At 45.1% G+C, this 117,193-nt stretch overlaps 1 protein-coding gene and 2 long non-coding RNA genes across 9 annotated transcripts; all 3 read left to right on the plus strand.

Moving 5' to 3' along the window:
* Window positions 1–482: 482 nt before the first annotated feature.
* LOC128584212 (uncharacterized) lies at window positions 483–8,503 on the plus strand. 2 transcript variants are annotated; one of them, XR_008379663.1, is made up of 3 exons: window positions 483–5,316; window positions 6,262–6,389; window positions 7,873–8,503. It is a non-coding gene; the product is annotated as an uncharacterized LOC128584212 (long non-coding RNA). The 2 variants fall into 2 exon arrangements; XR_008379660.1 differs by having other exon boundaries at window positions 6,321–6,389.
* A 2,634-nt stretch (window positions 8,504–11,137) lies between these two features.
* LOC128584278 (uncharacterized) lies at window positions 11,138–17,461 on the plus strand. Its single transcript, XR_008379673.1, has 2 exons — window positions 11,138–11,238; window positions 17,157–17,461. It is a non-coding gene; the product is annotated as an uncharacterized LOC128584278 (long non-coding RNA).
* Window positions 17,462–19,276: 1,815 nt separating this feature from the next.
* Window positions 19,277–115,818, plus strand: SEPTIN11 (septin 11). 6 transcript variants are annotated; one of them, XM_053589398.1, is made up of 11 exons: window positions 19,308–19,482; window positions 67,180–67,294; window positions 75,698–75,893; window positions 83,090–83,276; window positions 86,445–86,606; window positions 91,893–91,989; window positions 93,300–93,468; window positions 103,191–103,323; window positions 104,768–104,955; window positions 110,614–110,683; window positions 112,730–115,818. In XM_053589398.1, exons 1-10 carry the CDS (start codon window positions 19,456–19,458, stop codon window positions 110,636–110,638), a joined length of 1,299 nt encoding a protein of 432 aa, XP_053445373.1. In that variant the 5' UTR covers window positions 19,308–19,455; the 3' UTR covers window positions 110,639–110,683; window positions 112,730–115,818. The 6 variants fall into 6 exon arrangements, with proteins under 6 accessions (XP_053445341.1, XP_053445417.1, XP_053445373.1 ...); XM_053589366.1 differs by lacking the exon at window positions 112,730–115,818 and having other exon boundaries at window positions 19,277–19,482; window positions 110,614–112,274; XM_053589442.1 differs by lacking the exon at window positions 112,730–115,818 and having other exon boundaries at window positions 19,290–19,482; window positions 108,420–112,274.
* The last annotated feature ends 1,375 nt before the right edge of the window (window positions 115,819–117,193 follow it).

The following is a 117,193-nucleotide window of genomic DNA, read 5'->3' on the forward strand; positions in this document are numbered from 1 at the left end:
GTTTGGAAGCATCTCCCAGGATGTGTCCCTGTTGTTGAGTGACACGTGATTGTTCTGCTGCTATCACTTTTCTGCTAGCGTGTCGCCCTGAGGGACAAGGGGTGCACGACTGTGCGTTTGGTCTTTGCCCTTGTTTCCTCCTAAAACCCTTGGAATTTTCTGAGCATAGGAGTATCTTTTGTGCTCTTTTTTTTTTTTTTTTTTTTGTAGAGACAGAGTCTCACTTTACGGCCCTCGGTAGAGTGCCGTGGCCTCACACAGCTCACAGCAACCTCCAACTCCTGGGCTTAAGCGATTCTCCTGCCTCAGCCTCCCGAGTAGCTGGGACTACAGGCACCCGCCACAACGCCCGGCTATTTTTTGGTTGCAGTTTGGCCGGGGCTGGGTTTGAACCCGCCACCCTCGGAATATGGGGCCGGCTCCTTACCGACTGAGCCACAGGCGCCTCCCTCTTTTGTGCTCTTAATGAGCCCCCTTCAACGGTACCTGAATGTATGCTAATGATGGGTGACTTGGGGTGCACGTTTATAGTTGGGGGGGGGCAAGGGACAGGGGCCAGAGTCCAATCAGTCATGCCTATGTAATGAAACCTTGGACAACTCTAAGGGTATTCGGAGAACTTCCTGATTGTGAAACACACGATGTAAGGGACGGCGGGGGGCATGGCCCTCGCCCTCTCCACAGGATGCCACCCCTCCTCTCCCTCCCACCTTGCCCTGCCCATCCCTTTCATTTGGTGTTTCTAAATCTTATCTTTTAAAACAAAATGGTACTTGTAAGTACAGCACTTCTGTGAGTCACTCCTGGCAAATTACTTAATCTGAAGGGGAGTTGTGGAAATCTCTGGATTTGTCTGTTGGGAAGACACATGGGTGACCCCAGACCTGTGCTGGCATCGGTCTTATGGGAATGAGCCTATAACCTCTGGAGTCTATACTCTAGGTAGTTAGTGTGAGCATTGATTGGAGCTCTTAGACACCCAGTTGGCGTTGGAGAATTGTTACAGTGTACCATTTGCTAAGTGGGTCATTATCTCAAAAATTTGAGAACACTGCAGACAAGTACTTAGTACAAAAGAACAGACCTTGAATATAGATGGAAGATAGATGTTGTGCTACTTTGAAGCACTTTGTCAAGTGAGAGATAAAACTATTGACATTTTTAGAGTTGAATTGTTCTAGGCCATACAAATATTTACTAGGCTTTCTTTTCTTTTTTTAGACAGAGTCTCACTATGTCTCCCTTGGTAGAGTGCCATGGTTCATAGCTCACAGTAACCTCAAACTCTTGGCCTAAACGATTCTCTTGCCTCAGCCTCCCAAGTAGCTGGGACTACAGGCGCCCGCCACAATGCCTGGCTATTTTTTTTAATCGCAGTTGTCATTGTGTTTAGCAGGCTGGGTTTGAACCCCCCGGCCTGCATGTGGCCAGCACCCTGTCCACTGAGCTACGGGCACTGCCACTAGGCTTACTTTTCAAAAGACATTTTATCTTCTTCTTAACCTTATAAACAATAATGAAAATTATTTGGGGGTAGATCCATCTGAAGGCTCTCTCTTAGCTAAATTATTATGTATTTCCATTAAGATAAAGTCTTAGTGGATATTGAAACAAAATAGCTGCTGCTATCCAAATAAGTATGAATGTAACACATTATGTTTCTTTCAACAGATTTTTTTTTTTTTTTTTTTTGAGACAGAGTTTTACTTTGTCTCTCTTGGTAGAGTGCTATGGCATCATAGCTCACAGCAACCTCAAGCTCTTGGGCACAGGTGATCCTCTTGCCTCAGCCTCCCAAGTAGCTGGGACTACAGGCACCCACTACAACACTTGGTTGTTTTTAAGAGATAGGATCATACTCTTGATCAGTCTGGTCTTGAATTGGTGAGCTCAAACAATCCCTCTGCCTCTGCCTCCCAGAGTTCTGGGATTATAGACATGAGCCACCGAGCCCGGCCTTCAACAGATATTCTTCTTGCATTGATTCTTTTGGAAGAGTTGATTATTTTTATACTTGCTGCATCTTTTTTTCTTTTTGCCCTCCTCCTTTAGTACACAACATCTCCAGATAGGAAAAAGCATATTCTTAGAAATTCATATTCACAATGGCAGAAATACTCAAGACTTTGAAGGAACAAGAAGCATCCATTATAAAAGGAATGACATCATTCTGGAAGATGGGGATAAAAGATATTTCTGCTTTAGGACAACGAGTAGAGAAAAGAAGGACAACACCTTTGTTCTTTTATTTTATTTTATTTTAAGAAGGGCATCACCTTTGTTATTTTATTTTATTTTATTTTTTAAGATACAACCTCACTCCATCATCCCAGGTATAGTGCAGTAGCATCATCATGGTTCACTATGCCCTTAGATTCCTGGGCTTAAGCAATCCTCCCATATCAGCCTCCTAAGTAGCTGGCACTTCAGACATGGACTACCACACCAGGCTAATTCTTTTTCAAAGTTTGTAAAGACTGGGTCTTGCTTTTGCTGAGGCTGGTCTCAAACTCCTGACCTCAAGTGATCCTTCTGCCTCGGCCTCCCAGAGTGCTAGAATTATAGGTGTGAACCACTGTACCCAGCCGGAAGCATATTGTTAAATTTGAACAGGCATGAAACTTCAAAGCAATTCATGTGTCATAATATAACTTAAATGTTTGTTAAAAGAATATAAATAACAAGTATTTTTTTTTTCTTTGTAGCAGCTGCAAAAGTAATGAAGAAAAGAGCTAGTCAGTGTGTGTGGATATAGGGTTTTCCTCGTTAGGATAGTCCTTATCACATTGTGGCTTTGTTCTTACCAAATCAGAATCCCCTAATACGGCATTAATTTGCAAGTTAAAATTTTAATGAAAGACTTGTTTGCCCCACAGATGCAAGCAGTGGTTTTAGTGTTACTTCAAATGAGAATATTTACTGTATTTCACTGAATTGGTTTATCAAATCATGATTAAAAGGGTATGACATATTTTTCTCATTTTAAAAGATGGCAATTATAGTCTTAGGATGAGTATTTATAGGCTGCCTTTTGCGTTAGAGAAAACATCTCATGTTACCTTAATATTTTTAAACTATAAGAGTCTCTTTTCAAAACACCTTGAGAAAATTGTGAACATGAATAAAATTATACAATTTTTATTTGGCTAATTGAATAACACTTTAGTTCATTCAAAGTGGTTCATAGAGACTATGATAATAAGTAGTTCATTTATTTTTAATTGCTAATTTAATTTCAGCTGTAACACTTTTATTTAGGAAATGACACCATGGGAGAAGAGAAATAAATGTATAACAGTCTTCGAGATTCCATCAGGCACAGGGCTTATGGCACTATTCAGAAGAAATGGGACAATTCTATAACTTTAACCTTCAAATGTAATGTAGTTACATTTTTATTACATTTGTAATACAAATATATGTATCTTTTCTTTTTCTTTCTTGTTTTTTATTCTGAGATAGAGCCTTACTCTTTTACCCTGGGTAGAGTGGCAGGGCATCATAACTCAGACTCAGACAATAACCTGAAGCTCTTGGGCATGAGCAATCCTCTTACCTTAGCCTGCCAAGTAGCTAGGACTACAGCCATCCACCACCATCCCTGGCTAGTTTTTCTATTTTTAGTAGAGACGAGGTCTCACTCTTGCTCAGGCTGGTCTTGAACTCCTCCTAGAGTGCTGGGATTACAGGTGTGAGCCACCACGCTTGGCTTCCCCCTCCCACCTCCCACACCTGGCCTCTTTTATTTTCTTAATGGGTTAAATGCATTACACGAAGGGCTGGGCATCAAAGCAGAAGTGGCCTGGTACGGAAGTCTGGGTGTTGGTTCTATGTCCTGCTCTTAGACCATCCAGCTCTATGAGCTCCGACTTAGAAGTTAGTGTGGCATTTCTGGATTTCAGTTTCCTATCCTTGGGAATAAACTCAGGAATCTCAGATGTACTGCCCGGCTCCAAATTTCTCTGATTCATTTTATAATCTTCAGGGTGTGCCTAGAACAGCAACATATGTTGGATTGTAGTCACAAAAATGGATTCCCACTTGTAACTTTGATGATAATTTTTCTGAATTCCCATGCATTTAACTTTAAGGCAGGGTTATTGGGCCCAGCGTGGTGGCTCACATCTGTAATCCTGGCACTCTGGGAGGCCGAGGTTGATGAATTGCTTGAGCTCAGGAATTTGAGACCAGCCTGAGCTAGGGCGAGACACATCTCTAAAAAATAGCCAGGCATAGTGGTGGCACCTGTAGTCCTAGTTACTTGGGAGGCTGAAGCAAGAGGATCTCTTGAGCCCAAAGAGTTTGAGGTTGCTCTGAGCCATGATGCCATGGTCCTCTACAGAGGGTGACAAAGTGAGACTCTGTCTCAAAAAAATAAAAAATAAGACGGAGTTAATGCTGTGACAGCAGACACCATTGGTGTCCTTCTCCATAGCCCCTCTGCCCACCTTAGGCCTGGTGTGGTCTCCTCTGCTGCCCCAGGGCCTTTTTTGGTGCCACAGAAATGTGTGCAGACCAGAAGCACCAGAGACTTAGTGCCCCCAGGTGAAAGCTTCTACCAGTGAGAGGCAGAAGTCTTCCCAACACGTGATGGGATAATTCGGAGGCACAGCTCTTCTGTCGGTCTCCAGCGGGATGGACCCCCAGCTGTCCACAGCACTAATCTGCTCTTTAATTCACCCTGGACTGGTAAATGAATTCCTTTCCTCCACATCTCACTTTTCCAACTACTGCATTGTGCTTCCTGGGATCACCTCCCAAATAAATTACTTGCACATAATTTCTTATCTCAGGTTTTGCTTTTGGGAAACCCCACTCCACCGTTGCTGTGATGATTAAGTTGAGAACGTGTGTAATGAACCTACTAAATCCTACATGAGGAGCTCAGGACATAGTAATTATTATTATCGTATCTGACGATTGAGACCGAATTTCATGCTTCCAGGAATGTTTAGGTTGGGCGTCTATAGTTAAGTATTGTTTATATCCTGCTAAAGAAAATTTACATAATTGTATGACGTCTAGAAAATGCAAAGAAAATTTTGCAAGTGGGAAAATTCTAAGTGTGATTAAAATTTTGGTATAGAAAAATAACGTTTGCTGAGGGATTTTTTCATTCTTTTACTTTCTTCTTTCTCTTTTTTGTTGTTTCCTACTGACATCAAAGACATCATTATTCTATTTCTACATGAAGTATCATGAATTAAGATTCCCTTGAAGAACAAGTGGAGGAGTATTAATAATATGAGACAGCCCGTGCGAGAGGGGGAATCTCAGGATGGCTGCTCTGATTTTACAACTCTTAATCAAGAATAGGTCAGTAATTTGATTTTTTCTAACAGGAAAATTCTAAAAGAATGTTGGTTACTTTTTATTTCCTTCAGTCCTAGGAATGAATTCCTTTAATCATTTCTTAATCTATATTTGTCCTAGGTAAATGTGTTTATATTGTTGCTTGCTGTTAGTCACTATTCAATTTAAAATGTGTTCTTAGCTTGTAAGAAATTCTATGAACAAGCACTCAGCCTCTCAGAAAGTTCTTACAAAATGATGAAATGCAACAGAATGAATCTTGTAGCAAGTAGCTATAGGTATTTTGATACTATCCCTTTCTATTTTCCCATTTATTTTTATTTGGCTACATTTGTGGGGCACAAGTGGTATTTGTTACATTTATTTGTTGCACTGCGGTGACATCCTCAGTGCATCGATCCCTGAAGCAAGGCCCACGGTGCCCACCGAGCAACTCCCCACCATCCTCTCCCCGCCCTTCCAAGTTGCAGAGAGCCTTTCTGTAAAATAGTAATATGTGCCAAAAGCTTTAAAATGTTCATATATTTCCACCCAGTGTATTTGTTTTGGAAAAAGTATTCATAGCCTAATTAAGATTTCTTAAAATTTTCTTTGTAGCAATCTGCTTTTGGTTAGATATTGAAAGGGAAAAGGTAAGTGTGGTGCATGTTGCTATGTGGAAGAAGGCAGTCTGAACGGCTCAAAAATGTATGATTCCATTTCTGTGACATTCTGGGGAGGGCGAAATGACAGCATCTGTAAAGAGATCAGTGGTTGCAAGGGGCTGAGAGAGGGTTGATTAGAAATACAGGGTTTGGGGAGGCCCAGTGGAGGTTGGGAAAATGTTCTGTATTTACTGTAATGTATCATATAAGTAATGAATCCATAGTGCAATGTATTTGTCAAAAAACATAGAACTTTATAGCACAGAGTGAACCTGAATGTGTGCAAATTTATAAAATCATTTAGGACATTGGGATCTCAGGACGGATAACAGCCCGTGACCAAAGCATTTAACTGTATTGCAGATGTACAAATAATCTCACTGAAGGAGGCGCTGACCTAGGTAACTTTGGAAGTGAGTGTAGTCTATGCAGGTAAAGACTAAATCTGTATGTAATGATGATAGACGCTGTGCTCTAACTGATTAAGTTGTTTCAAACAGGCTTAGTGCCCGTGCACAGTGGTTACAATGCCGGTCACACACACTGAGACTGGCGGGTTCAAACCCAGCCTGGCCCAGCGAAACAATGATGACAACTGCAACAGAAAAATAGCCAGGTGTTGTGGCAGGCGCCTGTAGTTCCTGCTACTCGGGAGACTGAGGCAAGAGAATCGCTTAAGCCCAAGAGTTTGAGGTTGCTGTGAGCTACGATGCCACAGCACTCTACCGAGGGCCACAAAGTAAAACTGTCTCAAAAAAAAAAAAAAAATAGTGTCCTGGTAGTTCTCATACTTGCTTTTGCCCATAGCAATGAGCTGAATGTTTTTGTCCTTCCCAAATTCATATGCTGAAACTCTAATCCCAATGTGAAGGCATCCGGAGGTGGGACCTTTGGGACATCATTAGGTCACGAGGGTGGAATCCCTAAATGAAGAGTGTCCCTCTGTGGCCCTCTGTGGAAGTCGGCAGTCCGCAGCCTGGAAGGGGGCCCACATTAGAACCCGATGTCCTAGGACATCGATCTCAAACTTCCAGCCTCCAGAGCTCTAAGAAATAAATTTCTGTTGTTTGTAAGCCACCTAGTCTATGGCATTTTGATATATGTCTGTGCCTTGGAATTTTGGTGGGATCAGTCAACAAGGTGTGTGTACACACACACACACACACACGCACTGGCCAGAAGGTGGGCACACAGCCCAGGCATTTGAGTCTTGAACAGAGTGATAGAAAGTTGTGAAGTGAAGCTGACTCCTGCCAACAGGAATGCCTGAAGGGACGGATGGTTCTTCTCCTCTCTGAGGCCTGATCTGACTGTTCAGCTCTTCCAAATACTTGCTTGCTGGCTTTAGCTGGTGTCTGCTTCTGTTGCTTGACCCCCCAAACAAAGCAGTAACAAGAGACCCTCACCGATATACTTCTAACTTATAATCTTGAAACACAGCAATCTGTACAAATGAAGAGTGTTTCTATGACACTCCTGAAATGCAGAAGGAGTGATTCCAAAGTACTCGGGGCAGTTTGAGGGAGGTAGCCAAAGAAAGAAGACTTTTCTCAAATTCCTAAGACATCCACCAATTCCATTTCCAGGAATTTATTCTACGGAAGTCATTAAACAGCCCGGGCAGGTGTATGTGCTGGGTCCTTCACCACAGCGTTATTTATGAAAATGAAATCTAGAAACAATCTAGACATCAGTGCAGAGTTGCCATCAATAAAAATGTAATGAAGGCTGTAGGCATTAAAATGGAAAGACATCTGATATATTTTTAAGGGGAAAGGTGATGATAAAGCAATATTCCATTTTTGTTTTTACAAATATATACTATATATTTAAGTATGCATAGAAAAAATCTAGAAGTGACTATCTGAATGGTGGATTCATGACTAATTTTTGTTTTTCTTATTATGTTTTTCAGAAATTTCCAAGTTCTTTGCAGAGTGGTCTTAGTACACCTATGCTCAGAAATAATGAACTATTAAAAAGTAATGTTCTCTTGTGTCTTCAAAAAGAATGAGTAATGTTTGAGTACTTATTTGTTCTTGCAGGATTTTCAACAATGTAAAAAAAAATTAAAGAAAGAAAAATAAAATGCCATTTTGAGCATCACCTCAATTATGTAAAATATTCAGCATTTTAGAGGAAATACACCAGAGTATCAATGTGCCTTTCTCTGGCTCATGTCTGTGATCTCAGCGCTCTGGCGGCCAAGACGGGTTGGATTACTTGGGCTCAGGAGTTTGAGATCAGCCTGAGCAAGAGCAAGACCCAGTCTCTACTAAAAATAGAAAAACTAGCCAGGCGTTGTGCCACACACCTGTAGTCCTAGCTACTTGGGAGGCTGGGGAAAGGGGATGGGTTGAGCCCAAGAGTTTGAGGTTGCTGTGAGCTGTGATGCCACAACAGCACTTTATCCAGGGTGACAGAGTGAGACTTCGTCTCAAAAAAAAAAACAAAACTTTTCTTTGAGAAGTTTGGTTATTAAAGATTTGCAGATTCTTTTAAATAACTAGTGTACATATAAACTTATACACATATATAATTTATATAAACAAAAATAAATTAAAAGTAAAAGAAATATTTAAATCCAGATACCAATCCAAACCCTGTTATTGCAAGGAACCAGAGAAGGAGCTGTTTACACATTTAAATTCAAACCCTCTCTGATTAGGTTTCATCTGATGGAGGACGAAGATAAGAAGAACCAGAGAACAAGAGAGAGAAAAGAGGTATCAGACCTGGTTTGGGATCCAGTTTGGGATTAACCCTACGAAGAATTATGAACATTGCCTCTTGTTTTCTTCCCACCCTACTCTGCCAGGGCCAATTTGATTCTCATCCAGTCATTCTTTCAGCCGTTTTTTTAAATTTTGAGATGGAGTCTCACTCTGTTGCCTGAGCTAGAGTGTCAGGCTAGACTGTCATGGCATCAGCCTCACTCACTGCAACCTCAAACTTCTGAGCTCAGGCAGTCTTCAAGCCTCAGCCTCCTGAGGGGCTGGTTCCTGCCACCACAGCCATCTAGTTTTCTATTTTTAGTAGAGACGGGGTCTCACTCTTGCTTAGGCTGGTCTTGAACTCCCGAGCTCAAAGGATTCTCCTGCTTTGGCCTCCCAGGGTGTTAGGGTTACAGGTGTGAGCCACCGCACCCAGTCCTAGCTCTGTCAATTATTATTATTAATATGTTTGCTCCCGCTGAAATTAGACTACCAATGGGCACGTGTAGTGGCCAAATCTTTGTAAGGGTGTCAACCCTCTGGTTTTTCTAAGTTGATTTATTGGATGGGATTAACTATTTACTGAACATCTACCATATGCACAGCCTTTTAAGACAGATAAATGAAAATTATAGATTAGTCCAAAAACTTAAACAATCATTTAACAGTGCCGTAACTATTCCAAGTCATCCCAGGGTAGTACGCGACCGCACCAGAGGCAGGATGACACGGTAGCAAGTGTCTGGGCTGAAGTCAGTTTGCACCGATTTCCCATCAGCGGCCACCACTTTTTTTTTTGAGACAGAGTCTGAAGTTGTCACCCTCGGTAGAGTGCCATGGCACATCATAGCTTACAGCAACCTCCAATTCTTGGGCTCAAGCAATCCTCTTGCCTCAGTTTTTCTAGTTTTAGTAGAGACGGGGTCTTGCTTTTGCTCAGACTGGTGTCAGACTCATGAGCTCAAGCAACCCACCCGCCTCAGCCTCCCAGAGTACTAGCATTACAGGCATGAACCACTGCGCCCGGCCAGCCACATTTTTATCGAATGTGTGACTTTGACATTTCTTATAGACCCAAGGAGCATCAGTTTTCTCATCTATAAAATGGAGAGACACTGTCTCAAAAAAAAAGAAAAAAATGGGATACGCATTCAAAGAACTTTGCATGGTGCCTGGCACAGAGAAAGCACTGAACGGGCCTAAGCACAAGTCTGGTGGCCTGAGGATGGTATATTATGACTTCTAGAGAAAGAGACCTATTCTTACAGGTTTTGCTTTGCTTTGTTTTGATAGAGTCTCGCTATGTTGCCTAGGCTAGAGTGCAGTGACTATTACAGGTGTGATCATAACACAGTATAGCCTCAAACTTTTAGCCCGAAGTAATCCTCCCACCTCGGCCTCCTGAGTTGCTGGGACTACAGGTGCTTGCCACCACACCCTCTTGTTACAGTTTTTGATATAGTAAAACAACACTGGCACAGCAATTTTAAAAATAAATTTTGATATATAATTTGTATATAATAAAACATACCCATCTTAAATGAAGAGATAAATGTATTTTGACAATTCACTAATACCATCGCTACCACAATCATGATACAGAACATTTTTCTCTCTCCAGAACCCCATCTTATTCTCTTTTTAAGACAGCCCTCTTGGCTTGGTGCTTGTAGCACAGTGGTTATGGTGTCAGCCACATACACCGAGGCTGGCGGGTTCGAACCCAGCCTAGGCCAGCTAAACAACAATGACAACTGCAACAAAAAATAGCCTGGCTTTGTGGCAGGCGCCTATAGTCTCAGCTGCTTGGGAGGCTGAGGCAAGAGAACTGCCTAAGCCCAGGAGTTTGAGGTTGCTGTGATCTGTGACGCCACGGCACATAGTTGAGGGCAACATAGTGAGACTCTGTCTCAAAAAAAAAAAAAGAAAGACAGTTCTCTTTGCCTTAGACTCCGGGCCATCATTGTTTTGCTTTCTGTAACAAGTTTTGTGTTTTCATATAAATGAAATCCTAGTGTAGTTTTTATAATTTTCTTTCACTCAGCACATGTGTTTGAGATTTACCCATATTTTGTATGTATTCATAGTTTATTTTATGGCAGAGTACTGTTTAGTGTTCACTTATATACATTATGTGGCACAATTTGTCAATTTAGCTAGTGAGGAACTCAAGTTATTTCCATTTTTGGCTATTATGAATTAAGCTGCTAGGAATTATTTTTGTGGATATGTTTTTTTGTGGGTACATATGTATATATGTTTTTTGAGACAGAATTTTGCAAGTAGTGCAGATACTGTTTTCCAGGTCTATGGCTTACCCTTTTCCTTCCATCCTTTCTTTCTTTTTTTTTTTTTTTGTAGAGACAGAGTCTCACTTTCTGGCCCTCGGTAGAGTGCCGTGCCCTCACACAGCTCACAGCAACCTCCAGCTCCTGGGCTTAAGCGATTCTCCTGCCTCAGCCTCCCGAGCAGCTGGGCCTTCCATCCTTTCTTTTTCACTTCCTACTTTGAACTCCTGGGCTTAAGCGAGCCTCCTGCTCCAGCCTCCTGAGTAGCTGGGACTACAGGTAGATACCACCACACCCAGCCCCTTTTCAGTTCTCTTCTTTCCTCTTCCTTTCTTTCCCTCTTCTTTCTTTCTTCCTTCCTTCCTTCCTTCCTTCCTTCCTTCCTCCCTCCCTCCCTCCCTCCCTTCTTTCCCTCTTCTTTTCTTTCCTTCTCTTGCTCTCCCTCTCTCTCTCTCTTCTTTCTTTTGAGACAAAGGCTCATTTTGTGACCCTCAAACTCTTGAGCTCAAGCCATCCTCTTGTCTTAGCTTCCCAAGTAGCTGGGACTGTAGGCGCCTGCCACAACGCCCAGCTAGTTTTTCTATTTGTAGTAGTGATGGGGTCTCACTCTTGCTCAAGTTGGTCTCAAACTTCCTGAGCTCAAGCAGTCCACTGCCTCAACCTCCCAGAGTTCTAGGATTATAGGTGTGAGGCACTGCTCTGGGCTCCCCTTTTTCATTTCTTTCTTTCTTTTTTGTTTTTGTAGAGACAGAGTCTCACTTTATGGCCCTCAGTAGAGTGCCATGGCATCACACAGCTCACAGCAACCTCCAACTCTTGGGCTTAGGTGATTCTCCTGCCTCAGCCTCCCAAGTAGCTGGGACTACAGGCGCCCACCACAACGCCCGGCTATTTTTTGGTTGCAGTTCAGCCGGGGCTGGGTTTGAACCCGCCACCCTCGGTATATGGGGCCGGCGCCTTACCAACTGAGCCACATGGTGTCTTCTGAGGGGCAAAATGTTGATAATGTCCACTAGATTAGTGCTTTCTGTGTCTCTGCTAAGACATCATTGCCTCACCCAAAGTCATGAAGATTTTTTCCTATGTTTTCTTCAAGAAGTTTTACTGTTTAGGCTCGGTGCCCGTAGCACAGTGGTTACGGCCCTGGCCACATGCACCGACACTGCAGGGTTTGAACCCAGCCCGGGCCTGCTAAACAACGACAACTGCAACAAGAAAAGAGCAGGGCATTGTGGTGGGTGTCTGTAGTCCCAGCTACTTGGGAGGCTGAGGCAAGAGAATTGCTTGAGCCCAAGAGTTTGAGGTTGCTGTGAGTTGTGATGCCACAGCACTCTACTAAGGGTGACATAGTGAGACTGTGTCTCAAAACAAACAAACAAAAAACAACAAAAAAGAAGTTTTACTGTTTATATTTAGGTTTATATTTCATTTGAATTTAATCTTGTGTGTAGGTAAAATATGGGTTGAGGTTCTTCTACGTGGATATTCAATAGTTGCAACCTGATTTGTTGAAAAAGTATGCTTTCCCAGGTGGCACCTGTGGCTCAGTGGGTAGGGTGCCGGCCCCATACACCAAGGGTGGCAGGTTTGAACCCAGCCCCGGCCAGCTAAAACAGCAATAACAACTGCAACAAAAGAAAGCCAGGCATTGTAGTGGGCGCCTGTGATCCCAGCTACTTGGGAGGCTGAGGCAAGAGAATCGCTTAAGCCCAAGAGTTGGAGGTTGCTGTGAGCTGTGATGCCACGGCACTCTACCAAGGGTGACAAAGTGAGACTGTCTCAAAAAAAAAGGAAAAAAAGAGAAAGTATGCTTTCCCATGGAACTATCTTGTCAGCTTTGTTAAAAATTACCGTAGTAGGGCGCCGGCCCCATATACTGGAGTTGGTGGGTTCAAACTCAGCCCCAGCCAAAAAAAAAAAACTGCAGGAAAAAAAATTACTGTAGTAACTTAGCCTATACCTAAAGAAGTATAGCAACTTTAAAAACATGCATAGTTTATGGTGTTTGACAGTGTGGAACATGAACCGAGTGCCCTAACTCCCAAGCCATATTTTCTACTGCTGTTGAACGAGGAGGCGGCTTGCAATGGCTGATTTGTTTAAAGGCAGAAAAAAGTTTATTTGAAACTTGAGGAGTTTTAGCTTTTCTTTGTCATCTGATAGCATCATCTCTGCAGCAGCAACCAGTAGCTTCCAGCCTTTTTGTTCACCCTCTGTGGCAAGTAGTACTTGAAACAAAAAAGGCACATTTTTTGGTGCCTTTTTGTGCCAAAAGTCATCACACCAACCAATCAATATTCACTTCTGCTGATCCAGGTGGGACTAAGTGAAACAGGCAGAAGTACCTTGAAATCTAATGCTGGCAAGGGAGAACTAGGGGCAAGGCGAATTGAACTTTAATCGAAAAATTAATGAAATGAACATCATCCAATAGATATTGGTACAAGAGTTAGCAAAGAAGTTATGAGTGGAAATGAGTTAAAAAAAGTTTTGTGTTATTCAAAGGGAACAAGTCTATAGCAAGAGAGATGGGGATGCAGAGTAACCCTGCATTATAGAGTTACTCAGCTGGCAGTGAACGGGCTAAGAAAAAGGTGAGATGGTGCAACTGCTTTTGCTGTCAGAGTATACAGGCACATCTGATTCTGTTCTAATTCAGTGGCAATATCTAGAATTCAAAAGGACTTCAACTACATAAATTTTCCAGGCTCATGAAAAGAAATAATAACTGTCACCACAATGACTGGCCAGAGAGAGAAAGGAATTAGCTGAGGAGGAGTGGTGCCAGAGCCCCAGGGAATGACCCAGCTCCAGGGCTGACTGCCAAGGAGAGTGGCCGGGGTGGGGTGGGGGTTGCCAAGCCACCATACTCCAAAGAGCATGTCGCCTCACAGAACACCACTTGTAGTGATTAGATTTTATAAGAGCACGCTTTAAAGAGTAGCACTACAGGAATGGAAATTTCCTTGCAGGCTTAGATAATTTTTGCCTTTAAGAATATAAGGATATGGGCGGTGCCTTTGGCTCAGTTGGTAAGGCGCCGGCCCCATATACCGAGGGTGGCGGGTTCAAACCCGGCCCCGGCTGAACTGCAACCAAAAAATAGCTGGCCGTTGTGGCAGGCGCCTGTAGTCCCAGCTACTCGGGAGGCTGAGGCAAGAGAACCGCTTAAGCCCAGGAGTTGGAGGTTGCTGTGAGCTGTGTGATGCCATGGCACCCTACCGAGGGCCATAAAGTGAGACTCTGTCTCTACAAAAAAAAAAAAAAAAAAAAAGAATATAAGGATATTTTGCAATTTTTTTCAAGTAATATTTCCCACAGAGGGTGAACAGAAAGGCTGAAAGCTACTATGTGGTGCTGATGATATGATGCTATCAGCTGGCAAAGATGAGGTAGAACTCAAGTTTTATTTTGTCTCCTCTCTCAATGAGAATAATGTTTTAATGAAAAAAGGTGGGACGAACATGATTTAAAGGCTACTAAAATCCAATGTGGTAAACAAGCGACCAATTGTTTTAAATGAGTTAAACTTTCCAGGCCTAAATGAATTATCCATGAAAGATATTGCATAAGTGATTGTAGAATCAATATTAGTTGCTCTGGGAAGCCAGAGAAAAATAAGTGCCAAAAGATTGAAAAGGAGCAAGATTTTTCCTGATGTTCAAAGAGAATCAAGAGCCGTAGGAGCAGAGAAGAGTCTGAGAATTACTGGTAAGTTTAACATTGCCTAGCAAATTTCTGAATAGAGAAAAAAAATGGCAATTGTTGGAGTCCGTATCAGTTTGTGAAAGGCAGTTTCCATTTCCCTCCATCTGTGTCTATCAGTCACAGCAGATCTTGTATTCTGCAATCTTTTTTTTTTTTTTGTAGAGACAGAGTCTCACCTTATCGCCCTTGGTAGAGTGCTATGGCATCACAGCTCACAGCAACCTCCAACTCCTGGGCTTAGGCGATTCCCCTGCCTCAGCCTCCCAAGTAGCTGGGACTACAGGCGCCTGCCACAGTGCCCGGCTATTTTTTTTTTTGTTGTTGTTGCAGTTTGGCTGGGGTCGGGTTTGAACCCGCCACCCTCGGTATATGGGTGCAGCGTCCTACCCGCTAAGCCACAGGCACCGCCCAGGAATATTTACTTTCTTTCTTTTTTTTGCAGTTTTTGCCGGGGGCTGGGTTTGAACCCGCCACCTCCGGCATATGGGTCTAGCGCTCTACTCCTTTGAGCCACAGGTGCCACCCATGGAATATTTACTTTCTACAAAGCTGTTAACAATAATTGGAAAATCTCTCTAGATGACTTGGGATTCATTAAAAAGGGGGATAGGCTTGGCGCCTGTGGCTCAAGCAGCTAAGGTGCCAGTCACACATACCTGAGCTGGCAGGTTCCAAACCAGCCGGGGCCATCAAACAACAATGAAGGCAGCAAGCAAAAAATAGCTGGGTGTTGTGGTGGGTGCCTGTAGTCCCAGCTACTTGAGAGGCAGAGGCAGGAGACTCGCTGGTGCCCAGGAGTTTGAGGTTGCTGTGAGCTGTGATGTCATAGCACTCTACCCAGGGGAACAGCTTGAAGCTTTGTCTCAAAAAAAAAAAAAAAAAAAAGGAATAGATCCTATATTACTTACCATGTCAAATATTCACTATAGCTCTTTCCTAAACCGCTAACTTCCCATCACTTCTAAAGACCTCCCTGGATTCTCATTGCCTACAGCTCAAGCTCTAAATCCTCGGCCAGGGAACAAAGGTTCTTCAATTCCTAGCCCTTAGCTTCATCCCTATTCCAGTGCAACTGAATATTTATTGAATATATCAGACCATGTGCTGGAAGGTGAAAGATAAATAAGCACGATTGCTTTGAGAAATTCATAGTCTAGAGAAAGATAAGTGGTGGTAGGACCGTCTCAGTTGCTTTACATGTCCAAAGCGGAGTTCACTTGCAACAATTGCTAGGGCGATATGGAGGCTAAGGCAACTCCATCCTGGATGTTAATCCACTGTGTTGACTTCTGATTAACCCAGTTCTGGGAATGCCTCTAAGATTTCGGTTTTACCTAAACTTACTGTAAGTGCTGCCCTTAGGTAAATTCCTCTCTACCCTTTCTATAATGTATTTAGCCCAGGGTCTAGGGTATAACTGTGTAGGCCCCCTGGGATATGATTTCTATGGGATTGAGATTGAAAAATCCCTGTTAGGGTGGCGCTTGTGGCTCAAGGAGTAGGGTGCCGGTCCCATATGCCAGAGGTGGCGGGTTCAAACCTACCCCCGGCCAAAAAAAACAAAAAAAAAGAGAAAGGAAAAATCCCTGTTAAATATTTCTTTCTGAGGAACTGGATGTGAAACCTTTCTGCAGACTCAGCTATCTCTCAAGCCTTTGAGGACAGATTTGTGTAAATCCTGATTTTTTCCTATTGCCTCAGTGTGGTTAAAAACAGCCCCAGCCTCCTTTACTAATCTCAAAAGTTTTGAAGTTTAGACTATAAATTTTAGGTAATTCTAATAATAATACAACTAAATATTCTCAGTTAATTCTCAAAATAATTCTGTTAAAGGCCTGTTAATGTCCCAATAGGAATAACACAGTACATTCCTATTGGATAATTTTCTTTCTTGAGACAGAGTCTCACTATGTCACCCTGGGTAGAGTGCTCTGATGTCACAGCTCACAGCAACCTCAAACTCTTGGGCTTAAACGATTCTCTGGCCTCAGCCTCCCAAGTAGCTGGAACTACAGGCGCCCGTCACAACACACGGCCGTTTTTTGTTACACTTGTCATTGTTTTGCTGGCCTGGACAGGTTTGAAACCAGCACCCTCCGTGTATGTGGCTGTAACCACTGTGTTACAGGCGCTGAGCCCATATTGGATAATTTGAATTAGGTTTTAGTAAAGACTGTTTGCAAAAGGTGTAGGCAAGATGTGGGGAAACTGTAAGGGGCTTACTTTGGGTCACCCCAGGGAAGTAACTGATTTTGGCTGGGGGACGCAGCCAGCGGTAATGGTGCCAAAGCAAGGGAGCCTGGGGGGCTGAGTATTCACATTCCTCTCTCTGTTCTGCTGCCATTGCTCCCCACTGCCTGAGCTCAACTGGAATCTAGAGAAAGAAAGGCCACTGAATTTAGGTTAGGTGGGGAGGGGCAGAGAGCAGGATGTGGAGTGGATGGAGCCAGGAAACAGACTGTGTCCTCCATCACCGCTCACTGTTACAGATGGAATGAAGAAAGACTGACTCGCCTGCGGTAACAGGGCTAATCTGTGGTGATCTAGCTGAAGTGCCACATTATTAGCACCCTGACATGCTCCCTCCAAGGCTCCTGCTCTCCAGCAATGCCAGACTGTCTCCATAGCCTCCTCACTTCTCAGATGAGATGCTGGAATTGGCGACTTTAGAATGAACCGACCTACCCACCAAAGTAGGGAATTCACATTCTTATAATCAGCCGAGTTTACAACATAAACATTGACAGACAAAATAAATTTAAAACCCGAATACATGAATAAATAGATAAAATAATTCTGCTGTCGGGTCTGACTGCCGTTTGGTCTACACTGACTGGTATTCAGTGTAACACCAAGTGGAAAGAGTTCCTTTACAATCGCCCTTACATCCTGCATGCAGGGTGGAGGCCTCTTCTTCTTGGGCAGAGTCTCATCTTTCCTGTGGTGGAAAGAACAAAATGTCCACATACCAAAGCTGCAGAAGAAAACTATTTCTGTCTCCCGGTAACTCCGCACAGCACCCATTCACAGGTAATCTTGATTCAACGCTTATGGAATGAGTGTTTGGCATAAAATGGGGGTCCCGAGTCTCAAGGGCTTTGAAGTCTAGAGGGCAGAAATTGATCAAAACCGAACAGGTTAGCCCCGGACAAGTCTGAGTGCGCCTACAGCACCGGCAGGTTCCACGTGGGCGCCTCTCACCTTTCTTTAAGGCTGTGCCATCGTGGTCCTGCCCATGGAATTCGGCCTAGGTCGCCTTGAGACCCTGCCCGTGTACCAGAGCAGGCCTGCGTCTGCTCCGCAGCAGCCCAAGCCGAGCCAGAACACTATTCACCATTGGCGTAAGGCTGCAGGCCTTGGAATCTTGAGGCCCAGCATAGGTGGGGACGATGGCAGCTGTTTGAAGTCTCAGGCCAGGCGCCCCAGAGTCCAGAGTCGTTGCTTTTACGTAATTCAGAAGGTTGGGTTTTCCCCGAGGGCGCAATCCGGTGGGCTGATCACAGGGCTTCACCTTCTCACCACTTTCCCTGTGCTTCCATCTTCCTGATTCCACGCCAGGTCTGGTTATCCTTAAGCACCTAGTGGCCAGGGGTCTCTCTCGCCCACGAGGGGCCGCGGTAATCTACAGCACATCTGACACACGTCGCCGCCCAACCAGGGCCTGGGCGTTGCCCCATCACGCTCGACACACAGACACGCAGTAACACCCCAACATCCGTCCTCGCGACAGAGGAATACCCAGTTCCACGCTGCCGGACTCAAGTCAGGGGCCGTCTCCAGGGCCCCCGCTCGCCGCGCGCCCCAGCGCGCACGGCTCAGGTTCGAGGGGTCCGTCTCTAGTTCCTGAATAAAGTCGCCTGATCTCCCACGTGTGACCCCTCCATTTACAGCCGGGGAGGCCTTGGCCCCTACGCTCTAGAGCAGCCAATAGCTGCTTTTGCTCTTCAGCGGAGGAGGTTTTCTTTTGCACCTCTGGAGCGGGCAGTGAGTGGCTGGGTCGTCCGCGGCTGCAGCTACTACAGGCTTTTCCTCGCCAATGTGGTCCCCCATTCAGCCGCCCGTTACAGCGACACCTTCTCGGTGCCAGTCTTTTGGTTTCTCCCTACTGAAGGGAAGCCTCGTGGAGCGGCCACTCTTCCCTTGTGGGGGCCCGCCCAGCCCCGTCTCGGTCGCCCGCCGCAGCCCTTTCCAAGCCTGTCCCCTGGGTGAGGCGTGCTAGTTCGGGGCCAACGCTCTGGGGGATGCTGTCCCCTCGTCCTATCTTCCCTCAGCCTCCCTTCTTTCCCCCGGCAGCCGCCCTGGCTACTGGCTCCCCAAAGCGCGTGGAGAGACTTGGGGCCGGGACCTCGGCGCCCAGGCTTTTACTCGGATTCCAGCATATAGCGGCGTGGGGGTGGGCGGCCGGCGCGCTGGCTGGGCTGTGGCGCCGGAGAGGGTCCCTGGGGGGCGGGCGGCTGAACCCCAGGAGGCCGAACCCAGCGGCAGAGGCCGGCGACCCAGCTCGGAGTCCGCCCACCGTCCCGGCTGCAGCCGCCCGGGCCCGGCGCGCCGGCTCGCACCCCTGCCCGGGGAAGCGAATGGTCCCTTCCAGGCGGGTGGCCATGTTGCTCCAATAAAGCCGGAGGGCGCGGCGCTGGGGGAGCAGATGCCGCCCGGCTGCGAGCGGGACTCGGGCGCGAGCGGAGCGCGGCCTCGAGGGAGGCGCGGGGGAGGCGAGCCGGAGTCGGAGAGCCAGCAGCAGCCGGTGTCGGCGGGGAGCACCCGGGCGCAGCCGGAGCCGCAGCCGCGATGGCCGTGGCCGTGGGGAGACCGTCTGTGAGTGCTGGGGCCTCGCTTCCTCGCCCGCTGCTCTCCGCGCCGGGTGGTCTCCGCCTTGGGGCGGGCGCGGCGGGGATCGCGGGGAGCCGGGGCGGCCGTGGGTGTGTGCGTGAATTTGGGCGCGCGTCTGGGCAGAGGGGCGGGTGGGGAGCCCAGGGGCTCAATTACTACGTGATGAAGCGGCGCACGGCCTCGGCGCGCCCCTGTCCGGGGATGGGGACGGAAAAGGACCCCTCTCCGGTGCTCCTTTTTGAAGGATTCTGTTACCGCGGCGCTTCTCCGCTCCTCTGCCCGCACACCTCTCGCCTGGTGACGGTGCAGGGCGCGGGGTGCGGGGGTTTCCTCCAGGCTCCCCCGCGCCGTGGGGCGATCGGGGCGTGGGAATTGTGAGCTGAGTGTCACAAGGCTGGCGACGCGGGGCGAAGGGGTGGGATTTCCGTGGTGGCTTCCCCAGTGTATTGTGAGACTGCAGGACACCCTCAGGCACCTCCGGGGTGGCCGGGCCCTGCCCAGGATGTGGACAAAGCCCTAGATACACCCAAAGTTTTCACGAGGCTCCCTTGTCGGTGGGTGGGAGGACTCGCGTGCCCTGCGGCTGGAAGGCCGGGGACGCGAGGAGGAAGGGAGGGCGGGTGCTTGGAGGACCCGGTGCCCCGCGGCCCGGAGGGAGAGCGGCAGGGCGACACCCCCGCCCAGCCCGCAGACTGGGGCTCAGGACTTGTCCGCCCCAGGGTCTTGGTGGAGGGCGGCGGGACTTGGAGGGTGCGGCTCCCCGGCTGCTCCGCATCCCCGGGAGGAGGGCGGAGGGAAGGGGCGGCGGCGGCCTTTCCTCTGTAGTGAAAGGAGCGGAGCTGGGTGGGGAAGGCGGAGGCCTCTTTTTCTTGCCCCTTTTCTTTGTGGTCGTTCTAAGTCTGTTTTCGCCTCGCCTGTTTCGGGGTCGCCCCGGGCGAGGTCCTTCCCGGCCGCGCGCCTCCTCTTCCCTTTCCCACGGCTGTGCAGCTGCAGGTGGTGGCCTGCGAGATTTCGCAGTGTAGACGGAGTCTCTCGGAGACCCCGGGAAGGCCAGGCTGTGCCGAGACTCCCGACACGCGCGCCGTTCGCGCCCTGCGGGAAGTTAGCCGGCTTCCTCTGCATGTTCCAATTCGGGTTCACAGTGCGGCTGCCCGAGTGTTTCCAAAGACGTTTTCCAGGGTCAGAAAATATGCAGCGGTCATATATCGAAGTATAACTGTCATTTAGGCCTTTTAAACTCTACTATTTAATGACACTTCTTAAGAATTCTGGTCTCTCCTTGGACACAGATTGCTCTGTTGATAATTAGTGGTCATAGATTTTTGTTACCGAGGGAGGGAATTGGCATAGTTCTGGGCTAATCCCTTTATTTTTCTGGTAAGGAAATGGAAGTCTATTGAGGTCAAGTTTATGCTGTTAAATTATTCTCCCAAACCTCCTCCTCCCCCCAAACTTATTACCACGGCACAGATTCAAATAACTGAAATAGTAAATACCTACTTTAGAGAAACCAGCAATCGTCCAGGCATGCAAACATTTTGTAGGGCTCTGTGTCTTTTTAAGTGACACCTATTCTGGAGGGGTGCAGAGAGGTGAAAGAAATTTTTTTGCTGCTCATTTTCTATAAATTTGTTCACATAGTTCAGCTAATTAGGAACAGTAGACAGGTTTAAGATTAGTTGTGTGGCCCTAATCATATCCAACATCAGGTTTGCCGACCATATGTGAGCTTAATCCACGGAATTCTTGTGTCAAACTTCCTTCTTTAATAAAGAATAGGGACTTTTTTAAAGGATTCGTGTACAGAGGAGGTAACTGCTGTCTGCACACTCCTGGTCATCACTGGAATTAAGATTTCTTTCAATTTTAAAACAAGACTTTTTATTGAATTGTGTGGATTATCAGGAACTGACTACGAAGTTGAAATGTCTTTTAATATACTACAGGAAACGTGTGATCACATTTCCAAGGAACTGTTGAACTGTTCCACTTTGTTCATTGAATTATTGTCTTTAGTGCTATCTCTTCAGTTCTGTCTTCAAAACCAAGCCAGTGAGTGCGGGAGACTCTCCAGCTCTAGCTCCAGAGGGTCTTCACGGTATCCTTAAAGTTAGAATCTTCTGCCTGTCAGTCTCCTCCTCTGTTCTGACTCGAAAAGAAAAGAAAGTGTGTTTGGTGAGGGTAAAGAATTACTCCAAACCTGATTTATGTGTGAAGGGGATTTCCCTAGTTACTCCTTTAGAGTCTGATTTTTTAAAAAGTTTAGGAAAACTGCTTGGAGCTTATCTCCTTTCCCTACAAATTGCCTCTCCCATCCAGATTGAAGAAAAATTTAGTGTGAATAACTTGCCCTCAGTTTTAGACATTCTTTTTTTTTTTTGAGACAGTCTCACTATGTCACTCTCTGTAGAGTGCTGTGATGTCACAGTTCACAGCAACCTCCAGCTCTTGGGCTTAGGCGATTCTCTTGCCTAAGCCTCCCAAGTAGCTGGGACTACAGGTGCCTGCCACAATGCCCATCGGGTTGGAATCCGCCACCCTCTGTATATGGGCCAGGTGCCCTACTCACTGAGCCATGGGTGCTACCCTTGCCCGGCTATTTTCTTGTTGCAGTTGTCGTTTAGTTGGCTTGGACTGGGCTGGAACCCACCAGCCTCGGTGCATGTGGCTGGGGCAGCAACCACTGTGCTATGGTGGCTGAGCCAGTTTTAGACATTCTTGAGTGGGAACATCTTAGTGTGATATCCCAGCTAAATTATGACATTTTAATGGGCAAAAAAATGCTTACATTTTGATTGCAGCATATTGTAACTTTTATTTTTTTGAGACAGAGTTTCACTATGTTGCCCTCTGTAGAGTGCTGTGACGTCACAGCTCATAGCAACCTCCAACTCTTGGGCTTAAGCGATTCTCTTGCCTCAGCCTCCCAAGTAGCTGGGGCTACAGGTGCCCGCCACAACGCCTGGCTATTTTTTGTTGCAGTTGCCACTACTGTTTTAGCTGGCTGAAGCCGAACCCTCCACCCTCAGTATATGGGGTGGCTGCCCTAACCACTGAGCCACTGGCGCCGCCCACCTTTTTTTTTTGTTTTGAGACAGAGTCTCCCTCTGTTGTCAGGCTAGAATGCCATGGCTGCCCAACTTCAAATTCCTGGGCCCAACCCCATCCTCCTGCTTCATCCTCCTGAGTAGCTGGGACTACAGGTACCCTCCACAATGCTGGGCTAGTTTTTCTTTCTTTCTTTCTTTTTTTTGTTTTGAGACAGAACCTCAAGCTGTCCCCCTGGGTAGAGTGCTGTGGCATCACAGCTCACAGCAACCTCAAACTCCTGGGCTCAAGCAGTTCTCCTGCCTCCGCCTCCCAAGCAGCTGGGACTACAGGTGACCACCACTATGCCTGGCCATTTTTTGGTTGCAGCTGTCATTGTTGTTTGGCGGCCCGGGCTGGATTCGAACCCACCACCTCAGGCGTATGTGGCTGGTGCCTTAGCCGCTTGAGCCACAGGCACCAAGCCTTTTTTTTTTTTTGTGGTTTTGGCCGGGGCTGGGTTTGAACCCACCACCTCCGGCATATGGGACTGGCCTCCTACTCCTTTGAGCCATAGGCACCACCCTAGTTTTTCTATTTTTAATAAAGACAAGGTCTCACTTTGCTCAGGCTGTCTCAAACTCATGAGCTCAAGGGATCCTCCAGCCTCGGCCTCCCTAATCCCACCTAGGATTATAGGTGTGGCCAAGTACAGAAAATTCTTAAAGGTAAATTCTGTTTTGGGGTTGGGGGGATGGTGGCAGGATGGGAGTACTGACAATCAAATGGTATTTTCCTTTGTTGTAAAATTGCCATGTCTGTAACTTGAAGATGTAGCCCCAGATGGAGGGGTCTGGCTGGTGTTCCTGGAGAAAGATTAATGGAACCATCTAGATGGTAGAGAGGGCTGTCATCTATGGGTGAGTTTTAAGAATTAGAACCCTTTAGTCAATGATATAAATTACACAAATTGAGGCTTTATTAAGGAACACAAGAAGTGTTTGAGACATGATAATCCCTCCTTTTAAAATATTTTGAAAGCTGTAGATTAATTTTTTTTATCTTTTTAAGTGTTCTTTTGAAAAATGATGTGTCTATATCCCACTGTTCTGATATAATTGCTCTTAGGTTGTTAGTGTATTTTCATTGACTTTTTGAGATTTACATCCACAAATATAACTTACTTTCTATAAACTGCTACTTAGAAATCAAATTGTGTCTGCATGAACCTGTCTGACCCATTGAACTCTCATAGGGGGGGACGCCAGTGCTTGGTGTTTGAGCATGGCCACCCTACGTCTGTGTCCAAAGGAATGAATGATTTGAGACCCTGCTATTCCCGTGATTTGGACGGCCGGCTGGGATGGATTGTGACAAGACCCAGTATTTGTGCTATATGGACTGTGTCACGCTGATGATGGGCATCAGACTTAGACTCTGTGCCTATGTTTCACTTTATAGGGCCCTAAACTTGGTTGGGGGATAAAGGCTGCTCTTGGATTTTACCATTTTCTTGGGAACTGTCTTTCACAGTCTTAGCTAGAGCTGTCTCAGCTGGGCAGCAAAGCTGAACCATTATTTAAACAAAACCCAGCAGACCTAAAGCTGCTATTCTTTTTTCCAAGGAGATCTACTTTACAATATAATTGATACCCCTTTTGTTTTGTTTTGTTTTAGATCTAGATTGACAGAAAACTCCCTTCTAGCTAAATAATCCCTCCCCTGACCCACTCAGACCCTGCCAGCAGCCGTCTGTGCAGCTGCTGTTGAACATAAAAAGACAATAATTGGGCCAAGGTGATAAACAGACTTCTAAAAAGAATTTTCTGGACAACCTAAAATAAAGTTTGCAGCATCTGAGGGCCGGCCTGACAATAGTGATCAGGAGTCTGTTCCTGTTGACTAAAGGCAGGCTGCAGACCCACCTGTTTTCAGGATTGGTGCCGTGAGTGTGAGCACACGGCTCAAGCCCAAGGATGCAGGTGGTCCAGCTGTGTGGATGCATTTGTCCACCTGCTGAACGGCGACTAGTGGGATGAGTGTGATATGTTGGCAGAAGGGACAGGCTCAGGTGGAGAGGTAGGAAAGACATCATGTTTCTAAAGGAACATCTTTGTGATCCAACAAATAGGAGCTTTGTTTCTGCCTTTCTTTTCTTTTCCCCTTCTCTTCTTCTTCTTTTTTTGTATGTGCATTTTTTTATTGTGCAGAAAGGAAAATAAAATATGTATAGAACATAGCATAAAATATACCTGCTTGTTTTTGAGAGGTAACATTCCTTTAGGAAGAATTTACGATTTTCTTTCTACCTTTGTTGTTCCAGAAGGGGAGAGTCACAAAAATATAGATAGGTTAGAAATTGAAAAACAGAATAACCCTCAGCACCCCAATACCTCTGTACTCATCCTTGGCTTTCTAAGCCGTCTGTTTTATCGGATATTTTGTGTACACCGGCTCTGTGTGGGTGCTGGGGTTATGATGGTGATACTTGAGATGTTGTCCCTGCTGTTTTCATGCGATCTCTCTGAAGGATGAGTAAGCAATAGGACTTAGCCAGGAAAGACAGGTAGAGAGGTGGCTGTGGAAAAGTATCCCAAGCCCAGGGAACGGCATGTACAAAGATCTGAAAGCGAGGGACAGCCTGCCTGGGGCCTCAGCGTTGAGGTTCTGAAGAGAGGGTGGACAGACAAGAGGTCAGGGAGGTAGAAGGACTAGGCTGTGCGGGGCCTTCTCTGTGGACGTGGACTTACCGTAAGGCTCTGGAACGCCTTGTGTCCTGTGCACTCTTTACCCATGACTTAAGAGATCCTAGATCCTTGAATTTGGTTGATGGAAGACCCTACTGATTCTTAAGGATCCAGAGAAGAGAGGAAAGATGAGAAACGGTAGGGAGAGTAGATTCCTTTCATGCCCAAACTGAACCCTTGAAGAGTAGCGGAAATGCAGACTGAGGAAGGATGCAGGGAAGGAGGGTCCGGTGACCACACGCGACAACAGGCGGCTTCCTCCGTCTGGTCTTACACCCTGAGCCCTCCCTCAGGATACAGAACTAGAAGTTCTTTGTTATTTGCTTAGATCTGAAGCAACTGAGTCCTAAGGGGAGGGGGCCGTCGGGGGTGGGGTGGGGTGGGGTGGACTCCTCCCACCTTGGACTTCAAGTGGTAGTCAGTGTTGTCCAAAAAGGAAATTCAAACTCACTGGGAGGAAAGTCCGTTAAAATTCAGGATTTCTGTGGGACTTAATGCCTTTCTCATTGATCATTGATCTCATCTCCTTGAGTACTGTTTTCACACAAGTATAATTTTGCGAATCTCATTAAAAGTACCCATTAAATTTACTCAGACTCACTGTTTAAGAAAAAAAAAAGCCTTGACCCAAAACCTCCATGAACAGGAAGCTGGTTCAGCATCTTGGTTTTCAAGTTTATTCTATTCTAATAACTGTTAAGATGATTACCTTCCTTTATCCTCCACAGTACCTGAGAAGTAATATGGTTAACGGAAGGGAATCATGGGGAGCGGGGAGGTTTGGTGCAGGGAGGGTAAACGGTGGGACCACAACTATGGAGCATATAGCACGGGTACACGTCAAATCTATTAAGTGTAGAATATGAATGTCTTAACACAATAATTAAGTAAATGAGGTGAAACCCTGTATTAACTAATTTGATCTAAACACTCCAAATTGTATATAAAATCAGCACATGGTACCCCATAAAGGCATTAATGTATGTATGATCTAGGTGTATATGACTTTAATAAAAAAAAAGAAAGAAAGAAAGGGAATCATGAACACGTGTCACGGCAGACTTAGGCATTGCAGTCAAAGGCTCGTAGACCAACGTGCACACAGATCCACCGCCTGATGCAGTCGGTTGTTAAAGCAGGTTGAGGTAACAAATGAGTCCCTGAGTTCAGTGACTTACACAGAAAAAGGCTCCTCACTCAGGGCACACAGGGTGTGTGTCTGCACCATCCTCGCAGGGCTGCTCCGAGCTGCACTGTCTCTAGGACCCAGGAGGCCCAGGGAGTATTTCAGGCTCTCTTTATTTTATTTATTGACTTTTTTTTTTTTTTTGAGACAGAGTCTCACTGTGTCAGCCTCGGTAGAGTGCCATGGCGTCACAGCTCACAGCAACCTCCAATTCTTGGGCTTAAGTGATTCTCTTGCCTCAGCCTCCCAAGTAACTGGAACTACAGGTGCCCACAATGCCCAGCTATTTTTTGGTTGTAGTTGTCGTTGTTTGGCAGGCCCAGGCTGGGTTCGAACCTGCCAGCTCGGGTGTATGTGGCCGGCACCCTAACTGCTGAGCTACAGGCACCGAGCCTATTTACTTTTTTGGAGACAGAGTCTCTCACTTTGTCACCCTCAGTAGAGTGCTGTGATGTCATAGCTCACAGCAACCTCAAACTCCAGAGTAGCTGGGACTACAGGAGCCCCCCACAGTGCTTGGCTATTTTTAGAGATGGGGTCTCATTTTTGCTCAGGCTGGTCCACACTCCTCAGCCTCCCAGAGTGCTGGGATCATACGCGTGAGCCACTGGGCCTGGCCTATTTCACGCAAATTCTGTTGGTCAAAGTAAATGGTCACTTCTAAATTCAACAGGATGGGGGCAAATAATCCTTCTGTGTAGAGGGGCTCTGCAAGGCCTTGGGAGGAGGAAGTAAATGCCCCCCTAGGGAGGGACAGTGAAGAGTTTTGAATCATAACAGTTGACTACTGTGTCCTAGGCAGGGGACTTGCTCTGAAGCCCAGATCTTTATCTTTTAAGTTGTCTCCCTGCCTGCGACGGTTTCCTCACTCTCTTTGGCCTAGTCAGATTCTAGCTGGAAATGCTGGCGTGGTGTGCTGGCCATATGCAGCCAGAATGAGTAGAAAGGGCAGTGTGATTGCTCCTGTTCCTCATGGCAGGCTTCACCCCCCAAGTGAGGGATGGTTGGTGACTTCTCAAGACATTCTTGGTTATTCTCTGATGGCCTCAGTGTGGGACTGTACTCTCTGGGAAATGGTTTTGAGGTCATTAAGACTTCTAGCTGCTTGACAGAATTATTTCCCTTTGGACCTTGGCCTTCCAGACCTTTCCCAGCCATCTGTCCCCAGATGCAGATACATCAGATGACACACTTCCTTCCCTTGCTGTTTTCTCTCTGATGAGAAGCCCTCGCATTTAGCATTTTGGTTAAGAATGTGGGCCCTGAAGCCAGGCTGCTGGGGTCCTAGAGTACCAGGTCTGCTGTTTAAAACAAGCTTTGTGTCCGTAGGCAAGTTACTGAGCTCATCTGTAAGAGGGACAGTCCTTCCCTCAAAGAGTTACAGATTAAATGAGTTAGAACACACAAAGTGCCTATATAAAACACCTGGATAAAAGTCACAAGGGGAATGAATGCTGAAATAATAACGGTTTCATACTGAAGATGGCTCAAAGCAGAGCTGCCATCCCCCCACACCCCAGGGCACCCCACCATACCCCCGCCGGAAGCAAGCATTTGACCCTTTGGCACACTGGAAATGTGTGGGCTTCCGTTTTCAACTTAGAACACACCTGGGAGGCTCTGAGCAAATGTACCCTCCGTGAAGCCTCCACCCACCAACCCAAGTTTTGATGATTTTTCTTTTTTGGATTCCTGTAGCAGTGATGGTCTGTAATACTTAGGTGTCACCCACACAGTGCTCTGGAGTCCTCACCACCCTTCTTCATTTTGCCTTTTCTAAAGAGCAATATCAAATTTAATTGGGAATGTAAAAAAAATCCGCTATTGTCGTAAGTGATATGTCCTGCCAGCCCTGGCATGCGTGTGTCTTCTTAGTCTGTATTGCCAGATTTAAGGGAAGGGACCATGTGCTGTGTACCTGCTACCAACAAACATTTGACTACATGAGTGAAAATTCATTCTTCAGGTCAGTTGGCTGAGACTTGTGCCTGCCTGGGGGTTGCTATTTGAACCTCAGGTAGGTGGAGACCTCATAGCTCTGCTTTCTGCCCCAGGCTTCTCTGCTGTGGCTATTTGGGGCTTGCTTAGCTGTTCTGACCCATGCGTGCACCCAATGTCCAGAGGAGCTGCTGTCCCAGAGGGCAGCCCTTGATTGATGCAGCGTGCAAGTTGGTGGGCAATACCTTTCCCATCACTAAGTTGGACAGTTGCAAGGTACAACCTGCGCAGCTCCCCAGAGGTAATCAGCTCCACAATCCCCTGAGGAAGGCTTTCCCTCTTTGTTTCACTCTTCCCAGGCCCCCATCTCTGCTTCCCAAACTAGTCCTCATCTCAAGTCCTTGCATTTTGGGAAAACTTGGGTGAAAACACCTTATTTGCTGGTTTGTGGTGCTTCTCCTTTCGTCTTATACAAATAAGGGAGTATGACTATTAATTTGTAACATACTAAGCTACTGAGGGTGTTTTAAAACATGCTCAGAATGAACTGAAACTGTTCTGTTTTTCTGAGACAGGATCTTGCTCTGTCACCTGTGCCAGAGTACAGTGGGTGTCATCACAGCCTATGGCAACCTCAAACTCCTGGGCTCAAGAGATCCTTCTACCTCAGCCTCCCCAGTAGCTAGGACTACAGGTGTGCATCCCACACCTGACTAATTTTGTAGTTTATGTAGAGACAGGGGTCTCACTCTTGTTCAGGCTCGTCTTGAACTCCTGGCCTCAAGCTATTCTCTTGTCCTCCCAAAGTGCTAGGATTACAGGTGTGAGCCACCACACCTGGCTGAAACAGAACTTTCTCCAGGTTTTCACTACTATTTAGAGGGCAGACTTCAAATTTTTGTGGACTAAACTTGGAAAAGGAAAAAAAAATTGAATGTATCACCTAACCTTACCTGTAATTTTCATTGCTAATTCCTTGGAATGGAACTGTCACCCACATACTCTCCTCAGAGTGGGGTGCTTGCCTTTGAGGGTATAGTGCCCGCTTCGTTCTCTAATTTGTTTACTGATGTCCAGTTAATTACATTTTTATATTCTAGGAACTAGGTACAGAATGAATAGGGGAAACTGGATCTGGTACATGAGTTGTGAATTTGGCCTGATGCTTAAAGTTGTTTTGAAAAAAAAGTGAAGAAATTTTGGGGCTATTACTATTTGCATAGCTTGGAAAAATGGGGTAATAATTCTTGAAACAACTTTAATTAATATTGAGCCTTTTTAAGGACCTGCATTAATTTAAATGTCTCCCTAAGAGTTTTTAGGGTAATTGTTCAAATTACCACTTCATTTTGTGTGAACCTAGTCCAGAGGTAGTGTCTGAGAATGTGGGGGTGACCCTCGGAAAAGACCCCAACCAAGCTGATTCATCTAGCTTCTCTCCACATTTGTCACCTTTGCCCCCACTCTGAGTAGTTTGGCTTCTTGTGGGTGGGCAGTGGATGGCCTAACAGAAGGATCTGATCGCTTATCTACTACATACCTCTTTGTTTTCAAAGCTTTTTGCAATCCTTCCTCAACCTCTTAACCCCTAGGGAATGTTGGATTATCTCAGCTGAAGAAGCACGGTTTTATCTCTGAGCCCTCTAAAGAATCTTTTCCTTGCTGATGAAATTTGCCCATTCAGAAATTAAAATTCCAAGGTATTTTATGAACAGAAAATTAAGATAGGCTCCCCGTAGCTCAGTGATAGGGCGCTGGCCACATACACTGAGGCTGGCGGGTTTGAGCCCGGCCCCAGCCTACTAAACAGCAATGACAACTGCAACCAAAAAATAGCCGTGCATTGTGGTGGGCACCTATAGTCCCAGCTACTTGGGAGACTAAGGCAAGAGAATCGCTTAAGCCCAAGAGTTTGAGGTTGCTGTGAGCTGTGATGCCACAGCATTCTACCGAGGAGGGCGACCTAGTGAGACTCTGTCTCAAAAAAAAAAAAGAAAAAGAAAAAGAAATAGTGTCTTAGCCATTGAAATTACTAATAATTAATTTGCTGGCACCAGTGTTGCTTCAAAGCTGACTTCTCAGCTACTCAGAGGAGGCCCAGGTCTAAGCTGGATTTTAGAACCCAAGCAGAGCTGGTGGTGATGAGGACTCCTTGACTTTATTACTAGAGATTTATATAGGGATACTGGGGAGTTGGGGACCCTGCTAAATATTGCTAAGTCTTCTTTAAAAGAACTTAATGTTTTTATTACTCAGTGGCTTTTCTCATTTCCTGTTCATTGAGTCAGCAAAGCTGAGCCCTTGCCAGCCCCATCCATGAGTGAAGATGTCAAATACATACTTACTCTCACTCGCCCACCAAGCCAAACCAGAACCCAAATCCATTTTTGGCAAAGGGATCTCTTTATCACTAAGATTCAAAATCTTAGGCTTGAATTCTGGGTGAGCCCCTTCTCGTGTCTCAACTCACTCATGAGCCTGGGTGAGATACAGATGTCCTTCCCATGTTTAACTTCTCTTACACCCTGATGTAAAGCTATCAGGATTTTTTTGTTTTTTTCTGATATCAGATTTAGAATCTGATATCAACCAGTCAGATATGTGAAGCCCTTCTGTGTTTCTCACTGCGTGTAGCTGGGAGAGAAGGTGGAGGGGGTGGGGGGTGTAATGCTCAGCTTCTGTGACCAGGACGGTCTTCACGCTCTTTTAACCAATGGTTAGCCCTCATTTTTTAGATCAGGAACTTGGCTTAGCATTTAGCAAGAATAGGGTCTTATTCCCTTCTCTTCCCATTTTACCATGCAATTTGAGGAGTACTTGAAAGTTAATCTCTAGCTTGCTTGTTTTCTAGGCTACTATTAAAATTCTGTTTTTGTTTTTTGGATTTTTGTTTGTTTGTTTGGTTTAAGTCAGAGTTACCGAGGGCACGCCAAAGGGAATTGGGAAGTTGTATCAGAATCTGGAGGGAATGTTTTTAAGCACTCTGCAAAGTTAATTTGTGTTTTCCATTCCTTCTACAAAACATTCTGCCTGCCCACAGCATGCCCCATGCTTTTGACTAGTAGATTAATACAATCGCTCTTCAGTTTATGATGGTGTCACATCTTGACAAAGTCCTTGTAAGTTGAAAATATCGCAAGTTAAAAGTGCATTTAATATGCCTAACTTATGGAACATCAGAGCTGGGCAAAGTCATCTAACACAAAGGGTATTGTTTAATATAGCGTTGAATATCTCATGTAATTTGTTAGATGCCATACCGAGGGTGCATCAATTTTGCACCATTGTAGAACTGGAAAGTTGCAAATCTAAATGTCCTAAGTTGGGACTGTTTTTTGTTCCCAGCTCTAATCATCATGATTACATAATTTAATGTTCTGTAACCCTATAAAGTCCACTGCAAAAAAAAAAATGGTTGCTTCTAGATTAGATGCTTTGGAAAGATTTAGCAAAAGTGAGAGTTTTGCGAAAGTAAAACTATTGTGAATTTCACATAGATAAGATCATTTTTAAAAGCTGGAGAAAAAAATTGTAAGGATCTAAAGAGTCTGCACTCAGATTGCCTTGAATACACTTCTAAATTCTGGCTCCACTTTAAAGAAACAGACCAGAAATTGTAAATAATGCCTATGAATTTGTGGCTGGAAAGATAACCTAGGAAGCCTTAGCCCTTTGTTGAAAAATGGGTGAGTAAATGTATGTTTAGGTGTTTTAAGGTAAAATCAAATGTTTAGGCTATAACCAGTGTTTTTTAAATTCCAGTCTTTACGCACCTTTTAAGATTTTAAGATTGTACAACTTGGCTACAAAAAGCCTTGGCTGGCTACAGGGTCTTGTTCTGAACAAAACAACTGTCCCTCCCAACTGTGTTCACCCATGTCCTGATTCTAACATAGGCCCTCTGGTTGAGGGCTGTTGTGTTTATGGAACGATCCCCACATGGGTAAGAAAGGTTGAGAATTGCTGGTTTGCCCTGGGGTGAGATGCAGATTATACTATACTATATATATCTGCGTATATATACTATATGCAGATACTAAAAAGCTATCAGGATTTTTTTGTTTGTTTTTTTCTGATATCAGATTTAGAAAGAAAAGGACATTTAGAAATATTACCTGTTTGATCAGTTCCTCTTACTCTTAGATTAGTCTAAAATAAGTGGAAATATGATTCTGGAAGCAAAATAATCTCATTTTGATGATCTTTAAGTCTTTCTTTGAGATACAAACTCAGACACACATGCTTAAATGCACACACGGTAACAGATAGCTCAACGCTGTGTGCAGTCTGTCTGGAAGGAGAAGCTCTCTTATTATTTGTAGGTAAAGCCTGGGGCCCCTGGGTTTTTCCATTCATTCAAGGGCCTTGGCTTTTGGGCCCAAATGGTGCATTCTGGCTATCTAGAATTGAAATCTTGTCTAATCTTCCATCAGCAATTTGATTTAAATTTTAATCTCAATCATGAGAAAATTAAGTGTTAAAAAAGCAAGTAGAAAGTTTTTCTATTCCAAAATAAAGGGAATGGGAGGAGAAAACTTAGCAAATTGGAAGTTGAAATGTGTGCTTTCTCCATTTCTCAAACTAAAACTGGTGTCTTTTTTTTGCCTTTAAATTTAGTTTTGGAATGTTTTGTTAACTTACACATTGGCTTTGCCACTAAACTCGTTGCCCCACACTGCAGTGATTTCCTAATAAAATCGTGCAATTTTGCATATTTTTCCTATAATAAGATTTCAGCGGGTAAAAGTTGATCTTCACTATAATTTTGTGAGGCGGGTGGATCAGGTTTTATTTTTGACCCAACACCTTCAGACTCAGACTTGCTCAAGGTAGCAATCTTAAGGCCAAGGCTTCTGACTGTGATTTATACCCTTTCCTTACCCTCTGGAGATGCCACCTTAGGCCACAGAACAGCACGAGAACATTCTCCTATTGCGCTGTCTACTGTGGTCCCCCGAGCCATAGATATATATGAACACTTCCTGTGGCTAGTGCCGCTGTGAAGAGAAATTTTTATTTCACTTCACCTTAATTAACTTACACTTCAACAGGCTAGTGGCCACGACACTGTATAATGGAGCATTATAGGAGTATAGTCCAGAAGTGTTAATAGCCTGATCTTTCCTTTTTTTTTTTTTTAGACAACCTGTTTTATTAATGCAAATTTCAAACATATACAGGAGTAGAGAGAATGGTGTGGCGACTCCTTCCATCCCCTCACCATGGCCAGTCTTACAGGATCTATTTCCCGATCTCTCTCACCTCCTCTCTTCCCTCTATAGCCTTCTCACTCCCCTGCTCCCCAAATTATTTTGAAGTAAATCTTAGGCACAGTCTGATCTCATTGTGTTTTAGAGTAAGCTGGGGAAAGGAGAGGAATCGTGGCATCCGGGAGAGGAGAGGTAGGCACTCGGGATCTTCAGATGCACCTGTGATTAAAAAAATTCACATATGTATATGAAGTCTGTGGGTGGCAGAAGTCATGGTTTAATGAAGGCAGATAATGGGCATATGGATAGGTGATCCTCTGTAGGCATGACATACGTTATCAGCATCATCATAATATTGTAATAAAAGGCCAAGTTTGAACTCGGAGATGGAACAGTTAGTGTGCCAGGCTTCTCTTACCTGTGCTTATATTGAACTTTGGGCTTATACATAATTTAATACACTTAACTTAAACATTACTCATATGCAATATTTATCACTGAGCTTTATTGAATACCAGCAGTGCTGTGGAGTTATGGGGCCCTTAAAAGAGGGAAAGAAAGCTGAGGATCATTTTTTTTCTTTTTTTTTTGTAGAGACAGAGTCTCACTTTATGGCCCTGGGTAGAGTGCCGTGGCATCACACAGCTCACAGCAACCTCCAACTCCTGGGCTTAAGCGATTCTCTTGCCTCAGCCTCCCGAGTAGCTGGGACTACAGCGCCCACCACAACACCGGCTATTGCTGAGGATCATTTTTAGCCCAATCTCCTTGGAAAGCAGCTCCACGGTGGAGCAGCTCCATCTGAGTTCACACGGAGGGGCCCAGTGCTTTCTCTCTGCTGTGCCACACTTGCCGGACTGGTCGATTCATGGAGTTAAAACTCACGTTGCTGAGCCTCTTCTACCTGATTTTTTTTTTTTTCCTCCTACCTGATTTTTAAAACAGTAAGAGCAGAGATATTAGACCTAAATCTTCTTGCTTGGTATTGCTAGAGAGAAATGTTTTTGTCGCTGATAGTACATAGGAGTCATTTATGAACTTTTGTCTTTTGGGTTGAGAATTTATGCCTATTACTGGTTGAGTAATATTATTATAAGTTATATGTATATATGTACACATATCATATACCATATATTATATATAATTTATTATAGAAAACCCCTGTTTGTTTTCTGTATTTTTGTGTATAAAAGAAACCCTTATAGCAAGCACCTTTTAGTCATGCGGACACCCTGAAGGAAGTAATGCTCGCATCAGTGATACTGAGAAAGGAATTTTTCCTGACAACATAAAGCAAGAATTGTTGCTTTGCGCTTATAGTTGAACTTAGGAGCTAATGATTTTCTTCTTTATGATAGAGTACAGAATATGTATGTTCTAAATTTGGAACCCTATACTTAGGATCTTAGGATTAAGGCGAATGAATTTGCGAGGGTAAAAGGATCTAATGTCATCAGAAATGCTCCCAGGCCTTGACTCAGCTGTCCTGTTGATGGAAAAAGATAACAAGCTTTAGAAGAAAGGCTGTTCTGAAACTTTCAGCGACATTCTGAGCTGCAAGCCTTCAGCTTGAAGAGGTGCTGTTTCCTTCCTTTGGTTCTGTCTCCAGTGGAGAAGGCTGTTTGTGTTTCCTGAATCTTTTGTCAACCACGTTCCTAGGAGAGACAGTCTGTGTCTCATCTCATCATTGGTGTTGCAGTGTAGTCCCGTTTCCTTTATTCCCCGATTAGTAGGGATGCTGAGTAGCTGGATAGCACCCTACATGTGTTACTCATGGTCTGAGAATTAAGTTCCTGAAGTCATCATAGAAAAAGTGCTACATCCCTCATTGCTGAATACCACTTGGGTCACCTTCCAAGTCCCCCCCTCGGGAAGCTGTGCACCGATGCCAGCACAGTGTCACCCTTCAAAGCACTTTTCTGGAATGGCTCTCATTGTTCAGCGCAAAAACACACAACAACAAGAATGAACTCCATAGAGCAAGACACTGCCACTTGTCAGCACAGACATAACTGTGAGACGCTGATCCACCAAGGTTATGAACCTTAGTGAGGTGTTCCGGCAGGCACTGCCAATGTAAGGGCACAGCGGCAAGCTTGCAGACTTAATTGTCAGACCTTCATACGATGACAGCTCGAATGGTCATTCCCAAAAAAGAGTTCCAGAATTGCTTTGAAGGGTGGACTAGACGCTGGCAGCATAGCTTTCCAAGGTGACCTAACTGGTACTCAGCAATAAGGTTTGTAGCACGTTCGTGTATTACCACAACTCAAGATTTATGCCATTTTTGCAAGTAATACCCCATGAAATGAGTCTTCTCATCTCCACTTGACAAGAGGCAGTTGAATCCATGGTAGGGCTAAGACGAAGAATTAGGAAGATGTTTGGTCAAGTCAGTTACCCTGTCCTTTTCATGCAGGATAGAGACAGGAAACTATTAAGGCTTTTAAAAAGACCATGACCTGATTAGGCAACTAGAGCAACTATTTTCATCCAAGAGAGCACAAGATTAATATGAGTAGCAAGGTTTTTTTGTAAATGTATTATAGATTTTTGCAATGTTTGTATGATAGACCAAAGATCTTGAAAAAATGTTATATAATTGAGCTCTAAATTAATGCTTACACTTTAAAGTTAGAAAAGTGTTTAATTTGGTCAAGTATGGTGGCTGTAGTCCCAGCACTTTAGGAGGCCTAGGTGGGAGGATCCCTTCAAACCAGGACTTGGAGACCAGCCGGGCAACATGGTGAGATTCTCTCTCTATAAAAATTTGAAAAAAATGAGCCAGGCATAGTGGAGCATGTTTGTAGTCCCTGCTACACAGAAGGCTGAGGCAGAGAGAGGATTGCTTGAGCTCACGAGTTTGAGGCTACAGTGAGCTGTGATCGAGACAATGCTCTCCAGCCTGGGTGACAGAGGGAGACCTTGTCTCTTAAAAAAAAAAAAAAAAAAAAAAAAAAAAGGTTAACTTGATGAAGCCATAACATTCATAGGAAATAGACACTCACCTTATGCATTCTTTTTAGAATAGTTAATGGCCAATGATTTATCATGCTTTGGAGGCTTGATGCATGGTAAGCTAGTAAAGGAGTCAAATACATATACCATCTTTCACTGGAGTGAGATTAATTAGAGCATTTATTTAAAGGAAGAAAAGTACAAACAAAGACAGCTCTCAGGTGGTTGAGATAAACTGCTGTACCTTGCAGCTCCTCAGCTCCGACCAGGACAGGAGGACCTACTGTGACATCATTTTCAGTTTTTCAAGAGAATATGGACATTAGAATTCAAGGTGAAATTTCCACATCTGAAAATGTTGGCAACTAAATAAAATATTTTAAAAATATTGTTGTAGATCACAGAAACACGTTTATGGGCTGAGTGCCAATTTGCGATCTGATTTCTATTGGAAACAATTCATTTATTTCTTGTATTTGAATGAAGGAACATTCAATGTTTTTTATGTGCCTTTTAAAATGCTTTAACTTTGGAACAACTTAGGTGGGATTCTTTTGGTGAAGAGTGTGCTTGCTTTTAAAATAGAAGTGGAGCTCTGATATGAAAATGTATGATCGGCTGTTTGAGAACAGCATTGAAACGTCCAAATTGTTTTCTTCGTAGGATATCTCCAAACAGGTTTGGCCCATAGATCAGATTGGGAGAACCAAAAGTTGCTGTGTGGTGTGAGGGGGACCACAGCCGAGAGAGTGGGGAGGATTCTAGAGTGCGGGGGTAGCCAGGCAAAAGTGCCTCTCAAAAACATGAGCTATATATAGTGAACAGGGCTGGGTTTTGTATTTTTGGTTGAGGTCCAATAACAGCTAATGGCTGTTCCTACAGGCTGTGAAATTATTTATGAATTTGGCAGTGAGATGATGTAAAATGCAAGTGAATATAGGAAGAGTAGTGTATGCCACCAAATTCCAATGAATTATTAGTGCTGGTGCCAGGGGACTTTAGAGGTCGCTGAGTCCCAGGCCTTCCCTTACAACGAGGAAACTGAGGCCTGGGAGGGTGAGCTTAAACTTCTCATTCATCCTTACTGAGGCCTGGGGAGTTAAGTTGAGGTTTCAATTTCCTGTTAATCCTTCCCTGTCCAGCTGGAACCCTGCACCCCTCTTCCTTTCTTTTCTTCTTCCTGCCTACAGAAAGATGTATAGATCTTCCAAGAATTGTTAGTGGCAATTGGAGAATTCTTGGAAAAACTGAAAACGCAGTGGATGTTTTGTAAACAGACTGTTTAGGAAACATCTTCCTAGATGGTTAATTTACCTTGTCTTTCTAATTATTAAAACGTCTTTATTGATCAAATTTCCGTCGTCATTTTGTACAAGTTTGTTATCCTTCTTTCCAAAAGCCTACTCTTTCATAATGTTTCTAAGAAGCACAAAATGAGTTAAATTGTCAACGGTAAAAAAAAAAGTGGCAAAATTGCTCTTCATTCTGCAGTTTCCTCGTAATGAGTTGAACCAGATGAAATAGTTGATACTCAGCCATTTCTGAACCACAAAAATGGTTTCACATGATTCAAAATTGGAATTGAGCAAGAGGATGGTGAGTATGGGGGTATCTTTTCTTCTTAAAGGCATCTTGGTGTTGTATGTGGTCACTAAGTGTCCAGCCCCTCTCAATTTATCCTGCTCGAAGACTTAAAAATGCTCTTGCGGGAGCATTTTTATTGAGAAATGTGGAATTGAAAGTTAAAGGTTCCAGGTGCACATGTGGACCAAATTCCACGTGTTGTATTTGGCCTGAAACACATCCCTGGCCTTAAAGAAAAGGCTCCCTGGAGAAAGTCAGACACTGGCTTTGTCTTAGTGTTTCAGGCCCACAGAAGCAAGTTAGAGATGGACGCTCAGTCTTGGTCAAGAGCACAGAAGTTTGATCTGTAGTTAATAATATTACAACTTGCATTGAGGATCTGGGACTCTGAAGGCGTCGCCTTGCACATCACAGTGGTAAATCATATGCTAATTCTGATCTGGGGGCAGGTGAAGGGGTCCACAGAGAACGGTATCATATGCTTTAGTCCTTTTCTTCTGCTGGTTTTGTAAATTCTTTTTTTTTTTTTTGAGACAGAGTCTCAAGCTGTTGTCCTGGATAGAGTGCTGTGGCATCAAAGCTCACAGCAACCTCCAGCTTTTGGGCTCAAGTGATCCTCTTGCCTCAGTTTTCCTATTTTTGAGTAGAGAAGGGGTCTTGCTTTTGCTCAGGCTGCTCTCGAACCTGTGAGCTCAAACAATCAACCTGCCTCAGGAGTGCTAGGATTATAGGCGTGAGCCATTGCACCTGGCCTGCTAGTTTTGTAAATTGAATCCACTGAATATTTGCTTGGGCAAACCAACTTTTGTAAACGAAGTGGCATTTTAGCATTTTGGAGATTACAAAAATAAGTATAAAAAAAGAGATATTGGAGCTTTACTTTGAAAGTTTTGGAAAAATTTGAGGAAAATGTTGTGACCTCTGAATCATATTTCAGGCCTCTAACCAAATAAAATAAATCTTTGACTTTGGGCATCAAGGGAACTAATGAACATCCGCATGTTCCTTCTTAAGAAATTAGAATTAGATTAGAAAAGAGAAATCACCCCAATTCCAACCATTCAGCATAAGCTGAGCTCTCCTAACTCCATGGTTCTTAGAGATCAGAGTGTACCACAGCTGGGTAAACATAACTTGGGAGCCAGCACAGGCTCACACCTGTAATCCCAGCACTCTGGGAGGCCAAGGTGGGTGGATCGCCTGAGCTTAGGAGTTCCAGACCAGCCTGAACAAGAGTGAAACCCTGTCTCTAAAACAAACAATAGCCAGGTGGTCTTATGGTGGGCACCTGTAGTCCCAGCTACTCCTTAGGAGGCTGAAGCAAGAGGATTGCTTGAGCCCAGGAGTTTGAGGTTTCCCCTGTGAGATAGGACACCATGGCACTCTACTCAGGGAGACAAAATGAAACTCTATCTCAAAAAATAAATAAAATAAAATAATAAAAGAGCCATTATAGACAGCAACTTGGAAATGGGATTTTTTCTGCTACTTCAAATCAGAGTGTTAGTTAGAAATTCACTTCTGACATTTTCAGGCCCTTTCTATTTTTTTTTCTTTTTTTAAATTTTATTTGGAGGCAGGGTCTCTGCTGCCCTGGCTGGAGTGCAGTAACATCATGGTAGCTCACAGCAACCTCAAACTCCTGGGCTCAAGCAATCCTTCAGCTTCAGCCTCCTGAGTAGCTGGGACGACAGGCGCCCACCTGGCTAGTTTTTCTATTTTTAGTAGGAACAGGGACTTACTCTTGTTCAGGCTGATCTTGAACTTCAGAGATGAAGCTATCCTCCCTCCTCGGCCTCCAGAGTGCTGGAATTACAGGCATGAGCCCCAGTACCCTGTTTCTTTTCTAACTATCACTCATAAATTCAAATGCTTTACTCCAGTTTTTAAAGAGCATTTCATAATATGTTGATATGAACTGTAGAACTAGAGAGCTCTTTTGTTGGGATAAATGGTTTTCCAAAGGAAAAAGGTGTTGGAGAGATGAAATCAATCTATTTTTTCCCCTCTTAACTTATCTCTGCAAAAACACCCTTCCATGCCCTATTCCCTTCAGAATATGGGACACTCCCAGCACACTGTGTGCCCCCCCCCCCCACTTGCTGCTTCCTTTCTGCAGTCCTGGTTAGGCTGTCCGCAGGGCCCTGTGTGTGTCCCCGCCCTCACCTCGCTGCCTTCCCCTTTGCACGTCCCTTCTTTCCACCTACTCCTCCTTCAAGAGGCTCTAGGCGTCTTGGCTTTCTGCTCACCCAGGCAGAGTTAGGAGGACTCATTTTCTGAATTCTCATTTATCTTCGGCTTCTGCAGTCAGCAGATAGCTTGTACCCTATAGTTTTCATGCTGTAGTGATTTTTGTATCTTAATCACAGCATAGAGTAGTGGCTGGCACGAAGGAGTAATTCAACAAATGCTTCAATGTAACTGTAGGGACAGGCTCAGGTGTCTTCCTATGTAGAGGGACTTAATCAGGAAGAATCTCCTAGAAGGAGATTGTGGTTGAAAGAATTAAACAGTCTGCTAAATTTGCCCCAGGAGTTCTCACAGTTACCCCTATTTAGTGGCTGGATATCTGACAGCAGGGAGCTTTGGAGGACAGTGAGTGGATTTCAGATTTTAATTTTCATTGCAGCCCCTTTTTTTCTCAGCCCTGGGTTGCTCAGACCAGACCAGTTGGAGTTGAGAGACTGATGTCATTTACCCCTGTCAGTCAGAAACTGGGGGAGCAGCCTCAGCAAGGGGTAGTGCAGTTCTCTTTGATGCTATGTTCAGAGCCCTGCCCTGGGCTTATTTTCCCTAGTAATTTCCCTAGTATTTTCCCTTGAAATTATGTGTATAGCAATGACCCCTGAAGCTGTTTGTGTGCAAATTAGTGGGCTGCTGTCAGTGTTTTCATTATTTATTAGCTTCTCCAGAACAGCCAACATGTTTGATGAAAGTTCTAGAAATAATGTGAGCGATGGTTATTCATAGATGCTTTTGTCCTGTGGAAGTGGGGATACTGTATTCATGGGAAGAAAAGCTAGTTATATTTTTAAAGTTTATATAAGTTATATCTATATAATATTTTATACTTAAATACCTAGCAGAATTAACATTTTAAACATTGTCTACTGCATAAGACTATACTAGGTACTTATATTATCTCCCTGGAAACTATAACAAACCCCTGGCATAAATACTATCTCCATTTTGTAATTAAGAGAAAGATGCAAGATCCCTCTTGCCCCAAAGTCATTCAGCTACAAAGTGGCAGATGGGAGTTTTTACCTCTGACTAACTTCCAGCCAATGCTTATCACACTCTGTTATGCTGTTTATTTTTTATATTAATTAGAGAGGTTTTTTTCAAGCTTCTCTGTCACTTACGATGCTGAGGAATAGTATGCAGACTTCACGCAGACCTGCAATTCATGTTGGTGAAAGGAAACACTATTTTTAAATCTGAAATCATTTTATGCATTGTTATGGAATAGAATATTGATTGATGCGGTTGTTTTAGCTAAATACTTCTTAATCATGGTCTTTGAATCTTGGTGTAATATTCACTTGGGAAAATGGGAACAAGAAAACCGCTTTAAAACACACCCAACTCGAGCTGTTCGGTGACCCACTGCTCATCTTGAAAGAGCCCTGGAATGAGTCAGTGACAGTCTAGACGTGAAATGTCGTGCGATGGTCACCGTGTCTCCGCCCCATCCTGCTCTCTGTGGTCTTTTAAAAATAGGCCTTTAAAAATATGGGGCTGTAAATCACTTTTCTAAAGTAACTGTGAAGTAAAAATGGGCAGTGGCTCCCCCAGAAACCATAAGCTCTAGGTCAGTGGTTCTCAACCTTCCTAACTAATGCCATGACCCTTTAATATAGTTCCTCCTCTTGTGGTGACCCCCAACCATAAAATTATTTTCGTTGCTACTTCATAACTGTATTTTGCTACTGTTATGAATCATAATGTAAATATCTGATATGCAGGATGGTCTTAGGCGACCCCCAAAGGGGTCGCGACCCACAGGCTGAGAACTGCTGCTCTGGGTGGTTGTGATCCTCACCTGCTGTGACTTGGTGAGGTTGGACGGCTCTTTCTATGGTTATTGGCCGTGTATGTCTATTTCTTTGCAAATTACCTCTTTGCATGCTTACTATTTTAACCTCCTCTTGGGCTATTTCTCTTTATCTTATCGACATTCATACTTTATTACATGCGCAAATGTCTTCTGCTTTGTTTTGGTGTCAGAAGCTTTAACTGTGCTGTCTTTTCTCTTTGGTTCTTTTTGTGTCTTGCTTTAGAAATCTAGTTCACTCCTCACTGAAGTTCATTTAATTATATTAAACTACTGTTTTGTCTTGTGCTCGGTGGTTTAGAGGGGAGAAGAAAGTACCCACTGTCAAGAAACACAGTTCAAGGCCGGGTGCGGTGGCTCACGCCTGTAATCCTGGCACTCTGGGAGGCCAGTAGATTGCCTGAGCTCACAGGTTTGAGACCAGCCTGAGCAAGAGCGAGACTCTCTCCCTAAAAGAAAACAAAAATAGTCGGGCATTGTGTCGGGCACCTGTAGTCCCAGCTACTCAGGAGACTGAGGCAAGAGGATCACGTTAGCCCAAGAATTTGAGGTTGCTGTAAGCTGTGACACCACAACACTCTGCAGAAGGTGACCAAGTGAGACTCTGTCTCAAAAAAAAAAAAAAAAGAAAAGAAAAGAAACACAGTTCATTGGTCCAACAGGAGGTGTCCTGAACTAATAAATTGGAAACAGCTTACCCAGGACACAGAAGGAGCAGAGCTTGGAGTGAGAGACGTGGAAAGGAAGAAGAGCTTGGGAAGCAGGTGTGTAGCTGGGTTAGCACTCTGCAATCTGAAGAACCCCTGTGAGATAATTAACACCCGCCTGGTAATTAGTTGGCTGAGCTAATAGAAGACAAGCAAAGAAGCCCTTAAGTTAGTGGCAGAGTCTTTAGCTAAGGTTGGTATGAAGGAGAGGCCCCATTTTAACACTTCTTCCAGTTGGGGTCTCCTGGTTGGTAGGTGAAGTTCCCTTGTCAGTAACAGCACTGAGCACTCACTCTGGGTGGTGCTGTGTCAACGTGCTTCCTGTGCACCATCTCATGTAGTCAGCAGTCTTAGGGTTATATGCCAAAATTACGCCATCTTCCAGGTGGGCAAACAGGCTCAGGAAGGTTAAATAACTTGCCCAAAGTCTACAGCTGATAAGCAATCAGTGTCAGGATTTGAACTCAATTCTTTCTGACCTCAGAGCTGCTCAAATGTGACTGTTACATATTTCTAGAACTACAAAGTAAATGTGAAGAAACTGAGTGGTGAGTATTTGAAGTCCATGGTCACACCTGTCCTACTTTAAACCAGGCTGTGCTGGCCTGGCGTGGTGGCTCACACATGTTGTCCTAGCACTCTGGGAGGCCCAGGCAGGTGGATTACTTTCTGAGGTCAGGAGTTTGAGGTTGCTGTGAGCTATGACACTAGGGTACTTTACCCAGGACAACAGAGTAAGACTCTGTCTCAAAAATATAAAAATAAATCAGGCTCTGCCGAGGACCTGCTGGTATGCCCTAAGAGAGTTGTTTGCTGTTGGTGGAAGGGAGAGATTTTTGTAGGACTTTGCCACTTGAAGTTTATTTTAAAAAAAGTCAGAGCCGCGTCCATCCCTCCCAGGTCCCTGCCTTTCCTCACTGGCTGTGCTGCCTCCTGTCAGGGTGGCAGGTGGGCCAGGGTCTCATTCTAGGCTGGCCTTGCTCCCTAGAAGCCTTAACTCAGCCAGTCTCCGGAAAACCGCCTGTTACTGTGGCCTGGGCAGATTTGCTGTGGCTTATCAGCACGTGTGTCTGTGACCCACACATGCACATGTGCAGCGGCCACACAGTGTGCATGAGGGACACGGCTCAGTTACTCACGTGCAGGGGTGCCCTCCCCAGGCCCCTCCTTCCATAGTGCAGTTCTCCAAATAGCGTAGCATGTATTTCATAAGACCTTCCCAAACATAATCTTCTGCTTTGGTGAAAATTCGTCTACTGCTTTTTGTGTGGCACACGTCAGGCAAACAGGACAGACGCTAAAATTTATATTTATGGAGAAATTCTGAAGTGAATCTTTAGTCTAATTTCATAGTGTTTATTAAAGCAGGTTAAAATCCAGGGTTTGTTACTTGCTGTGAGTTTCTTTAGACAAGTTTCTTTGTATCTCTGTGACTTTGGCTCCACATCTGGAAAATGAGGGTAATTATCTACGTTACAGGCTTGTGAGGGTATAGACTTCCAGGCAGGTAAAGCATGTAGACCAGTGCCTAACATAGAAACGAGCCTTCTGAATGTTACCTAGTTTTTTTTTTTTTTTTTTATTGTTGGGGATTCATTGAGGGTACAATAAGTCAGTTACACTGATTGCAGTTGTTAGGTAAAGTCCCTCTTGGGCAATCATGTCTTGCCCCCATAAAGTGCGATGCACACTAAGGCCCCACCCCCCTCCCGTTACCTAGTTTTTAAATTAAAGCACCATGCCACTATTTCTAGAGTGGTAGTCCTGCCATCTCGGTACATTTCCGGAGTAACTGGGTGTCTGATAGTTTTGGTGAGTTGATACCACTTTTACCTCCCTCCCACATCAAGGCATTTTGTAGCCTTTCTGGCTTTGGGTCTGGCCTTTTCCACCAATAGTTTGATTACTTAGATATTGTTTAAACCTGAAGTATAAGACTCTCCCTTTGGAGATAGGTGGTGATGGTCTAAGTCCCATCCCTAGCAGCTGAAATCTGGATGGAAACATCCTAGACGCTCTTTGTCGACTCTCAAATCGCTTTCCCTGTTGTCCCTGTCCTTCTTAAAATGACCCCTGTGCTCTGGTGCTCACCGGCTGTTTAAGGGTCAGGAGTTGTGCTCACTGACGGGAGACGCTGTGCGGGCAAAGCGAACATCACGCTAGGTGCCTGTTGCTTGGGCATTCTGAGTGCTAGAGCTGGAAGGAGGTGTAAAGAAATCATCTCCCCCAGCTCTTTTATTTTACAGAGAAGGAAGCCAAGACTCAGGAGAGTAAGTGACCTGCTTAACAACCACAGGCTCCAAACTGGAGCCAAGGAAAGTAGAACTAAGGTGTTCTAGATGGGTGGTTGGTAGGCAGATTCTCCAGCGCTTTCCCACCGCTCAGTGCAGAGTAGAACTAAGGTGTTCTAGATGGGTGGTTGGTAGGCAGATTCTCCAGCGCTTTCCCACCGCTCAGTGCAGAGTAGAACTAAGGTGTTCTAGATGGGTGGTTGGTAGGCAGATTCTCCAGCGCTTTCCCACCGCTCAGTGCAGAGAACCCAAACTCTCCTGCTCACTCATCTTGTGTTTTTTTTTTTTTTGAGACAGTCTTAAGCTGTTGCCCTAGGTAGAGTGCTGTGGCATCACAGCTCACAGCAACCTCAAACTCTTGGGCTCAAGAGATTCTCTTGCCTCAGCTTCCTGAGTAGTGACTATAGGCACCCACCACAGCGCCTGGCTATATATTTTGTTGTTGTTTGTTTGTTTAGCAGGCCTAGGTAATTCGAACCTGCAAGCCCCCGTGTATGTGGCCAGTGCCCTAACCACTGAGCACGGACACCAAGCCTCATCTTGTGTTTTGGACGCTGGTTGCTGGTTATTTTATGGTGTGAAGAATCTCACCGTTTTGGAGGTAGGCTACAGATGGAATGAATCAAGTTGAACTTGGGTCCTCAATGCAGTTAGTATTTATGGTAAGCTGTCCTTTGTTAAAAATATGAGCCCTTGTAAGGGGCTTATGTAACACAGCTCCGGTTACTGCATCCAAGCTGGAAGAGTAGCTTATGCTTTACTGACAACACACACATACTGCTTGAAAACTCTCCACCACCCCAAAGCATTTGCTGTGACCACGTCAGCTTGGACACAGTCAGCTGGTCTGCTCTGTACCAAAACAAAGTAATTCCCTTAGTCATTCCCTTGAGTTTTTACAGCAACTTCAATCTACTTCCATGATTATTATTACTTTAAATTTTAAATATATGTACTTATCAATTCATTTAAAATAATAATTTATTATATGCTAATATAGATAACATTATTTTATGAAAAAACTACATTTTTCAAACAAAAAATCAGTGAGCTGAGATGTATCGTTTCTCGTGTTTGTTTCTTTAGTGTCTGACTTTAGACGGCTGGGCCGTCTGATCTGCTTTTCATTTGCTCGGATGCAATTTATTGTTTTGATGTACATGAAGAAGACACAGCCGCCCGTGGTTATGTGGTTGGAAAAGGAGGAACTTGTACACCCCTTAAAGGTTCTTAGGGAGGCCTGGGGGTTCTTTGACCACATTTTGAGAACTGCATCTTTAAAAGTAACTCTCCTAGCGTCCCATTCAGTCTCCTCTGCAGGAGCCCGGAATTTCCTGATGGATGTCTGGGAGAAGGAAGTGAGCGATTCTATTATTTGAATTTAGGACTTGTAGTGACTGTGTCCTGATAGTGGTGTGTAAGAAAACAAAATGATTTAAGGCAAAATTTAGGGAAGTGTTTGCCTCTGGCGGGAGGCACAGACGGAAGGAGAGGGAGACCATCTTGGGGTTCTTGGGGGCTTTAGAGCTTTTGACAATGTTCTGTTTCTTGGGCTGGATATTGGGTATGTGGATATTTGTTCTATTTTCTTTACATGGTAAAGATATGTTATAAAAAATTAAAAGTATATGAGTGTTCACTCAGATATTGGAGGAGAGCACTGGTTTTTAGTACTTGGGGCAATAATATATATGTTCTTTAACTCAGTCTATCTTTTCGACTTTTTTTGGCTTAGATATCTTGAATCTTTCTAGGTGCAATTTTTAATTTCATTTTTACTTTTTTTTTTTTTTGAGACAGTCTGCCTTTGTTACCCTTGGTAGAGTGCTGTGGCATCATAGCTCACAGCAACCTCAAACTTCTGGGCTTAAGTGATTCTCTTGCCTCAGCCTCCTGAAGAGCTGGGACTACAGGCACTCGCCACAAAGCCGGCTATTTTTAGAAATGAGGTCTTGCTCTTGCTTAGGCTGGTCTCGAACTTGTGAACTGAGGCAATCCATCCATCTCGGCCTCCCAAGTGCTGGGATTATAGGCATGAACCACTGCACCCAGCCCCTAGGCCCAATTTTTAAAAATACTTGTTTTGATACATAGGTATTACCCATCATAGTTATTTTCCACTTTCTGTGCTGTGTTAACATAGATCTAAGGCTTGTGATTCCCTAATTGTTGTATGAATATATAAAACTGGAGACTCTTCAGCTCAAATGTGATGCTAAAGTTATGAGCTCTCTCAGTGTGGCGAAGTCAGGGAATACTGGCTTCTGCAGAAGGATGACACCTTCTGCATCACATGGACCCTGGCCCTTCAAAGGCTGCTTGGTCGTTTTGCTTCCGGCTGCTAATCGGCTGATTCTGTGGTCTCAAAGCAAGACTAACGTTGCACTTCTTGGAAACGGCACTATTTGGCTGACATTGATATGGGGTCCATCCCACGCTGTCTGTTGAATTGTCTTACTCAGCATTGATGCTTTATACTTTTTTGTTTTATATGATCAAATACTTTTAGCAAGATTTTATTTGAAGCCTGATACTGACTCTAACATGGGGTCCTGCAATCTTTGACCTCTCACCCTTTGTGAGTGCTAGAAACCCATAAATGAAGAACTAGAGACTGTTTACCATTCTCAAAGGCCCTGCTCCATCCACCTTGTCACAGGGGATGAAAGTGCACCCAGAGGACGGGCGGTGTCATGTAAAGGAGGTCTTTGAGAGGTTACACGGGACCTAAGGGTTAAAGTTGCTTTGTACGTGTGTGCTTGTTTTAAGGCAGATAAATCCAGCTATCCAATATGATAAAGGCCGGGGAGAGCACAGTGTTCTAAAGAAAGTGCATTTGGTGGGAAAAATTAGGAAAAGGTTCAAGAGGGAGAAGGAATATAATATTAAATGTGATTTTGAAATAATAATAATAGTTATTATTATCATTAGAGACAAGGTCTCACTATGTTGCCTAGGCCGAACTAAAACTCTTGGGATTCAGCAATCCTCCCGCCTCAGCCTCCTAGGTAGGTGGAACTACAGACATGGGCCACAGCTCCCAGCTGGGACTTTAAATTTATTAAAATTTGACTTTGGAATGTTTTGACATTTATTGCACTTTATATATTGTTCCTGGCTTGGTGCCCATAGCTTGGTGGTTAGGGTGCCTGCCACATACACTGGGGCTGGCGGGTTCGAATCCAGCCTGGGCCAGCTAAACAACAATGACAACTACAACAAAAAAATAGCCAGGCATTGTGCTGGGCGCCTGGAGTCCCAGCTACTTGGGTGGCTGAGGCAAGAGGATCACTTAAGCCCAAAAGTCTGAGGTTGCTGTGAGCTGTGACGCCACAGCACTCTACCTAGGGCGACATATTGGACACTGTCTCAAAAAAAAAAAAAAAAAATTGTTCCCTAAGTAGATGACATCTGAATATAGTTTCCAAAGGCTTGAGCGTATTATTTGTAATTACCTCATGGACTGTTAGGAAATCAACACAACAGGTATTTTGTGTGGGTGCCACAGTGGCTAGTAGTATGAATATTTGTTCTAAATTGCAAGGTGCAGAGAAATGCAAGTACAGGAACGCACGTGAAAGTAAAATGCCTCAGTAAGTGGGGGTCGGAATAAATTTTGTATTTCTTTTTTTTTTTTTTTTTTTTTTTTTTTTTTTGTGGTTTTTTGGCCAGGGCTGGGTTTGAACCCGCCACCTCCGGCATATGGGACCAGCGCCCTACTCCTTGAGCCACAGGCGCCGCCCTAAATTTTGTATTTCTTAAGTGAAACAATATAAATGAAATTACCAGTGAATGCCAGGGTAAGCTTTAGTATCATATTTGTTTTCTTGAGGGTAAAAATTACTAGTTTTTAAAGGTTTCTTTTATTTTTATTTATTTATTTTTTATTGTTGGGGATTCATTGAGGGTACAATAAGCCAGGTTACACTGATAAGGTTTCTTTTAAAAATACGATCTCAGAAGAAGTAGGTAATGAAGTTCTGTCAGTGACTCAATAGATTATTATTTTTTTCATGTATTTTAAAAATTTTTTTTTATTTTTAATTTCAGTGTGCGTGTTCATTCTTCTTTGTTTAAAGTACTCCTTTTTTGTTGATTTTCTTCTTCCACTGGCGGTGCTGGCTGTTTTTGATGTTGTTAGTAGAGACGGGGTCTTACTCTGGCTCACTGCTGCTCATACTGGTCTTGAACCTCTGAGCTCAGACAGTCCACACGCCTCGGCCTCCCACAGCGCTGGGACTACAGGCGTGAGCCACCACGCCCGGCCACAATAGATTATTTTGTAATGAGCATTTTAAGGCATCTTCTGTAGGTAAAATAAAGGAATAAATCTAGAGATGTTCTCTCATCCCAAAAGATGCATCTATTTTTAGGATAATTAAATTGGTAAAATAGCTTACGTTCCTTGCACATAGTAGGGAGATACCTCTTCTTCCGTAGCCCTTAGCACCCAGACTTTCTCTGGCCAGGCAGCCGTGCTTGTCTGCCCCTCTGCCCCTCTGCCCCTCTCCGGCAAAGCTGGGGAGGAAGTGATGGGAACTCCCGGCGAGTGAGGCATGTGGCTTTAATCAGGGCTCTAACGGCGCCCTGTCTTTCCTTCTCTCATTTTCTTTCCATCTTCTGTGTAAGCTTTGGTTGATACTCTCTCCTTTGGTTCTTGTAGCTTTGCCTGAGAGAAGCAGAAAGGAGACTTGATCCAGCCTTTGAGATGAGTGAGAACAAGCAGTTGCTGCGGGCTGCTCAGCCTTCTCTAGAGTCGTGAGGGCAGCCTTGTTCTGCTGCTTTAATGTGAGAAATACAGGAAACCCACTCTCTCCGGCACCAGTGGTGGAAGTCTCTTCTCAGACTCTCCCCGGCTTCCTGCAGTCCCCACTCTCCTGGTAGGTCCCCCCCGCCCCCCACTGTCCTTGTTTTTACATGGTGGCAGGGCCTGTGTACCTCTCCCACTGTTTCTCTCTCTCTTTTTTTTTTTTTCTTTTGAGATAAGGTCTTGCCCTGTCCCCCAGGCTGGAGTACAGTCAGTGTTGCTATCATAGCTCCCTGCAGCCTCAAAATCCTGGGCTCAAACGATCCTTCTGCCTTAGCCTCCTATGAAGCTGGGTTTACAGGTGTGTGCCACCATATCTGGCTAATTTTTAGATTTTTTTTTTTCAGTTTTTTGGCCAGGGCCTGGTTTGAACCTGCCACCTCTGGTATATGGGGCCAGCACCCTACTCCTTTGAGCCACAGGCACCTCCCCTAGATTTTTTTTTTTTGGGAGATGGGATCTTGCTATGTTGCCCAGGCTTATCTCAAACTACCAGCCTCAGGCACTATTGCCTTGGCCTCCTGGGTTGCAGAGATTACAGGCGTGAGCCACCAAACCCAACCATCCTTTCCTACTGTTTCTGACTTCAGAAGATTACAGTTTCTTTTGTAGTGTGATGCTGTTGGGTGGAGCTGTGGGTGTCCCGTGATGGCCTCTCCCAGGCGTGGTAGCACAGGCTCTGGGGCAGCCTGCTTGGCTTTGAATCCAGACCCTACCACTTACTTGCTGTATGACCCTGAGCAGCGTAATCTCTTTAAACGTCAATGGGTTTGACTGTAAAATTGGCATATCCTGGCACATACTACAGAGGTGCTTGTGGGAAATAAGTGGATCCCTGTGAAGTACCCAGGGTGGTACCTGGCAAATACGGATAAAGTCAGCGCTTTGGAAATGGTAACCTTAATTGAGCCGAGTAATTTCTTCCCGAGAGTAATCACTCCTAGAGTGTTTGAACCCTTAACTGCTGTGTCTCCCCCTCCCCGCATTTGGTGGACTGAGTGCTGAAGGGTCTCGCTGACTCCTGGCTGGGGTGTCGACATCTTTTTCTGCTGCATGTACCAAGGCCTGCCTCCCCAAACATGTGCTGGACATTTCAGTCCTTACATCTGTGAGCTCTCTGATTTGGGGAGTTGAAATTTGAGACTTGGTAAGAACTGAGTCTCTTTGTTCATCCCTCTCCTACATACAGCCTGGCCACACCGGGTACCGTGGTAGGTAGAGTTCAAAGCAAGATGGGTATGATAGAGCTTCTGTCATCCACAACCTTCCTCCAGGGGCCTGACAGGTGGAAGGCTGAGCGAGTGCACTGCTAGATGCAAGGTATGATAGGGGATGTTTGCAAAATGAAAGAGCGATGGTGTCTGATTCAGGGAACCAGAGATGGCTTCGTGAATAAGGTGGCATTTTATCTGGAATTCTGAGGATGAGTAGGGTTTGACAGGTGGAGTTGAAGGTACAGGCATTCTTATCATTCACTGTGCAGAGGTAGGTGTGTGTGGAGGGGTCAGCTGTCCAGTTCAGGATGGTGGTGGTGGCCTTGGAATCTGGCAAAACTGGGTTAAATACTGGTTCTGCCATTTAGTAGAACTTTGGTTTCCTCATCTGTAAAATGGGGCCATTAGTGTCTACTACACAGGGTTAGGAGGATTAAATGGGAAGGTCTTTTTTTGGGGGGCCTCTGACCCTGCAGCATCTCAGGCTGCATTTTTATTTTTATTTTTTTTATTTTTTATTTTTTTTATTATTAAATCATAGCTGTGTACATTGGTGCAATCGCCTGTACCCATTCTAAGATGCACCATAGATGTGGCCCCACCCATTACCCTCCCTCCACCAAAACCTCCCCCCTCCCTTCCCCTTCCTTGGCCCTTTCCCCATAGTCTTGTGCTATAGTTGGGTTATAGTCTTCATGTGAAAGCTATAATTTAGCTTCATAGTAGGGCTGAGTACATTGGATACTTTTCCTTCCATTCCTGAGATACTTTGCTAAGAAGAATATGTTCCAGCTCCATCCATGTAAACATGAAAGAGGTAAAGTCTCCATCTTTCTTTAAGGCTGCATAGTATTCCATGGTATATACATGTACCACAATTTGCTAGTCCATTTGTGGGTCAATGGGCAAAGTCTTTTAAAGGCTCAGGTATGGTGCTTGGCAATTTGCACCCAGTAAACCATTGTTATTTTCCTGATGGTTGTGTTGGGGACAGGAATATATCGACAGCAAGCATGGAGTCCTTGGGTTGCTTTGTTCATTTTTGCTAAACCATACTTAGTTTTATGATCTTTACCTAAATGTTCAATAATTGCTCAGAGGGTCTTAACCTTCATTACACAGGCACTTCAGGTAACTTTTTTTTTTTTTTTGCAGTTTTTGGCCGGGGCTGGGTTTGGACCCGTCACCTCCGGCATATGGGGCCGGTGCCCTACTCCTTTGAGCTACAGGCGCTGCCCCTTCCAGATAACTTTTAACTACCAATCTGCCTTCTTACCCTGATCCCAGAAGGTGAGGTGAGATACCAGGTGCATTTATTAGAGCTTTACTGTCCGTGGGTCTGAAGCCTCACTACTTTCTCTGTCCAGATACATCTGGTTTTACAGTGATTGGTCCTTACGTTGTTTGTGCCTGTGATTTGGGGCTGTCGCACTGCCTTCCAAATTATTAATATCTGGGCTAAGGAATGGGAGGGAAGTTGGGCTGAGGAGGCGTCCTGGTGGATTGCTGCCAAACCTCGTTTCCTTGCCTTGATGGTTGCAGCCACCACATTGCACTAAACCCTCTCCTGGTAATAAGCGACCCGAGTGTGTACATTTGGTGAGGCTGTGGCAAGAGGTTTAACTCTGTGTAGCCATGATTACAGTGAGCTATATGGTCTGACCCTCTCTGTGTGGGAAGGGATTTGAGGCCTGGATTTTTCTCAAATTTAAATGGCCAAAGCAGTGCTTCTTGGTTTTGCCAGTGTAATTATCACTTACTTCCCTTAGCCTGCCTTTCATCTGAACTATGTGAGTAATAATTATTCTAATGAACCTTTAGGCTTTGTAAGAGTTTAATGGCAGCTACTTGGGTCAGTGCCCAAGACTTTTGCTAATTGTGGTCTGTCTTTCACTCCGGGTCCCATTTAACTTTCCCAGTTTCTCCTTCCTACGACAAGTGTGACTTACAGCAAGGATCTCCTGCCAAGCTGTAGTCTTTCAAGTTTTGATTTCAGTTTGATGTTGCGTTGTAATCATGCTATCAAAGATGTCAGAAACCCATTCTCCGCTGGCGTATCCTGTAACTCTTAATCTGTTAATCTAGGAGTGTGGGTGTGGAGCCAGACCCCTCTGGGTGAGGAGTCGGGCCGGCCCAGTTCCTTTTGCCTGTGGTAACAACAGGTGAAAATGTAACCTCCGCTGTTGGCTGGTGTACATATGTCATGGTCTACTTTTTAGAGCTGATGGGATTTATGACAGGTTGTTGTCTGCAAGAGAGTTTTCCCCAGCATTGTCCTTGGGCCCCACTTGATTCTTCAGTCATGTCAGCGTGACAATGGTGATAATGGAAATGCCTTCTTCAGAGGCTTTCAGAGGACAATGGAGGGGGTAGAAAGGGGTGTGGGAACCTGCGTGGGAGCCTGCAGCAAGTGAAAAGGTCTGTTTTGCATTTGCTGATAAAGACAAGAAAGCTTGCATCATCCATCAATAGGGAAACTTTGAGAGAAGAGGAAAAGTGTGATAATCTGGGGTTTGCTTTCCTAAACACGCTGGTCCGTGGGAGGAGACCCTTGGAGAACTTTCTCTTACAGCAAGATGGATGCTTCCGCTGTGCACAGCTAACCTGCTGCTGGACGGGAAGTTGTCTCTTCTGCTCGTGGGGTATTCACTTATGTTTACTTTTTAGGAGTTCTTTGGTCCTATGTTTTGAGAAGGAGAACAAAGTACAGAAGAAATAAGAAAGCTATAGTTTGATAAGAATGGCAGAAATTGTAGCCATAACTAAACCATACTTAGTTTGGTCAATTTATTAGACTGCAAGATAGGCACTTTTTAAATTTTTTTTTAATGATGTGGAGAAAGTTTGCATGAAATAGCACCATTTGGATGCTTGCCCCGTCTGGTAATCTGAGTCAAAACCTTGGCTAGAAGGCAGTTGTACACCCAGGATTCCTTGGTCTGCTGGCTCGGTGGGAAGGCATGCTGAGAAGTCCCTGGGTAGTGGAAACACTCTCGTGAGGCGAGGAGGCGGCTGCGCGGTCATGTTTCTAGAGGTCTCTCTCGGGCAGTGCTTGGATCCCAGTCCAGATTCTCCATGTGCCTTCCAGCTAAAATCGGAGCCGGTGTTGAAGTCTCCCGTCGTCTACTCTGAATGGCTCGTCAGGTTTTTGTAGCTCCTTGAGTCCCTGCGCTCCCTGCTCCGCCTTTTCCTCCTGCCCTCCTCGACGACGGATTCTGCTGCTTTCTCTCCTCTCACCTGCTTTCCTTTTCTGCAGCTGTTCAAATCTTTCATCATACCAAGAACTCTAGATCAAATCTGACCTCCATTAGGAAAACTTTCCTTTTTTGTTCTGATCCACGTTCGTCTACGTGGTCTAACCTCACCACCTTTGTATCATATTTCATCATGGGCCATTTCAAAGCCATCTTTTGTTTTATCTCAATGCCTTCTCTCCCTAATAAGACTTAAGTTTCTTTCTTTTTCTTTTTTTTTTTTTTTTTGAGACAGAGTCTCACTTTTGTCACCCTGGGTAGATGCCGTGGCATCATAGTTCACAGCAACCTCATACTCTTGGGCTCAAGTGATTCTCTTGCCTCACCCTCCCAAGTAGCTGGGACTACAGGCACCTGCCACAACACCCAGCTTTTTTTTTAGAGACGGGGTCCCGCTCTTGCTCAGGCTGGTCTCCAACTCCTGAGCTCAAGCAAATCTATCTGCTTTGGCCACCCAGAGTGCTAGGATTATAGGCATGAGCCACCATGCCCAGCCTAGATTTAAGTTTCTTTTTTTTTTTTTTTGAGATAGAGTCTCAAGCTGTCACCTTCTGTAGAGTGCTGTGGCATCATGGCTCACAGCAACCCCAAACTCTTGGGCTTAAGAGATTCTCTTGCCTCAGCCTCCCAAATAGCTAGGACTACAGGCGCCCGGCACAACGCCTGGCTATTTAGTGGCCCAGGCCAGGTTCAAAACCGCCAGCCTCGGTGTATGTGGTTGGCTCCCTACCCACTGAGGAATGGGCACCACCCGAGACTCAAGTTTCTTAAGATTTTTTTGCATTTCCTAGAATTCTTGTTGGGTACTGAGTACCTAAATATTTGCAAAGTTTATTGTCATTATTGAAAGACTTCCTTCTAGGGCACAGGGGCTCAGCCAGTCTGTGGTTAGCTGTCCTTATCAAATTCAGTGTAAAAGAATGGCCTTGGCAACCTGCTTTTACTGATTTCCATTCCCCCACCCCACCCTCACCTCCCCACCCCAGAGACTTAGATGTGCTTTAAGTTAGGGAAAGGCTAATACTCATCATTACATCCTACCCTAAAGTTACACCACCAGGAACAGGAATGCTATAGTAATGCACACTCTGGCAGGTGCTAGCCCCACGATGGGAGGTGCACATGCTTCGTGTCCCCCCCGTGACTTGTGGACATCCATTCCCATGAGTAGGTTGTATTGTGGGACATCTGACTTTTAGAAATGGAGATTAGGCTGGGTAGATCAGACCTAATCAGGTCGTCCCTGAACAGGGACTGGACTCTTCCTAAAGAAGGGGATTCAAAATGTAAGAGGAACACCAGGAAGATGTTCCATGGCTTTGACGGAGGGGCCTTGTGGCCTGGAACAGTTGGCTGCCTTTTGGAGCTGAGGGCAGCCTCTGACGCCAGGAGAAGGCCCCTGCCCTCCAGCTGCAGGGAATTTAACCTGGTGGTATCTGCAGACCCTCTGGTTGGGCTTTTAGCCTGGTTTGCACCTTGACGTCAGCTGCGAAACTTTGAGCATAGAGTGTGGCTGTCCCCAGACTGTGACCCATGGAACTAACTGCTGATAAGCAGATGTCGTTTCAAGACATCAAGTTTGTGATAATTTGTTACATGGCAATAGGAAACTAATAGTCCCCAGATTTCCAGAAACTATCTGTATATTCCATCTTGATAGTGTTTCTTTTTTTTTTTTAGAGACAGAGTCTCATGTTTGTCACCCTGGCTGGGTAGAGTGCCAGGGCCTCATGGCTCCTCACAGCAACCTCAAACTCTTGGACTGGAGCAATCCTCTTGCCTCAGCCTCCTGAGTAGCTGGGATTAGAGGTATGCACCACTACGCCTGGCTAGTTTTTCTATTTTCAGCAGAGACAGGGTCTCACTCTTCCTTGGGCTGGTCTCCAACTCGTGAGCTCAAGTGATCCATCTACCTCAGCCTCCCAGAGTGCTGGATTACAGGCATGAGCCACCATGCCTGGCCCCATCCTGATAATGTTTCATCCAGCCTTAGACTAAGATCCAGTGCAGCTCTCCGGAAGCCTGGAGAATTTTAACCATAATTGTTTACTAATATTTTCAGAGCAAGGGCAGATGTTAATTTGTATGTTTATTTCCAAAGAGTGTATTTACCATGGCCGTGGTCATTTTTGGCAGAGTCCCTCAATTTCCAGGTGCTGGAAATGTCACTGCACTCAGATGTTCTAGGTCAGCCCGGCTCAGGAGTGGAACGTGCCTGGGAGGTGGAGGCGGCCGGGTTGTAACTGAGGGAGACAGCCTGGTGCCCTTGTTTACTGCCGCCTTGGAACTGGCTTGGCTTTTTCTTTTTTTCTTCTCTCCGGGAGACTGCCATCGTATGGCCATTACCATCACTGAGAATCCCCTGCCTTTTCAGAAACGACAGAAATAAATGATATGTTTCACAAAGGAAGTGGCTGATTTGTATCCAGTGATAGAAATGGTGGCATAGGCAAGGAAGTGTCCTGTCCGTGTTTCAGTATTTGCTGATGGATGCATTCAGTGAGTAGAAATACATGAACTGAGCCACAGCACTTCCCAAACAGGAAGTGCCGGGGAGTGGATGTGTGAATGTGAGGAGTGGAAGGGATAAGAAACCAGAAGAAGCAACTTCCAACCCGTCTGGGCCTGGTAACTCTCTTTGATCTCCTACTCATCATTCTTGTGAAAAAGCTTGCCTGAAAGATGTGACACATGGCAAAGTTAGGGCAGGACAAAAATGACCCAAATGAACAGCTGTGAGCCAGCTAGGTGATTTTTTTTTTTTTTTTTTACCCTCTGTAAGAGAGGGGACATGTCGTAAGCAGAACCAAGTTATTTGGGACCCACGTGGACAGTAAGAGGGCTTTGAAATGCTTTGTGACACCCCCGCCCCCACCTTTTGCTTGTTGGCCTTCCTGGGCGCTGAAGGGCTCCCTCCTGTGTGGTGTGGACTGCGCGGGCACAGCTGCGCCTCTGTCCCCAGTCGGAGCCGTTGTGAGTCCTTCTTGCCCGGCTGCCACACTGCCCCCTCCCACCCGTCTTCCTGTGAGCGCTGCAGAACTTGCAGGCGTCCCTGGAATGCACACGTGGACCTCGTCGTTCCCACACATGAGCCTTGGTGCTGGTCAGCACTTTGTGACGCTCGCCTGGCCGTTCCGGGCATTAGTCACTCTGGCTCGCTGAGGATTGCAGTCTTTGGAAGCTTAAAAAAATGTCTTTTCTGTTGTTAATTCTTGGCATCCAGTTCGATTTCACCTCTCTAGAGTTCACACAGACTTCTAGAAAACATTCTGTCTGCAAGGAAAGAGTGCTCCCCCTTCGTGTAGCCCCCGGCTCATCCCACTTGGCTGCTGTTGCGGATGCTGCCCCCACACCCCTGCCACTCAGGGTTGAAGCAGCAGCTGAGGTGCTGTCCCTTCACATACTTGTTTCTGGGGCTGCTTTTCCAACGTTTTTTCCTAATGTGCATGTGAGAAATCTAATTTCTGATGGGAGGTGAAACCCTAGTCTTGGGCGGGTCTCAGAGGAAATGTGGGCAGTTGCTGTTGTGTGAGGGTGGAGTGTAGAGGTGACAGGGACTGGGACACAGGTGAGAGGAAGGACACCAGCGGCCTTTCTTTATAGCTTCATCAGCAACGCCTTTCTGTTCTCACCTGCAACCTGCAAAGCTGCTGGAGTACAGGGGGGAAGGTGGCTGGGCCCCAGGGCCCCTTCGGTTCTCCTAAGCTGTTCTCTCCACCTGCCCTGAGCACAAGGACAGGTAGCCAAGTGGCTGCTGTAGCTATTTCGTCACCTGCAAACAAGAACTTGGAAGATAGGACTTCCGTGAAACAACACTTTGAACACAATTTGGGTGAAGTTTACCGAGGGTGGTATCAGGAGAAGAGGTCCAGCCGAGTCACTGGCTCTCGGGGCTCAGGAGTAGAAACCAATTGGCTGCCGTCATATCCATCACGAGAGCAATGTGGGAAACGTTTGGCCAAAAAAGACGTGGCGGACAGTCAGTAGACAGTAGGATGGCTGTTACCTCTGGGCACAGATGCTAGCCTGGTCCGATAACCTCAACCAGTCTTCTCTGCGCAGTTCAGAGGATAAGGGAGGGTTTACAATGATTAAACTGGCCTTTCTTCTCTTGCAAGAGAATAAATAACTTGGCAGGTTCTTATCATTTTGCAAAAATGGGAGGAAGGACAGTTATAAACTGAGGGTGGGGCTGGGAAGAGCCACTGAGGACATTGGCTTAGAGGTGTCCAGGCTGTGGCGTACAGGGAGGGACCCCAGGAGGGGCCTGGGCTGTGGGCATGATCAGGGACTTGGCTGCCCACTTGCAAGAGTGAGGTCACCCAAGAAAAGTGTGTAAAATGAGCTGAGGGTGGAGACTTATGCTAATTAATTCTTGCAATAGCCTTGAGAGATAGTTTATTTTAAAGCTGACAAAACTGCAGCTGAGAAGTTAAACGACTTGCCCTCAATCACACAGCTAAACAATAACAGCCCAGGCGCCCTTCCCTTCTCCTATCAGGCACCTTCTACCACGATATTCCGTCTTCTCTTTATTCTCATTATTTTCAGTAGTCCTCGGTTCTGCTGTTAGAACTCAGTACTCAGATTTTATCCTGCCCCATACCTATTAGCTATAACAAAATTTACAGGCTTACCTCCTTAAAGAAAAGATCTTTATCATTTATTGTTACTATGTTTCCTCAATTTTAAAAAATCTTTCACTTTCTACTCTAAAAGTGTAGTGTTTTTTCTTTTGTTATAATTCAAATGTAACAAAAACATAACAAGTAGAAGGTAAAATTTCCCTAAAATCCTGCCATCCCCAAAAGAAAACGCCTACACTGCATTATTTTTTTTTTTAAGGATCTAGAAAAGCAAAATTTGTTCCTCTGCTGGGAGTCTTTTGGAGAAAGTTACTTAGAGATAGCAGTGGACTGAGAGGGGGCAGTGTTTTCAGTATTAACCAAATACTTTTCTTATCATTTGGTGGCTGGCTGAGTTCCGCATTCAGAGCTGATCTACCCCTCACTGTGACCTGGCTGCCCCCAGATGTCACGCCTTCTTCCTCTCGGCCTTTCCTCGTGGTTTTACTCTGATGCTCCCTCATCTCCCGGGCTTTTTCTGTCTTATTGCTCGAGTGAGACAATTTCCCTGGGGGGCCTTCTTGGCTCCAGCCCTGGAATTTCATGGTATAGATGACAAGCAGGGTAGCAAATGTTGCCCAAATCATCCTGGAAGAATGTATTCTTCCCCGTAATGAGATGCTGCAGATGCTTCCCGTGGTGGGAGCTGCCTCGCTGGGAAGCATCCGGCGCGGTTTCATAGCCGCAGTCTGGGCAGCACTCGGCATTCCTGCGTTTTCCCTTGTGCATGGGAATGAAGGGCATTTCCCGTCTTCCCACCACCCTTCTTTTCTTTTGAAGAGAGTATGAAACCAATTTAATCTAGATTGTAGTCAGATGAGAGTTTGCATTTATAGAAATGACTAGCCAGCGTACTTGGGTAAAACTTACTTCTCAGATAGTTTGGGAGGATTCACCTCCGCGGGGAGGTGGCTGCTGGTCAGCCCAGGCTTCCACGTGGGAAGCAGTGTGTCCCCCTCTCTGCCCGTCTCTGGCCGGGTGGCCTATGTGCTGTTGCACCCAGAAGGATGAGGAAGGGATACGCTGCTCTTCTCTCCTCCAAATGGGCTGCTTCTCAACACAGTGAAGTGGGGGCAGGCCTGTCTCTGCTCTCTGCTGCCCTGTGGTTCCATCTCAGCTCCATTTAAAGTTCATTCCCTTGGCCAAGGGCTGTGGTTCACGCCTGTAATCTTAGCACTTTGGGAAGCTGAGGCAGGTGGATCCCCTGAGCTCAGGAGTTTGAGACTAGCTTAAGCAAGAGCGAGACACTGACTCTACTATAAATAAATAAATCACTAGCCAGGCACCTCTGTAGTCCCAGCTACTGGGGAGGCTAAAGCAAGACAATCACTGGAACCCAGGAATTTAAGGTTGCTGTGAGCTATGGTGGCACAGCACTCTGCAGGGTGACAGAGTGGGACTCTGTCTCAAAAATAAATAAATAAATAAAATAAATTAAATTCATTTCCTTAAGACTTGAGTCTTGATCATTTCTCCCTTCTTTCACCAGGCAGTGTTGCTCAGAAAGACTTTTTGTTTTCATCTGAATACATAATCCCTGCACATCAGTGCACGTGGGAGCTATCTATGAAATTAATATCTCGCAATGCTTTGGACCAATATTTGTTTCTACAAACTATAGGCTGGTGAATTCACTCAAAAACTAAATACTAATACTCGCATCCTGTGCTCCGGTCAGCTCACGCTGATGCATTTGTGACCATTTGACCCCCGGGAGTTGGGCTTGCTTTGTTTTATTACCATCTTACCCTTAGCTTTCCAGCACGCATCGGTGCTCAATAAATATTTATTGGATGAATGAAATTATGAATAAAGATTAACTTTCTTCTTGAGAGCAGATGACTAACTTGTACAGAAGAGTTATTTCCTAGATTTTATTTTGAGGATATAAATCCCCTTTTCAAAAATCTTGTGGAAGATTGCAGATATAGCTAAAGGGGGAGATGGTTTTAAGCAGAGTGGCTGTAAAGAGTGAGTACGTACCTTTTTTTCTTAGTTAATCCATACTTATTGCAGTTAAACAAGCAAAAATAAAAAGGTTACCAGGAAAGTAGAGAGGTACACAGATTTCCATTAGGTTTGGGGTTTCCCAGATAACTAATAAAAACTCCTTGTCATGGGTCATTTAAAAATTGAGCCATTTTAGTTTGGCAAAAAAAAAAAAAAAAAAAAAATGCTGCCAAGAGTATTTTGTCCCTGTGTTTGCTTTTCTTAAACAAATGACAGAATTGCATTTATGCATCTCCGATTTCCAGACTTGAGAAAACTTGGAATTAACATTGGAACCAGAGCCTTTGTTTAGAGTCATTTGGTTATAACAGTTCACTTTAGAGATGAGGAAACATGAGCTCAGGCATGAAGTGACTCGGATCAATATAATCTATTATCAATAAAAGGAGGCTTTGAGGAAAGTGTAATCACACTTCTTATAAACAAATCTCCAGCTATCTAATTGTATAAATAAGTTAACTCAAATTTTTAAAACAAAATTAATTTTAAAGAGGGGAAATCTTCTTAAACTTAAATTGTAATACCTGATTTTAAAGGTAAAAATTAAGTCTTGCTTTCCAGTTGAAACATCTTTGTTTGAATTAAACAGCTAAAACCTCGCCTTGGTAACACGCTGCCTTTCTTCACTGCTTCTAGGGATCAGAAGCTGTGGCAGCCTGACCACATCTACTGTAACCTTCAGTTTTAGAAGTGAAGAGGAGGGCATTGCTTCAGTTTAAGTGTGGATAAAGTTCGTCTGGGCACAGCCAGTTTGTTAATTCCAGTAGCCCCTGGCTGGATTAAATTATAGCCCTGCACCGCATTAGCACATTTTGGTCAACGGACCACATTTGAGGTGGTGGTCCAGTAAGGATCCCAGACCATGCTTTTACTGTATCTATTCTCTGTCTAACATGCTAAGACACACACATGTCACTGTGTTTTGGTGGCCTGCAGTATTCAGCACAGTCACAGACGGTACAGGTCTGAGCCCAGGAACAGTAGGCCCTCCATATAGCCTCGGGGTACTAGGCTGCACCACCTAGGTTTGTAAGGACACTCCCTGATGTTCACACACTGACAGAAATCGCCTAATGACACATTTCTCAGAATGCATCCTGGTCACTAAGTGACTTGTGACTGCAGAAGCCAAGGTGGAGATGGGGATTCCAGGATGCCTTCCAGCCTAGCCGGTGTTGATTCTCATTAACTGCCCCTCTGCAAACAGGAATGTGATTCTGTAGCTTTTCCTCTGGATTTGTAAATTGTGTTTCCTCTTTGGGGATGAATTTTCTTCTTGCTGGTACCCTCATTCTCTCTTACACTCTCTTTTTATTCACTGTTCTTACCTTTGTGAGAGAGCAACTAGTTTATTTCAGATTTTTGAATTATAGTTGCCTCTTCCCTCCTAATCTAGGGAAAGGAAGCCCAAGTTTCTGAGGCCCATTCGATGCTAGGCATTGTTGTACAGACCTCCTCAGCTCTTCCCAACAGCCCTGCCAAGCGCTCATTTTTTACTGATGGTGGAACAGACTAAAACAAGGAGAAGGCGAAGCTGGGATTCAAGGCTATGCCCGTCTGGCTCCAAGCCTTCTGCTGTCCTGCTCTGGTTAAGCAAGATTTGGAATTGTGGAACATATTTTCCAGCAGCCTTCAGAATGTAGGTGGTGGCACACATTCTTATGTAATTTGTTTTATAATTATCTCAATAATGAAGTCAGCTGGGAGTCTTTTGAAACACTTGCTAGTTATAAACTTCAGCATATACATTCCTAACAAGGTGACCCTTTGGGCACAGATAGTGTTTCTCTAGAAGGCTGCTGGAAGCCAGGCTTTGGGAAACTCTAGCCTTCCTAAAAGGTGCCTATTGAATTTCCCTGGGCAAAAGCTGCTGGCTCTGCCGCCCTCCCCGCCTTCCCATAGCCATTCATGCTGTCATACTGTTTGTCACTTTTGTTCCTAGTGTTGCATTTTCCCCACACCTACTGTTACACTGGCCTGTTAAGGGCAGGGACAGTGTTTATCAATGAATAATAAAAGTAACATAGCTTTCTTAGAACCTTGAGTAGTGAGTATTTTTAAACAAATAATTGTATCCAAGAGGAGGTGCTCAAAAAAAAAAAAAAGAAAAAGAAAAATGAAATCAGATGAAATGGCTTTTATTTTAAGCCATTAAGGTTAGTTATAACCCATTTCAAGATGGAGTGGGCTCTAGAAATCGTCCAGTTTACAAATCCTCACTAGATTGGCAAATGAAGGGCTAAATCAATGAAAGTCTTACAGTTATTTACTTAGTAGCTCCATGTTGGCACTTTCCTTCCAAAAATGGTTAAAACTAAGCATTATATTGTGGGTTTCATGTGCCAGAGCTGCAAAAATCAGTCTGGTCTCAGCATTGCCAGTTCTAATTCTCAATTGCCAAAGAATTATGATTTTTGAGGATATTTTTTTCCTTCTATTTTAATGTATTGGCTTTTTACAGCAGCTGAAATCATAGCACTGTTTGAGGCTGCCGGGGAGCTTGCTAAACTCAGGAGAGAGCAGTGACTGTGTGTGAGGACTCTGGAACCCGACTTCCTGGTTCAAAGTTCAGCTGTGAGACCTTGTGCAAGTTACTAAGCTTCTGTGCCTCTGTTTTCTCATCTATAAGTTGAGGTTGGGTAACGATGGTAACTACTTCATAGAACTGTTAAATAAATTAGTTTACCTATGTTTAGGACTTTTCTGGAGCAATGGGAATGGTCAATAAATGTTAGCGGTTATGGTGATCACGGAATTATTTAGCTTGAGCTGCTGGTACTCAATCAACATTTCCCTCTTATGGATAAGAGGAATGTTTATTGAAATGTTCCCCAAGATTTCCTAATAAAGAGCAATGATGGAAGTGGAATTTCTCTGGGAACCAGAAGGTCTGGATGTCAAGCATCGGATAGATGCTTCCTTTCTGATGGAGGAACTCGTGTGAGATGCTGGTGGAAGGAGCCTGGGTTTGCCTCAGGAGTAGGGGGTGAGTCCCTGGACTGCACCGTCAGGAGCTCCATTCAGGAGGTCTGGAGACTTGGGAGCAGCCCCCGGGGCCCTGCAAGGGCAAGCTGAGGAGATCGGACTGAGGACCTTTGAGTAAGATCCCTTTGACAGGGAGATAGAGGGAGGAGGTATTTATTAGAGAGGGCTGGGACGGAGTCAGGGAGGCTGGTTGGGAAGCTGCTGAATTATCAGGGATAGAGAGGGTCTGCATAGATAAGACTTAGGAATCAATGGTGGAGGAGAGGTGGTTTCAAATACTGGTGAATACCATTAATAGAAACAGGGAGCTCTGGAGAAAGGGGCGAGTTTGGGATAGCAGAATATGGTTTCAGTTTCATGAACACCAGTTTGACGTAAAGATAGGCCAACCCAAGAGAACTGCCGAGCAGAGTTCAGTATGGGAGATAAAGTTCCCAGAGCCATTTCCGGAAGGGTGATAGTGTTAATGACATGGGGATGTATGCACTTCCCTGAGATGGGCCTGTCGGCTCAGGAGACCACCTTGGGCAGTGACAGTTACGGCTAGTATCATAAAATGCTGGCATGTGGGAACTCACTTCAGACGTGTGTGAGGTTCTGGGCCAGCCGGTCAGAGCTGCTTCTCTGCGTTTGCTCCAGGGCCTCCCTAGTGTTTAGCCTGTTCCTGAACCAAAGGAGGAACCTGTATTTCCCTTTCCCTTATCACATACTGATGGGCAGTGACTTTCCAGCTTCCTTTAATACTGAACAGAGAATTAGGTTCAAATTATGAAATTAGAAAAAAACTATGTTACAAAATGTGCATATTTTATATTATAAAATTAAAAGACAGACTCTAAAGATAAAACTTTAAATTTCAAACATGTCAAGACCAAACTGTTTTATAACCTTTCATTTCATATGTGGTTTTCAATGGATATAAAAATACCCAGTGGGTGTGTGGGTGGTTTCTCGTGTTTTGGAAATGGTGAGAATGTGAGATGCCGAGCTTTGGGTTCGGGGATGAGGCTATAATTACTAACTCCAATTCTCTCCCGGGATTGGCCCATGGCGGGGTATCTGGTATCTAAAAACCCAACAATCCAGAATCCAGAGCAATAAACCACCCCCACCCCCACCCCCACAAAAGGAAGGGAATTATTGTTGTGGAGAAGGGGTGTGGATGGAGGATGGGGCTTCTTCCTTGGGTGTCTCCTCGCCCGCTGTTCCGAGTGTCGCAGTCGGAGTCGTGGCAGCAGAGGGGAGGGCTGGGACACACAGCAGCCACAGCACAGCTGTGACGGAAAGTTCTAAATATAACCCAGCACCCATTTCAGATCCTCCTCCCCCTACTCTTGGCGGATGTGGTAAACACCCTAAAAATACCTGCTGCCTGAACCTTTGAGGTATCTAAGGAGGAAGGGGCAGGCACTGGAACCGGGCCAGAGGGAGCATGGCGTTGTCTGGAGGCTGGCCTGCCTACCAGGATGGCTGCCCACAGGCCTGTCCCCAGAGCTGCTTGGGTGCTGTCTACCGTGCCATCCTGTTGGGGCATAAGTGTCTGCTCTTGAGTCGCATATTTGCTGTTGGCAGGTTTCAAGGAAGCTATTCATAGATGAGACATCTGTTCTCTGCCCCTTTGACCTCAAATCGGCAGCTGCCACCACGGTATTCAGGCGGTATGTTGGGTTTAGTCCTATTTCTCAGAATTTAGGGCCGGTTTGACTTTAGATATTCCATTGTTCACAAAACCATTAAAATCCATGAAAATCCCTATATTTATGGAGCCCCATGTATGGAGCCCCATTTCTGTGGCTAGTTAGTGACCACAGAAAATTGAAAATGGGGTCTTAGTCCTTGATTGTTAATAGAGATCACCCTTGTGATTTTATAACATGAAAAATAGGATGATGAAAACCAATCTTCTAAAAATATTGACTGAGTGATCTTGTGCATTTTTTATTTTAAAATGGAATTCTGAGGCTCATTTTCTCACCCAAACTTCAGTATTTTGAATATAATGTTCATTGGCAACACAGCCAGAGCACCAGGAATCTTGTCTGTGGGGAGAAGGCGGTCAGTGTCGGTAGCCACCGACTGAGCGTGGGGCTGCCCTGGGAGGGCTGAAGGCAGCTGATGTCACTTCCCGACAGCTTGGCCCCCTCATCTGTGGGGTGCACTAATGTCCAGTCTCCCTCGGTAAACTCTGCGCTGGCCCAACAAGTGCAAGCCTGTGCTAGGAGCTGCGTGGGGGGTAGGGGGGGGCAAAGGGTTCTCCCGGTCAGCTAATGCAGGGGCTGGAACCTGCTCATGTGCTAAGAAATTTTACATATGTTGCGTTTATGGTGGTTACAGCATTTTCATAGTAATTATGATGAGTATGTATCCTCCACTGTGAGCTTTTCAGAGCTCTTTTATGTATATAAAAGAGTATCATTTAATTATTTACTATGAGTTGAAAGTAAATTGAAAGTTTTTCTTTCCTTCCTTCCTTCCTTTCTTTCTTGTCTCACTCTGTGGCCCTGGGTAGGGTGCCGTGGCATCGCATCTCACAGCAACCTCAAACTCTTGCTTGAGCGATCCTCCTGCCTCAGCCTCCTGAGTAGCTGGGACTATACATGCCTGCCTCTATGCCTGGCTATTTTTTCTGTTTCTAGTAGAGACAGGGCCTCACTATTGCTCAGGCTGGTCTTGAACTTCTGAGCTCAGGTGATCCATCCGCCTCGGCCTCCCAGAGTGCTAGGATTATAGGGGTGAGCCACCACGCCTGGCCTTGAAAGTTTTTCTTGAGTAATAGAAGCCATTAGAATGGTTGGAAATGTTTTTTATTTTTTAAGATCACTTAATGCATATCTGAAATAACCACCTCTAGAAGATTGGATTTCCCTGGACCAAGACCAGGTGGGATCTGCTCTGAGAGATCGTGATTTTGTGGAAAGAGTGGGAAGAATGTGACTTCGAGGTGCCCTCAGCCATGGGTGCTCAGGGAACCTCCTTTCTCCATGTGTGTCAAAAGGATGGGGAGGGAGAAGGCAGGCACATAACGTGTGGCCCCAGCTGGCATAGTCACACAATCTCAGATATTTTCCCTCTGAAACTGCAGAGTGAAGAGCTTCGGAACTTGTCTCTGTCTGGCCATGTTGGATTTGACAGTCTCCCCGACCAGCTGGTCAACAAGTCCACTTCTCAAGGGTTCTGCTTCAACATCATGTGTGTTGGTAAGTGATTCCCCACCTGTCAAGCAGGGACTGGGCTGTTCAGATATTGGCAGGTGACTGTCTGAGGGGCAAGTTTCAGTGAAAGAAGAATTGGTAAAACAATAGAATCTCAAGGACTGCGTTGCACATAAAACATTGCAAAATACCTTTCTTATTGGTAAAACAAGGTAGAATCTCTGCCGTATACTGTCACTTACTTATAAAGACTGAGAATTGTATATGTATTTGGGTAAATGCTTTGTACATTTTGGTGTGTTACTAAGATTATTTTTATTTCTGTTAGTCAAGCAATTGGTCAGTTCAATGTTATTACACGTAAAACACTTTGTTTTTTGGTGAGAGGAGGTACCTAGACCCTAACTAGACTGTAGAAGTTGAGAAAAGGAACTTAGATATATGTGTGGTCAGGATGCTTAAAAGCCTTTCAAGAATTTGTTTACAACGTTTTTCACTATACTGCAATAGTAATCTCCCCTCAAGTCTTCTTAAATACATGCTGCCTAAAACAAGTAAAATCTAAAGCTACTCTAACTTTTTTTTTTTTTTATTGTTGGGGATTCATTGAGCGTACAAAGAACCAGGTTACATTGATTGCGTTTGTTGGGCAAAGTTCTTCTTATAATTGTGGTTACTGTAACTTCTTTCATAAATTTATAATGTCAAAATCTTTTGCTTTTGGTGCCAAAACAATTTAAAATTTGAAGTAAGTTTTCTGCCTAAATTATTGAGTTAACCTCTGTCTTAAGTGGGGATCTAAAATTGACCTTAGTTGACTCCTGATAGACAGATGGAAAAGGACAAACAGGTCTGTGGGATTCGTATCCTCAGAATCTGTTACCTGTGTCCCTTAAACATTCGACTTCAGCGTAGGCCTCTGCCTTGGTAATTTTATTTCTCTAGACACATCCTTTTTAAACTAAGAAGAGGAAGATGGAAAAGAAGAAAATGAAGACACAAACCTCCCGTTTCAGGGAGAACTGTCCGTGGACCCTCCCTGTCCTGCCTGAATGGCTGGGCAGCGGGGAAGTGGAGAGGCTGCCTTGCTTTGGTGCAGTTGTCCTCTGAGCATATCTTTCTGAGACTTCACTTTGAGACAGACCAAAGATATTCTGTACTTAGCCAAGCAAACCCTCCTTCCCCTGAGCTTGATGGAATGTGTCAGACTGACTTTGTGAAGTGCACTCAGAATGGTGTGGGTTCAGCCTGAGCACTGGTCACTTGCTTATGGCAGTGGGAGGGCACATATTTTCCTTTTGGAAACACTTCTGGAGGACTGTGTTGCACGTAGCCTCCATGCTGGGTGCTTGTTAGTAGGAAGCCATGCTTGGCGGGCCCACTAGAGCAGCTTGCCCCCTGGCACGATGTCTTAAGCTCTGGGTAGGAAGAGGGGAGAGAATCCTGACCATAGCAGCAGCCCTCATGCTGGCCCCTTTCCCCTACATGAAGCCTTTTAATATTCCGCAGGGGCCTGCTGACCGGGAGCTAGTTCTAAGTTCTACAGAGCGGAATGAATGAATGGTCTTTTTCCTTTTGGGGAAGTGCCCGGTTGCAGAGCAGGGGCAGCTCATCATTAGCATAGCAATTTGTTGGCAATTTGTTGGTTTGCAATTGAAAAGTATGTGAAATTGTAATCCTAGGCCAATTACTCTTCTGGCTTTTCTTCTGTGCCTCCCCAGCCCTGTCTCCAAAATCTGCTTCAGACTCTATCTCTGAGCCACGGCCTGGCTCCTGCACAATGGGGCCTTCCAGGGGGGTCCTGGCTTAGCTGGATGCACGGTGGGCAGCGAGGGCTGCTGGCTCCCCAGTGAAACAGCGCAGTTCCCACGCTGGGTGGGGTTCCTCATAAGCCACACCATGTGCCTGACAGCAAAGCAGCTGTTTTTCTGACTGTCCCCACTGCCTGAGAATGGCTGTGATTCTTAGATGTTTGTTCTGGTTCAATTTTACACATGTCTAAAAGTAGTTGTTCAAAGTAATTAATATATGCTTGTTCTTTAAAACATTATAAAACCCCCTCCCTTTCAACTCCCAGCCCTATTTTTATTTCACAGAGATAACAGTGTGATCCTTTTAGAAACTTCCTGCACTTTTATATTAGGAAATTATTTTTGGTGTCCTAAACAGCACCACTGTATTACTTTCCAGCTCTGTAGGTAGGAGTCCAAGCTGGGCCGCAGGGCTGCGTTCCTCCAGGGAGCTCTGGGGACACTGCTTTTCCTGGCCCTTTCCAGCTTCTGGAGGCCGCCTGCATTCCTTGGCTCTGGGAACCTTTCCTCCGTCTTCCAAGCCAGCATCACTGCATTGCTTTCCGACCACTCTTGTGTTAGGGAATTTTCCACAGAGAATCTCAGAAATCTGGTTTAAAGTTAAGACTCCCCAGCCCCTCACACACACTGCAGAGTGACAGAGGGAGCTGTGGGATTGAGTGCAGCTGGCTGCAGGGCTCTGTCCTGCCCTTGACTCTGCTCACTTCTGCTTGGCTTCCCAGGCTTTGTCCTCAGGGCTGCAGCCCGACTTCCCCAGTGGTGCCTCTCAGTAGACCCAGGGGAAGGACTGAGCCAGCCCTGATACCTCCCACTGAACAGGCCCTGGGTCTCCCTGAAGACCAGGACCGGTTCACAGGCCCCGCCTGGGCGGGAGGTGGGGTCAGGCCGTTCCAGAATACGCGCGTTCTCCGTGGAGCATAGACGTTATCAGGAAGGAGACTGGGCTGGGGGGAGACACGCTGGGCGGGGGCAAACAGCCTCACAATCACACAGGTGCTTCTTGGTCCTGCTCTCCCAGGGAGACCCGGCTGCTCATCTCCTACATTTCTCTCTTCATTTCACGTCAGTGCTGGGAGAGTGTGTTGCCAGCATGTCCACGCCCTTTGGAGGCCAGCATAGCTTTTTGGGAGGTGACACATTTAACTCAGGAGCATCAAGTGTCATCCTGTTCCCATTGGAATGTTTTACACGGTTTGCATATGTGTCATAGGATGATTTTATTTTCTTGTGATAAATATGAAAGAGAATTGAGGATTTGAATAAAAGTTGTGAACTCCGTAAGGAAAACTTTTAGCCAAAAGGTCTTAGAATTATAATTTTGTTTTGTGGCAAGAGCCTGTAGGTTGCAAACAGGAAAGGAATCAGAGCAGAAAATGATCCTGTCAGGAGCTTCATATAGTTGCAGAGACACTGAAACCCATCTCTCTTGGTCCTGGGGATAAATATACCTACAGCGGTGATTTTCAGCCAGCATGCCGTGGCACCCTGGTGTGCTGTGAGAGGATCTTAGGGATTCTGGGAAAATTTTAAAGATCATTAATTAAATTACTTTTGAAAGAAGTTCAAAGCACAGAAAGTATATTCTTTTTTTTACTCTTTGTTTTGATCAACATAATTTAAGTGCGCTGTGAGATAATTTAACCATGGGTCTAAGTGTGCTGTGAGATAAAAAGGGTTGACAAACACTGATCTAGAGAGGAAGAGGCATTTTCTCTCTTGTGTAAAGAGAATTCCGATGCTGAGTCTGACCACAGGATGCCCAGGAGCTCATAAGCCCTGCCGCCCGTCTTGTCTGCAACACTCTGTCGCTCCCAAAGCTTCAGTTTAAATAAAGCCTTTTATGTTTTACTCATGCTGTATTTTTCCAGAGAATCTAAATTAGATCTAAATTAGTCTTCAGACTGTAACATTTTAAATTTATGTACCTTATTCATTTTCCAAAATGATGCCAACTCCGTGAGGAGCCTTAACACTGATCCAGCCGTGTGTCATTTCTTCGTGGGGGTACAAAGATGAACGAGGTCTGTGACATCTCTGCGTTTAAAGAGGACCTAGTTCAATAGTGGAGTCAAAGTAGTTTAAAAATACCTTTTTTTAAAAAAAAAAAACAAAACAGTTTAGCTTTAATTGTTTTGAGGGGATGAGAGAAGAGGGAAAAGGAATGAAAACAGGTAAGCTGAAGGCCATGTTCAGCCAAGCCTGGAGGGTCAACATAAATTGTGAAATTTTACCATCACATCTTTTTTTTTTTTTTTTTTTTTGTAGAGACAGAGTCTCACTTTGTCACCCTGAGTAGGGTGCTGTGGCATCATACAGCTCACAGCAACCTCCAACTCCTGGGCTTAGGCGATTCTCTTGCCTCAGCCTCCCGAGTAGCTGGGACTACAGGCACCCACCACAGTGCCCGGCTATTTTTTTGTTGCAGTTTGGCTGGGGCCGGGTTTGAACCTGCCACCCTTGGTATATGGGGCCAGCACCCTACCCACTGAGCCACAGGCGCCGCCCTTTCCATCACATCTTAAACATTTTTATCCCATTTTGTGCCTCCAAAAGAGGACAAAAAGTGGCTTACGGGGCAAAGTTAATAAAGATAAAACTAGCCCAGAAGATAAGGTGAAGCGAGGAACAGAGTCAGAACTTAAAGCCTGCCATCAGGCTAGCCTGGAATAATTAACGGGTGAGGCAATGCATCTGTCTCCCAGCTTGCTGGTCAGAACATGGAGGGAATTTATTCAGTGATCATTCAACAGATATTTATAGAGCACATATTGTATGCTAAACACAAGTTAAAATTAATATGACAGATTTATAGTACCTATAAAATAGAACAAAATAGATGCTGCGGGTGAAACAATAGAAGTCTGTAAAAATGTCTCCCAGGGATTTTTCGGAAAAGAGATGTGGTGAGTGGTGGACATAACGGTCTGGTTCCTGGGCATCCTCAGTTGTTGCAATGAGTTGGTGTGTTGTCCGGTGCTACAATTTATTCTTTCGAGGCCTCCTTGCAGGCTGGCATTACACCCAAGTGTGTTTCACCAAAGGTGACTCCGTGAGGAGTTGTACCAGCACAGCTTAGGTAGGTGGCTCTCTGATTATCTGGGCTCCATCCAAAAATATAAGATCTAGGGTAGTTAGAAGCGGGCAGATGCACTTCACCATTGCTTATCCCAGTAGCTTGTCTTGCCAATTAGAGTAAGAGATTCTGCGTCACAAGTCAGCGACTTGTCCAGTCTGCAGTTACTTTCTGATTGATACCGTATCCTGGCTTTCTTTCCCCGTGTCCACCTTTGAGCTTGTGGATTACATAAGTCTGAGACGAGGGGCAGAGGCAAGTGCGCTTCCCCCTGTGATGCGGGGTCAGGTTCACCAGCACAGGTGGGAGCAGCAGAAAGGGAGCTGCAGACTGTGCCTCAAGAGCAGACTCCAGTTACTGCAGCACCTGGGCGTCTGGGCAGATGGCTTCACAGGCGAATAAGCAACAAACTGGGAAAAGTCTACCCAAGTGGCAAGCTTCAGTATAAATCATCACTATGATTATTTTTCTGTTTGATTAACTTTTAACAAATGCTGGCTATGAGACAGGCACTCTGCGAAGGAGTTTTGAAATACATCAAAAGTAGTGTTAGTTATAGATTTTCTAAGGATATTGTTATGGTTGTTTGGTTTGAACTGAAACCTATGCTTAGTAGGCTTTCAGTCACCCAGTTAGAAAGTTTTGCTCCCATGAGTCCTCCAAAGTGTAGGCAGGGCCTTGCTTTCAAAGGTTAGAGAGACGTTGCAAAAGCTGATGCATTGAAAATCCTCTCGTTCCATCATTCTTTTTATTCCAAAAGCTGTCATTTCTCTCTGAACTGCTTTGGGTGAATCAGAGTACTGATGGAGTTGCTGTGTCTAATTACAGCTCCTAAAAGCACAGAGCTTGGGAATGGAAAGCAAAGCACTTTGAAATGTAGAGGAACAGTGGTTTTTCAACCCGTTGATTAACTCTGTGCTGAAAGTATGGCCCGGAATGCTAATTGTTCATCATTTCCACCTTAGTGTAAATGATAATTAAAATGACCATGCCTTTAAAAAAAATGCTGTTCCTGATTCCACAGGCTTAAGTAATTCTGACCCTAGTAAAATGAGATGGCAATTGCAGGATGGTTTGGGTAACCTAGAATTGTTGCCAGGTACAGTGGAGTCTTTATTGCTGTTCTCCGGGAAAGAGAGGAAGGTTAAATGTGTCCCTTTCTGCTGACAGAGCTTTGACATGATGAAGAGGCATTTATAAGCTAGTTCTGCTTCTGTCCTTTGTCCACGTCCCCAAAATAGGTAAATCCCAAAAAGAAGTTGGCTACACTTGGGAACATCACGCATATAACACACACTTAAAATGACTCAGTACTTTCAGTGTGGGATCAGAGGACCCTGGTTTTTATCTATTACGTTGCAACTTTGTTTTACTCAAATGTTAAGCCAGAATTGGAACTGTGAGCTTGTTAATTTTTTTTTTTTAAAGACAGAGTCTGTCTCTCTCTGTCGCCTTCAATAGAGTGCTGTGGTGTCAGCCTGGCTCACAGCAACCTCAAACCCCTGGGCTCAAGCGATCCTCCTGCCTCAGCTGGGATTACAGTCCCTTGCCACAACACCTGGCTCATTTTTCTATTTTTAGTAGAGACAGAGTCTCTTGCTCAGGCTGGTCTTGAACTTCTGAGCTCAAGGAGTCCTCCCGCCTCAGCCTCCCACAGTGCTGAGATTACAGGCATGAGCCACCATGCCCATCCTGAACTTGTTAAATTCTGTTACGTTAGTGAACAGAGACTGCTTTGTATTACTTTTATTTACTTTATTTTTTTTGCAAGAATAGTAAGGAAGTCAGGAAGACAGGAAATAGTCTCAACTGCTACACTGCTAGACCTCAGACATCTGGAATGACATTCAGAATATGACAGAAGTTCCAGGAGCATCTGTTGTCTGTTTTTATTCATCATTTCATCCCTGTTCCTGTGCTTGTCACATAAGCACTTAGGCATTGATGTAAGGGGCGTGTGTCCAGCACTGTGCCGTGTCTGCCTGCCCCTCCTCTGTGTTCCCAGCGGACAGTCTGTCCATGGTGTGGCTGTCCCCTCACGGCCTTGCTGCCTCATGCCCCGGCCAGTATACTGCTCGGCGTATTCGTTTTCTTTTTCACGCCATCACACCACATGCAGAGTGTGTATCTCTCATTCCCACTCTCAGAGAAATACCAATTAGGCAGACAGGCTGCCCTCCAGCATGGGGCTCTGTCTCACAGTAACACCATCAGGCCTCCATGGTTGCCTTCAGGTCAGGAACCCATCCCTGGTCTAGTAACTCGGGGTCAACTGGCAAGATTACAGGGTGTGAAGTGTGGTCTTGCTCATGGGAGAAAGTGATTATGGCCGACACTTAGAACATTGTTCCCCTAGTACTAAGTTAGAGTCTCATTGGTACTGGGTTGTGGGCTAAACCAGGCTCTAAGATATGGAAGAACCCTGGATCAGGCTAGTTCATCATTACAGTCCCAGGATTTGCCACAAAGCTTGGCACATGGTAGGTAATGGAAAAATACTGGCTGAATGAAGGCTGACTAAAGAGGAAATTCTGTGATATTAGGTATTTCGGGAGCACAATGGGAAAGGTTAAAGAGGAAGGCAAGTATACTTGAACGACTTTTATCCTATAAATGAATCATTGTAGTTAGCAGCAAACCACAGAAGGCTTTTCCAATCAGACCAAGTTCAAATCCAGAAAGACTCCATCCTACTTCACTTGTGAGTTGTGTTGGGAAGCGACGGCACCAACATGGGGATAGCAGTAGGGTTTAAGTGTGCTGGGAGCCCGTGCTACAAAAAGGGCCTGACATGCAGGAAGCACTCTGTAAGGCAGTGTTGTCATCAGGAGCGCCCATGGGAACGATGTAATTCTTTGGACAACACAGTAACAAAAATGGGATCAGTCTTTCTTCCCTCCAGTAAAATACATTCTTTTTATTTATTTATTTATTTTTTTTGTAGAGACAGAGTCTCACTGTACGGCCCTCAGGTAGAGTGCCATGACCTCACATGGCTCACAGCAACCTCTAACTCTTGGGCTTAGGCGATTCTCTTGCCTCAGCCTCCCAAGCAGCTGGGACTACAGGCACCTGCCACAACGCCCAGCCACCTTTTTGTTGCAGTTTGGCTGTGGCTGGGTTTGAATCCGCCACCCTTGGCATATGGGGACGGTGCCCTACTCACTGAGCCACAGGCACCGCCCAGTAGTTCCCTTGCCCAAGTAATACATTCTTTCTGTTTTACATTTACAACAGAAAGAGATTCTGTCTGTGTCGTCGTAATATGCAAACTGACCGCAAACTTACAGATACTATTTTTCTAACCAGAAGTAAAGAAGGACATCTGAATCGTAAATTCAAGATCTATTCTGCTAAATAGTTTCTGGCATTCATGGAGGCATGTCTAGCTGGTTAGTCCGTGGATCATGCGTAGAAAGAACTAATTACCTCTTCACGGTGGGATTTCTGGTGATATTTTTTATTTTAACTTTACAGACATGGTTAATAAAAAAATGACGGATGAATTGAACTGCTGTCTGAGAGATTGACACATTCTCTGGTTTTTCCTTTGTGGTTATGTAGGTGAGACAGGCATCGGCAAATCTACGTTAATGGATACTTTGTTCAACACCAAATTTGAAAGTGACCCAGCTACTCACAATGAACCAGGTGTCCGGTTAAAAGCCAGAAGTTATGAGCTTCAGGAAAGCAACGTCCGGCTGAAGTTAACCATCGTTGACACCGTGGGGTTTGGAGACCAGATAAATAAAGATGACAGGTACATCTTGGGGTTTTGTGGGGGTATAAATGGATGAGGAAATAGCAGGATCCATCCCAGGTAAATTCAAAGACTAAATATTTTTGAAGTTCTCTATTTGTGGAATTTGATCTTCTATCTCCTAAAAGATACGATGTTCTTGTCCTCTGAGAAATTTTCCTTGAGGTCACAATCAAGACAACAAGATTGATCTCAGCTAGTGTGAGCAGAAAAGGGATTTGTTAGAGGGAACAGGGCCGTGTATGGCATTTCCCAGTGAGGTCCTGGAACCAGGCTTTCCCACCAGGAAGAGCAAGCTAGAGAAAGGCCCAGCCACCCCACAGAAGAGTTTTAGCAGAGACCCTTGCCATCAGTGACTTTTACTGCTTGGTATCTATGATGCTGGGGGGCGATCTCTAGAACATCCACCAGATTGGCCCCAGATAACTAATCGTCTGGTCATAGTGGGGCTTCTGCCATCACTGTTGCTTGTTGAAGAGCCCTTGTCCTTGAATGTGGCTTCCGACTATGCCGCTCCCTCCCTGCTTCCAGGTCTCATGTGGCTGCATCTGCTTGGCAGGAACTAAAGCACATCCAGATACTAGCTGCAAGAGAGCCTGGGAGATGTGTCTTTCAGTTTGTTTTAATTGCAAAATAAGAAGGCATTGAAAAGCAAATGTCTGGAACAAGCATCTCCCGCACTCTCCTAGTCCCTAAGGCAGATTGGGATTTTTTTTTTTTTACTTGATCCCCATATTCTCACAGATTTGAATGAAAACCAAGAGTCCATGTTATTTTGCACAAGAAGCAGATCCATGTTGCAGTTTGGATTCTGCCAGTGACAAGCCGTGGGGCCTTGGCAATATGTTTAACTTGGAGGGAATCACACTGGGTGTTTGCTCAGGAGGAGACCCCAGTGTGATTCCCTCCAAGCAGTCCTGCTCTCCTGTGGAGGGCTAAGGAAAGGTGATTCCCTCCTTCGTCCAGTCCTGCTCTCCTGTGGAGGGCTAAGGAAGGGTGATTTCCTCCTTAGTCCAGTCCTGCTCTCCTGTGGAGGGCTAAGGAAGGGTGATTCCCTCCTTAGTCCAGTCCTGCTCTCCTGTGGAGGGCTAAGGAAGGATCCTGTGAAAGGTTCAGCCTGGAAGAGGGATATGGTAATTAATAATGAGTTTTCCTGAATTTTGATGGCTGTTGGCAAAAGTGTTATTAGCTCCTAAAACACCAATAACCGTGCCTGATTATACAGACCTCATTTACAAAGCCAAGTAAGTTTGATTCTTCATTGTGAGTTGCTGTTTGAATTGAGTTGAGGGAAGCTTTTAATCCTAAAAACTTCCTGGCCCAAGATTTTGTTCACATTCCTTCTCAAGATCTGCTATCCTAGTCATCAGTCTCAATTTCAAATACTTAAATATTATGTTCAATCTCAAAAGAAATTTTAAAAAGTTAAAATAAAACTCTTCTGGCTGGGTACAGTGGCTCATCTATAATCCCAGCACATTGGGAGGCTGAGAAGGGAGGATCTCTGGAGATCAGGAACTGGCAACCAGCCTGGGCAGCACAGCAAGACCCCAGCTCTATAAGAATAAAAAAATGAGCTGGGCATCATGGCACATGGCTATAGTCCTCACCACTCAGGAGCCAGGAGGATTGCTTGAGCCCAGGAGTTTTAGGTTACAATGAGCTTTGTTCAAACCTTATACGCCAGCCTCAATCAATCAATCAAAGTGTCCCAGATCCAAAGATGATTCTAGAATAAGGCTTCCAGAGGCCTTTTTTGAGCAGTTATAGCATTTGGGGCATAAGTGTTGAGCCCCAATGTGTAAATGTAAATACTAAATGAGTAAGTTAGAGTAGGTTTGCTTGGGGCTCAGAAACTTCATTAATACCAGGATTTTGGGGTTTTCATTTTCCTCAAAACTGTACACATTGTATACATGTATTTTTAAAAGAGGAACTTGACTGTTTTTATTTGGAAATGTGCATTGCCTAGAGATATTTAACTCTTCCTGCTATAAATATGAGTGCCATAGTAATGACCGAGAAGTATGTAATTCATTCTTTACCTGAGCACCGAGGTCTTTATTTCCTCTAACAGAGCACTTTAATTGCTCTTTAATAGACACTGTCCTGTGATAACAGGAGCAACCTATAGAATGGGAAAGATTTTAATTTGCTTCTGGTCAAAATGGGTTGTCTGTGTATTGTGTCAGGGCAGGGGACAAGCTAAGCTCTGACCTTGCAGCTGAGCTGAACTGTTCATGGATGTCCTGGGTGAGGAGGAATGAGAGCAGTTATAGCCCGAGGCTGTTTGTGATACCAAGTACAGTAAATGAAAAAAAAAAAAAAAAAGCCCTGGGGACAAGAGAAAGGGTACAGGCGCCTGGTAGGGGCTGGGTAGAGACTCCGGGGTTCTGGTCCTTGTGGGGTCACAGAATACAGTGTCCTGCATCCCTTGGCCTCTTCCCACAGTGTGTACGCATCTGCACCCTGCTGCTGGGATTCCTCTGTGCTTTTCCTACTCAGAGGCATCGCCTGGGCCCTAACCCACGGGCCCTAACCCACGGCTTTCCCTCAGCTGGGGGTTTGCACTCACCAGTGCTGAGCCTGCAAGTTCTAGAACAATGTGGATATTCGCATTTGTGGCTGGAGCCTCTTTAAGAAATTATCTGACTCATTTGGGTCAAATAATAGTTTCCAAGGAGATTTAGAAGACAGGAAGTGTGATATTAACCTAACCTAGATACCAAATATTTTTCTTCCTCTGAAATTTCTTGACAGCTATTGCATAACCTCTTTAAGTGGTATTTGAAACTCTACATGCCTTACTCCGGGAGGCATTGTTGTCTGTAAAGCCAAATGAGTTGTTTAAAAATAGTTGTTGGGACAGGCTCTGCTTCCATCAGAAAAACCGGAAGGGGGTATGCGTTTTTGCACCAGTATGTAACCATATGGGAAGGGATGTGCTGTTTCTCTAAACCCACGATTATTTTTACTTACTTTGGGGGATTAGGCAAGCTTTTCTGCCATAGATGCAAGACTTCAAGAATGTCCCAGTTTGTTTATGTAGGCCTGGGACGCGTCAGCATTCTTGCATTAATATCAACCTCCAGCCAGGCTAGCTGGGAGGGGGCAGGAAGAGAGATCTGGGAAGGTTTCCTGTCACATTTAGTAGCACGTTTAACTCTTGGTTGTTGAAGAGCATCCTTGTTTTGGCTGTCTGTACTCTTCAGTGAAGAAGAAAAGGGGTCTGGAGAAAAAGGGAAACCAGGTTTTACTGTCCAGTTAGAAACAGAATAATTAATTTGCCCCACCTATGGGAGATGTGAGGTGGACTGTATGTGGCATATCACAACTCTAATGATAGTCAACCTCGAGAAACATGGATCATTGAAATTCATCGAGAGAATTCTCCAAGTTATCAAATCTTTATCAGAGTTACTAATTACTAGTGAAGTGAGCTGTTTGGCCTTTAAGTTCTAAATTTTAATACGCTTTCTAGGGGAGGTAGTTGAGGGATAAAGAAAACTGTCTTTGGCTAACAGCAAGGAAAGAGTTTGGTTACATATAAAATGGAGTCAGTCCCTGAATGGTAAGGGAGCAAGTTGGACAGAAAGAAAATATTGTATAAAATACCTTTCTCCATCAGGTTTAGCGTCAACCTGTCATTTTGTTGTGTTTTGTTAAATGGCTAGAGGTATATGAAAAAAACCACTAGTATGTAACCAGGAGTATCTCATGCCTTAAAAGGAAGTTATGTGGAAACATGTTCTAAGCACGAGATTTGATGTACCCTCTCCTCTTTCCCCTGCTTTGTATGGCCACAAGTCAGAGAAATTTGGATTGGCCAAACAGAAGATAAATGGGTGTCCTTTCTGTAGGAATGGAAGCTAGCAAAAGGCAAAGTTGGGTTAAGTTTCCTTATCTTTCTGATTATAAATGTAGATAATCAGGTAGAAAGGGTTTGGAGCAGGGGTTCTCAAACTTTTTAAACAAGGGGCCAGTACACTGTCCCTCAGACCGTTGGAGGGCCACACTATGGTTTAAAAAAAAAACAAAAAACTATGAACAAATTCCTATGCACACTGCATATAGTATCTTATTTTGAAGTAAAAAAAACAAAACAGGAACAAATATAATCACTCCGCCGCATGTGGCCCGCGGGCCGTAGTTTGAGGACCCCTGGTTTGGAGGAAGGGGCAGAGAATTTGTTAAAAGGATTGTGATGAGTGTACAGGACCACTTGGCCAACCTGGTTCTTGTTAAGAAGAAATGGTTTCATCAGCATAATTGAATCTTTGACATAGGAAGTGGTGGTTTTGGTAAATTATTCTCCAGGTAAGGGTGACGGGGCCTCCAGGTTGAATCCCAGGTTTCTGAATTGGCTGGTGGTGTGGGTGACGGTGCTGTTCACCAAGGGATACGGGGAGGTGTGGTTTGGGAGCAGCATGAGAGTTTTGGACGTACAGTAGAACCTCCATAGTTGACCAGCTCCCTGTACTGACCACCTCCTTAAATTGACCTAATTTTCTTTTTTTTTTTTTTTGCAGTGTTTGACCGGGGCTGGGTTTGAACCCACCACCTCCGGCATATGGGGCCAGTGCCCTACTCCGTTGAGCCACAGGCGCCGCCCCAAATTGACCTAATTTTCATATAGCAGACATGCAGACAGTAGGCCTAGTTCCTTATGGCGACCACCTCCAGATGTTGACCAGTTTGTTAAAGTCCCTTGTGTGGTCGGCTTACAGAGGCTCTACTGTATTTAGTTAGAAGAGCAATTTGAACTATCTCATAAGCAGTTGAGTGGATGGGTCTGTAACTCAAGATCTGGACTGGAGGTAGATGTTTGTGACATCATCAGTTAGATGGTGAGGGGAACACAGGAATAACTGTGATTTTTCCAGGAGACCATACACACATAGTGAAAAGAAGGGAGACTGAATGATTGGCTGGAGGAAGGCCTGAGAGGCGAGAGAACAGAGGACATCTTGTCCAGCACGGAAAGCTCCTTCCTGCAAAGGAGCAGTGTTAGGGCTCTATGGTCCCTGGAGCATCAGAGTCAAACCCAGAGGCCGGAAGGGGAATTAGTAGAAAGCAGAAATGTATTTGGACTCCCATTGGGGGGGGGGGCACCGAGAGCTACAAAAAAATCCACAACTGGAGAGGAAGTAGGGGAGTTTTGCCTTGCAGCAAAGGGGGTACTGGGAAAGGACCCTAATCCCTAGGCCCCCGCCTGGTGTTGGGAGGGTGAAGGCCTGCAGGGGCCTGAGCTCAATAGCTCAACAGTTACCAGCAGGGAACTGGGTGAATGTAAATTCGTCTCTCTTTCTTCTTTTCTTTCCTTCCCACCCTAGCTCCCTCCCTTCTTCCCCTCTATCCCTCCTTTGTATTCTTAAACAGTCAGGCCTGCTTTCCTTATAGTATTTGTTTTTAATTATATTATTATGAAATAGTTTTATCTTATTTTTTCTGTGCCAGTTCTTGGCACAGAAAACATATTTTGGCTCATTTATTCATTTTTTTTGTCGCAGTAGTTCTGGTAGAGATGCTCTTTGTACTTATGAGGAAACTGAGGCACAGAGAGATTTTAGTGAGTTCCCGGAGGCCGTGCAGCTCCTGAGCGGTGCAGCTGTGTTACCTGCAGTCTGAGGCAGTCAGGCTTAAATCTGGGTATCTAACCCCTGGCCTCTACAACTATCTCATCATAATAGTAATAATTATTGTTCTTATGTAACATATACCTATATTTTAAAATTAGGAAGTTCAGAAGAATCTGATTACTTGCTCATGCCTGTCATAATTTAGAACTTTTATTGCTCGGGTATAGTCAGCCTTTTCATTTCAAAGCTTTCGAGGTTTTGTCCACTCAAATTGAACCAGTGGATTGTGATAAAATCACCAAAGAAAAATATCATCAAAAAGTTTTTTGTAACTGCTTTCATTTTTGGTCATAAATTTATTTTTTTGTTTGCTTGTTTTTTCTGTTAGGATGTCTGCTAGCATCCTTATTATAAAGATTTATAGAAGATTATAAAAGATTTGTGGTTCCCTTCAAGGATTTCAGTGTAATTTCTGAGTATGAGGTTTGGGTTGTTGAAACATTTTTCTTCTTAAAACTTAAATCATTCCTCGGAAATATAGTAAGTTTGGAAAGAATTAACTTGTTATATTCCTAAATAGACCAGTCTCTTGGTTGCTAAAATGAACTTCTCCTGAGTGCTCCCCTTGGGGATCAGAAAGAGGTCATGGGTTTCCCACAGTGACCCAGGATACACTGGGTTTATTCCCTGGAGAACGCGGGTTTGTTTTACAGGCTATGCATTCTCCATATGTTATCGGTGATTGTGTTTATGCGTAGTTAATAAAGTCACACGTAATTCTCCAAAACAGATTTGAATGATTTGGTGAGGAGATGAGAGGGTTACAAAGTTTACGTTTGAATCCCACAAAATTTTCAAATTAGAAGGAATGTTGAAAATCTTAAAGTCCAGGCACCTTAGTTTCTAGATGAAGTTATGAGATGTTCCCAGGGCTTATGGTAGCACATCCCCTCTGGAGGACGCAACAGAAGACCAGGGCATAGCTCCTAATAAGTAATGGTGCCATATCCTGAAACCACAGCCAAGTTTGACTTTGTGCACCAATGCCAATCACTTAGGAGAGGCTATCACAATGTTTTTATTGAGATGGATTTTGGAGCTAAGTTTTGGCCTAGCAGGAAAGAATGCCGCATTCTCTGAGCAGCATCTCTCGTGGGTACCTGGGGAAGGGGCCCATGTTGGGTCCAACATGGGCCCCTTCCCGGGCTATAGGATAAACGGGCTATAGGATAGCCGGATATCCCGGGCTATAGGATAAACGTTAGCCCGGAGAACAGTGGGGAGAAGACAGCTCCCCGTAGACAGTCCCAACAGGAGCCAGGACACAGAGGCAAACTAGGGGTTGACACATTGAGGGGCCACTAAACATGGTTGTGCGCTGCCAAGACAGGAAGGGTGAGCCAGGGAGGAGTGGGAGAGAGGGGCCTGAGAGTTGTTCAGGGGCCAGGCGAAGGAAGGCCCCAGACCGCCAGGAATCGTGGGCTTTAGCCCTTTAGCCCTCTTCTTGGGGAAGAGGGAACTATTGATGACATTTAGTAGAGAAGTGTCTACCCTGAACCTTGAAAGAGGTTTGAGACTAGAAACGCACTGATTTGAAAATATGTTCCTGCATTCTAGCTATAAGCCGATAGTGGAATACATCGATGCCCAATTTGAGGCTTACCTGCAGGAGGAATTGAAGATTAAGCGTTCTCTCTTCAACTACCATGACACGAGGGTCCATGCCTGCCTCTATTTCATTGCCCCAACTGGGCATTCCCTGAAGTCCCTGGACCTGGTCACCATGAAGAAGCTGGACAGTAAGGTACCCGCTGCTGCTCTGCCCCCTCACCCTCCTTTCAGATCCCCCCTACACCCCAGGGCCCGATTTCTTCTCTACTTTCAGTGTTACTGTTTTTTTCTACATGACAGAACCACGGGGTTTGGCAGTGTGATAAAAAAAACTTCAGACTTTTTGTCTGTTAGGTCAAAACAAAACTAGCAAATAAATGAAGCATAGCTTGCTACAAAGTATTCTTAGTTCTCAAATAGGAGCTTGGAACACAAATTCAAGTTTTATTAATTTTTTTAGAAAACTTTCTCTAAATCTCTCTAAAAAGTTTTTTTTACTCTTTTTTTTTTGTAGAGACAGAGTCTCACTTTATGGCCCTCGGTAGAGTGCCATGGCCTCACACAGCTCACAGCAATCTCCAACTTCTGGGCTTAAGCAATTCTCCTGCCTTAGCCTCCCGAGTAGCTGGGACTACAGGCACCTGCCACAACGCCCGGCTATTTTTTTGGTTGCAGTTCAGCTGGGGCCGGATTTGAACCTGCCACCCTCAGTATATGGGGCCGGCGCCTTACCGACTGAGCCACAGGCACTGCCCCTTTCTAAAAAGTTTTTAAACATTTGGCTTTAATTCAAAGTTTAGAATGGAATAAAAGTCTTAATATTTTGTCTGTGTGGTAAGGAGGGTCCGGTTTCTTAGATTTTATAACCGGACTGCACACGTGTGTTCAGAAGTCTGTTTTCAGTTTGATCTCTGAGCTCGCCGTGTTCATAATCTTTTCTTTCTTTCTTTTTTTTTTTTTATGTTAGTTATCTCTATCTTTATTCAATCCTTTTTCTGCTTTTTCTTTTTTTTTTTGGCCGGGGCTGGGTTTGAACCCGCCACCTCTGGCATATGGGGCTGGCGCCTTACCCCTTTGAGCCACAGGCGCCGCCCTCATAATCTTTTCTTTTTCACAACACATAAAGGAAGGGACTGATAAGCTTGATAAGCTTGTTTTACTTTACAATTAATTTGATTTCCCATTTTGAAATAAATAGAAGACAATACATTCTAACATAGAGACGGAGTAAATGATAGTAACAATCAGAAAACTGAGCCACGGGTCGTACTTTCTCTTAGATGATAAAGCCCTTTAGAGTGCTTTGTTGGGTATCTTTTTTTTTTTTTTTTTTTAATCCAAACATTATTTAAAAAAATGCTTTCTCCCCAGAGGAACGAAATAGTGAGAGAATGCTCCTGAGATCAGTCTGTCCCCAAGGCCTGTGTCTGAACCGGCCCACAAAGGGCTGGAGAGGCTGATGCCAGGTCATGCTCCCTGCGCTGCCTCATGCACAGACCCCACACTTTACAGAAAAATATCCTAATGGCCCGGAAGGATTACTGTAGCAGTAGTGCTCTTGGGAGAATGAATAGACACCCTTCTTCATCCTGTTTAATTCCATAGCACACCAGCCCCTGGGACCTGGCTGGTGAGCTATGACTGTGGAGGGAAGTGAGGGCAGCTCCTGGGGCTGTGGTATCCTTGAAAGCTGGGGCAGGTCCCCCATTCTCAGGAGTGCCCTGCTCTCCACACATTCCGAAGGAAATGAGTGAAGTGGCTCCCTAACTAAGGCTCAAGTATGCAGACCCAGGCAGGATAAATATAAACAAACAAAAATATACACAAACTACAAGGCAGGCTAAACTCTCAGACAACAGGCACTGCTGTAGAATTGCAGAGCTAGGTAGCATCTGAACATGGATGGTGTGGTTAAAGTTTTATTCGTACAAGTAAAGAGAAGGGTTAAGCAAATATATGATCATTTCAGAGGAGACTTTTAAGCTCCTGCCAATGAAGAAAAGGAGATTTTAAAACTAAATGGCTTGGTTTCTCTATCTACGCCAATCAATTTGACCCAGAAAATACGAACCTCAACCATTTTGTGTATGTTGACATTAATGGACCACTGAATATGTATAAAAGATAGCGAGGGAAATAAGAAAGAAGTTTCTTGTTCCTCAGGCCCTGATCCAAGCATTTCCTCCACCGTCAAAGAGGTTTTCCTTAGTCTGCAGTTCGCTGGAGGAAGCCCGGGCATGATGGGCTTGGGAGTGGGGTAAGGAAGAGGTTGAAAAATAGGTCTGTCTTTCAGTGTGCCGTCTCATTCCGGTTTATCAGGGGTTTCTGACTTGGCCTTTTGAATAAAAGGAGAAACAGAGGAATGCAGGTGTGACCTAGAAAGCCTCCCCGAAGACTGTCCCCTGAGCAGAATGGCTTTCTCTCCGAGTCCCGGGAGTCCATTCCCTCCCCTGAGCTGGGGGTCGAGCGTAGTCATAGGGATCAGTATCAGTAATGTCTTATTGGAACGTCTGTTCCTACTAGGGAGTGGAAGAAAGTTTATCTTAAAATGTGGATTTAAAAATGTGTCCTGTGGACAGGGCTGGGGACATTCAAGAAAAGAATGTTCCACCCTGGGTTTGGAGCTTCCCTTCCTTGCCTGTCTTTCTGGACTTTCTGCTGCTAATGTCAAATCGTGACTCCTCCCTGGTTCTTTGTAACTGACGCTCTGAAAGTGAGCCCGACCTTTGGGGCTCAGCCTCATCCTGGCACCAAGGTGTAATTTGATCAAGAAGCCAATTTTCACACCAATTAGTTGGTGTGATTTTGAAAAATTTAAAAGTAGGTAAACCCATTTTTGTTTGGGTTAATGCTGAGGCTCGCAACAATTTTCAGGTCCTTGGAAGAATGAAAGGCTCTTGCTCTGCGTAGGGCTGCGTATTCCGCCACTGTCACTGATAAAAACACCCTATTGCCCTTCCAGGGTGTGTAGGAATCAGGAGCCTACAGTGGTGGCCAGGGCCTAAAAGGAATGGTTGGTTATTGGAAGAAGAGGGTCCTTTGTTGTCACTATTTGTCATAGAATAAGAACACTTCCTTTTACTCTGTGAAAAACAACGAGGTAGCACAGGAGAGGAGATTCCAAGTGTGTGTGCTTTCAGTACAGGATGGGAGGGAGTGAAAGTGTTTGAAGATGGAACTAAAAGATTATTCCAGTCTTCTTCACTTTGCATCTAGGTGGAAAGCCTGATTTTTCCCTGTCATGTCTGTTTTCTTCCAGTGAAGTTTTCCAATTTTTATTGGTTTGCTGTGTTTTATTTACTTATGTAATTACTTTTTCTTGCGTCGGAATTGTGTAAACATGGACATGTCTGTTTTGCAGGTGAACATCATTCCGATAATTGCAAAAGCGGACACCATTGCCAAGAATGAACTGCACAAATTTAAGAGTAAGATCATGAGTGAACTGGTCAGCAACGGGGTCCAGATCTATCAGTTCCCCACTGATGAAGAAACCGTGGCAGAGATTAACGCAACAATGAGTGTAAGTCTTCACGCAGTGGGAACTAGCGGCTTTCCTGAAAGCATTTCTTAGGGGCAGCACTGAGGAATGGCTGGAACGCTGGCCAGGACCCCGCTCTGCCCAGACTGCAGGTCTTTAAACCAGCCTGCCCCTCGGCTTCTCCATCTGTTAAATGGGAGCATTAGACAAGATCATCTCAGATTTCCTTCCCTCTCTAACAGTGGGGACTTCTATGGCAAATCTTGTGAGAAGGAAATAACAGCCCCCCACAGTTCGATACAAAGCAGCCCAAGGGGAATAGATCTCTGCTTGTTTCTGCCAGAAATAGTCTGCCTCTCTCAGTTTTGCTTGGGTGATTGGCTCCTGCTCTTCCCTCCTATTTCCCTCCCCTGAATCATTAGGTAAACTGGTCATTAGGGTACATTTCCATGTCATAGAGAGGAACTGTCAGGAGCTAAACAGTAAAGCTGCAGTGTTCCCTGTGTTGGCCATGCCCCTCCTGGTGAGCCCCTCCTGGTTAACGTCTCTCCTGGTGAGCCCCCCTCCTGGTGAGCCCCTCCTGGTAAGCTCCTCCTGGTTAACCCCTCCTGGTGAGCCCCTCCTGCTTAACCTCTCTCCTGGTGAGCCCCTCCTGGTGAGCCCCCCTCCTGGTGAGCCCCCTCCTGGTGAGCCCCTCCTGGTTAACCTCTCTCCTGGTGAGCCCCCTCCTGGTTAACCTCTCCTGGTGAGCCCCCCTCCTGGTGAGCCCCTCCTGGTGAACCCCTCCGCCCATGAGTCTGCACTGCTTTGTTGTGTCTCCCCAGCACGGTGCAGCTTTGAGCCGTAGTGATGTCACAGAGCTTTTCCCTGTGGGAACACAACTTTCATAAAGCAGCATATTTTGCACATATGAGGTGCCCAGTGATGGTTGTTAGAATTCAAGGTAGTTAAAAGTCTGGAATGCTTGGAAAAAGCTGGAGTACAGACTCTTCCTGGGACGTGGGTAGGAAAGGAGTGAGAGGGCGCTGGCCACGGGGAGACTGGCTATACTGGTGCGGGGAGCACTGGTTCACTCCTGTAACCCTAGCACTTTGGGAGGCCAAGGTGGGAAGATCACTTGAGGTCAGGAGTTCAAGACCAGTGTGAATAAACATAGCAAAACCCTGTCTCTACAAAAAAAAAGAAGAAAGAAAATAGAAAAATTAGCCGCGGGCAGGCGGCACCTGTGGCCATATAGGGTGCCAGCCCCATATACTGAGGGTGGCAGGTTCTAACCTGGCCCCGGCCAAACTGCAACAAAAAATAGCCGGACACTGTGGCGGGCGCCTGTAGTCCCAGGTACTCAGGAGGCTCAGGCAAGAGAATCGCCTAAGCCCAGGAGTTTGAGGTTTCTGTGAGCTGTGACATACAGCACTCTACCAAGGGCGATAAAGTGAGACTCTGCTCTTAAAAAAAAAAAAAAAAAAGAGAAAAATTAGCCAGGTGTGGTGGTTGGGTACCATAGTCCCAGGTACTTGGGAGGGTGAGGAAGGAAGATTGCTTAATCCCAAGCATTCGAGATTGCTGTGAGCTATGATAACACCACTGCATTCCAGCCTGGCAATAGAATGAGACCTGTCCTCCAAAATAAAAATTAAATAAAAATTAATGAACTAATGAGTGAAAGAGCATTGAAGGGTCTTGGTCCCATTATTAAGTGACTGTTTCAGCCCACTTAGAAGGACACTAGAGAGAAAATTCTTTTTTTTTTTTTTTTTTATTGTTGGGGTTTCATTGAGGGTACAATAAGCCAGGTTACACTGATTGCATTTGTTAGGTAAAGTCCCTCTTGCAATCATGTCTTGCCCCCAGAAGGTGTGGCACGCACCAAGGTAGAGAGAGAATTCTTAAACTGGATTGAGCTGGACGATATGTCAGGTCTCCTCACCTCTAACAGTCTCTGGGTGCAGGGATTTGGAGCTACATCGTGATAGTGACACCTGACACTTTTGACATATGTGGAGCATTTGCTACCCACCGGGGGCTGTTCAAGCCTTCCCTTTGACCCTTACAGCAAGCCACCATTATTATTCCTCCCTCGTATGTGAGGAAACTGCCCACAGGCCCCAAACTTGCGTGGTTCTCAGCCCTGGTTGCAGGGCGTGGCCCGGGAATCAGCTTTCTACGAACTGCCCCTGGAGCAGAGCAGCGTCTGGTCACCCCTCCTTATCCATAGGTGAAAAATATTCCAGGGGGGAAAAAACCAATTAAAAAAATCACAATAAAAATAATACAATTTTTTATAAACACAGGATAACAGCTATTTACATAGCACTTACATTATGTTAGATCTTATAAGTAACCTAGAGGTAATGTGCAAGGGTGATACATGAATACTACACCTTTACTATCAGGGGTTGGGTACCTGCAGGTCTGGTTCCCGTGGACAGCACAGGCTGGATAGCACTGCTATTCTGTTGCAGAACTGCAGTGGGGGGTGTCAAGGCAGGATTCAGAAAGTAATGTCATCTAATTTCTCCCATCCTTCCAAATAATTTTTTATGGTCATGAAATAAATTTCCATTAAACTTTTTGGAGGGAGGGTAGCATCCATGGCTCAGTGGGTAGGGCACCGGCCACACACACCGAGGCTGGAGGGTTCAAGCCTGGGCCGGGCCAGCTAAACAACAACTGCAACAAAAAAATAGCTGGGCCTTGTGGCAGGCGCCTGTAGTCCCAGCTACTTGGGAGGCTGAGGCAAGAGAATTGCTTAAGCCCAAGAGTTTGAGGTTGCTGTGAGCTGCGACAGCACAGCACTCTACTCAGGGTGACAGCTTGAGTCTCAAAAGAAAAAAACTTCTAGAAGGGAAAATACCTGTGGACCTTTGTTCTTTGTCTCTTTATCAGACTCACAGAACGGAAGACCTTTGGCATTCCAGATTAATTCTGCCCTTCCTTAAGACATTTTCTTGTAGGCTCTTCACTGCAAACATTTCTTGCCTATGAAATTCCTTGTGACGTGTGGAAATCAGAGAAAACGGATGCCACCGGTGGTTGCTCTAGTTACATTTGGATGGAGACGTTTCCTTGGTCATAACTCCAAAGTTCCTGTTGTTCCTAACTTGAGGGAACACATTTCAGTTACTGACTTAGAGTTCAGGAAAGAGAACAGGCTTTCTTTCCTTCCTACCAGAGAATTTAAATACCTGGAGCATCAGACAATACACAAAATGCCCTTGAGCAAGCTGAGCTGAGCGCTAGGCCAGGCTCTCTCCGGGAGAGGATTTGGCTGGAAAAACACTCCCCTCTTTCTCAACTATCTGCAGAGAAGGAACACTGGATCAAGGGACCCTAAGTGATAATTATTGGAGCAGCTATTTCAAATCTTCCTATTCTTATATGCTCATGGAAAAAAGATAGTTCTTCCAGCCCAGAATGTAGCCATAATTACCAAATAAACAAATGCAAGGGAGTCAGTTGTCTTGGACATCTTTGATTGCGATAAATCTGAGTGCAAGGCTTCCGTCCATAATTTGGGCTAATGTGTGTTTCTGACTTAAAATGTGTATAGTGATCAACTGTTAAAAGCAATGCTGTTCAATGGAAACATAATGTGAGCCATACAAGCATTTTAAAATTTTCTAGTAGCCACATTAAAAAAAAAAAGTGAAGAGGGGCGGCTCCTATGGTTCGGTGGGTAGGGCACTAGCCCCATATACTGAGGGTGGCAGGTTCGAACCCAGCCCTGGCCAAACTGCAACAAAAAAATAGCCGGGTGTTGTGGTGGGCACCTATAGTCCCAGCTACTTGGGAGGCTGAGGCAAGAGAATCGCATAAGCCCAGGAGTTGGAGGTTGCTGTGAGCTGTGACGCCACGGTACTCTACCAGGGGCGATAAAGAGAAAGTCTGTCTCTAAAAAAAAAGGAAAAAGAAATATGAAATTAATTTTAAGGACTTAACCCAATATGTTCCAAAATGTTATCATTTCAACATGTTATAAATATAAACATTATTAATGAGATATTTTAATAGTAAGTCTTTGAAAATCAATATATATTTTATAATGACAGCATATCTCATTTCAGACTTTAAATTTTCATCAGATTTGTATTTACATTTTATAAAATTTACATCTAAAAAAGTAGATTCTCCTACTTGTTTCTCCTGTCATATCTGCAAGTTTTTCTTTTTTTTTTTTTTTTTTGTAGAGACAGAATCTCACTTTATCGTCCTCAGTAGAGTGTCATGGTGTCGCACAGCTCACAGCAACCTCCAGTTCCTGGGCTTAGGCGATTCTCTTGCCTCAGCCTCCCAGGTAGCTGGGACCACAGGCGCCCGCCACAACACCCGGGTATTTTTTTTTGTTGTTGTTGTTGCATTTCAGCCGGGGCCGGTCGGGTTTGAACCTGCCACCCTTGATATATAGGGCCAGTGCCCTACTCACTGAGCCACAGGCACCACCTGACCTTTAAGTTTTTCAATATGAAATAAATATCAAAAAGATGCTTTTTCTTTAATATTTGGTTCTACCTTGACAAAACTGGTCTTCCTTTTTGGAATATTTGGTTTGAGTTTGAAGCAAAGAGAATGTAGTTTTACCAAAACAATACAGTTATGGCTCGGCGCCTGTAGCACAGTGGTTACGGTGCCAGCCACAAACAACAATGACAACTGCAACAACAACAAGAAATAGCTGGATGTTGTGGTGGGCGCCTGCAGTCCCAGCTACTTGGGAGGCTGAGGTAAGAATAGCTTAAGCCCACGAGTTTGAGGTTGCTGTGAGCTGTGACGCCATGGCACTCTACTGAGGGTAACATAATGAGACTCTGTCTCAAAAAAAAAAACCCAGGGCGGCGCCTGTGGCTCAGCGGGTAGGGTGCCGGTCCCATATGCCGGAGGTGGTGGGTTCAAACTCAGCCCCGGCCAAATTAAAAAAAAATAATAAAAAAAAAAAACCCCAAAACAATACAGTTATATTTAATGGAAAACATTTTGCACTGCTTTCATTTTAAATTTAAATGTCAGTTAGTTAAAAGTTAAAAATCCAGTTTCTTGGTCCTGCGCTCCCTATTTCAAGGGCTCGGTAGTCGCACACAGTCGGGGGCTCAGGGACAGCACATCTAAAGCTTCCTCAGGCTGGGCGCAGATCTCCAGGGTTGGGTCGTAGCGGGCAGAGCGCGGGACGCACACCCGCTGACTCCCTCCTCCGCCCTGTCCTGCCACTGCCTGCCTGTCCTCTTGCCACCAGGTAGAGGCCTGCAGAGGGCGGGAGAGTGTGGAGGCTGGGGGAGGACCCGTCTTCGCCAGAGCAATGGCAGGTGACCACTCTGTCCCCTTGTCCCTCGGCAGGTCCATCTCCCGTTTGCGGTGGTTGGCAGCACCGAGGAGGTGAAGATCGGCAACAAGATGGCAAAGGCCCGGCAGTACCCCTGGGGCGTGGTACAGGGTATGTGCATGGGACAGGGACCCTTCCCTCCCTCCTTTCATTTAGGGAGATCCTCAACGGAGTGTGGGCAGTGGGAGGGAGCGGTGGCTTCCACATCTGGTGGACGCGGAGGTGAGGAAGAAAGAAACAGCCATCAAGTGGGTAGACCACAGGGACAGTGTCTGCTGGCCATGAGGCAGCCCTTCAAGGATGTTGGGTTGCTGAGGAAATTCAGTGTCAATTCCTGATAGAAAAGAATTCTTGGCCAGCCACCGTGGCCCACCCTGTAATCCTAGCACTCTGTGAGGCCAAGGTGGAAGAACTGCTTCAGCGCAGGAGTTCAGCCTCAGGAAGAGCGAGACCCCATCGCTTCTAAAAGTGGAAATATTTGCTGGGCGTGGTGGTGTGCACCTGTTGTTCCAACTGCCTGGGAGGCTAAGGACGGAGGATCTCTTGAGCCCAGGAATTTGAGGTTGCTGTGAGCTATGGTGATGCCACTGTACTCTCTCTAGGATAACAGAGCAAGATTGTCTACAAAAAAAATAAGAGTTCCCCGGGAATTTGAACCAGTTTCATCAGCAACATATAAAAAAGTGGCAAATGTTTTCTGTAAATAAGAGGGTGTTTGTTTTTCTATCTCTGGGAAAGTTGTCTTCCAAGAAATGTTATTTCAGGAAATCTGAGCATTTTGAGGGTATATGAACGGTATTTGGCACTGTGGGACATAAGCACAGTCTTCAGTTTGAAGGCATGTTGGGAGTGTCATTTTGAGAAGCTAGGACTCCACGTGTGCTTTTTAGGACACTGGTGCCAGAGATGATGTAAGGTGGCTGCAGGGAAAACCCCTTTCTTCACAGTCTTGTTGATATGATTAAATGAGCTGATACATAAAAAATGACACAATTCTAGACAGCATGGAGGGGGAGAAATAGGTCTGGCTTTAGAGCCAGGTGTCGTCATGTTTGAATCTAGACTCTGCCCCATGTTTGAGAGGTCACCTTGCTTATCAAAGCCAGACTTCTGCACCTATGAAGCTAGATTTGCCTCGTCCACTTCTTATGAAGGGTACAACAGCATTTGTCAAGCTCCTCCCCAGCGCCCTGCACTAAGTAGGCACCAGCTGTCAGCCTTCTCAGCAGCAGCTCCACAGTCAGCACTGTCAGGAGTCTCATCTCCATTCAGAATGTAAGGTCAGTCCAGTAGCCTTCGGGTGGCTTTGAGACCTCAGAGATTTCAGGAGTGACGGTAACAACATCTCGGTAGCATGCCTGCAGCTTTTCAGGAATTTTGTGGCTGACAGCCTCCCCCCTTCCCCCACCTGTCTCTTGCAGTTGAGAATGAAAACCATTGTGATTTCGTGAAACTTCGGGAGATGCTGATCCGCGTGAACATGGAGGACTTGCGAGAGCAGACTCACACCCGCCATTATGAACTGTACCGGCGCTGTAAGCTCGAGGAGATGGGGTTCAAGGACACGGACCCCGACAGCAAGCCCTTCAGGTACGAGGCCCAGCAGTCGGGTGTCTCTGAGAGGGTGGTGAGGTGGGTATGTGGGCATGTCACAGCAATGCTTGTTGAGTGGAGGCTTTTTTCTGTCATGGGACAGATAGTAAATATTGTAGGTTCTGCAGGCCGAGTGTTTCTGTTGCAGTTACTTAATTCTGCCCTTGTCCTTTGAAAGCAGCCATAGACCACAATGTTAAGTGAATGGATGTGGCTGTGTTTAAATAAAACTTGATTTACAAAAACAGGCAGGGTCCCAGATTTGGTCCTCAGGCTGTAATTTGCCAACCCCTAGACTAGATTGTAACTTGGAGCCTATGAGCTGCCAGCAGAAGTTAAGTTTCTTAAGTTTCTGAGAGTCAATTTACTTCCCCAAATGCTAACCATTCAGCACAGCCTATGTCACTTTCAACTCTGAACTTGTGGAATTTGAAGAGTCTGTGATGCTACCTTAGCTACTTAGCTACCTACTACCGCCAGGAAGGCAGATGGCCTAAGTCGGCCTGCCATTGTCCTGCCCAGGGCTCCTCAGGTGCTGGCAGAGCCTGGGGGTGGTGATGACCTCCTGTTGCTGCACACGCTGCCACCACGTTGCCTCTGTGGCTGGCATTAAGTAAGGCATCTCCAGCAAGCCTAGCTGACTGTCCACCAGGAAAGAAGGGCTGGGAAGGGCCAGCAGGGCTTCTGCAAGGCCTGGGAGAGCTGCCGTCCAGCCTGCCTTGGCCTCCCTGTCTTCAGGGGCTTTGGGAGCAGCAGGAGATGTCACTAAGCCCCCCTGACTCTTAGAGGACATGTTTCGTCCACGTCTCTCCTTCCCCATTTGGTTCCATTCCTACCATCCTGAGGTTTCCTTTTTGATAGTGAAAATGGAAATTTTTAATATATATGTATATTATTTTTTATATACAAAGGGTGCCAAAAAATGTGTACACATTTAAGAATGAAAACTATTAAATTTGTAATAATCAAGTCACATTTGACTTGTGCAGTTATTAAGAGGGGCTCAATGTCAGTTGTATTTCTTTTGTTATTGGTTTATATTGAGTTTTACATGTCCTTTTTTAAAATGTATATATGTTTCTGGCACTACACACACACACACACACACATATTTACACCATGGCTTTTACTCTTTTCCCTTTATAAGAAAATCAGAAGTAGAGAAAAGTGGACCTTCTAAAATAAATACCTCCTCTCAGACTTATAAGTGGGGCCGGGTTTTCCATTTAAACTGGAAGCAGTTTCTCCTCTTAGAAGTTTACTGATTCAGACTTATATGTTCCTCCTGATGTGGGAAAGATCTTTTGGATCCAAAAGTTGACTTCGAATCACATGTCTTGGTAAATAGCAATGTGAAATGAATTTGATTTTCCTTTTCTTGGCAACCATTACATTTAAAAGGACTCAGCCTTTCCCGTTGGAGAATTCTGGGCACCCCCAGCAGTTCCTGTGCACTGGGGACCTGCTGGAGGGTGGCAGGGCTGAGGAGCAACAGAAGCCACTGCTAATTTCAGTGCTGTTAAGGTTCCTTATGATCCTAAAGTGGAGGATTCCTGCTGGGTGTGTGTGAACTTCATCCCTCCCTTTGAGCACCCTTGTCCACCATTTGTCTTCTGGGCCCCACTTGTGTTATTAAGCAGAGTGACCTCTAAGGCTACGTCTGATAAATGACAGTCGTCACTGTATGTGCTACACAGTGAGGGGCACAGGGAGGGCAGGGTGTGCAGAGTTCCTGCACCCGGCTCTGGCCGCACCCCTTGTGCCTGCTGACATCCTGCAGCTGCCTGAGTTCAGAGCTGTATCTTGTCTTGTGGCAGAGCATGTGCATATCCAGACATCAACCCGGTCCTTCCTCTCCTTGGCTTTCCTGAGCATGCCCAGGTGGCCTGAGTGTGCCCACCTGCTGCCCTGAGCGTGCCCACCTGGCCTGAGTGTACCCACCTGCTGCTCTGAGTGTGCCCTCCTGGCCTGAGTGTACCCACCTGCTGCCCTGAGCGTGCCCAGCTGGCCTGAGTGTGCCCACCTGCTGCCCTGAGCGTACCCAGCTGGCCTGAGTGTGCCCACCTGCTGCCCTGAGCGTGCCCAGCTGGCCTGAGTGTACCCACCAGCTGCCCCGAGTGTGACCAGCTGGCCTGTGCCCAGCTGGCCTGAGTGTACCCATCTGCTGCCCTGAGCGTGCCCAGCTGGCCTCAGTGTACCCTCCTGCTGCCCTGAGCGTGCCCAGCTGGCCTCAGTGTACCCACCTACTGCCCTGAGTGTACCCACCTGCTGCCCTGCACATGCCCACTTGCTGTTTGGGGCCATGGAACTCATGTTCCCATGACCAGAGCCCTGCCCTGGACCTCCCTGGCTCCCAGGCCAGCCCCATCTTGGCTGGCATTATAGGGTAAAGAAGGAGAGGAGATGGAGGACAGGAGCGGGGACTAGTCACACGTCCACTGGCCACGCTGCTCCTTCCTCGTCTCAGACTACCACCTCCCCCGTGACTCCCGGAGTCAGCCGACAAGTGCTGAGTACCACCTCTCAGAGACTAAGTCCTCGAGCCTGGGAGACCCACTCACTAGTGGCAGGGCAGCGGGTAGGGCTCCTGTCTGGGCAAGGTGGTCTGGGTTCAGGCCTGGCTCTGTCACAGGTGTGACCTGGACTAATTGCTAACCACCTGTGTGTCCACATGTCTCCCTCTGAAGATGAGTCGTAAAAACATGTATCTTGCTGGGTTGTTGAAAGTATTAAATGAAGTATAAGTATTAAAGTGTAAATTGCCCCAGAGCTGCCAGGGGCGATGGTCATACTCGGGTAGACCCTCCACTAGATGGTTCCAGGGGATTGGAGAAGGGAGAGAATTATGCCAGTTCCCCGGATGAAGGGGGGACTGACATGTCTCTCTTACCTCCCTTCCCTCCACTGCCACAAGCAAAACCTGCCTCTCGCAAGGGCTGTTCAGAGGAAGTTAGAAGATAAGTTCTCAGTTTCAAACCACCCTAAAACCTTGTTTTATTGTGTGTGTTTTTTTTGTTTTTTGTTTTTGAGACAGAGTCTCACTCTGCCACCCAGGCTAGAGTGTTATTAAGCAGGATTGCTCAAGCGATCCTCCTGGCTCAGCCTCTCATGTAACTGGGACTACAGGCGCCTGCCAGGACACCTAGGGCTAATTTTTCTCATTTTTTTCTTTCTTTTTTTGCTTTTTCTTTTCTTTTCTTTTTTTTCTTTTGAGACAGACTCTCACTATGTTGCCCTGGGTAGACTGCTGTGGCGTCACAGCTCACAGCAACCTCAAACTCTTGGCCTTTAAGCAATTCTCTTGCCTCAGCCTCCCATGTAGCTAGGACTACAGGCGCCCGCCATAATGCCCGGCTCTTTTTCTGTTGTAGTTGTCATTGTTGCTTAACTGGCCCAGGCTGGGTTTGAACCCACTATCCTCCGTGTATGTGGCGGGTGCCGTAACCACTGTGTTACGGACGCCAAGCCCAGGGCTACTTTTCCAACTCCTGAGCTGAGGGATCCTCCTACCTCAGCCTCCCAAGTGCTGGGATTACAAGTGTGAGCTACCACTCCCAGCCCAGCTAAAACCTCGGTAAGCAAATGCATATTTCTTATTTAGAAAAGTGTTAGTAACCTTAAATAAAATAAAATTTCAAGAGCTAAAATTTGCAAAACACACCACTTTAGGCATATGTGAGCAGCTAACACAGAGCCATTTCCTTCTGAACGGGTGCTCAGTAACTGCAGATATCAGTGGGTCTGTATTGGTGCTCAGTGGCTGCAGATATCACTGGGGTCTCTATGGGTGCTCAGTGACTGCAGGTATCAGTGGGTCTCTGATGGTGCTCAGTGACTGCAGGTATCAGTGGGTCTCTATGGGGGCTCAGTGACTGCAGGTATCAGTGGGTCTCTGTTGGTGCTCAGTGACTGCAGAGATCAGTGGGTCCCTGCTGGTGCTCAGTGACTGCAGATATCAGTGGGTCTCTGTTGGTGCTCAGTGACTGCAGATATCAGTGGGTCCCTGCTGGTGCTCAGTGACTGCAGATATCAGTGGGTCTCTATGGGTGCTCAGTGACTGCAGGTATCAGTGGGTCTCTATGGGTGCTCAGTGACTGCAGGTATCAGTGGGTCCCTGTTGGTGCTCAGTGACTGCAGATATCAGTGGGTCTCTATGGGTGCTCAGTGACTGCAGGTATCAGTGGGTCTCTATGGGTGCTCAGTGACTGCAGATATCAGTGGGTCCCTGTTGGTGCTCAGTGACTGCAGATATCAGTGGGTCTCTAAGGGGGTTCAGTGACTGCAGGTATCAGTGGGTCCCTGTTGGTGCTCAGTGACTGCAGATATCAGTAGGTCTCTGTTGGTGTTCAGTGACTGCAGATATCAGTGGGTCCCTGTTGGTGCTCAGTGACTGCAAATATCAGTGGGTCTCTAAGGGGGTTCAGTGACTGCAGGTATCAGTGGGTCCCTGTTGGTGCTCAGTGACTGCAGATATCAGTGGGTCTCTATTGGTGCTCAGTGACTGCAGGTATCAGTGGGTCTCTATTGGTGCTCAGTGACTGCAGGTATCAGTGGGTCTCTGTTGGTGCTCAGTGACTGCAGATATCAGTGGGTCTCTATGGGTGCTCAGTGACTGCAGATATCAGTGGGTCTCTGTTGGTGCTCAGTGACTGCAGATATCAGTGGGTCCCTGTTGGTGTTCAGCGACTGCAGATATCAGTGGGTCCCTGTTGGTGTTCAGTGACTGCAGATATCAGTGGGTCCCTGTTGGTGCTCAGTGACCGCAGGTATCAGTGGGTCCCTGTTGGTGCTCAGTGACTGCAGGTATCGGTGGGTCCCTGTTGGTGCTCAGTGACGGCAGATATCAGTGGGTCTTTATGGGTGCTCAGTGACTGCAGATATCAGTGGGTCTCTGTTGGTGCTCAGTGACTGCAGATATCAGTGGGGTCTCTATGGGTGCTCAGTGACTGCAGGTATCAGTGGATCCCTGTTGGTGCTCAGTGACTGCAGATATCAGTGGGTCTCTGGTGCTCAGTGACTGCAGATATCAGTGGGTCTCTGTTGGTGCTCAGTGACTGCAGATATCAGTGGGGTCTCTATGGGTGCTTAGTGACTGCAGGTATCAGTGGATCCCTGTTGGTGCTCAGTGACTGCAGATATCAGTGGGTCTCTGGTGCTCAGTGACTGCAGGTATCAGTGGGTCTCTATGGGTGCTCAGTGACTGCAGATATCAGTGGGTCTCTGTTGGTGCTCAGTGACTGCAGGTATCAGTGGGTCTCTATGGGTGCTCAGTGACTGCAGATATCAGTGGGTCCCTGTTGGTGCTCAGTGACTGCAGATATCAGTGGGTCTCTAAGGGGGTTCAGTGACTGCAGGTATCAGTGGGTCCCTGTTGGTGCTCAGTGACTGCAGATATCAGTAGGTCTCTGTTGGTGTTCAGTGACTGCAGATATCAGTGGGTCCCTGTTGGTGCTCAGTGACTGCAAATATCAGTGGGTCTCTAAGGGGGTTCAGTGACTGCAGGTATCAGTGGGTCCCTGTTGGTGCTCAGTGACTGCAGATATCAGTGGGTCTCTATTGGTGCTCAGTGACTGCAGGTATCAGTGGGTCTCTATTGGTGCTCAGTGACTGCAGGTATCAGTGGGTCTCTGTTGGTGCTCAGTGACTGCAGATATCAGTGGGTCTCTATGGGTGCTCAGTGACTGCAGATATCAGTGGGTCTCTGTTGGTGCTCAGTGACTGCAGATATCAGTGGGTCCCTGTTGGTGTTCAGTGACTGCAGATATCAGTGGGTCCCTGTTGGTGCTCAGTGACCGCAGATATCAGTGGGTCCCTGTTGGTGCTCAGTGACCGCAGGTATCAGTGGGTCCCTGTTGGTGCTCAGTGACCGCAGGTATCGGTGGGTCCCTGTTGGTGCTCAGTGACTGCAGATATCAGTGGGTCTCTGTTGGTGCTCAGTGGCTGCAGGTATCAGTGGGTCCCTGTTGGTGCTCAGTGACTGCAGATATCAGTGGGTCCCTGTTGGTGCTCAGTGACTGCAGATATCAGTGGGTCTCTGTTGGTGCTCAGTGACTGCAGATATCAGTGGGGTCTCTATGGGTGCTCAGTGACTGCAGGTATCAGTGGATCCCTGTTGGTGCTCAGTGACTGCAGATATCAGTGGGTCTCTGGTGCTCAGTGACTGCAGATATCAGTGGGTCTTTATGGGTGCTCAGTGACTGCAGATATCAGTGGGTCCCTGTTGGTGCTCAGTGACTGCAGATATCAGTGGGGTCTCTATGGGTGCTCAGTGACTGCAGGTATCAGTGGATCCCTGTTGGTGCTCAGTGACTGCAGATATCAGTGGGTCTCTGGTGCTCAGTGACTGCAGATATCAGTGGGTCTTTATGGGTGCTCAGTGACTGCAGATATCAGTGGGTCTCTGTTGGTGCTCAGTGACTGCAGATATCAGTGGGGTCTCTATGGGTGCTCAGTGACTGCAGGTATCAGTGGATCCCTGTTGGTGCTCAGTGACTGCAGATATCAGTGGGTCTCTGGTGCTCAGTGACTGCAGATATCAGTGGGTCTCTGTTGGTGCTCAGTGACTGCAGACATCAGTGGGGTCTCTATGGGTGCTTAGTGACTGCAGGTATCAGTGGATCCCTGTTGGTGCTCAGTGACTGCAGATATCAGTGGGTCTCTGGTGCTCAGTGACTGCAGGTATCAGTGGGTCTCTATGGGTGCTCAGTGACTGCAGATATCAGTGGGTCTCTGTTGGTGCTCAGTGACTGCAGGTATCAGTGGGTCTCTGTTGGTGCTCAGTGACTGCAGGTATCAGTGGGTCTCTGTTGGTGCTCAGTGACTGCAGGTATCACTGGGTCTCTGTTGGTGCTCAGTGACTGCAGGTATCAGTGGGGTCTCTATAGGTGCTCAGTGGCTGCAGGTATCAGTGGGTCTCTGTGGGTGCTCATTGACTGCAGATTATCAGTGGGGTCTCTGTCCCTCTGATTTATAGCTCAGTGCCAGGAGCGCCTGGCCATGCCATCCTGTGGATGCTGGGGTGGTTCTGAGTTGTTTGTAAATGTAACTTCTTGGCATAAGGATTTATGGCTTCGTGTAGGTGATGGATCATTTTCAAACTCAGAGTCCAAGAGCTGGTTCTCGCCCTGGAAGTAGTGTGGGGTTCCCATTTTCCTGCTGTCGCCTGGATGTCAACCTTGCCTGGATGTCTGTCCTGTCACTGGCAAAGTTGCTCCTTGTGCTTTCTCTGAACTTGGCCCTTCCAACTCTGTGCTGCCACCTTCAGTCTAAAAGATGTTCCTCCATATGAGCCCGTGTGCACATTCCACGCAGTGGCAGCCTGCTCTCGCTGTTTGCACTGCACTCTGGTGTTTTCTATTCTTCTCTCTTAAGCTTTTGCTTTTAACTTAGTGGTTAAGACCTACAATTGGGTTGTGATTTGTAGTTTAAAAACGTATCTGCAGGAGCTGGAGTCTGAGGGAGGGTGTGGCTGGGACGGGGAAGGCAGTCTTGCCCAGCTCTCTCAGTGTCTTGGGCAGCATTACTCAAAGTACCTTCTGCCATTGCATTAAAGTTTCTATGACCAGACAAAGTTGGAGGGCTCTAAGAGAACCCCATTAAAACAGGCTCATCTCCTGAAGGACTCCTCAGAGCATTTATGACTAGCAGTGGTTAGCGAGCTAGTTACATCAGATCAACCGGGAGGCATTTAGAAATGGTCTGTTTTGCCTAAGCCAGACATCCCAAGTCAGCATCTCCAGGGTGGGCTCAGGAACATGCCTTGGGAAGGCCCCTGAGACACGTGGGTGATCCTGACACGTGGCCAGGGTCAGACGTGTGCCCTGCAGCTCCAGGACAGAGAGCATGTGTGGCTTTTCCCTTTTACCCGCTTGATTTGGGAAGCCCTCTTTTGGAGAACATCTCTTAAAACTGGTGATATCTGGAACACATCTTGAGTAGTGTTCCTATAACAGGGGTTCCATTGCTTGTTAGAAAGAGGGGAGAGATGTATGATTATCCTAAAATCAGCAAAAACTGGGTTTTCTATATAATTTCACAGCAGGGACAAGTCATCTTCTGCCTTTGGCAGTTCTGACCCAAATATTAATAATGGTGATGAAGGGTTTATTATAATCTAATAAACAAAATAAAATTTTATGAATTATTTTATCGTTGTTATCACAGTAATTCTGTATCTCCGTGGCTACAGATATTTAACTTGAAGTCCAAATACTTGCTGTTACTGTTGGCCGACATTAATACTGGCCCAACTCATTTCTCTCTCTCTCAAGATAATGTGAAAGTTAATCTATCTCTGCGAATGCCAAACACTTGATTGCACAGGTGATGTTGACAGTGTGGCGGGCAGGAGACTGATAGTTATAGATGCACAAACCAGGTTCATGAACACGTTTCCTGATGCTACATTATTCAGTTCATCAGAGATGTGTGTAACTACTTGAGTTTCCTGCTCTTCCTACATGGACAGGTGTGAATGCCTCGGGGTGGCCCCACCTGCTGTGTGGTCTGTAGCATACACTCAGGATGAATCTAATCCATGGGTGAAGGTGGATAATGCTGCACACTGAGATAACTGTTCTGCTGTTGTTCTACGAAAACTGAGAGAGAGTCAGAAATAGCACCTGTACAGTATCAGCAAATGTTTCTCTGTGGGTGTGGGTGTGGGCGGGAACATGTTTCCTTAAGTTGTGTTACCAAAATGATTTCTCTGTAAATATATTTGTTCTGACTTATAGGTAAAGATGAGTTGTGGCATTCGGTGTAACATGCTGGGCCCCAAATTCTGTTCAGTCTGGAGGAGAATAGGGTTTAAAAATAAAATTAAGACCAGGAATGGTGGCTCACGCCTATAATCCTAGAACTCTGGGAGGCCAACCCAGGAAGATTGCCTGAGCTGAGTGGGAGACCAGCCTGAGCAACAGCGAGACCCTGTCTCTACTAAAAATAAAAAAACTAGGTGTTGTTGTGGGTGCTTGTAGTCCCAGCTACATGGGAGACTGAGGCTGGAGGATCGCTTGAGCCTAAGAGTTTGAGGTTGCTGTGAGCTAGAGTGAGGCCATGGTACTCTACCGAGGGCACAAAGAAAGATTCTATCTCAGAAAAAAAAATAATAAAAATAAGGCTCCTCCCCATTTTACTTACAGTTAGTGGTACAACTTGATAAGTAGCAGTTTTCTGTCATTACCTCTTGTGTTAGTCCACCAAGTCTGTCTTCTGGAGTGGAGGCTGGAGGGGGGTGAGTGGGGACAGGCAGGGCTTCCTGAATACTGATTCCTGCCTCAGAGCTTTCCCCCACTTCATTCTCGTGTCCCCAAGGGTAAGTGCTATTGTGTGTCCACACTGGGGGCTCAGGGAGGTTTGCGCCTCCCCCGATCAGTTTTTGGTGTGGCTGGAAGTCAACCCTGGCTCCGTGTGACTCCTCGTCTGCCTCTTTATCTCTCCCCCGCCACCTCCCTCTTCTGAAATTCTAAATCTCTGCCTTGTGTACATATGTGTGAGCTAAAACGTGGCTTGTCAGAGACACACATTTCACTGCCTCGTTTCTTGTTCATGATGCACTTGACTTTGTGATCACGGCATTAACTAAAAACAAAACACTGTCATTTTATTTGTGCTTTAATATGGCAAGCGACGGCCTTTCAGTAGACAGAATTATATGAACCGAAATTTCTTATCGTACGAGTTCATGACTCTGCCCTTGGTTTGTGGATTTTGAATAGCCTTCAGGAGACATACGAAGCAAAACGAAACGAATTCCTCGGAGAGCTGCAGAAGAAAGAAGAGGAAATGAGGCAAATGTTCGTTATGAGAGTAAAGGAGAAAGAAGCCGAACTTAAAGAGGCAGAGAAAGAAGTGAGTCCTCTGTTCACCCTCCAGGGAAAGAAACACAGAAGGGTGTTTTTATGTCACAGAACTTCATAAGGTCAGGTTATCACAAGTGACATACCACCCCCACAAGAAAAACGAGTCAGTTGTTTTATCCCCATTTTACAGATGACAAACAGGGTCATAGAGGTTAAGCCATTTTTGTAGGCATATAGTTAGCAGAACGGAGACTAAAACTAGATCTTAGGGCCCCACAACTGATCACATGGTCTTTGTAGCTCTGTGTCCTCAATTTACAAGTCTTGAAATGTGAGATTTGGGATTCTGGGCCTGTTACTACTGTTACTAGTTTAGTCCACCAGACACCTCCATGAACCCGACAGCGGAGGGGCCCTGAGGTGCTGTCTGGCAGATGTTCTGAGCGAAGCCCGGGCTCAGCGTGTCACCTGCGGCTCCTTCGCTGGGTCCACACTCCCTGTGCCCGGGGCCCTGTGACCCCACCTCAGGCTAGGTGCTCAGGGCAGAGGAACTGCTTCCTAGAAGTTTGTGTGTTTCTATGATAGCCCTGGCCCGTTGTATCTGAGTGTGTGGGGGTGTGCAGGTGCGCGCGCCTGTGATGGTCCACTTTTGCTGGTGGGTAATAAGTATCTCATGAGTTTGACCCGAAGCTCAATACATTTCTAATTGAAATTATCTAGGTAATTTTCTCATTATTTTATCTTCATAAAAACTACTGTAACTTAGAGGCTATTTAGATAGCCAAGCACCCAAGGTGGTTTTACAGTAGAGAAAGGAAAGGTGAGGCTTATTTGCTGTGGCTATAAGAATCAAGTAAAAATCTGGGTAAAAATCTAGTATTGCCTAGTAGGAATTTTTGCCTTTGTCCCTCCCTTCTTTCTGTTGTGATTTTTTTAACTTCGGTTTGTCAAGGGCCAGAAATGTATCAGCGTATCTTATTTAAATAGTTAATACACATATGTATGTATGTATACACATACATGTATTAGCTTTAAAATAAGTCTGTATCTGTGTGTATACATATACGTACACGCACACACAGATATATCTGTAATCTCTAAATGTATTTTATACGTTTTGAAAAAGGGCCAGAAAAGAGATAAAGAACCACTTTTTTATATATAGTGAAATTTTTTTGTTAAGATCAAAGGTAATTTTTATCTTCTTCATTCTGCTTTTTAAAGGAATATTTATCTTACTATCAGAAAACGTGTTCAAGGAATTTCTAACCCAAGGAGTTCCAGTGTCCAGGGAGCCCAGGACTCTGAGGGATGCTCAGACTTAGCTAAGCTCCTCCAGGAGTCACCAAAATGTTCCTTCACACCTGGAATTAAAGTGAACACAGCCACGTGATGTGTATTTTTTTTTTTTTTGGACAGATCTAAAGAATCTTGCATAGGTGAGATATTCATTCATTCTCCTCACCAACCTGTGCTCCTCATTCTCTCTCCAGCTTCACGAGAAGTTCGACCTCCTGAAGCGGACACACCAAGAGGAGAAGAAGAAGGTGGAAGACAAGAAGAAGGAGCTCGAGGAGGAGGTGAGCAGCTTCCAGAAGAAGAAGGCAGCAGCGCAGCTGCTACAGTCCCAGGCCCAGCAGTCTGGGGCGCAGCAAACCAAGAAAGACAAGGATAAGAAAAAGTAAGCCGTGCCCCCGCCTGGCGGGCCTCTCACCACCCCTCCCTCACATGTCTCCTTTCTCCATTTACAGACTGGAAACTGGTCTTTTACCAGAAAGACAAAAGCAACTATTTTCTCTACAGTGCAGGGAAGATGAGAAGGTTTTTAAAGTATTTTTAAAGGGTACACAAAGCTTAATTTATAAAACTTGACCCCAGAGCTGGGGCGGTTCCGGGCAGGTGCCGCCTGCCGTCTTAGTGGCGTCTTCTGCACCAGGGCAGGATTCTCGAAGAAGACAGGTTTGTTTCTCTTCAGAACCCTCCAGAGACAGTTCTAAGAGGTTCTAAAGAGCACCCTAAGATTAGGATTGTTAAAATTATTTTCCTATTCTGTGTTGTGAGGCCTGGTGAGTCAGTCACGGAGAGACCTGTTCCCAAGATGAGCTGTCTGGGGGAGCTGCTAGTGGCCACTAATTCCCTCTAAATGCAACAAGATGATGATCGTTTTATTGTGAAATGAAATCAGAACATCTGTCTTGTCAAGACACCCCTGCCAACCCTCAAATCACAACTAAACTCACTCACAAGACACTTTTAAATAGGGCCTTGACTGAACATGCCCAGGGGGCAGATTCTGTTCTCAAGTTGGTCGCTTCATTCACTACTTCAGTAGCAGCTCCCTGAATCCAGCGGGAGGTTTGGGCCGTCCTTGAAATTCTCCCGTGAGTTGCTGCTGTCCTTTGAGTCACCGTAAGGATCAGGGAGAGCGGCCTCATGACGGTCGCCGTGGGCGTGACTGTAGCCCAGGGCTGAGGCCACCTCTGAGGAGAAGCTTTGTGGTGGCCCCGTGGAAGGCCACCGAAGCCACAGCCTCCCCTTGTCTACTGTCTGGTGCTCACGGGGCAGCTACAGAGCGTTCCAGGACCCTCGTTCTTTATCCTTAGGTGCCAGGGTTCCGGGGAAAAGCTGACAATTAAGTCAGTAACAAACATGTGGTACTCAAGCAGACCAAGAATTACATTGTCTAAAAACACAGTGTATAGACTGGATATCTGCACAGTAATTAAGCCGTGTCATGTGGACAAGTGAGGACAGTGCTCTGTCCACCTAGACTTGGCTAACACGTGGTCAGTCACCCCCAGGGGATCTCATTTGGTGGCCTGCAGTAGAAACCAGAAGGCACTGCTGCCAGGATGCGCTCGGAGGGTGTTAAGTCGCTTGACAAACTCTGACACTGAGCTCGGAGACAGCAGGAGTGTGTCACAAGAGCAAGGGAGTGGGCATGTTAGAAGTGGTTGGTGTAGGTGAGGCGCGACTTTAAGTGGGTTTGGGACAGACAGATCCAAGTGACCATAGGAGTCAAAGGGCCCCAAATGTAGTTATCCTGGATTAATTCTGAGGGTGACAACTGCCTAGATTATCATCCAGGTCGGGGAAACCCTCTGCGGTATTCATGTTGGGAGCACTACTTATGATGGTTCCCATGCGGATACTGAGAGACAGTGACGCTTCCAGTGAAGACAAAGGCATTTGGACCATACCCCAGTGGGGCCACAATTAACTCAAGATAGACATAGGGCTGTGTCTGTGTGTGTATGCATGTGCGTGTGTGTGTGTGTACGCGTGTGCATGTATTTCTATAGGCACAAATGAAAGAGAAAAAGCTGCTGACTCAAACTTAGGAAACCCAAAGTCAAGTTTTTCTTACCCTGAAGCACTAAAGTGTGTCAAGGTACAAGTTTTAAAACTAAAACTGTTTATAAAAGACCAGCAATGTTAGAAGAGCATTTCGTGTATACTAGATGTGCCTTTAAGCAATAAAAATTCCAAGACTGAGCAGTCTTGTGCCTCCATTTTAAAAAGTCTTAGCTGCAGACTTCCTGGTGTAGAAAGGTGTTTCCGTGCCGTTCTGAGTGCAGGAGTTTAGTTCCTTCCCATTCTGGGGCCTTACCCATGTCATGCTTTTAAAGTTTATGTGAAGCCTGTGTGAATTCTATTTTAGCCTTATTTGTATATTCTCATTTATTTTTAAGGACATTAGACTTAATTTGGTTCCCAGTTGTCACCAGGTTTTGTGCCTAACAATGGGACATGTTTTTGTGTTACGTTTTTAAGGTTCTTACCCTTTTCCACACTTTCCCATTTGAACAGTGAAAGCAACTGCCAATTGGAGGCCTGAAGTGTCAAAGTAAAAAAAAAGTCACACCTCTAACTTCCAGTGGCAGCAGGAGTTTTGGTTAGAGAGGACCACAGAAAGGCAGTAACCGGGGTGACAGGAGGACTTCTTCCCAGCATCGCTGGGGCAGACGCAGGAGCTGGCACTTGGGAGCTGGCTTTGTTCTGGGTAGAAAATGAAAAACAAAGATGCTTATTTATTTACCTGCTGTGTTTCCACCTCAGAGCTTAACTTAGTTTTTCTAATAGTTTCAAATTCTCTTTTTTCTATTCTAACGACACACCCCTTTTTTTTAACATAGGTAAGGCTTTACACTTCTCTTTGACCTGTAGAGGCTTGAGAGTACATAACATTTTCTAAGATTGCAGGCCAAGTAGAACTAACCCTGGCACTGCCCTTAGCTGGACCCCACCTTCTGACATCTCTGGCCACCAAGTCACTTTCCATGCTGGTGGCTACACCGCAGTGGTGGGACTGCCCGAGGGTAAGTCGGTCAGGGGACAGTGTTCATCTTTTCTGAAAACTCTGCACAGTTGCCAACAGGTACTTACGGGTTAAGATGCATCTATCTTAAAATGAAGTTTTAAAATTGTACCTGACATCTAATAACGGCAGTTTAAATAAGCATCCACTCATCACTAAAAAAAACAATTTAAAAAAAATTTAAAAAAATTCTAGCTTAAGAATAAAGTTGTATGTTTTGGATTTGCCTAAAATTAGACATGTTGTCTTGGGCTTGGCATTGCTTCATATCTAAAAGAGGGGAAAGCTCCTGGCATTGCTCTAGCTGGAACCATATCATGATTGTCCTTCCCCCCTTCCCAACTAGATTAATAGCATGTCCTCCATCCACTGCAAATGTAGGACATTCCAGTCCCCAAGCGACTTGAGCCCTTTTCTTCGAGTCAGTGTGTACAAAGGCATTTGTTGTGTATTTATTCTCTGACTCCTTTAGCAGCTTAGAAGTGGAGGACTGACTGATCCTAATTGATCCTGGTTTAGTGTTATTTGAGAAAACAAGAACCAAACACTAAATCTTTTCACGAGAACATGCAATGGTTTCAAGAAGTCACTTGTGAATTCTTAATTACAAATGGAAACTAACTATGTGTTCTTAATTCAGTATTAAAATGTTGCTTCTGCTTGTCACGTGGAATAGCCTACTCAAATTTTTGGTTTTAATTTGTCAGTTCCATAATCATTGCATGAGCACTCACCATCACCGAATGCTGGTGCTGGCGCTCCTAATTTTCCTTTCTTTTTTATTTATTATTATTTCTAACTTTTTTGTTTTGTTTTTTAACTTGCAGTGCAAGCTTCACATAAAGCCTGGCAAGCCAAGGATGTTCCCGCATTCACCTGCTTTTGCAGTAATATTGTATCTCTGCCATCTGTGTCCTTTATTTTTATTTTTTGTTTTATTTTTTTTACCCTTCCCCAACACCAATAACTATTAACTCATTTGGCTGAATGTTGTTGGGTGGTAGAAAATGCTAGAACAAGGGAATAACAGCAAAAGCTCTGTGCAGCTGGACTTTGTTTCTGGAAAGTAAAAGATTTGCCTGTAAGGCCTGTTCCGAATGGCAGCGGGAAGCAGGCCTGTCACTTGTGTGTCGCTTTGGACTGAGGAGAGTGGGGTAGACCGCCACCCGTACGTCCGACCTGAAAGCTTGTGACCGCCTCAGCAGCTGAACTAAAACTCGAGTAGCCATGACAACAGCTTGTACTTCCTTGATTTCATCTCCATGATCGCACAGTCCCTAAACTCACTGTCTTTTCTCCCCACTGGTCCCAAAGCCAGGTAGATGTGTCCGTAGTAGACAGAACGGTGGGTGAGCACTGAATATGACTTTTATACTCGCATGAAGTTTTCGTTTTAATCAGTAACATCATTTGGCCTGAGACTGCGGGTCTGTTCAGACTGTCTCCTCTTATAGCTCGAAGCTACGTCTGAACACCTCCCTTCCCGTACTGGCCGAGTGGGGTGGCCTGGCCTGACACAGAAAACCGTGATCAGTGCACGTTTACTGGCGTGTCCTTGATCCCCTCACAGACAGAGATCTCACAGGTGTGAACATACAACAGTCTTTAGTAGAAGAATCTTCTACTAAGGATAATGGGCATTCTACAAACTATTTCCTATTTGAAATAAGGATTGTTTAACAATCACATCTAAATTTGCTCGCACTGGGCTGACGGGAGGGCCTAATGACTGATTCCAGGCTAACAGTATTGCTAATGAAGTGTTTCACTAATCATGAGCAGAAAATTTGCACAAATCCTTCAAATACAAAATTCGCTGTAAACTTTATTGTCTGCAGCTCAGATTTGAAGGGACCTTGTCGATTTAACATGGAAATGGGGAGGATAACCGGTGAGTCAAGAAAGTAGAAATTTTTCACATCCAACTTTCTTATTTAGTCTCCTTTCAATATTTGACAATAAAAAAGAAGAAACCAAACATCTGGAGTTTCAAATCCAGTTGTCTCGAAGGAATTTTCCATACCTTTACCCTCACCATGCCTAGCTCCGTCTTAGGACTAACCTCCATGCCAGCCCTTGGGCTATAGGCTTAATTTGTATGGAAAAGGACGTTTTTAATCTCTTTTCTGTGCTATTCCTTTCTGATGCTTATCCTTCCATCTGTTTGTTTTTTCTCCTCCGCTAACAAGCTCCTCCCAGCTCGCTTGACTATAGCCTCCTGTCTCTTACTTGAAAGGTTCACATTTCCCAGGAACCCACTTCCCCTCTGTGTTTTCCTTCTGGCCTTCGCTAGTGGTAGGATAAGTAAATGGGGTAGGATGTGTCGCACCGCCCCTGACACATTTTTTTTTTTAAATTAATACTTCTCTATTTGATTCCAACAAAGATTTTTTTTTTCCTTTTTGTCCTCAACTCTCCTTAGAGGAAGGAAGGGTTAGGGAAGACCAGTTTCATCAAAGCCCAAAGTAAGCTAGAACAGAAACTGCAAAAAGAAACAGCAGCAGTGGTGGTGATTTTTAGTGTAGGAGCTACTGGACCAATATTTTTGTTTTTGCCCCTTTTTTGGTAATCTAATCTGAAGCTGTGTGTGGAGCAGCCAAATGTTAGCCGACATGCTGATTCTAACCATGGGCTGAGTTTGTTCATATGCTATGCACCAGACAAAAGCTTGAATATTTGTGCTGTATGCTTGTTCCAACCACTGTTTGTGTGAGCGTTTTTGTGGCTTGTAACGGAAAGTACACTTTTAAATTCTGTTCCTTGACATCACTAAAACCTTTTAAAAATGGGCCTAACAATGAAAGGCATCCAGCTGACTTTTTGATTCCAAGATTGTTGATTGCTTTTTTATATGTATTAAATTTTTCACAGCAAAATAAACTAGATAGAGAGTCAGGGAATAAAGCGTCAAAAGAAACATACACAAGTTGGTTGGTTTTTTTCCCACCCCTGCTCCCAGCCCTGTTAGTTTGTTACTGCCGCTCTTCCTTTTTCTTCCTGTATCTGTACCTTTTTTCACAGTAGTCCTTGGCTCTGCACGGAATAAATGATCCCCTCCAATCTAATTGGATGTGCTTTCCCGCCTTTGCATGTAAGTACAGTAGTAAGAAACCTTTGAGAGCTTTCTGACTTTCTAAAATTAGAGAAAACAAATGGGATGGATGGATTTTTTTTTCTTTCTCTTTCATTAGAGGGGGGTAGAGAGTAATGGTTGGAGTTGCCTTTTTGTTGTTGTTAAAAATATGCTAAACAACTAAATACATTTTATCTTTTTTTTTTCCAATTTTGGCCAGGGCCGGGTTTGAAACCGCCACCTCTGGTATATGGGGCCGGGGTCCTACTCCTTGAGCCACAGGCGCTGCCCAACAACTAAATACATTTTAAACAGCCTCATTTCTGATTTTTTTCCCCCACAAGAACCATATCAATTCAACTTCTTGATCTCAATGTGGAAGTCAGAAATTACTAATCTCCACCCGTGCTCTACACAGCATCCATGGGCCTCATTGGTGATTTCAGAGGGGCCTTGGTTCTGGCAAGATAAATCAGGCTAGAATGAGAGACCACTGCCTTCCGCAGGGAGGGTCTAAGAGGGAAAAACTCTGATGCTGCGCTGCCTTTATGACCACTTCACTTTTTGATCTTAGTTCGATGGTCCCTCCCCGGTGCTAACTGCTGGCAGTGGTCAGCTCTTTTTGTGGGGCCAGGAAGATGGCTCTAGCTGGCTTTCTCCCACATCTTTTGTTCAAACATAATGACCATCTTGCTTCTGGGCTTTAGATGCCCACAACACTTGTCTGTGCCGTAGGATGTGATGGAAAAGCATTTATAAGAATTTATTGGCAATTTACTTTCCCAGATTAGATTCTTTGTTAACTGGTAAAGGTTCTACCCAAAAAGGGCACCTCAACCAGCGGGATTAATGTAATGTCGGACACAGGTTCTTCCCTTCCTCCTCTGCTTTGTAACTGACCAGCTGTGACACTTGTTCCTCATGTCGTGTGCCCTCATGAAGGCTGGACTTCTTTGCTTTCCTCACATACCCATAAGTGTTTCACAGGTTTCCCAGCTGTCCCTGACGTACATCACACTGTCTCTGTGGTCCCACCAAAAGTGTCCATTCAGATCCCTTTGCTTTGCCATTTCCAAGTGTCTGGAATTGTCAAGTCTCAGCTTCCAAAAATCCTGGTTCCACTGACAGGACACAATAAGTGATGACTCTTTAGCGGGAATTATAACCTACAAAGTCTATCTAGTTTGTGTGTAGGTATGAAGGGAATTTTTTGAATAAATTGAAAAATTAAGCTGTGAACAGCATTAGAACTTTGTCTATTTCTTAATTTTAAAATATGCTGATATGCCTTAAACCGTAGTTGTAGAGCCTTGTCATTTTGTTGTTTGAAAATAACTGATGTGTTTTCTAAAACTGTTGTGTAATCCACTTTCAATGTTAATGAAGAATTGTCATATGTAAGCTGCATGTTAGATATTTTGTCTTTTTTAAAAAACTAATGTAATTGTATTGATGTGAAGTATACCATTTTTTCAAATATGAAAGTAATCAGTAACATGCTTGGTTATTTGGAATCTGTTAAGGTAGGAGAGTGGTGGACAGGTAACCTATGCATATATCACTAGTGCCAAGACGTAAAGCGGGGAAAATATATTTTTACCCAAACATTGTTTTGTGTGCCCTTTTGTGAGTTCTTTAGTCGCTGCTTGACATGCGTATGTCCACGTGCTTATTAGATAAAACATGTAGGAATGGCAGAGTCCTCAGCTTTCTTGCCTCGTGCAGTGGACTTCAGATGCTGCCATTTGGGCGAACCAACTCCAAGATAGCTGCCACCTGGTGTCCTGTCTGTCACATACCATCTCAACCGCCCTCTCCCATCCTGTCCCTGTCCGCCCTGCTGATCTGCGTGCTTTGGTGCCCAACTGAGGCATCCTTTTCTTCCCAGCCTCTGGTGTCAAGGCCAATGCCGCTCACCCTCTAGCTGTTCTCAATGAAGTCATCGCTTTAATTGACACACCTCTGTTCCTTTACAGTTTGTTGTAGAGAAGCTCCTTTTTTTTTCTTTTTTAAGCCTTTAAGAATCAAATTTGAATCTGAACCTTTCTTTTTTCTCTTCTGTAGCTTCTTCTTTATGTAACCATCCTGTTGACAAGCCCTACTCTCTCCTAATGGACATAGAGCATTGGAAGAGCAGGAGCTGTCTGTTCACACGTGTTGGGGAAGAGTTACCTCATTTCCACCGTCGCCTCCTATTCTTTAAAGTCTGGGTTAAATATTGCACTGCTGTTTGTATTTGTCAACGTCTGTTTACAAACCACTAGCCAGAGTGGATACTGAAGTGACTTATTACTACCAAAAATAATAATATTTAATAGTATTAATTAAAAGGAAAAAGGAAATTGAAACAGAGAACTTGGGCCAAGACCCCAAGGTCTTGTACTGGGATCCTCTTGCTTATCTGTCATGTTCTTGAAGCTGCTGATCCAAGATCTCATGGACTGAAGACAGATGTACCCTAACCTGAGGCCACCACCTCTGGGGCCCACAACCTTGATCTCACGGTAACTCCCATCCTCTGGCCCATGAGCGACACTCAGAACCGCCCAATCGGGATCCTCAACCGTCAGCAGGTCCTGAGATCGGGGCAACATTTTCCTTCCTTTTGTTAGCTTTGTGGGTTGTTTTGGTGTTTGGGTTTTTTTTTTTTTTTTTAACATTTGATATTGCATGTACAGAGATGGCTGCAATTTTTTTCTTTGAAGTGTTCTACTGATACAATGTTTTTATTTTTCAGCTGACCATCTAACTCTTGAGAAGTGGGCATCCTTCCTTTTAATTCAGGAACCATTGTTGTTTTATTTGACTCTTTTTCTGTTACCTGCATCCCTTATATAAGTTGTTTTGAATTTGGAATTCTGTTTTGGAAAAAAAAATTCCCTTTCTGTTTTTTGTATTGGTTATTCAGACTTGCTTTTGGTATCAAAATTATGCCAGTTTTAAGCTCACTTCGAGGGGAAATTTACATCACAAAATTCTGTTTAGTGTGTTCTCCTCATCTTGGATACAACCAAAAACATCCCTGTTTTGTTACTGGGGTTTGGACTCCAAGTCTTAACCATATATAAAATGTGCTGGTGTTGGGTAGATGACTTTTCTGCCTCTGGGGCTCAATTTCTATTTAAAGGTACCTTAAGATAATTTACTGGCCCATCCCTGCCTTTTCATTTATTTGTGAAACAATACCTTGTGTCCACAGGTTACCAAGACTATAGTCTTGGTCTTGGACCATGAAAATGACCCACAAACAAGTCCATATCCTGCCCCAGATGACACCACCATGGACACTCACATTGTCTTCTCAGAGTCTCCTGGGTAGCTCTCCACGATATCTGCAAAAACCCTGCTAAGGAATCAAAGCATTCGTACCACTAAAAACACACCCACATCCAAGCACACGCTTCTGCCGGCTGAATGTGCCTCTGGTCTCTGATGCTGACCCTTTTGTGACATGTCAGATTCAGAGCTAGATTATTTTATTAGAAGTCACCTCTTAGGGGCAGTTTTCAAATTCATATCTATTGTTAGAGCATAGACATTTTAAGTTACCTTTTAATTTCATTGTTTGTTTATGGATTTGCTTATTTCTATCTTCATTTTTCAGCCCCACAGATGGTAGGTCATGAAATATTATTGGTGGAATGAATTATATTTGTCCAAAATCCTCAGCAGTGTTCCTTCATAAGGACGGTAGCCTGTGCTTCTGGACGGAAGTCCCTTCCTCGAATCATTTGATTCCCAGAAAGAAGTAACTTAGAGCAATTGGATGAACAAGCTGGCAAGCAGCTTTACTTAGAAACTATTACTAAATGTAAGTAAAGTCAGATTCATTTGAGCCATTAAATGATCACAACAGAGTCAAAAGCCATCCCCTTCATACTACACTATAATCTGTAAGGACAGAAGTGTGCTAGGGATGTCACCAGTAGGAAGGGAGAGGGATGCCAACTCTAACTGGCCCCGAGCCTGACAGTATCAGTTCTGCAAGTTAAACATCAGGTGAGACCACTGTCATCACTAAGTCAATTGGATTTGCTCTAAAGCACCTTATTTTTATTATCAACTTTATCCTATTTTTAAAAAAGTTCTGCATCAGGTTGTAAAGATATTTTTTGAGCAATATTGTAAAATAAAATTAGGCAGTATTTTTTAAGTAAGAAATGCATAGTCTGCTGTTTACTGTGATTACCTTCCCTCCCACTCCACCCCTTATTTTAGCCTCCAAGTTAGAGGAAGTGTAATAGTAATCATCTAAATGGGGTGGGGGGTGAGCTAGTGTAAGTAGGTTAACATTAGTTCAGGTACCTAGGGAGAGCTGGTCATGGACACCTCTGGCCAAGTGCCTGGCCATTCCTCCTCAGATAGACGACCTTGATCTAGCTTTGTACTGAGGTAGTTCTTTTTCTCAAGTGTTGATGGAACTAGTAGATTCTTCAAAGTTCTCCTGGCTGACCGACTAAGGGATGTGAAACCATTCAGGGATATTATCAGCAATAATAAAAATTAATGGCCTATCTCAAACGAGATTATGGAAAAGCAAAGCAGGGCGATTTGGGCCATCTGAATCTATTTTCATTGGTAATGGGCTTTTTATTCATTCTTTTTTGAAAAATTACTTGATTTCAGTTACAGACTTTGCCTTCTTACATGAGTGTAGTGTAGATGGTCTACTCGAGGTTAGCACAGCATACGTATAAAGGAGTGATCCAACTTTCTCCATCAGCATGTGCTGGCTACTCACAGGTTCTTATCCCAACGTGTGGCTGAGCTGAGACAGATAAAAACACATCCTCATCCCAATGTGCTTGACCAAATTTTTCTTCCCCATCACCTGTACTTAACAAATGAAACTTCTTTATTTTTTTGCCTACTATTGGCCCTACTGGAAAACTATGTAATTTTCACTATCTTTAGATGACCTTTCTACACAAAACCTTTCACTTCGTAGATGACTTATATTTCCACCTGTGACTGACAGTGATGAGAATGTGGCTCATTCTGAAAATCCTTGTGTTGAATTCTTCAGACCATGGTCTCTTGTCCCTGTGATGGATGCCATCTGGTTTTCAGATAAATCTCTAGCAAGCAACTGGCATACCCATGGCTGGTTAAGGGACTGCATGTGTTAATTTGAGAAGCCTGTTCCCCCTTAATGTTCACTCACCTCCCTTTCCAACCTTGCTGTTCCTGACTAGCAGCTGTTGATAAATGAGACCTTCTGGCTGTCAGTGGAATGCCGTGCGGTACAGATTTCACATCTGCCCCAAATAAGTGACTTGCGGGGCCATGAGTCAAATGGCCTTTCAGTCCACTGTGGAAACTTTAAATATTATGGCACCTAGATTGGGGGAGACAGACTATTATAACGAAGTCCCTGTCCCATAAAAGAACAAATGTGTCTGTGTGGGGGGAGCACAATAACATTCCATAAGGAGCTGGGCTTAACCTGTGCAGTCTTTGCACAGTGTTTTTACAACTCTGAAGAGTTGTGATTCTAGCTCAACTTTTTTCCACATCCAACCATCCACCTTCCCCACCCCTCCTGTCTTTCCAAATACTTTATATAGCACCAGGCCTACACTAGGGGCTAGGGATGTAGCCATGCCCCATGAATTGGACTTGTCCCTCTGTATATCTCAAAAATAGCAAATGTTTGAAATAAGGAAAAAGATAAGTCCTTTCTATGCTATCTGGTCTGGTGAAAATATTAATAGATCATAATCTGAAAAGGTAGCAGTCCTGTTATCCACCAATCACTTTTCAGTGGATTCTTGCCAAAGGTTGCCCTTCGTTCTGGAGTGTCCTCTTGCCTAACAAAAGAAGTTGATTCTAAGAAATGAGAAACCAGGCTGGGCGTGGTGGCTCACGCCTATAATCCTAGCACTCTGGGAGGCCGAGGCAGGTGGATAGCTTGAGCTCAGGAGTTAAAAGACCAGCCTGAGCCAAGAGCAAGACCCTGCCTCTAAAAAATAGCTAGGCATTGTGACGGGAGCCTGTAATCCCAGCTACACGGGAGGGTGAGGCAAGAGAATCACTTGAGCCCAAGACTTTGAAGTTGCTGCAAGCTACAACACTACAACATTCTACCAAGGGCGACAAAGTAAGGCTCTGTCTCAAAGAAAAAAAGAAATCAGAAACCAGTTGACTGGCCCTGGGGCTATTCAAAATGCTTTTCTAAAGTCCTTAACTCAGAAGCTCCTGGGAATTAAAAAACTAGAATAGTGAGCTATTCTCAAATTTCTTTCTCTGATAAGACATTCTTGACTACCTCTTACTACATCTTTGCAAGGCAAGAGTAATCTAGAGGTGGCACACACACACACGTCCTCCATCAGACATCATAAAAGTCACTAAATTAATCATCACTATCCCGCAGGAAAGCTTTCGATATAAGTCAAGTGTGCACTTGACTTTTCTGTCCCAATGATTGGCCAAATCCAACTAAAAGCAAGGGTTTGAGACTTGTCTGGTTTTGAGCCTGCTAAATTTTATTTATAGACTACTTTGCAGGGCAGCCCAACTCACTAA

This window comes from Nycticebus coucang, chromosome 1 (assembly GCF_027406575.1).
Source record: "Nycticebus coucang isolate mNycCou1 chromosome 1, mNycCou1.pri, whole genome shotgun sequence".
Classification (NCBI taxonomy): domain Eukaryota; kingdom Metazoa; phylum Chordata; class Mammalia; order Primates; family Lorisidae; genus Nycticebus; species Nycticebus coucang.

What these genes read in the sequence shown, in the direction of transcription:
- SEPTIN11 (XM_053589366.1), top strand. Translation starts at nt 19,456, where the DNA reads ATGGCCGTGGCCGTGGGGAGACCGTCT. An exon ending in CCCCTGGGGCGTGGTACAGG is followed by an intron (nt 91,990 to 93,299) that starts GTATGTGCATGG and finishes TGTCTCTTGCAG; the next exon opens with TTGAGAATGAAAACCATTGT. An exon ending in AAAGACAAGGATAAGAAAAA is followed by an intron (nt 104,956 to 110,613) that starts GTAAGCCGTGCC and finishes CTTTTTTCACAG; the next exon opens with TAGTCCTTGGCTCTGCACGG.